Source organism: Polyodon spathula, chromosome 23 (assembly GCF_017654505.1).
Source record: "Polyodon spathula isolate WHYD16114869_AA chromosome 23, ASM1765450v1, whole genome shotgun sequence".
Lineage (NCBI taxonomy): Eukaryota > Metazoa > Chordata > Actinopteri > Acipenseriformes > Polyodontidae > Polyodon > Polyodon spathula.
Genome location: NC_054556.1, coordinates 13,096,069 through 13,217,964, shown reverse-complemented (window position 1 = coordinate 13,217,964; position 121,896 = coordinate 13,096,069). Strand labels below are relative to the sequence as shown.

Below are 121,896 nucleotides of genomic sequence, written 5' to 3'. Positions count from 1 at the left end.
GCATACTAGACGGTATTTCCAGAATTTCCCGTTAGTACACTGACGGCTTTTTTGCCTGATTCATAAAACCACAAGCGAGTCCTGTTTTACTGGCATGTTTTTGCTGGCAGATTTAAAATAATAATAATAATAATAATAATAATAATAATAATAATAATAATAATAATAATAATAATAATAATTGTATTTAAATTTGTGCCATACTTATGACAGGACAGGAAAGTTTATTTGTTGGCAGTATGGCAACAAATAAACTTGCATCAATATAACACAAAACAGATTTGGGCAGAGGTAACAGAACTTGTCAATGTTGCCTCGGTTGCAAAGCAAACCGTCTCAGACTGTCAAAAGAGATGGCAAGACTACGTGAGGTAATAATAATAAAAAATAAAAATAAAAAAAACAGCACATCTCTATAGAGCTTTTGGCACTGGCGCTGGCTATTCTGTCTGTTGTTTTAACTGCAGATGAGTATAGTACCATTCCACATGTAGCACGTACTGGATTAGGAGTAAATGACATATCTGCCAAATCCATGCAACAGCCTGGCATATGCAAGGGCTGCAGGTCATTTTTACAATCGGGGGCTGCATAGTAAAAAAAGAAAAAAAAAACATGTCACGTTTGCTTTCTGCCAAGGCACAAAAGGGATGGCGTTAATATACATCTATATGATGATAAACTTTTTAATTTGTGGTGAAAGTACTTAGTAAATTTAACCACAACTGAATAAGTAGTTCTCTGAAACTCGTTATTCAACTACAAACCCTAACTCATCCGGAAACTGCGTTGCCAATGCACTCTGGATCTTGTAGTTCAATTTGATGCAAGCGCTCACTAAAACGCAAATATATAACATGTTTTTTTTCAGTAAGAAAAAAAAAACATTTTAAAGATTAACGCACACGCCGCAGAGGTTTAAGAATGATTTTCACTTTTTACGACAAAAGTAGTCACAACAAATTCTAATGAACTACAATTACCAGAGTGCATTGCAGGCCATGCTTGTCCAACTGTGTAGCTGAGGAGGCGTGTTGTGAAACGCAGTAGTGCTTTTATTAGGTGTTGTATGTAAAAATGCATTGTTAAACATGCCTATGAAAGGAAAGTACCCCATTAGAAGGACATTAGATTACCTTCAGAAAGGGGATATTGTGTTTAAGAACACAGTGAAGATTATGACAGTCAATTACAACACACATGGGGAACTGAGCGACGGGACAAGGTCAGTGTTGTGCTGTGTGTGTTTGTGGTCGCAAACGTAGTGTGTGTGTATATATATATATATATATATATATATATATATATATATATATATATATATATATATATATATATATATATATATATATATATTAATTCTTAAGACAAAACATTATTGTGTTTGTTTCACTAGAGGCACACTAGGGTCAGAAATGTTTATATGGCCGGTTTCTAAGTTCGTGGTGGCAAAGACACTGTCAATGTCACACTGTCACTAAGCATCCAAAATAAACGAAACTGAATGAATGGTTGCGCATATGAGATTCTTCTGATCCATTCAGAAATTGGTCGACAGAACTAAACAAGCGAAATACACAGTCGGGTGAGGTGTGGCTATCAGTATTCATAATAGTATATACAGTAGTGTGCAAATGTATTAGAACACGCATTGTTTCATTTATTTGCTGTGCACGAAATCAAACCACTGTAAATGCAAAATAGACAGTGATTGTCTAATTTAATTGACGACTTTAATACACCACACATGCAATTCATTTAAAACAGTAAGAGAAAAGGAACACACAGCCACACATGGTAAATGCACGAGACTGTTTAGAAGTGGTGTAATAGGGATAATTAGAGCACACAGTTTCAATGTCACTGATTACTGACTTAATGTAAATTCTCACACCAGTTTCATGCAGGTAGGTGTATAAATGACAAATCTTGAGTTGTTCTAATAAAATTGCACACTACTGTCTATCGACAGGGGTGGCCAATTCCAGTCCTGGAGGGCTGGTGTGTCTCCTGGTTTTTATTCCAACTGTGCTCTAAAATACTTAATTAGACCAATAGTTGGTAATAATTGGTCCAATTAAGTAATTTAGGACAAAGTTGGGACACTGGCCCTCCAGAACCAGAATTGCCTACTCCAGGTCTATAATAGTTACAAAGTAAAGTTTACAAAGCTGGCTCATAACCCAAAACTTCAAAGAAGACTGGTAAGCATTTATTGCAGAATGTATTAACAAAAAAGCCCCTCCCCTTTTGTTTATGACAAAAGTATTAAATATTATTGCAAAATATTTTAGAAAGAGAACAAGCTATTGTCTATAAATTGTTTCTATTTCTTGTAAAATTAGTTTCACTAAGTTTTGAGACCAAGTTAGCAAAATTCACTTACTCACTTTGCACGATACATTTTCCATTCAGTACCACTAGTTCTCATTTCAGTATTTAATTGACTGTAGTTGTGCATCACTTCTTCATTGATGACAAGTTTATGTAGCCTTTTATTATTGCTTTATACTCAGCCATTACAGTTTGATGCAAACCAAAATGTGAACTTTATGTTACTGACAAGATGCAAGCAGTGAAGTCGTGGGCAGGATGACCAATTACTACTGCAGCTCAAGCCACAGAATCTGCTAAATCCACTAGCCTATTTAGTGTTCATGTTAATAATATGAAATGTTTTGAAATCTAGAAATAGGGATTTTAGCCTGGTTGGTGCATAGCACTTAATAGAGCCATTCATATTTTTGTATAACTGTATTGCTCGTTGTCAGGCTACACCAGGACTGGTACATATTTCCATTGGTTTCTGATGACTGTTTTCTTTTTCTTGCAGAAAGTTTGTCTTTTTCAATATTCCTCAGATCCAGTATAAAAACCCCTGGGTTCAGGTTATGATGTTTAAGAACCTGACTCCATCATCTTTTTTAAAGTTTTACCTAGGTATATGTATGTGTGTTCACTTTTCAGCTGTAACATGTTCAAAGTTTATTTTGCTTTTAAATTCAGTTAGTATAACAATTTAAAAACAGCAACATTATTAGTAGTAGGTTGCAGCAGTATACTTAAGCACTGAATACAGGGCAGATCTTGTATGAGGAGATCACTGTACAAAATAGTCGAGACTGGCTTACTCTTTAAAATCCTGTTTTGAGATAGAACTGGTATGTTTAAAAAAAAAATAAAAATATTGTATGGCCATGTCTAATATTAACACACCAACTCAATTTCTTAGATATTTTTAAATATATACACAGATCCAGACTTGTTAGTCAATTTCCTTTAGTCTGCCATAAGGTCTTTGTTACATCACTTCATAGGCCACCTGCATACAAAGTGCTTGGAGTAAATTGTGAGTAGTGAGAGTTGGTACGAGACTGACTCCTGCTGTTTAAACAAGGTAGTGCATGTGAAAGCCAAACAGCTCAAGTCATTTTCTATAGGTAGAGTGATAAGACGCTGGCAGAATAGCAACGAAGCAGTCTTTCCGCTTGCAATCACCATGCCTGTGCTTATGAACCTGCTGTAGATGTAATGTTTAATGCGGTTTGCTTATTAAATATAAATCATTGTCTTTTTTCCCCAACTTGTTTTCTGGACTGTATAGATGATGGTGATCAGGTTTTGGTGGATGCAGAAGGCAAGGACCACAAAGATATATCTCAGCATGTGAAAAAGATTCTTGGAAAAAGCGAGTAAGTTTCAGTTTTCTAAAACATGTATTGCATCACTACAGTATATTCCAGTGTGCTTGGACTGTGTGCAGAAGGTGTGTGTTTTAGAAGGGGCAGGTTTGTTTTTGCTGATGTTTTTATTCTTCAAGGGAATCTGTACTTTCAGAACGTGAATTCTGCTTGATCACTGTTTTTTGGCAACATGTATTCTTCATTTACAGAGAATCCACTTTTAAATGTAGACTAGTAATGCTCGTTACATCCAGCATCTTCTGTAACTGTACATCTCATTCTGCATCTTGTAAAGAGCTTTGTGATGGTGGTCCACTAGATAAAATACAGATTGATTGATTGATACCATATTGCATACAGATCACCTGCGTGCACATAGAGTAGTTAAAGATGTTTCTACTTTTATATGGCTCTGCGATGGAAACAGGGCAGAATTTTCCAGATCATGGGGCACACTGTTAAGCTGTAGTCATGTATCTAGCTATACTGTTTAATTATTCTGACTGTAATAAAAAAATATTGTACTGGTTGCTGTAAGATCCAAGCTGCTTTCCACCGCACTCAAGGTCTGAGAGACTAAAAAGTCCACTGGCCCAACCCTCCCAGGATGCATGTTACTGACATTGTGGTTTCTTGTTGCAGAGAGGTTCTACACGCGGAGGAGCTGGCCCGAATGGTGCACTCAAACCCGGCCAACTTCGGTCCGAAGAAGTACTGTCTGAGAGAATGTATGTGTGAAGTGGAAGACCAGGTCCCCTGTCCCGGCCTCATTCCCTTACCGAACGAGATGAGAGGCAAATACAAAGCACAGATGAAAGGCATCGAGGTCTGATCAGATGGCTTGGACTCTTGTAAATACCTTACCACCTCTTGCTTCACCTTTTTGTTATTTTTTTATTTATTTTTGTAAGAAAATTGTTATGTTGTTTGATTTTGGTGGATATTGCAACCTGTTTTCAAGTTCATAAAATATGGCCTGTTATAAAACAAAATGGGGCAGGTTTAGTTAATGTTCATTATATCTGATGGGAGAATGGTTCAGAATCCTCCTTTCCAAATCACTGAACAGTTTAGATTGGCAGAGCTGCAGCCTTTTCACTTTTGTCCCGACATATCTGCCACTCTTAAATTCAGATCTCCCCACAGCACCACAAATGTTTAATACATAAAACTAAAATATGTCTGTTTTTTCTTAAGTAAATCAGTCCTATTGAGTAAATTGTTAGTTATGCCTGGTATAAACAGAAAACACACACAAATAATCAATCTGTGAGTAAATAAAAACACAAACTACTTAGGGCCCATTTTAGAGTCATTGTGTATTCAATCTGAAACAAAAACACATTGGAAATGTGTCAAAAGTGCTCAGCCATTTAAAGTAGAGATATCAAAAACACAAGCCAAGTTTCAAGAAACCATTGGGGCAATCTTTTCCAACAGTAAGCAAATAGGCACAAGTGTAAAACCGATGGGGACCAAGGTTGCCCCAACTGTTTCTACTAACTTTGCTTAGAAGACTTGGGAGAGGCTACACAAGCGACAACGCTCTGAGAAGGATTGTTATTATTTTGTATTATGAATGTTGTTTTAATAGTGTTTATTATTAGGATTAGGGATGGACATTTCGAATAGTTTCCTATTTTTGTGTATTCGACTTCCCGAACTCTGGTTCCTTGAGCTCCCAAGAGCAAAAGGCAAATGCGTGTGTGCAACTCAAGCAGGCAGCATACAGGCCTAACTGCGATGTCTACCAGCGCCAGGCCATGGTGTAGAATCCTGTACTAGCAGAATAAACGAACGGTGTGGATTGCTACTGGCATGTATTTAACATATCTCTCTATATACACATATGTACAGTATATTAAGGATGTGCACATTTTCGGTTTTTATGAATATTACCCATAATCATAATGAAGAGATGGCAACAGCTACGATTCGGCCGTAGCAGCCACCATTTTTGAGATTGTGCTACAGGCGCCAGGTTGAGGTATGAATGACACAACGATTTTTAATAAATACGTAAATGATGGACTCCCTGAACGTTTATGAAATATTATTTCGATATTTTTTTTTTAAATGAATTAATGGTTCTTAATACTGTATTTCACTGACAGTTTATTGTGGCATTGACTTATTAAAATCTCTGAGCCGGGTTGCTTAGTAACCGGTTTAGAAATTTAAAAGTGCCGTGCAAAACTCATTCTGTTGTTTTTATATTACCGAATTTAAATATTGCACATTATACTCTTATAAAAACCCCATGCTTAGACATTTTTTTCTAAAAAAACAAAAACTAAAAACAAATTGGTATACCAGTATGTTTAATGCAAAACCCTATAAACCTTAATTTTATGCATGAATACAAAAATATCTGTAGCTCCAAATAGTTGCCTTTTATCACAGGATTTTTTTTGACAGGACTGAAGTTTAATTCCCGCGTCACTCTAATCCCTGGTGAGAAGTAAGAGGGCTGTGTGTTTAAACATTCTCTTAAATAGTGCAGTGAAAAGTAAATGGAAACGTATAACCCTCTCAAACAGTTGAAAAGGGGTTTTATTCATTTAATCGAATTATCAAAATGATCTTTAAAAAAAAAAAAAAAAAAAAAAAAAAACTGTCCTTTCAAGTTATATTTGTAAGCCTTATTATTTTATTTAAGGATAAGTTATTTTTGCACATTTGCACACTTGGCATATAATCCATTTCAGTTCCTACCATGTTTGAGCCTCCTGGCTTTCCATTTCCTCTGGGGAAAAAAAGACGAATGTGACCTCACGTGAGATGTCACGTGACACGCTATGGCTGCGTAATGTTTTAGACACGGAGGGTTGCAGAGTCAGTGGGGAGTCGATAGCAATCAAAACAGAACAGTAAGTACTCGCTAAAACGTGCACTCTGAGTGTTCGTTAGTCTGTAACATTATGCTATTAATATAGTGTTGATAATGTTTGCAACGTCCCCAAGGCTCGATCATTGGAGGATACAATTCTACAGGGTGTTGTCTGGATTTGGCATGTGTACAGTATTTTTTAAATGAACTGAAGCGGGGATATACAGACACAGTAAAAAAAAAATGTTTCTAGAACAATTGTGCTTCCTGAATTATGATATAGTGCTACATTAGCTACTGCAATGGGCAGAAAAACGTAACAAATTTATACTTAATAACCAAGCAGCAGGTTCACAAGACGCCTGAAAAACGGTAAAAACAAAACATACGATAAATATGTAAGTGTGTACATGGTGTGTGATGATGTTGGTTTAATAGCTTAGCCACTATGACAGTACAGGAAAGGTTGCGTTTTTAGGAAGGGCTCTTGTAATCAGTATAAACTAGCCCTGCAGAAATAATGACAACACATATCAGTGTTGAAGATGTAATGACATTATTTTGTCAGCTCTCTGTGTTTTGTTTTTCATTTAAAACTATAGTTATGAGTGCATGTTGGTTGTATTAATGATTAGTTTGACAGGGGGCAGATTCGTTTCAGACTCATGGTGGCCATAATCTTAACTAAGTCATCTGAAGCAAATTGGGCCATAAAATGTGCTTTAATTAAAGGGTGTCCTTTGCATTAGTGTTTGTAGCTGACAAAACACTTTCATAAATATGACTGAAGGACTCAAATGTGCAGATTCAAAAGAAAATATGACATTGCAACCCTATATTTTTATTTTAAGGCTACACAATGTAATAGAAAGCTTTCAGTTTGCTTCCAGGAAATATGTTACACGTACACATCTAGGTCATTTCACCTCAGCCATTTCTTCCTGGTCAAGCATCTTACTGGCTGCAAAGCTTTGTCAGTCATCAATGTTTTGATTTTTTTAATTTATTTATTTAATCTACTTAAGTATGTCGAGACATCCATAGGTATAGAAATCCATATGAAGCAAGTCAAATAAAATGTTTATTAACTTTTTTTGTATTAATGTTATCTAGACTCTGGAAAGTATGGAAGTCATGAAGGTCCTGGATTGCTGCTGCTGTGGTGAAGTATGATAAAGCCAGACAGCATGGCATCGCTGCACTGCCACTAGGAGTTTCATCTTCTCCAGCATTCAGTTTGTTGCATCTAGTGGTTTAGTAATCCAGTGAACATCATGGCTTCCAGCTACCCCCCTCCATTTGAGGAGCAGGAGGGGGTGAGGGAGGGTTTCCTGTGCCCACTGTGTCTGAAAGACCTGCAGTCTTTTTACCAACTCCAGTCTCACTATGAAGGTGAACATTCAGGTGAAGATAGAGATGTCAAAGGGCAACTGAAAAGTAAGTATGATAATATAATAGGCATGTTTAAATCGTTAATTACTATTGGTTTGTTAATGTGCTGTTATATTATCCCTGGTGGTGGGGGAGATAATTAAGACCCATATATATAACGTGTGTGTGTGTGTGTATATATATATATATATATATATGCGCGCAAGTGTGTGTGTGTATATATATATAACAGTAGAGTACACAATTATGAACCCACTTGTCAAATAAAAAGCCAAAGACTGCAACCATTGACTGGTCATGTAAAAATGGGTAGTGTTATTTCCTTATGTTTTATTCTAGATAAAACTTGTTTTGTCTCGGAAGATATTCTAATGCTGCCAATGCAATGGAAGATTACTCCTCGAGCCTCTATAAATGTTTTTCTGTTTGCACTGCTTTATACAGCACCCTATCCTTCACCCTATCCTTGTGGTTTCTATTCCTGTTGCACGACTGCGTGTGGAGTTTCTTTCTGAGATACATGACTGTAAAGGGGCATCATACATTCCCATCTTCTGGATTATGAATTGTGGTTGTGCAATCTGCTCTTCTTGCTCTGGGTAGTTGTAAGGTTCTTACAGTCATCTGTTTTACTTCCTTACATTCAACTCAAGTAAAGAGTACCCTGTTCCGCTTATCTTATTTAACCCTGCTAACTTTGCTGCTTGTGTGTTTTGTTGCCATATAAGCTGGCACCTAGTCTTGTATTTCTTGATCCCTGGAGAAGCCTATGAACAAAATCAGTAGCTGTCAACATGTGGAGATCAATTACTTTGTACAGTGTATTACAGCACTGCTGTTGTCACAATCTGTTTCACACATGCACTGTAAAATAAATTTCATTTGCAATCCGATTCTTGCTGTGATTCGAAGTGCATGTTGTTACTTTCTAGAGAACTTCTGCAAACATTTAAGACCTGAAGCAAATTTGTAATTTCAGCTTCCAAGCACATGTCAATCACAGGTTAACGTTTTTGTGAAACTCGGTTTATTTTACTTTTGGCTTTTGTGCAATAGTAATAAATGGCTGACAAACTTTTATTAATATCTATAGCAGAGTACCAGTGGCTCTGAGTGACACCTGGGAAATGTTTTGTTCTGTCCTGTTGCAGTCACACACGTTAAATTGAAACATGTTTCCAGTAGAATGGAACAGACAGTTCATAGCACAAGAAGCAGAGTGATTAAAACAAGAATTGTCTTCTATGTGATACACTTAATACAGTGAAAGGTAAACAATTTAACCTTGACTGATAAAAATTGATTTAAAAAAAAAAAAAAAATCAGAATTTGTGGCTATTTTTTTAATATATATATATATCTTTATAATATATATATATATTTATAAGTATTAAAAATTCAGTTTTTGATGTTTAAATCGGTGTAGACGAGACTAACAACATTAACAAAAGAAGAATCTAAACCACGTCTTTCGATTTTTCCTTTCTATTTGAGGACTTCGCCCGTCATGTGCTTATGAAGACCGAGCTGAATCCGGGAGTCATGAACGCTACGAGTCTTTATACAATGGAGGAGTGAACCCCTATATGTGGGAGCCACAAGAACTAGGTAAGACTACAGGGTCAGATTGTGTGAAATCAAAACCCCTGGCTCAATACCTGTGATGAAACTAGGTGTGTCGAGTGGGTTGCTAGGGAGTAAAACATACAGTACAGCAGATTTTACAGTTCAGAATGTAACCTCAGACAACGTGTATTCTAATTGAGGTACATAGTTTGCTCTAGGCTTGTTTTTAATTCTTCAGTGAAGCATTTTTCAGAATATTGTCCCTCCTCATTAGGCCCCCCCTGTCAATTTTTTTAATGTGTTATGTTTTTAGGAGGTATTTTTGAAAGCTGTATTTATCTTACATGTATGTTTAGGGTATGTCGAGCACTGAACCAATGCTAATTGATGTAGGAACAGTTCAATAATTGATCATTTAATGTTTGTCTGGGTTGATTAGTTCTCTTATTAATAATATTTAATTGACGTGTTAAAGATCGAGGATTTACTATGAACACACATTCACGCGCAGACACAAGGAATGTGTAATCAATAGTAGTATTTTATTAAGTACACAAATAATAAACAGAAATCAGAAAAGTCAGAAAGTTAATTTCTTAGTCTCTAAGCACCAAACACAAGTCTAAAGTTCTCACTGCACTCAGGCTGGCAGGCAGGCAATTGAAATGTGACACCGCCTATCTCCTCGCACACAAGGCATCAACTTCACCAGCAAGCAGGCTGTGACGTAGCTAGTGCCTTGCTGTCACACACACACACACACATACACACGCATACGGGTACACACCCAGCCTAACTGAAATGAGAATATATTACATTAAGATTATCAGTGGTTTATAGATTAAGTGTATACAAGTTTTTACTTCTAAATCATTTTTTCATACAATGATGTAGATACTTATAGTTACTTATCAAGTTTCACTAAAAGTTATTTCACATGCAAAGTGTGCAAACTAAATAATTAACATTTCAGTTCTATGTGAATGCGTTACAATTAATTAATTTAGTTTCATGAAAGGAAAATGCAACTGGAATTATGCTCATCAGTTCCTTCCTTTGGTCTGCTGGCTTTGAAACTCAGTCTGTTGAAATATCCAGTACAAAAACTCCTCAGCAACAAATGCTTCAATCCTACATTGGTTCAAACTCGGCAACAAAGCTTTCAATTCTCAATAGAATCAGCAAACAGCTGCAACAAAGTCTTCAGTCCGCGGTGTAGGATCCACAACAGCGCCCGCCCGCTCTGTCCTCTTCGCTGAATCTTTCAGGTACGCAAGTAGCAGGGCACAGTTTCTTTTGGATACTGTGGTTTTAGGTGTACAGCAGACCCAGACTGGTTTGTCTGATAACAGTCTCTGTAAGTTTTCCGGCAGTCCAGCATCCGGACCTCGGTCTCGTTGCTTGTGGTCGTTGACTCGCTTGCAGCTTGCTTTCTCGTCATGGGTCAGTATCAGGCAGAGTCCCGTCTCGGGTCCAGTTTTAGGCGGAGACCTGGAGTTGCAGCTTTGCTTAGCAGAGTGACAGCACCTTGTTTAGCATTCGATGTCAAACGTCAATCGGTCTGTTAATCGTCGCCAGCTATTAGTCTGGTCGACGCAGACCACAGTGGAGTACCCAAGCCTTTCGGTCTCGTGCCAGGCACATCCAATTCCGTCCCATTTCTTGTCGGAGCTGGTCTCTCCACCGAGTGGCTGGACGACCGAGCGGTCTTTTGATGTCGAGTGGCAGCCATTCAGTCCATCGGCTGTCGGTCCTCCTTGCCAGGTGGCCGGCCCAGCGCTTCTTCGACTTGTCAGCCAACTCGACCGCGTCCTTGACCTTGGTCATCTGCCGCATCTGCTCGTTGCTGATCCGGTCCATCCGCTTGACGCCAACCATCCGGTGCTCGATCGCCCGTTCGGTGACGGCCAGTTTCAGCCGGTCGTCCGCAGTCAGCGACCATGTCTGCGCCGTAAAGCATCGCTGGCAGCACGGTGCTGTTGAACAATTCGGCGCGCCGGGTCATGTTATTGCCCATGTTGTTGACCACCTTGGCGATGGAGGCGTAGCTGATCCAGACGGCCTTCCATCTGCGCGCTAGCTCGCGGCTGTTCTTGTGCTCCATCGTCAGTTATTGGCCCAGATAGATGTAGCTGTTGACCTGTTCGATTTGGTTCTGGCCGATGTGAATGGTGTTGTCGGTGACCTGTGCGTTTCGCATCCACTTGGTCTTGGCCATGTTGATCTTGAGGCCGACTGTGGCACCGGCCTGGTTGAGTTCAGTCAGTCGCTGCTGCACGTCGGCCACCGAGCTGCCGATCAGCATGATATCATCGGCAAAGCGCAGGTGGTTGAGCCATCGGCCGTTGATCTTGATGCCGGTGTTGTCCCAGTTGAGCTGGCGGAATACATGCTCCAGGCAGGCGGTGAAAAAGCTTGGGCGATATCGGGTCACCCTGCTTGACCCCACGGCCGACTGATGCGCAGTGGTCGGTCGAATAGGTTGATGTCGGTGGTGCAGGCACTGTTCAATTCCTGCAAGAGGGCTATATACTCGTTACCGATGCCCTGTTGTTGGAGTGCGAGTAGCACAGTGTTCATCTCGGCTGTGTCAAAGGCCTTTTCGTAGTCGACGAAGGCAAACACCAAGGGGGTCTTGTACTCGCGGCTCTTTTCCAGCAGTTGGTTCAGCACAGGGATGTGGTCCATGGTGCTGTAGCCGGCCCTGAAGCCGGATTGTTCGGGTGGCTGTTGTTCGTCTAACTGCTTGGCTAGTCGGTTGAGCAGCACCTTGGTGAAGATCTTGTAAGTGGTGCACAGGAGCCAGATGGGCCGGTAGTTGCTGAGCTGCTCGCGGTCGCCCTTCTTATACAGCAGCACTGTCCTGGCCGTCTTCCACTGGTCCGGGATCTTTCTTTGCGCAAAGTAGCGACTGCAAAGGGCTGGCCAAGGCTGCCTATAACGTCTGTACGCCCTCCTTGAACAGCTCGATGTCGATGCCGTCCAGCCCGGGCGCTTGGTCCTTCTCGGTCTTCTCGATCGCGTATTGGACCTCGCTGATAAGCACCGGCGGAATGGCTGGCAGTGTGTCGTGTTGCAGGTCGGGCGGGTTGACTGGGACTTTGCTAGCGAAGAGGTCGCAGTAGAAGCGGCTGCATTCGGCCTCGATGCCCGATCGGGATCTGGTCGTCCACCCGTCGGCTGTCTTCAATGCCGGAATCTGGCCGCGTTTCTGCTGCATCAGCCGTCTGCACTTCTTCAGGCTCTTTCGCTCTTCGGCGGCTGCTAGCAGGCGCTTGTTCTTGTACTGCTCCAGGTCGGTTTTGAGCCGCGCCCGGATCAGCTTATAGAGTAGGCCATACTCGACGTGGTCTGCGCCGTCTGCCCGCATTTGCCGCCTTTTCTGAAGAAGGGCTTTGGTGTTGTCCGATATTCGGTTGGCTCGGTTGTTGGTGCTCGGCTTTGCAGCTGCATCGCGTGCTGACCGGAGCTTGTTCGCGAATTGGTCGTAGTCGTTGGTGATGTCGTCGTCGGTCTGCGACCAGTTGGTGTTGTTGACGATGTGCCTGAAGACGGTCGGGTCGGTGGTGGACTGTCGCTGTGTCTTGTTGCTGGCTGCCAATGCGCGCTTCTCCACCCTGGCGTCGATGGCCAGTTCGGCCCTGAGCAGTCGGTGGTCGCTGCCAGTGCAGAACGCCTTCCCGATGACCGAGACGTCCTGGAGGATGTGGCGGTGGCTGCAGAGGATGTAGTCGATCTCATTCTTGGTCGCCCCATTGGGCGACAGCCACGTCCAGCGGCGGCCGAGGCGCTTCTGGAAGAAGCTGTTGCCGATGTAGAGCCGGTTGGACTCGGCCATTGCTGCCAGCCGCTCGCCCCGTTCGTTCCGGTCGTCACTGCCGGACGGGCCAATGAACTGCTCATTGTCCAGCCCCCGGCCCACCTTGACGTTGAAGTCGCCCATCAGGATGTGGTATGTGGCTCGATGGGCGATGGCCGCTTCGACAGCCTCGTAGAACAGCTCAATGTCGTCGTCGTCTGCGGCTGCCGTTAGCGTGTAGGCCTGCATGACGCGGATGGTGGTCTTGTTGGGCAGCAGCAGTGTGAGCACACCGACTCGAGAGTTGGTCAGGTCGACCTCGTCTATGAAAGGTGCCCATCGCTTGGAGACGATGAAACCGACGCCGCCGACAGTCCTGTTCCCCTCGCCGGCGCCTAGAGCGACTGTCGACCCGTCTTCCCAGCGCACGTGCAGCGGTTCTCGACGCCTCGTCTCGCACAAGCCGAGGATGTCGCACCTGATGTTGGCCTTTTTGGCGATGATGGTTGCCAGGTCGGTTTCCCTCGACATGGTCCTGGCGTTGAAGGTGGCGATGTCGAGGTTGGTGATCCGTTTCCGTGGTCGGTTTTCTGAAGACGGCCTACTACCTGAGATTCTTAGCAGCCCCTCGTCCTTGGCCTGATCGCTCTGCCGCCGTAGAACGGGCGCAGGGACGTGCAGGGTACTGGGGCCCATTTGTTTCGCTGTCGTAGCTGATGCTTGACCGGCCCTTGGCTTGCTGGGCCTCTAGGACCGGTATCTCCCTATTTAGCTGGGTGTCTAGCTCCTTCTCAGCCTGGTTGGACCTGCTGGAGATTGTTCCCTGCTGTACATTGCCGGCAGACACCCAGGGCCACCCCTCCGCCACATTGAGGCATAGGGTAGGATTTGGAGGGGTGGAGCGCAAAATGTTTTGTTTTGCTTGGATGTTTATAGTCTTTTTACTCTGCTGAGTAGCCACTTTCATGAGATCATTTGTATGTCTTGCCTTTTTAACCTTTGTTTGTTTCCTTTCGTCCAGCAGCTTGTTGTAGTTGGGATTTTTTCACATCTATATTTTATGTCTTCCTTGCACCAAACCACTTGTGTTTGCAGTTTTGCGGTCTCTTCACTGTCCTTTCAGCCTCACCCAGTCCAGATTCCAACCTCCTAACCCTCCTATCCCAGTTCAGTATTCATGCCAGGAACCACAGCAGTGTGGTTTTTTCCTAAGACACAGCAGTTTAATTACTTAGTCCGGTTATATCATTAATAGACGTTAAGGTATTAATATCATGTTCAGGGAATATGTCCCTGTCACAGTAGATGGCTGAAGTGGGCAGCGTCAGAACCAGGAAGAAATGAAATACACAAAGACAGAACAGATGAAATGAAATGATGATGGCGCTTGCTTGCGCCGGTTTATTTTAAATAAAAGGTTTAAACAGGAAAACAGAAACACGGCACTTTATGCCAAAATAAGAGACAAACAAAAACGGACTAGACTTAACAAAACGGTGCACAGACAGACACACTGACAAACACGGTGAGTTTCTAAATAAACAAGTATTGTGCTGGTCCCACCAGCACACAATAGCAATTGTTGTAAATAGTTTATCCTCCTCTCTCTCCCATTCTCCACTCACCGAACACCCAACCGCGAGTATGTGAAAACGTGCATCTATATATACTGTTGTGCTGGGATTCAATTACTAATTAATTATTCACTTGAATCCCAGCACATGAATTAATTATGTGCAACCTCATGCTCACATATTAACTACTTTAAATGTACGTGAAGTGATGTACAATCCCGTGTTACAGACCTGTTTATAACCCGTGTACCAATGACAATACACCAACATATCACACACAACATATAACAGATAATATACACAGGGGCGGGCACTTTGTCAGAGTCCCACATTGAGAAAGTTATGTCTACTTCTAGCACATTATTTTACTGTGTAAAAAAAATAAAAAAATAAATCCATTACATTAGTCACGGTTGGGCAGAATGACTGCCTTCCCACCTCTAGACCAGCTAGCTTTCTATCAAGACATGCATAGCTGCAAAAAACTAGCTTCCTTAATGCCAACATTTGCTGCTACCAGCTGTGCATTGTACAAATTCATACACACAGGCTGTTAAATATTACTTTTAATATGACCTTTTCATTTTGCTATGTATTGTCTGTTAGTGCAGGCATTGTGATCATTACAACTAAACTAAATCTTACATATCTAGGTGCAACAAGAAGCCACCTGGAGTATTTCAAGAAACACAGAGCCGCCAGGATTGATCACTACGTTATTGAAGTTAATAAATTAATAATCAGGTTAGAGAAGGTAAGTGGGAAAAGAAACCGAGGAGGTGGTGAGGTGCTGTGTTAATGTACCTTAGAATTGACCCCAGACAGTAGGATTTTGCAAATAAATAAAATGACAAATAGAAAAGATCAGGTGTTTGAATTTGGAGTGCAAAGAGCTGAAGACAGTTTTATTGATTAGTTTTCATCTCTTTAAGGAAGGTGGAATGACACCTAAGTGTTTGCTGGTCTCACTAAAGCAGCATTCATGCTAATGAGTATTTAAACCTAAGTGGCTCCACTGAGTTTCGTTCTGAAGTTAATCTTTAAATGACAGTATACTGCCAACTTTCTGCATATGCTGTTGAGCACAACTTTATCACTGTTCCTTATTCCTTTCTCAGACTGCACTGGATCACTCCATGCATGCTGTATCTTTGAAACAGGGTGGACTAAAATTTAATACTTCTGTGGATTTAAAATAACTGAGTGGAATAGTCAGTTTGTTATGTTGCAGCTCAAAGTTGGGTATTTAATTTTACTTAAAGGTTTACTGACATATACATAACCAGTTTATGCAGTTTTATTTTTTAAAATACCACAAAGAAAGGTAGGCAATGGTAGTTCCTGAATTGTAGCTTTCATTTCAGTGAACGGTCTCTTTTGAAATCCTAAAATAATATACCTTGAACCCTGGATGAATTTGTATGTACCCGATAATCCCTGATCCTTATTACACTGTGTTTTATTTATGTATTGCTAACTTCATTTTCTGTGTGAGGCATGTTAAATTCATATGTCTGTGTCCCAGTGATACAACTACATGCAAATGTTGTCATTCCATTCTGTCTGAGAAAGAAAAAAAGGAAATGATATATAATGCAGAACCGAAACTTAGTGTGCCCCTTATGGTTCTAAAAAACAAAACTGTTGTTAAGTTGAAAAGTGGTAACATTCAGCAGGTTTTTGTTTTAGCTAGACAAGCACTAACTTGGATGTGACTGTTCTGCAGCATCACGTTGTGCTTTCTATAAATGGTACTAGTGTTTAATAATTTGGCCATTACTATGGTTTTGTTTTTTGTTCTTCTGAAAAAAAATCGGGCTGGGTAGCTGATCGACCCCTTAGTCCTAAAGCGTACCCACGGATCCATTTACATATCCATGGTTCAATGACATAAGTCAACCTTTTTCAAGGCAATGTCTTGTTCAGGTATGAATCAATAATTTGTCATTCTGTCTTTTCTCCCCATATGTGTTTATTGATCTAGCTCTGAATAGGGATCCCTTTTATTAGCTTAAAAGCAATTTGATTAAAAAAAAATCTTGTCTTTCATTTATCAGCTGACATCATTTGAAAGAACAAACACAGATGCTGCTAAAATAAGAGGTGGGTAAGAGTTTGGTTTATTTTTGAGAATGTAATGCATTAGCACAAAGGTAGCGTAAAACTAAGAGATTTGTTTTTTTTCTTCAAGCAATTGAAAAGTCTGTTGTATCATGGGTAAATGATCAAGACGTGCCATTCTGTCCAGACTGTGGAAATAAATTTAACATTCGAAACAGACGCCACCACTGCCGCCTCTGTGGATCGATCATGTGCAAGAAGTGTATGGCGTTTATTACCCTTCCATTAGCATGTAAGTAGCCACCTCATTTTACCAGCCACATTTATCCTCAGTTCAGCAGTATGCACATAATTCTCTACACTAAGATAGTTGGATCTATTCTAATATCTAAATAGTTACAGATTGCCTTTAAAGTTACCATCCGAATATCCTGGTATTTTACTGCGTATCGAATTTTGATGAACCTTGCTAAGAAACTCCAGGGGGATATGGAGGGCATACATTTCTACCTAGTCTATCTTGAAAACAACTGGCCAGTTATGATATCCTGAACTTCTTAGCACACGTTATTTAGAATATCAGAATCTGGGGGTATATGTCGAGAGCCTCTTTTTAACATTTTCCAGTTATGTGTTACTGCAAACCAGGATTCAATCCCAAAACCTATTGTTTTATTTATTTCAAATTCTTCTATCCCCCCCTAAATTCTTCTATATGTTTTAATTGTTTTTCTTTTGATGCCTGTAAAACTAGGGCTGTCAGTTAAGCCTCCAAATAGCAGTCGATTAATTGGGCACACAATCGAATCCTTTGACTAAATATCGATCAGTTTACCGCTTACGTACATTTTCACTCCATTCCTCCCCACCCCCACCCCCAACCTACAGCAAGTTAACATACTACAGGGGTGCAAAATATTTATTCCAAACAGATTACAATATTTTGGAATGTAATCTATATAAACTAGACACAAGTTTATGGAAACCGTTTAATTTTAATTCAGTGACAGCTGCAGCATCTTGCATTGCATCTCGCTAATACTGTACCATCTAACCTTCACCATTTGTGGAACACACAATGCGAAAATCCCTGCTTAAAATATCATCATCATCATCATCATAGTACAAATAAATTGATTTATTTATAAATTGAATTATTTATGTTGATGTATATAATGAGGAATGGAATCGATTGAAAAATAGATTTTCGATGTAATCATGGCAGCCCTAGTTTATACATGCTTAAACTTTTGGCACGCTGAGCAATCTGGGAAATATGCATTCCAGTCCCTAAGGGTGTGTGTTACATCTTGCCAACAATTGCTGTAAAAGATCAGAGTACAAGTTTTTTTTTTTCTCGAGTCAAGATCAGAAGTCTGTCATGTCATAACCTTGTGTGGTAGGATATTACGTTTTTGGGTGCGGATAAGAGCTTCAAAGACAGCCCCGCAATACCTCAGAGAGTTATTTAGCAAAGTTGCATTTTTTGGGGGCTAAAACCTTCTGACCACATATCTTCCGCAACTAGTAGTCATTGGGAAATAACTAGAATGTATGGACCAGCGATCCATCATTTGAGCAATTTTTGAATCAGCAAGCATGTATAACATTTCTTCTAATATACTGCATATAAATTGCTAGACACAGGGAGGAGGGGTAATAAAATAAAGGCTATAGGATACACTTTTGTAGGGGTTAGTTCACAAGTGCTTTCATGTCAAATAAATGTTTCATGTCCTACAATCTCCAATCTGACTTCATTCTGTAGTACAGACTTTGCTAAGATTTATTCCTTGTGAATAATATCATTATATATATTTTGCTAAAATAGCTTGTGGAATCAGGGCTTTTTGGCTGCTCGTGGTAGCCTAACACACTATGTTCTGCTAGATTGTTGTTATTTACTTGTGGAAACTGGGACCCTTGTTTTTTAATTTGTACACCCATTTTTGTTTTCTACTCTTAGATAAACTGACTAGTGCCACTAAAGAGGCCATGTCCTTTCTGGGCAGCCCCAGCCTGTCTCCCAGCAGCAGTGTGCAGGGCTCCCGGCGTGGCAGCATCAGCAGTATGAGCAGCGTCAGCTCCGTCCTGGACGAGAAGGATGATGAGCGCATCCGCTGCTGCCGCCACTGCATGGGCACGCTGCACAAACGAGAGCAGCAGATGGACGAGAAGGATTACGCTCCGGAGATCGTCAAGTTCTACGAGGTGCCATCATAAGTTACAGGAAACGGTTTTGTTTTACTGCAGATATGTCAACCTGTAGGGCCTACTTCTAATAGACTTGGTTACTGTATTGACTGTACTTTTGAAAAACACTGTTTGGCCCATTCAGTGACACAATCAATGAAATATGTAATTCCACAAGGCTAAAATCTTCAGAACAGTGCTTTTCAGTAAGCATATTAATGACCCGCTTCACTGCCAACTTGTTTTAATCTCTTGTGTCACATCTGTATTTTATATCCATTCTTTTTCTATTTGCTGTTTAGATGGATGGTGTTTTATTAGTATAAAGGTGGTCCTGTATAGTAAAGTATTTGATAACTCTGAATACCTCTTACTTTACCACTCACCTCACCTCACCCTCTGATTGAGTGTTTGAAGTTATGGGTGTGAAAATGACTTTAGTCCACTGGAGGAGTTGTGTGTCTGGACATTAAACCAAGACATGTCTGCACTGAAAGTGTTTCATACACTGGGGTTTACACCTTACATATTCCTGAATCTATCCCATAGGACAGATTTCAACCTCCAGTGCATTAAAGTGTAGATTTTAAAAATAGCTTTAAAGTAGCTATAGGGTAATAAAATGAAGTGCTTATAGTTTTACTTTATTCATTTATGATAGTGTTTCTATGTTGCATATAAACATTTAGGGCCCTATTACAATTACAGTTTACAGCATGGAATACAAATATTTTACCAGTATGAATCTAACAAGAACCATCATTTAAGTGCTTCTTCATGCATCTACAGCTGCACTTTCTTGCTAGTTTTACACTGTTAAAATTGGCTTTTTGTCATACTTCATACCAGTATTGTGGTAATTTTCAGTCACTATTTATTCAATTAACCTGCAATAGTTTTAAACATACAGATTCTGGAAACATTGCACACATTAAAATTACACTCATGAAAATGTGTACCTAAAATCAGTACTAGAGAATGAAGAATGATGTATTATTAAAATATTTCAGCCAATTTAATTCAATACAATATTCTCTCTTCAGGCTAATTTTGAGTTTCAAATACAGTTGTCAGACTAGCATTATGACTTTAGTGATGTGTTTTTTTTTTTTTTTTTCATTTCTGGTGCAGTCTTTACCAGATTTGATTGGAGGTGTGTGTGGTTTATAGTCAGAGTTCAATTGAGGTTCTTAGTTCTTGCCTGTTTTGATGCCCCGCCCTTATGCTTTGAAAAGAGAAAGGAGTCTCTCTCTCTCTTTCTCTCAATATTTAATGTTTTTTTTATTGATATGCTGATTTATCACTTTTTTCTAGAAACTCCGGATGTGTATGGAAAAGGTGGATCAGAAGGCTCCTGATTACATAAAAATGGCTGAATCATTAAAGTAAGCATAAACGCATACTATATGTATATGTACTAATAAATCCACAGAAAACCAAGGAGGTTGGTATGATGATGGAAGTTGAGAACATGTTCTGTATTGGATTGATTATTACCTCTTAAGAATTCTCTTAATGTGTTTGTTAGGGTGTAAGCATCTATGTTTACAGTAAGCTAACATTGAGCAGCTGACAAGGGTGAATAATTAATCTCTGTTTGCTTTTGGTATTGTGTGGAAGCATATAGAGACAGAATGCAATTCCAGTCCATTTCTTAAGTGAAGGCATTGCAGGTGGTGTCCAGTAACAAATGACAGTATCAGTGCCACATTGTTTAACCTTTGACATCAATGATACAGTTATTTTTCACATATCCAATGCACTTTATATTTACCAGCGATTCCATTACAAACGATAGATTTCCCTTTCTTTACACCCCTGTTGATGCTTTGTTTTTGTTAATAAAAACTTGCTTTCTAGTTAACATTTTTTGTAATCAATTCCCAGCCTATATTACTGTTCATCTGGCAGTTTGAGTCGTACCATTCCCTTGAGTCATAATAGCAAATGTTATGAACGAGAGGAGGCCCATTGATGCACATTCAAAGTGTTTAATGCATGCTTTCAGCTCTTAAAAGATCCCAGAGAATTGGTAGCAGAAACATAGTTTGACAAACCATTTCATACACCCATCACTCTGTGTAAAGAAGGGCTCTGAATCTTCTTAATGTGTCCTATGGATGTAGTCTGTGCGCTAAGGTTAAAATGAGGGTGAACTCTTTAGAATTAAATCAGTAAATAAATGAATAAATAAAACTGTTTGGCTCTAAATAGCCCAGAGTTATTTGTCTGTCTGGCATGGATTGATTAAAGAAATAAATAAATACTTGTTTTAGAAAATAAAACTTCAATTGCTGTCATGAAGAAAACTAAACATATTTAAATATTTTTGTACTAATTCCAGTGCAGGGATATCAAGATATTTAGTGAACAAGACATATGATTAGAGTAGAAGAAAACACACCCAGCCCATCACTACAGAGGTAGCTTATTCTTTAACATAGTTTATAACATTTGAATAGTGGACAATTATCCATTCAGGGATAGCAGGATATTGAGTAAGCAAGCAACAGCACAAACATGCCCAGGTTTTGTCCCCTATAACCCCTGTTGACCTCTCCAGATCAATGGAAAATGAAGTCATCTTTGTGAAGAGTGTTTAGTCAGTGCTGCCTGTCCCTGTTCAGTTTTACATATGATATGCCTGACTGGCAGGTGCTTCCAAAAAACAAGACTAAACATGTTTCTCATAGAAGCAACTGTTTAGGGTGCAAAAGGGTCAATTTTATATTTATTGGAGATCATGTTTTGGATAATTCAGCAGTAATTACAAGTGGTCAGCACACAATGTATAATCCAACTTAATCATATTGTGCATGTGATGTTAAAATGTCCTCTAAACTTTACTATGATTATGCTGCAAGAATAAAAGAAAACTATTCAATGTAACTCTTCTCTGGGTCATTGTTGCCCTATAGAGGGATTAGCTTTGATTCTTGTTATTCCTTTCAGTGCTGGAGAGTCTACCTATAATTTAGCGCATGCTAACGGTCTCAGACTGGAAGTCCAGAAGTATTATGAATTAATTGATGCACTAAGGTAGGCAACATAATGTCTAATGTTATAATATTAATTGTTTACTACTTTATGAAGCATGCTATATATTGCAGCTTTAACCACTCTAAACCCTGGTGAGAGAAAATGTTTTTCTCGTTCTGCACTTTATAGAAAACTAAATCAATGAAGTATCCAATAATCTAACATTAGTTCACATCATTCTGACTCTCATGATGTCAGGCAGAACTATTATTCCGATTTAACCCTATTTATATTTGGATCATGGACTAGTTCAAGATCATTATGACCTGGTAAACCTTGTTCAAATGGTACATTTACCATTTCTCACTAAACAGACCTGAAGAGAAGTAAAGTTGAAAGGATAGAAAAGTTTGTAGGTCTGCCCATCAACACTGTAGTGTAGTGGCAGTATTAAGTAACAAGTCAAGTTCACAGCCTTTGATTTGTCCATGATCTGAAATGTAAACGGGTTTAAACCAAATATTTTGTTCATCCAAGATATAGAAGCCAAAATATTGGAAACCATAAACATGGAGGGAAATATTAAATATTCATGTGTGTGTATAATTTGTAAAATCTTTTGTGACCTGACCGTACATGACTGAGTGAGGGAAGTATATATCAACAACCAGTATTCATCCGGGCTACCATAGATATATCTTTTGCTGTGTGTGGTTATTTGTTTTCCCATAGGAAAGTGACCTTGGTTTTTGGCAGTGAAGTCCACCAGTGTGTAACCTCCAAATGTAGTGCGCTAACACAAAGAGCTCAAGAATAGGTGACCCCTGAAATTCAGATCTCAGCTGCTGCACAAAACCTCTTTCTAGCATTGTCATTTGAACACACATAATAATACAACATATTGTAATGTTTTAGCTGTACGAATCTCTGGGAAAGAAAATGTACTCCAGTTTCTAGTAATTTTTTTTATTTTTTTTTTTAAATTTTATTTCCTCCACATAGTAAGAAGATCCTTATGTTGGGTATGAATGAAGAGCCTAAACCACATCCCAAAACCCAGCAGTTACAGCGGATGATCAGATATACAGCAACACTATTTGTACAGGTTAGAATTATGAACTGAAAAACAAAAATCATTCCATGTCAAATCAACACACTTCAAATGGATCAAGAGAGATCTGTAAACGTGCAAAATGTCATATTCCTACCATTAACCTTGTGATATTGGCCATCTCCAATCACAATATTGTATGTTTATGTTTAACCTGTAAAAGTGTGTTTTTAGCATTGGCCATGCAACACAGGGTTCTCTCTCTGGATGAAACAGTCAAGTTATTATCACGTGGATCAAGAATTCATGAAGATGTAGCTATTCCACCTCACTTACAGCAACTCCTTCCAAATAGAGAGCTGAGAAATTCAAGTGCCACAAAACTATAAGCAATGCAGAAACAAAATGTAGCAAAAATAATACCAGAAAACAACTTTAGAGCATTATTTCTTTATTTGTATTTATCAACTACAGTTTGAGTTTGATCTTCCATTTTACAGTAAGTTTGAAGTAAAATCTATACTTGACATTGTGTTTTTGTAATGTAGGAGAAACTCCTTGGATTGATGTCTCTACCAACAAAAGAAAAATATGAAGAGATGAAAGAAAAAAGGAAGCAAGACCAGGAGAGAAAGCTACAACTGGAGAAACAGGTAAAGAAAGACACCTCTCCCATAAATGAGCTAGTGAAGATAGAATCCGTGGCAAAAGTCAGTTTTCTGTTCAGATTTGTTTTAAAAACAAATGCCCACACCCAGAATGATGATTTGTAGTCTGTTGGCATTATATCTGATTATTTTGCTGGGGAGTGTCCTAAAGATTGCAGAAGAGAATTATGTATCATTGTAATTGTGATTACACTGCTCCAGCAAGTATATAGCTGAAGCCACTTTGTATATAAACAAGCAAAGGTGAGACCGAGATGGAGATGAAGTGTAATTACTCGAGTGTAGGTGTCTATGTACAGTTTTCGTCCTAATTTATCTTGGATGCCCATCCAACCACCTCCTTAAACTATGAGTTATCACAAAACAATCTGGTCATTTGCATTTTCTTTTCTTACTCCCCCCTTCTGTCACAATAAAACAAGCTGTTAAATACTTGCTTGTAAATCCAAATTTTCTTTTTTGTTAGGCTCTTCAAGAGGCACAGAGCAGGAGCACAGAGGAAAAACCAAGAGACCAGTTGCATGTAGCTGCCAGTACTAATGGTGAAGCTGCACAAATGCAAAAGTCCTCCATGATTAAAGCAGGTGGCTGGCTGCCTTCTTCCGGTGCACCACGCAACTGGGAGAACTCAGACCCTCTCCTCCAGCAGATAGACAACATTCAATCATTCATCCAACAGGCGAGAGAAGCCAACAGGGTGGATGAAGTGAACATGTTGGAAGAGAACCTCCGACAGCTGCAGGATGAGTATGACCAACAACAAACTCTTCTAGCGATGGAGCTTTCCAAAAGAGCAGCTGAAGAGGAAGCCGTGCAGGAAGAGCAGCTGCAGATCCTTCACGAAAGAGAGTGGGAGCGAGAGCAGCAGAAGAAAACAACATCGCAGCACTCTCAAACACATTCTTCACATTCCCGGGATGTAAAGTCCGTCCAGGAAGGCGTTTACGGAAAGCCGACTTTGGCTGTGGGAACTTCAGACTCCACCCAAAACAAGATTAGCCCCTTATCAAAAACACAGTACTTGAGAGTTTCCCAGCCCTGGCCCAATCAAGAGAATCTGTCTTCCTTACACCAATGCGAATGTGAACCACAGCTTGGAGCCAATGCAGAACAACATAAGAAACCTACTTCTTCTTTAAATCCTTTTGAAGATGCATCTACACCACTGGAGGATGATCCCTCAAATCCCTTCCATGAAGAAATGTCAAAATCAAGAAGAGATCTTTCAAATGGCAAAAAGGACAATAACCCGTTTGAAGAAGAGGTTGAAGACTCCAGTGCTGTCGCATCAAACCCATTTGAAGATTATGGAAATCCTTTCACTGAGCCCAGTCAAAGTGCTGCTAAACCATTCACTGAGACGGCATCAACTAACCCTTTTGACATGGATGAGGGTGCTGTCGATGAAAATATCATTGAAGAGGAACTGCTCCTTCAGCAGATAGACAACATCAGAGCTTACATCTTTGATGCCAAACTCAGTGGACGCATAGATGAGGTGGAACTGCTTTCTGAGAACCTACGAGAACTGCAACGCACTTTGCAAGAACAGAAGCAGAAAAGACGTTGACTTGTTGGAAGGCTAATGGTGTAGAGCTCTGTTCTCCTGATACGTGGTTAATATGTGGCTTTACCTATCTGTTGAAATAGTGGGAGCTCTTCAATTCGTATGTGTCTGGCAAAGCAAAAAACCAACAGCAAAAACACTCATTTTGTGTAACTTTGGTTTAATATCCAATAGATAATATGATCACACAGGACAAGGACTAGTTTGATCAAACAATCCTGCCCAAATTATAAACAAGAAATAGCCCACTAGAAATAAGATGCACCACCTTAATGGAGAATGTATTAAATGATTTTGTTTTTGGAGGGGGTTGCTTCTCAAATAGCCTTTAAAGTATTGGTTAAAGTGTAAATACCTTAATTACATTTTGGTCCTCAAATACTGTGTTTTTCCTTTTCTGTGTTAAGGTGCTTTGACTGAGTTCAGGTGCTGTCCTTTAGTTATAGTTGTATGGATGTATGTAAATCAGGCTAAATTAACTAAAGTATTTTCACAATAGTTGGTGAAACCTGATCCAAAGTGGCAGACTTCGATAAAGACTGATCTAGCGTATGTTGCATATAACTGTCAGGCAACTAGAACAGCTGTTGAACTCAGGTGAAAACACCTTTTATACAGATTTTCAAATAAACAGTGTTTGAGTAATTGTAATGAGAGTCTGTCAGAACGAATGCAAACACCATAAAAAAAAAAAAAAACTTTTAAATATACTTTTTGAAGCAACATATTTTTATCAGGTGTAACTGCATTTCAAGATATTTCAACACGTCTTACATTTTTATCACAAATTGTTTCCTAAATTTAAGCAGACCCGCCCCTCCATTTTTTTTTTTTTGCTTTCTGAACTGTCCTGATTTACTGGGAAAACCAGTGCAGAACAAGAGGTGTTGCACGATTGTTTAAAATGATTTTTAGTATTGTTACCACTCGTTATATACTTGTATAGTCGTTGGTTGCTAGAGGTATTATTGCCTTAATATTATGTTTAAACAAATAGATTATTACAGCACATTTTCGGAGGTGAATTCCAGCATTTCAATCACTGCATTTTTACCAGGATGACATTAAATCTTGTCTCTTTTTATGATGTACTGGTAATCATTTAGCAGAAATGAATCTGGTCTACCCAATGAACTCCACAAAAGACCTCATTTTATTTTGTGTATAATGTTGCATGATGTAATCGAACACAGATTTTTTTTCTTTTTAACATGAAAACATTCACCTGTAATGTACAGATGTTGCCAAACGTTTAGCATCACCTACAATAGTAGGATTGAGACATCATGTAATCAAAGAAAATAAAAATATTATTGCAAGTCTTCCGGAAGCCATAATAGTAGTACAATATTTCATGTTAGATTTTGAAATGTCAGATTTTTCATTTGTCAGTTTTTTGTTATGTAATATGAACATCTACAAAGCAGTTTGTAATTCAGTATGTTAACATAACTTTATTCAGAAGGTTTCATTTGGCTTTATGATGCAAAATGTGTTCACTATATAGGGTGATGCAAAACTTTTGGACACATCTGTGTAACATGACATTTTCACACAGCTGTTTTTGACCGACTCGGGTAAGGACGATTCACGGTCTGTAAAACAGTTGTTGGACATTTAACACTAAATAGAACTACTCTGTTCATTTTTCATTTTTCTGCAAAGGTATTAATATTTGTAACAGGTCTCTGCTCTTACATATTATAATATGTTTAACATTTAAGAACCTGAACCAGATGGTGAACTAATTAACCATTATTTTATCTATTCATTGTCTGTGATTTGACCACTAAGTTATTTGTCAAGTGTTAATGTCGTGAATTGTAGCTTTTAATAATGTTGCCTGTGCTGTACTTATCTTACTGATGGAAACTGTTGATATACAGTAATAAAAATGGGTATTGCTAGTCTGGGTGTGTTACAGAATTTGTTTTGTAAACGTGGGGTGTGATACAGGGTCAGGAGCTAGGACTCCTCCCCTCTGCTCCGGACCTGTCACTCCATCAGATTCCCAATTTAAAACCTTGGTTATGCCCTCTGCCATCTCACTTTTTGTTTAATCTTTTATTTCATTGGTCATTGGAAACTTGTCAACAAAAAACATGCCAGTAAACTGTTACTGTATTCATCCTTACAATGGTTTTAACGGGACAATCTGGAAATGCTGTTTCTTTATGCATAACCCCCTAAATGTTTAATGGACAGCTAAATGGCTGCATGCTGGTATAACATACAGTATGTAGTTGGAGGTTAGACATGATTGAGTTATATGAGGCCACAGATGAGTATTAAGTCCTGAAGCAGAAACGACACAAAGTGATTAGAAAATGATTCCAATTCAGCTTCTATCAGAGGGTAGAGATGCCTGCTGGGTGTCCGAGCATCCTGTGTGAAGTTGATGTCCATCTTTTATTGTAGTTCACACCTGATTCACTGCTGCTGGTTTAAATGATTCGCTACTATAGACCCAGAATATGTTCTGCAATCTCTTTCATGTTTCAGCAGCAACAGAGACTCTGGACTGATCGCTGTAGTAGCCATCCGCCTGACTCGTTTCAAGTCATAGATATCGTCCACAGTCCTTTAAAGCAACCATAAGTAAAAAAAGCTATTTAAAAAAAAAAGTTCATCCTTTGTCCATTTACATACATTTTTCACCAATAGGGTGCCTGACAAATCGCTGAACCAGGGGTGTGGAATTCATATTCCCCAGGACAAGATGATTTGTCTGAGGGACAATGCATTTTACCTTTATACTTACAAGTTGCCCTTTAACCACCTATGAATGAGATGGCTATTATAAATGACACCACTCTACTTAATTTAAAACAGCTTTATTTAAAAATTGAAAACAAAAAAACAAACAACTTTTTTTTTTTAAATAGAAAACATGGAAGCACTGACATTCTGAGCATTACAACTCTTCAAGTATGTTAATCTGATGGAATAAATGGGATTGACTATGGTACAGTGTAGAACTGTATCCCTAGTTTTAATCAATTTAGCATTTTAAACTATGACAGGAATATAAAGTTAACTCAAGTGTGTGAGAACTTAATACATTTTTTTTTTTTTCCCAAAACATGGAATCTGCTTGTTTATCACAGTAAGATCTGTAGTGCAACTTTAGTTCAAACCATACTTCACTTTCCATTCTTGTCAGAAAAGCCTGGATAATGTTCCTTATATACACACTCTTCCATTTGTGGAAAATCAGCTAAATGCTACATGTGTGTGTATGTATGTATATGTATACACACTATTGCGATGTGCCTTGCAAGAAAACTTTTTTTTTTTTCTCTAAATGTAAACAAATTCACTCTTCAAGTTTTATATAACCATCACCTAGGGGGCAACAAGAATCGTTCTAAGTATTCAGACACCGCTTCCCAGTTTTTCCACAGGAAGGCAAAGAAAACCACTAGAAGGAATGTGCTGAACGTCCTGTTGCGTGTTTTCATGAGGGGGACCATGCAGTTGGCCACAGTGGAGACAAAAACCAGCAGGACAGCCATGACAGCGAGCAGCACATTGATGAGCTTGCCCAGAAGGGTGCGGGCAGTGGCGTTCTCCAGCCCCTCCAACTGAACCACCTGCTGCTGCTGCTGCTGCAGCTCCATCTTTGAGATACGTGTTTGACAGGCCTCTAGTGCCTCCTGTGGGATGAGAACATTAGGTGAATGAAGAGTTACCAAATGCAAACAAAGTGGTGCAATATACAACGTGGTTGATTATACGAGGCAAGCACATACTTAAACTTTTTGTAAAAATCATTTAATTTTACAAGGATGAAAGGGTAGACCTACATAGTTAAAAATGTAATTCAATTCGAAAGCAAGTTAAATGTCAGTAAATCGGTGTGAAAACATTACAGAACAGAAATAAGTTTTAATTATTCAACTCCTTACTGACAAAAAGTCACTTAATCTCAGCAGCGGGTATCCAAATTAGTATATGTAAGTGGATACATAATGTGTTAAATAGCAAGCAAAGAGTAAAGTCAGTCACTTTCAAAATCCAGAAGAGGATTCTCTAATCATCAAACGTAGCTAAATATAATCTGTAACCCTTTAAGGTACAAGGAACATATGTGTCTCACAAATAAAATAATAGTGTTTGTAGTTGTGCAATGAGATGCACGGAACAGGGTTTACAATGTACCGGCAGGTTGGATCTGGTCATCCAAATGGTTGCTTTCCTGAGCCACAAAAGCTCAGTTCCTTGTGTACCTTTAGGGGTTAACCTGCTTTGTAGCGTTGCATTTTGCAAGACATATTCTAGAAGCTGAACATTGTTGCTTTAACACACTGGGGCCCTGCTCAGGTTAAAAGAAGATCAGCAAGATGTTCTGTTACCATACATTGTTTGTTCCTTGACCATACTGACCTGAATGTCACGGGTGCGCTCGTAAGACTGGTAAGCAATCTTCTCTTCCATGCTAGCAAGCTCCTGTTTAAGGTTGAGAATCTCATTCTGATGCAGTTCTGTCAGATCATTTAACTGTTCTTCTAGCCGTTCACATCTGCAACAAAGTGTGTGGCTGTCATTAATGGGAACAACTACCAAAAAGGGTTACTGACTAATCAAACAGGTGTGAATTACTGGGACGTTACATAGGCAGAGGAAGACAAATACAGGACAGTGAGGTAAATATTCCTGTGAGTGAAGCATAATTAAACTTGTATAGGTAAGAGAAAGGAGGAATCCGGTAAAGTAGGAAGTACAAAAGAGAACAGCGAGATGGAAAAAGGAGAGGCGTGTGGTATTGTAGTAGTTTATTGTAAATCATGATTTTATTTATTCTAAATGGATTATCTGTCATTAATGTGCTTCATTTTCTTTCTTTTTTTTTCAGCACTTTGATAGGATATAGAACTGATATGGTTGCATGCGGTTTAACGTTTTATTCACAGTGGTTTATATTAAGTACAGTTGCGGTTCAACTGCTAAAAAAAACTGGTGCAAATCTCAGCCGGACCGGGGGGGAGGGTCTGAGCAATACACATAGCCTCTACATCATAGAGATAACACGGACACAAACAAAGAAGATAGCTGCTTCCACATCCAGCGCTCAAAGAATAATCACAGACATTTGCAGAGCTTTTTTAGATGTTACAATAATAAAATAATGACTTGGATCGCATTATTGAGGAGTTTGGTGATAAAACGAGTCATCAGGATAGGATTTATCAGTATGCACACCTATGAAGAGGTATGTGATAAATACAACGAACAAGGGGTGGGGCTTGGCTGGAGATGCAGTACTGAGTGTCCTCTTGCTATGCAGTGCCTTTTAAACCTGTTTTACTCTGAAAAAATAAAATTTAAACAGCACGTTTGAAAATAAATTGGGCCTGACGCGCCTGAATAAATGGACTGCTAAGGGTTAAGGCTGTGTTATCCAATGAAAATGACCTTGTTCACAGTACACACTGGACTAAACATATGAAATATACGGCCATTACTTTTCATCTTAGACATTTGTTCTTTACTGTTTCACTGCTTTAACCTCAGGCCATACCAAGATCTCAGACATATCCTTACATCTTTACAAACCATTAGATCAGATTGATAATTCCCCAAATTGGGCAAGCATACGTCTGCCTCCACTCTATCCCCTTAGCACTGACACTGGCTGCCATAACTCCTGCAGTACAAACCATTCAAGAGAGTATCTCTCTCTCATGAAAATAAAACAGATCTATAACAAACTTAAAATCAGACTTTTTAATAAGGTACATACTGTATCTTGATATATTGTTTTATGGCTTTAGTAAACACAACTTGGAACACATGATGCAAGATACGCTAGTGAAAGACTCGTGTGGAGGGTGGATGGACAACGTTCAGTGCTATAATGCTCTAAGGTTAAGAGGTTGAAACTGAAGAACAACAACATCCATGTGGGGCACAATGTAGTAAATTGGATATGGCAGGAAGATCTTAGTATGGCCGGATGTTAAAACAGGGAAACAGTAAAGAACAAATAAGAAAAGTCATAGCCAAATATCGCATAAGTTTAACCCATTAATAAGTCCATTTCCATTGGATAAAACAGGTAATGACACATCTGTGGAGCCCTAAAGCTGACATTTGCGCCAGCCAAAACATTTGCATCACCCTACAGAATGAACTAATTTTACTCCATAAATTTGAGTGAAACCTGCTGAATAACATTACATTAACATATTCAGTTACATACCGCTTTTCCATATACACCCACCCCTCGTTATATCGCCCCTCGCTATACTGCGAATTAGGATATATCGCGGTCCTGGAGTTGGCTCCCCATTTTTACTGTCTAACTGCGTATGCCTTAGCTGCAATATACATAGGCACCTAGAATTACTGTTCATTTTAATTCATGCTGCACATCACAAACAACAATATACAACACAATTAAAAACAAACTATTAATATCACACTGTTATCATATACACACGTATTGCACAATAACACAAAGCAAATTAAATCTCTACTTGCTGAAGCGGTTTTTATTTTAGCCAATGAGGTGTTCACATGTAGCAGCAATGCACTAGCAAAAGCCACAAGGCAGTGACGTCAGCTCCCTAGCAACAAGCCTCCTATGTTGTTGGGAAAGGATTATTTCAATGCAGCAGGTTTGTGCATTTGAGAAAGGAGAGGGAGACTCATGAAATTAATTGGAGACTGGAGTTGATGAGAAGCAATTACCCCCAGCTGTACGAATTACAACGGGGTGTTGTTCTTTTTATACGAAAAATGAGAAAATGCAGGTTGCGTAGAGGATTTATACTGGACCCTGACGCACCAATAAAACGAGCGAGTGGTTGTACAGTATTTGTTATATAATAGCCTATTTGTTTTTCTATGGGTCTCTCACTATATCGCAGCCCTCAATATATAGCGGATTTATATTGGACCCCGACACCCGCGACGTAGAGTGGGTGGCGTACTTAACGACAAACTGAAATGGAAATATTTGACATTTCGAAATCTAACATGAAATACTATTATTGAAGTACTATTATTATGGCTTCCTGTAGACTCTTGCAAAATCATTTTGTAGTTTCTTTGGTGCAATAATGTTAAACAAACAGATCTAAAAATGAAGTTCATATAGTTTTGATTTGGAATGAAGTCTCAATTCTAAAATTCTAGGTGATGGTAAACTTTTGGCCACAGCTGTAACCCTTTATCATTATATAAAGAGGTACATGGCGTCGACACAGTTAATCCGAGTCACTATTTAATGCATAGCACAGGCACCGAGACAGTCAGAGGCGTATCTATAGGGTGTACTGTTTGGGTTACAAAGCCATGTTGTTGCTGCTGCGCCTCAGATTCTTGAAGTGCTGACTAAGCACTTAAGGTTGCTTCTTAAAGGATCAGGAGGCTAATAGGAACAGGACGAACACTATAAAAAACACTGCCTCTAAGGAAATGCCAAGTTTCAAACACAAATGAATCCATCTATAGCTGCCAAGCAATTACGGTCACAAATGTATATTTAGTCATTGTCACCACTCCCCCCCCCCCCCCCCCCCACCACACACACACACACACACACACACACTCGCCTTTGGAACTGACCAATCCCTGGAGAGAAAGCCCTTGTTGAATCACAGAAACATGTAAGACACCTGGGACACAGGCAGGCAGGAAAACAGCACCCTGCCCTCTGGGTAACGACTCACCAAATCAAGAATGCACTCATGTTGAGAAACTCAGGTCACGGGTAATTGCATTTCAAATGAAAAGCTGGCACTGTAGGGTATAGGGTTTACCTAATGGAAGTTTGAATATATTCCGATAAAGTATGTGGTTTATATTCTAGTGTCTGCCCGTCATGTCTTTTACAGTCGTCGGGTCTCACCAAAAAAAAAAAAAAAAAATTCTGTATGAATCATTATTTCCTTGCTGAAGAAACACACTTTGTGAAAGATGTTCCCCATGTTTTCCCAGCTCTACATTTGCCATTACAGGATTGAGCATTTCTGAATCCATGTTGCATATAATACTGCTATAGTTAATCCTCCAATTTTCCCTTTCTTTATTGTTTTCAATATTTTACATGTTTTGGACAGAAGGTAGGCGAGTATGTAATCTCCTGGATCTGCCTTATCTCCACGAGTAAATACTGATTTATTTATTTTCTACCTTCTGGAAAAGGTTAGCCTATTTGAGGTGCAAGCAGTCAGACCCCTCCATAATGTTCTGGCTAGCGCTTTCTACTGTACTATCAGCTTCTACAGATGACAGTTAGCACAACTCTTGAATTACAGTATTTATAACTATACTGTAAATACATAAAGAAGTCTCAACTGCAACAGTGTAGCATAAAAACATATCGGATCTCAGCAGTTGAAGTAGAGCCAGAACCAACAGGGAAATTATGTAAAAATGCCCCCCTAATAAACACTACTGCAAACTTATTTTATGGTTTGCGTTTGGCAGAACACCCACGCAAAAATAGCATAATGGTTGAATTATTTCCCCATGTCATAAAGTTCATCTTTGGGCATGGAATACCCCTGGTAAGAAACTGATTTGTACACCACAAGTGTCAAATACTGTCGACTTGAATTGAACACAATTGCAACAGCAAGTAGGGACCTTTATGGTAGAATATTCTTTCAGACAACAGGCCCTGCAGAGGTAAACTGAGTGAAGCCTCCATTATCTATTGCACAGAATTACAATTACCTGTAGCGCTCCTCCTGTAGTGCTTCCATTATTAGAGTGTAGTCTTTCTGGTAGTCAGTTTTTAAGCTTTCAAAAGATTCCTCCAGTCTATCCTGGGTGTCTCGGATATCTTGAATCTCGTGAAAAAGAGCTTCAAACCCTGAGCTTTGCCTGTCCAGTGTGTTTGTTTTGGAGCTGGGGGGTCCCCCGGGGGCCCCTGCAGTGCTGTTGGCCTCCGCGGAGCCCGAGGTGGCACTTGAGCAGTCCTCCTCACTACCATACTTAAGACTGGATTGCAGGTTGCTGCAGAGGCTCAGAGTATTGGTCCCATCCTCACACTGAGACTCGTCGGAGTCCTTCAGGCCGGAGATATTGTTGCGGATTAGTGACGCAATCTCCCTTGGCTTGGAGACCACCGCCCCAGCCGCTGAGTGTGTGGCCTGGGAGATACTGGAGAGCCCCCCCTTGACGCTGTCCACCACGCCCTCGCTGAACCCAGTCACCTTGGCTCCAACGCCCTTCAGGCCCTGGTGCATGTCCCGCAACACGTCCTTAGGCTGCCGGGGGATGCCGTTGTGTTCGATTTCGCGCAGCTTCCGATGGTAGTGTTCAAGCTTGCGCTGCAGTTGCTGGATGGTCTGGGCCGATTTCTGATTCTTCTTCTCAAACACCTGCTTGATTCGAGCGCTTTGCTGCTTGTCCGCATTGGTGGCCAGCTTCAGGTACTCTGCCACGTTGTCGTCACGGGCAGTCTGCTCGATCTTGATCTGCTCTGTCAGCTTGAGGACCTTCTGCTGCAGGTGAGTGATGGCCAGTTTTGTTCGCTGGGGGTCCAGAGTGCTGTCCACTCCATCCACACTGATGCTGCCATCGATGCTACAGGCTACAGCGTTGGATGTCTGTGCTAGGCTGCTCACCTCCAAGCGTTCGATCTATTCAAGGAGGAAAAGCAATGTTTTAGACATTGTTTTAAGGCCACATTTTCTTGCTTGTTGCATCAAACCTAAAACCTAACTGGACAATAAATAAAGGGAGAATTCCCCATATACCAAAGACATATGTATCAGGTCCCTTGGTAGCAAAAGAAACCCAAAATGCAACTGAAAGAAAAACTATTGCAATATTTTTTGCATCTATTTTATAATATGAACAGATGTTTCTGGAAAACAGGAATTACCATCTTTAGCAATGTTTTAATCAATAACCATTGCTTTAATGAGTTTACTGTGTGACCTATGACTTGACTGAAATATATTTATTTAATTTCATGGGTGTATCATTGTTTTGAATTTCACAAGATACTCAAGATTCACCATAATGTGCTAAGACTATAGTCCTTGCACTGTTATATTGATGACAACGTATCCTGGATATATTTTCACTTTATAACATCAAACAAAATGGAGAAAAAATATGAACGTTCTTTATTGCTCAATACAGAGCAAAACTGTGACCAGTCTCTGCCTAAATATGTGTAATCAGCTTAGCTCAAATACTTCTGAGCAATTCCATTTAAAAAAAAAAAAAAACAAACAAACACTGGTTACATCATAACTTGGATCTCAGCAGTTGAAGTAGAGCCAAACCCATGAGCATTAAGATGCATCATCACTAAAATCAGAGCTACATTTCATCAAAACAAAATCATATCATTCCATACCATTGCTGTCACCTCTCTGTCAATTAAAAAAAAAAAAAGATTGTATCAATTATTCTGCCTTTTTTTTTTTGTTTGTTTGTTTCTTTTTAATATTGTATGTATTACAGATTGGTTCAATAACAAAGTGAAGTTAATATTTTCATATTTATCTTATTTCTTTGACATGAATGCATTTACTATTTGCATTTTTTAAACACTATTGTACAAGTAATTAATATGAACTACGCTTGGACATCAACTGGTTTTCATATATAAAATTGCACTGTGTAAGAAATACACTCGTTTAAAATGGCACTTGCAAAAAAAAAAAAATGCAATTTTACGTAATTCATAAAAAAATACTTTGGATTATAATATGTTTTATACTGAAGCTTCTATTGATAGTGGAATATCAGAGGAATACGTTACCTTCAGCATTTGCACAAATGTCACTTTGTACCCGATTATTGTCCCATGAAGACATACTTTCTTTTTTAAAGTGCCCAACATAGTGTAGAAATGACGACTAGGGTTCGACAACAGTCATATCTCCCTTCTGAAACAATTAGTTTGTGAGATTGTTCATGGTGTTTTAGTCTTTGACAGTCGTCTAGATAGGGGAAGGGTTAAACTTCAAAACGATATAGTAGAATGTACCTAGTGGTTTGAAAGTAATTCGATAAGTGTTTTTAAAGTGACCATTGTGGAGGCTTTTCTGTGCAGAGCAATGACTGTACGTATTTTTAGATTATTAATAAATAAAATAAAAAATTACAAACACGCACATTTACAAAAAAAAATGTGTAAAGTGCACAAAGTAGATACAGGTTTAACTAAAAAGTGTAATGTGTTTTTAATTTATATTTACCAAGTAAAAGCACAACAAAATGTTTTTTTTTTTTTTTTTTTGTTAAACTAAACTAAGGGTTGAAATTAAAGTTTAGACCTTGACTGTCGGACAGATAAACAGAATTGAAACGAAGGGCTGAGCAAGTACAGTAGTCCAACATTAGCTCTAATCGGGTCTGTAAAACCACCTGAGTATCTATGCGCACCGTTTAGACATAAAGACACCGTTTAAAATCAAATAAATGAAGCGCACAGCGCTAATTCAACTGATATTCATCTAGATGTGTATTTATTTTAATCGCACCACGTTACATAATCCTTAGTAGGTCTGTAGACGCACATATAATATATCTGCACTAAAAACAGAAACCAGTTAAATTTTGTTTCTATTAAGAGTTCACCTTACCTTTCCATTTCTCAGTTTAAGTATTTTTTCCCAATGCATTGTCCACACAGGCAGAGGGTAGCAACATAATCACACTGCTTGAATCCAGTCCAACTGCTGCTTTTTTCGTTTCGATTGCAACTTGCTTACATGAACTCAAACTTTTTAAAAGTTTCAAGAACACCTGAAACTATGACTAATCTGCGCTCTCTCTCTCTCGCTGGGTTTCCTAGCACAATGGGCGTGCATTCAACAGAGCCTAGGCCAATGGGGTGACATTACATCCCCCATAATAGTCACAGCGTTCGATCTTAAATCTAGAGTCTCTCCTCCCCCTTCCCTCTATTGTTCATAAACCTGCCTCTATCAAGAGCGTCGGTACTTTACACGTAACAGGCGTAAACAATGCTGTAAAACGGGTCATCAATCGAGTGTTTACGATTTCACAGCAAAGCTCATATTAAAATACATAGTTATACAGCTTTGGTCAAAAGTTTTGCATCACCTATAGAATTAACTCATTTTGCTTCATAAAATCGAATGAAACCTGCTGAACATTGTTAAACATTGGGTTACACAACACCGCGCTGCAGTTTTCCTTATACTTGACGAAAAAAAAAAAAAAAAATCGACTTTTCGAAATTTATCATGAATACTGTACTTAATACATGACAGACTCAATATACCTCTATATTATTATATACGTAATAATTTGTGCTAAAGATGTTTCATTACAATAAGAAAAAAATGTCTAGATAAATAATAATAAAAAAAAAAAACTTTAAAAAACCATAATGCAATACCTGTTTTGAAACATACAGTTCAAAATCCATCCTATTACCTTTCACTACAATATTTTGCCAATTTAAAAAACAAAATCTATCAATCTACCAGATAGACAAACACATACATGTATATTTCCATGATGTTTTGAATATATCAAATACAGTCTGTTCAGTACACACTGCAGACTGTGTAAAATCTGCAGCAGCAGTAATTGTCCTGAACCTGTAAGCTGCAGCTCACCTCTGAGGAGTCCCAGATCTGCTTCTCACAGCAAGTACATGTGAAGCAAGAAGAGCACATAAACATCCCTGCTGCTGCTGCTGCTGCTGTGCTTGGGAGTGCAATGTGGGGGCTGCCCGGTTGTGGGAAACAACCAGTCTCATGCACAAACACCAACATGTTATGAAGGATAATTCAGTTCTGAGAAAAAAATGCCTGCATGGACATCTTGTTAACCTCTGTATAGAAACGTTATACATGTCTTCTTTTCTATTTTCTGGTTTTTGAAGACATTGTCAGGATAACATTGTTATATCTGATGAGAACAAATGGCTTTACTCAAAAAACAGGCAAAACCTACTCTGTCCTACACAAGTCTTTACATTATGGCTGCTCCTACTCCACAGTCTCCCTGACACTGGCAAAGCAGCATACATCTCCAGCAGGGAACAGTACAAGTAACTTACACACTGCTCCAGGTCTTTCACTTGGTTTGTTATTTTAATACTTGCTTATAGTGTTCAAGCAAAAATGCTCCTAGATTTACCATACTATCATTCTATAGACTCCCCATTTCATTAAAATACTACAGAGGTTTATTTTTAAATCTTGGTGAGAGAATTTTTTATAAGAACAAATCTGCTTCTTCAGTTTTATAGTTTGTCTGTTAAGTTATGTTGTTTCAGAAAATATGCTTGAAATATGATTTGCCTTTTTAAATTACAGAGCTTTTAACACTAAATTACATCAGTTTACAGTTTACAGTCCCCACCCAATGCAATGATGATACCCTTACACCTCTCTTATGTATTCACAAGGAGTCGTACAAAACAGCAGGAATAAAATCACATTCATGGTTAATGAAGTACATTAAGTCTCCTTTCATTTACATGAATATTTACATAAAGCTACATTTTACTAAAATTGTTCTATAAAAAGAATACATTCTTGCAACAATACCTTAGATTTTTATATATATATATATATATATATATATATATATATATATATATATATATATATATATATAAACATAATAGATATGTCGATACAGGCTACACAACATGAAACTGTGGATTATTAACAGTGTAAAAAAAATCAAAATTTTAAAGATTTTAGTTTGGCTACAGAAACCTGGAAAACTAGGCTATGTCTTTAAAAACTCTATATCTATATATATATATATCTATATGATATATATAATATATATAATAAACATAAAAATATAAAATCTCCTTAGAGGTTAACATAAACTAGTTTTCCTACAGACTGCAGCTGTACAAGGGTGAGTGCATTTAAAGAATATCATTTTAAGATGTACAGCTTTATAAAACAATGCAGCTTAAGACTTCAAGGCCACTGCTAAATACAGTAGTGTGCATACCAGATTCAGAATGGCTTCCATGAGCAAGGCTCACTTTGCTTGCACTCCATTCACAAAGGCTGCTGACTGTCCTTCCTCTCTGGGTCCTGTGAATCAGAGGTCAAGGCTTTCACAGTATGGAGCACCAAACATAGCTTTAGAGAACGTCCGCCTCAGCAAGCCCTATATGCTGCCACTGCCCATATAAACCAGTTGCAGCGCAGGCTTTTGTATGTTATTCCCAATAGCTGCTCACATCAGTACAGTACTTGCCTTGTCGTTCATGCTGCGTCAGTAACATCACATCTCAAGGTTTTTAAGAGAACATCTTGCATAACATCCAGATTCTCTGGCTTAAGAATAGAAACACAGTAATCATTTTTCCTCAGAATAAGCATTTGTATGAAGTGATTTCAAAGCAAATAAAGTCCCTTTGGAGAAAATGGAACTAAATGTAGGCGATTGTTTAAGAAAATGAGGAAATTATCTATCACAGTAAAAAACAACAAAACACCCATACTGGTTGAGGCAGTCTGTTCACACAGACACGTTCTTCAGTGTCTATCGCCTGCTGTCTCCAGTCATTTTAGCTCCAATAAGAGGTCTTTGTTCAGACTGTGGTGTGCTGAATTAGGTGATGTTGCTTCACAGAATAAAAATAAGAAAGAAAAAATCTGTACAAGCTCACAAGGTTTCTTTATCTTAACCCCCTTGGAGATTAGAGGTTCATATGACTTTACTAACAAGAGAGTGTTATTTTTCTAGAGCTGCTCCCAACCAATTAGTGTGTAAGAGGGGCAGGGAGCTCAACTGCTAAAAGCACTACCTAACCAACCAAGAAAAGAACACTGATGAGGAGCTGCAGCAATGGAAACTGAGAAAAGTGATGGTATTTATTTATTAGTGGGGACCTCTGAGTCACAGGGATAAAGCTGCTGGCAAAACTTCAACACTAACTGTAAATTATCAACAAGGCTACGGTTATTATTCTATTTATTTATCAATTGGTTGGAACCAACAATATTATTTAATAGAATATGTGTCATAAACTGCTGTGACTTTATTTTGTGTAAAAAATAAATGAATAAATAAGCAATTTTACAAAACACTCTCCAGCAAAAAATAAAAGCTTTGTTGAGGACAAATTAATGAATTATTTTATTGTTAACGTTTGAACACATATGGACAACAAAATCAACTGCAGCAAGCTTTTTTTTTGCCCAATCCTAACCATTATTTATCGGTGTAAAGATGAGAATGTCTGGTCAGAATCACTTGTAAATAACGCCTCAATGGATCAAATGCCTGGTTATAAATATACATACTGACTCATAAAATAGAATTGTTCTAAACAAGAAGCTGTGAAATGTGTTTAGGCTGTATTATAGAACTATAAACTCCCAATCCTCCATTGCTCCTGGGGGAGGGGATGCTGTAAAAACCCTTTCACACAAATAATAAGTAACGTATGAATGCCCTGTTATCAGAGGAGGTTCCAGGAGGTTCCAGGGGGTTGCAATGAGGTGAATAATGTTTTTTTTTTTTGGAGGGGCTGGGGGCAGTTGCGGCTGTGGTATTGGAGGGCTGTTACACATGCAAATACACACACTCCCTTAATTAAAATAAACCCACATGATTACAATTTGTTCATATGCCTATAGCACTACATATATAGTTACACTTATCACATACAGCATATATTGCATACAGTAGCTTGTTTGAAAACTATGTTCAGAACATTCTGATCAAAAGAAAGTCCTTGGTGTAATAGACTCACTGCTATCAGCAACCAAAAAGGCAAGCAGAATGCTTCAGTATGTACAGCACAAGCCTAAGGAGGCTATGATGAGGCTGTATAATACACTGGTGAGAGTGTACTTGGATTCCATGTCCAATTCTGGTCAGTACAGCACCAAACGGACATTGTGGCCCTGTAGATATTCCAACAAAGAACAACCAGGCTAATCCCAGGGTTTAAAGGAACAAGCTATGAGGATAGGCTGAAATAACCAAATCTTTTTAGCCTGGAACAAAGAATTAGGGACAACATGATTGAAGTATTTCAAATCATATAAGGAGTTGTTAGTTAATCCTGACAAATACATTAAGCCCAGTATAGAAAGTATATAAGTGCAGTAGCCAATAGAGACAAAAAAATGATATATTTTCATGCACTTACAGCTTTAGTTCAATAATATGTGATGTATGCAGCATTTTATTTATTTGTTGTATTTTGTGAATGTCGTACATATTTTATTGAAAATATAATTATGAGTATAGCCAGCTAAATTTGCTCAAAACAGTTTTGAAGAATGGCCTTAACTAGTAATTAGTAATTTAAAAAACATACATTTATTCTGTGCAAGTGCTGAAGTTTAGAAACGTTTTTCAAAACAAATGAACAGCATTTCCCAAAATATATCTGGGGTAAGTACTGACATATGTCTTATGCTCCTTCAAAGAAGGATCCAGTTCAGGTGGTTTCACAGAAACCAGTAGATTAGAACTCATCTTAGATAACGTGACGAGCCCTATAAAGTTTTATGACAACTGGATGAGGGTTTATCAAGTTTTATGACGCTCTAGGTCATTTTAGCCACTCGGAGCACAGAAAGCCATTCAACGGCACAAATCCGACTCAAGCTATACAGTTTTACTGCTAAACATGCCATTATAGCCATCTAGTTATACTACAACCACAGATAAAAACTGCATCACAGTTATCTATTGCAGTATCAATAGAGTAAAAGAGGTGGCAAATATTGAAAGCTTAGCACCAGAAATCAAAAACATTTTTGTTTTGTAAGAAGACCAAAGCTGCTGAGTTCAAAATACTGTGCAAAATTGTAATTTTATGCACGTTTATAAATTTGTCATGGATATACTGCATATGAATGTCCTCAAACATCACTGCATGGGAGTGATCTGTATACCGTACCAGAACTCTATATTGTGCAACCTTTCATAAACAAAGAAAATCACGTACAATATTTCTAGGTTAAGCAGTTAGGATGTAAAAACCATAATCGTTCAAATTAAAGACTTAAACAGATATCCCGACGGTTTAAGATATTTAAATAGCTACAGCATACAATAACATTCATAAAAGTGAATGTTACTCACAAGACAGAGATTCAGCTGTTTAAGGCTAGACTAGCAGGTAATGGAATGGCATCTGTTCTATTTGTTTTGCTGCACTGGAGCTGTGCTTGTTGTCAACAGAACACGACATAACTCAAAAGCAGCTGTAGGAACCACTCTGAAGAGCCCAGTAAAATTCTATTTTGGAGTTAGACTTAGGGGTCCACTGGGACCGGATCTAGACACATTGTGTCTTATTAATAGAATGTGGCAGTTCAAGGGAGGAAAGGAGCAGCTTAGCCAGCACAATGGAAGAGACTGTGCACTGTGATCCCAGCATGCCAGTCTGCAGAGCTGTAGAGTAAACTCAATTTGATATGTAAAATACATACAACACAATCTGCTCTATTTGCAATGAGTTACGTAAAGATTTTTTTTTTTTCAAAGTCTGATGTGACAGATTAATTCAACTTTGATATTTATGATTCTGCAGCATTTGGATGAAAAATGTCCCCAGGTTGACTAGGGACTGGGTAATGTTTTGAGTAATATAATAATAAGAAAAGCGTTCCTTTCTGTTTTCTTGTTTTGGCTAACTGAATTACAGTTTTCTGAGGCTGGGAAATATTTATTGTGTGGTATAATTTAAATACATTAAATCAAACCTACAGTATATACATTTTACTTATACTGGCGAGTTATCGAAAATGATAAAAAAGCACCTGTACATTTTCACAGGAAATGCAAGTTTATAGCAAGAGATGCTGAACTGCCCAGTGCCGACATTCCTTACCAATAGACATGCTAGACATTGACCTTGATCAGTTTGTCCAGTTATATTTGTATTATTTGAATGTATTGTTTTGGGTAGGTCTTTGCGCCAGTGCTTGCTCTCAGTTCACCTGGGCTGATTACACCTGACACAGAGTCACACTGGAGAGCACATCAGGAATGACCACAGTCCATTAGGGTTAGTATATTAAACAGTAATCCTTTAAGAAAGTTATATGAAACATCAAGATGTTTTAGTGATCATATAGGACCAGCAAGCCCATAAGACCAATGTTTTATTAGGGCTTTTAAAGACTAGAAATCATATTTAGAATATTTAACTCAATGAAAAAAATCATGATTTTGACCTACATTCTTTGGTAAAGGATGACGGAAAAAATCTGTATGAATAAAAATGATATATTTTTTTGCTGGCGGGTTCATTATTGTGTACTCTTCTGTACATTTAAGGCTTATAGTCCATTCAAAAAAAAAAAAAAAAAAAAAAAAAACACTGTAGTATTATTCTGAAGACAAAGCCAAGGCAGTACAGTATATGCTGTTCAATATAGTGACGCACTCCATTAGTCCAGCAGATGCAGAGGATCACTGCCTGGATAAATAACTAACTTGCTCCTGGTTATGTGCCCTAAACAAAGGGCTAATGTAGGATTAGTCACCAATAATGAAATCAGGTGATTATGATACGGACTGATAGAGGAAAGTATACAACTGCAGCTTATACATTATTCCTGCCTTAAGAATGGAGGGATTGAAATGCCATGCTGATTGACATGCCATGCTGATTGACATGCCATGCTGATCAACCAAATATGTCAGTCATATACATATCCCCACAGCTGTATATACTAAATTAGAGCTGCCAGATGAAATGCTGTCAGTGTAATGAAAAAGCAGATGGCCCAAATCCACCGAATGTACGCTGGTATCCACTAAAAGGTTTAATTTGGTAATGTATCCAGTAGGTGGCATCAAAACACTGTTTTCCCTTTCTAAAGCTCAGCCTGCATTCTGTCTGTGCTGATTGCTGAAGTACATTCCACCTTCTTAGATCAGTTGCTGAACAGCCTCTGTAAACCTTCTCTTCACACGGCTTCCTCCTCAGCCTAATAAGCACAGTTACTTAAGCTAGCTCTTATTTATTTATTTATTTTTTTTTTTTTTTAAAATTTCTTAGTACATTTAGAAATGTGCTATTCATATGTAAATGCATTATCACTTTCATATTATTCTTCGTAACTGATCAGCTGAGTTAAACTAATGTATGTTATAACTGTCCTTAAATAAAAACCATTGTGCTGCTTGGTTAAAATGTGTAATATAATGGTTGATGTGACCCATGACAACGTGCAGGTCAGGGGTAGGGGGCTACTTTGCTGTGTCCATGGCCATGGCATACTGGGTTAAGAAGGACATGTTATTTGAATGAGAATGTACAGGAATGCTGTGACACAGTACTGTACTGAAATGCTGGGAAATAGCTCTCATAAGCTGTTCTTTTCTTACCAGGGAATCAAAAGGGGATCAAGAATGTTCCAAAGCTTTGTCTGCAGAGTCAAAAGCGGCAATTGCATAACCAAACTAAGCAAATCTAGCTAAGCATTTCTTTTATTCAACTTTGTTTTCATAACAATACTGCTGCTCTTCTTAGGTGCAGATTAGGGCATGGATCAGCTCTAGAACAACATGTTTTTGTTTGTTTTGGTAACATGGGAAAATAAAAGATTTCAATGTAGAGTGCACACTCCTCACAAGTTTAAACTACACTCAAAAAACTTAATTCAGGATGCAGGCAGCTAACTATGTGGACATGTGCAGTACTGTATGTGCAACCTATATTTATTATTTAGCAATGATTTAATTTTGTGTGGGTATCTGTGGGTGGCATCCACATTTAAAAAAAAAAAAAAAGCTAAGAAAGTTGATAAAAAGCAAGTCGCTAAATCGTAAGGTTACAAATGTAATCAAAATTATATGAAGAGAAATAGCAGTGATTAACCCATGAGTTACTGCTGGGAAATTACTGGAATTGACCTGGCAGCGAGAACAAAGGGCCCAATTCAACAGACTTAGCTTAGACTCAGAAAAACGCCAATTCATACAATAAACAGAGCAGATTCAATTTGATTGTGCCGATCCAGTTACAATACCTATTTCTCCTCATGCTCTCTGATTACTGCATGTATATTTTCCTAGAGACTGTGTAGTGGAGCCTGAACCCATACTATAACACTGAGGAACTGTAACAAACTGAGGCTGCAGTCTGTCTCTACAGTTGCCGCACTACACAGAATCCTGCAGATATTATTACAGTGGAGAAGACAAAACAGTAACAGCATTAAAGCTACTATAATTGAACTGGTCTCACTCCACCCTAGAAGTATGTACACATCAGCACAATGAACTAAACTCTTTCACCAGGTTCCTTGCCATCATTTTTAAATCCAATTTGTGCAGCTACATCACACTATTAGTGCTCAGTTCTGTTTTGGGTTAACTTATTCAAAATGTGTCATTGACAATATCTGTAACATACGTTTCAAATACTTTAATTCACTGTATTTGCTTTGTTTCTAAAATGCACAAGGTCATTCATTACAGCACAGGAGAAACAAAACAATAGATTGCGTTGTGAAATAATGAAGCAGGGGTTGATGTTAGCAGTAAAGAAGGAGCACAAAACTAAACCTTGGTGTGGCTGATTGAATTCATTGCATGTAGTGGTTAGCGAAAATGAGTACAAACTGGTCCTCAACCAATGTTCTCCTGGCATGATCTACCAAACAAAGGACTCCTTGGGAAATCCCCAGTAGGAGGGTCCCAGTACAACCTACAGCATCAGGAATTCTGGGTCTCAAAAATATCTCTCAAATGAAGTCAAAGTTGACATGATTTTTTTTTTTTTTTTTTAATAACAGGTAAAAACAGCTCTTTGTATGGTGAATGAATGCACTTTCTATGAAAATAACTTCCAGACCCTAATGCACAAAGCATCAGTAGAAGCATGCTGATCCTGTGGATCCATTGCCTGCACACTGTCCACTGCTGGACATTAACAGCTTATTTATGTCACTCTTAGGCGCGTTCCGTGACCTTAAATACATTTAGTGACACCATGCTAGTACGTTACTAATTCTATTAGTCACTCTGTACTTCAGTGAAGGAAACTGACATGTTCCTGAAGCTCAGAGGAGCTTTGTGATATTCAAAGTACACAGCAATGGGAGCAGAGGGTCACGCTAGGTGAGCAGGGAAGAAGGAAGAAGTTAGAACTGCTCAGCCAATTGATCACTTTGTAACCCTGGGGCAGATCAGATGATTTTCTTGTGCTTGCAAGTAATTTCAAGCAGAAACTAAATTGGAATAATTTACTTAAAGGAAAATCATAAAAATATACAACAAATTGATTGATTTAATCTGGAATCACCCTTATGTAATGTATAATTAAGGAATAGTAAACTAGAGTGTCTTATTTCAATACTTCCAGATCTCTGACACAGTAGTTAGATTTTAGGAGCCTGGGACTTTGAGGCCACTACATGTCTAAGTATCAATTGACTTGTTAAATGTTAATGTTAAATTTCAAAGACAACTACAGCACAAGTGATACAAAACAAATTCCCCAAAAGTTGAATTAATGTTTGTGACATGCATGGTCCCAGAAATTAATTCTGCTTTGTTAAAGTGACCTACAGACGAACAGGCACCATCCATAGGTGTCTGCAATAATTTGATATGAACCGACCCATATGCAAAAATGATATTTCACAGACACAGCTACAAAGCCTTGATACATTTGTGGGTGAGCAGGTGTTAGTCTGGGATTCAGTATGTAAAGAATTTAAATAGCATACAGCATTTATAAACAACAGGAAACAGGATCTGTCTGCAGCGGTGTGTGCGATGTGGTACAGTGGAAATAGGGTTTTGAGTCATCTGAACAAGCAGCGCGAAAGAACAGGAAGTAAATCAGGTCATAAAGCCGCACTGAGGGCAAAGCCAACTGCAACTTCCTTCCTGGATATCATATCCCAGACTCTCGTTCCACACATAGAAATATACACATAAATATGTCAGCCTGTGAAAACAATTCATATAAATGCTGTTATTTTTCATGCTGTAAGGTGATTTTTACACCAGTTTTAATACATTACTTTCCCATCCTTCCACAACTACAGTAGTTTTCACTGTTAGGACCCCATTATCTTTGGGTTCATTGTGAATAATTAAATATGCCCCTCATCAGCTTGGGGTTAAGATTAGGGTGAAGTGGATGACATTGTAATTATCCACTTTGAACTCCCAGCCAGCAACATTTGAAATACTTTTTTTTTGAAGAATAACTTTTCAGTAGCCCAACTGTATCCAGTGATATGGCCGTTTTGGAGTCTAGAGTCTCTTCTGCGAGGTACTTGCTTTCAGCCATATGACGACTTGGTTAGCATCATAGCCTTTTAACTGAAGTCTTGGCTGGGGGACAAGTCACTTATAGAAGCGATTTGTGGCACTCAATATCAAGCCACTGATTCCACCAATGAGAAGGCAGGACTGAGAATGACACATCCTCTGAGGAAAGGCATCAAGATTAGCAGGGAAACTGTCCGGAGTCCTGTCAGATTGACTACTAAGCCTGCAGTGTTAAGCATTAGAGCCATTTTATTTATGTGTTCTGAATTAACTCTGACAGGGGCTGCAATATGGTGAGCTCCAACATAGGCTGGTTAAACCTGTAGCCCTGTGCACTAACCACTGCTCTCTATGCTGTATGTGAAATATAGAACACATGATTGAAGATAATGTTGCTCTGCATAGAGGCTGAACTTTCTCACACTTGAGCAACAGTGTTTAACCACTTAAAAAAACAGCTTGTGGTTTTCTAGCTGCACTGAGTAGAACTAGTGCTTCATCTGGAAGTTGTATAAGAAAAGTACATGCATAACACTGTTAATGATGTGATGCATATTATGAATTGTGCAACTTTTCTCAGAAACTTCATTAATTAAAAGAGAGCATGCTTAATGCAGCGTGCTTTACCATGCTCACTAAATCAGATGCTAGCAGGATGTGTTGGCTCAAGCACCGAATCTACATCAGCTCACAGGTAAGGCACTGAAGTGCAACAGCTCCTGTACCCATTACCACAATAAATCTGCACAATGATCTGGCGTTTCCCCATGGTTAACATTTAACATAGTTAACCAGTTGCCATGTTACTTTACCTCTGGGCTTTCCTATGCTTTACTACACTTTGCAATGCTTTTACTATTATAAACTTTTTTTTTTTAAGGGACCCCATACACTTTAGTAAAATCTCATCAAAAGCTTAATTCTCTAGTGTCACATATGCCCAAAAGTTAAAAAATATATATTTGATTGATCTCAGAATTTTGCCAAGTTGGCTCTTAAAGGATCCAAGTGATTCCCTCTCAACAACATGACTTGGCATCCCGTTCCATACTCTCACCACTCTGTGTGAAGAAGCGTCTCCTTCCCTCTGTCTACATCTAATGCATATCCAAATGTGTCCTCTGCTCCTGCTTTCTTTACTGCACTTGAAGTATTAGTTTGGGTAAAATGTCAGCTCCTTTTAAAATTGTAATGCATTTAATCTCTGGCTACCTGAGTGAAACGTCAGAACAATAAGATTTTAAGGAACTACCTTTTCTCCAACACAAGAAGAACAAACAGTAAAAGGCATCTAAAAAAAACTATATTATTATATATCTATATGACTATATAGATATATATATATTATATATATATATATATATATATATATATATATATCTATGTTGTTGGTTTAAAACACAACTTATTTGTGTAAAAAGGTGACACAGTTCAGTAATTTTCACAGCACGATAAACAGACATTTGCTCTAATTATTTTAAATGGCTCATTTGATTTGTTGTTAAGGACAAACTGAATTATTGCACCTTTCATGTATAAACAGGACCACATCTGTTGCTGGATAAGCTATTTTCATGAGGACAGCACAATACAGCCCAGCACACATTTGGTGTTATCAATTAAACAAGGCTACAGAAAGCATCCACTGTAAGGTCTGTTTACTGAGGCAATGGCCGCAGTTAATAATGAACTTCTTCTGAGAATGTGCAAACATGGAGGCAGATGGATTCATATCCATTTCCACTGCAACTAATATAACATTTTTTTTTTTTTTTTTATTCTGTTAAAGCAAAAGAAAGTGAGTGGTGAGTGTATGGAATATGTCACATTTCCAATGCTGAAATCAACAGGATCATTTAAGGTACAATGTTCTGAAATTAATTAAATTAGTTTTAGTAATAACAATGTTTTCTATGGTTAACAATATAAATTCAATCCTTATACCAATAAAAAAACAGTTAACCCAGCAACTGGGAGCTACTGTATGGGCTTTTGAGGTGGGTTTGCAATAAAATATTCTGCAGAGGGTTACAAACTACTGTTACAACAATGGAATAGTGGGCATTCACTGATTAAATCTGTGTTCTGATGACAATGTAAAATGGGACTCCAGCTACCCACATGCTCTGTACAGTGCACTTATTGTCCAAAGAGATTATGTTGTAACTGTGCCAAGTGTTTGTGGTAGGGGGGGCATGTCAGTTTCAACATCAATTCTAAACCAGCTTTCATGATAAATAAGGTCTTGTTTAAAGTAAGCATAACTAAAGCAGGAAGTGCAGTGAAAATCAAAACAGATCAAACTGAATGGAATGGAACAAGGGATCCCAACGATTCAGCAGCAGCAGCGGTTTCATCATTGTGTTTCTTGAATATGTCCTTTAGTCTTTACCATGACCAGAACATTAGCTTGAAAGTAGAAATACTACCCGAGCAATATCTGCCATCGATATGCCAGTTAAAAAGTTAGAAGTTCAGTTACAGTAACATGACAATGCGTTTCTTGTAGAGAACTCATTTGCACAATTGGCTTACTTCTGATCTCTGTTCTGCATGCATACAAATCACACTGAGCCTGTTTTAAAGCACAGCTGCTAACCACATTTTGTTGTCACAAACCAAAGCATTAAATATATACAGTACAGAGTTACTAAAACGGTGCTTAACTGAGTATTAAAACCTGCCTCTCTTTAATACAATCAGAGTTTACATGATCGTGAAAGGTGGGGATGAATGGCAGTGTTCCAGTTTCCACTGGGTATAAAGTGAAAGACAAGAACTAATCGGGTTTTATGGAGGTGCAACATGAATGCATGGACCAGGGTGCATGCAAGGGTGGTGACAGCTCTATAAGTCTGACAGCACTAAAGGTATCTCTAAACCTGAGTTAAATGATAAAAAAAATAAATAAACCACCCAGTTTTCCCATGAAATGTAAAATGGGTTCTGGGTGTATGCAGCGTTCCCTAATCAAGCAAAGCAAAACACAGACATGCAAGTTTAAAAAAAGAAACAATAACATTGTTGCTTTACAGTGACCTATGCCACACCAAAAGCACAAATTATTATAAATTTTGCCCCAAACTAAGATGAATGCAATAATCTATACATTATTTGCATTAATATTTTATAGCCTAACGGGTTACCGGTATTATATTTTAAGCTTGTTAACAAAAGTAGTAAAAGGTATAATTGTATAATTTGTTTTAACTTTTAGTTTTTTTGCTTTGTTAAATCAAGGTAATATTGATAATAGATATTTTACAGTCTATTCAATTAACTAAGATTTACAGATACACACAACATCTGGCAATTCATTAGGTAGATAAACAGTAACACCTATTTCTTACGATTGCCACATACCCTTGAAGAAGAGACGTTTGGTGTCTTGAAAGCTAGTGTTTGTTTATCACAGTAGCTCTTCAAATCTATTACTACTGTTTTAATTAAATAACACATCTTTATTCATCTTATGTAGCTACAGAATCCCTGCAATGTATGTCTTTATGCCAGCAGTCAACTTTGCAAAAACCTTGGCTTTTATTAATATAATATTAGGCTTGGGATTGATGGGAGTTGGCCGGCCTTGACAAAGCAATGCAACCCTATTTCAACATTCGGTGGAAGCTCTGGATCAAACAGGTAGCTCAGCACGCTTTCGTTTTGTTAAAATGAAGACACGAAAGGCAGATCAAACTAAATAAAATGATTTAATGACATAAATTAAAAAGAATAATGTTGGGATTAAATACATGCTGTTAGAGTATTGCATGTAAACGAGGTAAGGCTCAAGTCATGAACTAAACCATTTTTTTTTTTTTTAATGAATGCACATCATCTGTCATGAACACACTCAAAGCATGTCAGAAAGATGCAACTTTTGAGAAAATATGCCTAGTCCTACCTCCCTTCTACTGTGTTTATTCATTAGACTATTTATTCAAGTAAACCCACCTAACCCCTGGGTTAAAGCAATTTTTTATAAGACTTGTTTCCCAACCTAGTCTGACCTAAACAGTCTAGGTATTTTTATAGATTCAGTCATCTGTGTAGAAATACTGCATAATAAATACCAACTGAGGGATACCAACATACTTGGTTAATCCCTGCAAATGTTGCTGAACTGGATCTAGAATACACACTTTAAATCGCTAGGTACACAACTATGCATTGCATCACAAGATTAACAATAGCTCACTGCTGCAAAAACATGCAAAACTGAGCCAGCAAACCAAAACCACAAACCAGATGCCTACAAATTACTGTCTTTACTACCTCAGTGTTTGTTTTATATATATATATATATATATATATATATATATATATATATATATATATATATAAAACACCATATGGACTTTTAATGCAGCAAGGATTACAACCTTTAACTTCTGGTACCAAACCTAGTTTACTCAATTGATCTTTTCACTAAACCCAACAACAGAACAAACCAGTTATCTTAAAATGAGCAGTTATTATTTGTTAAAATCAGCAATACTGAAAACATTAGTTTAAGATGGAATTTACATATATTAGCTGAAACAAAGGGTTGACATTCATTTTTTTTTTAAACAAGGTCAAATCTGAATTCCACTCGGAATTGTTTTAAATTCTACCAATAATTAAATTAGGCAAGGATCTGATTTTAGAAAAAAAAAAAAAACTAAAATGAACATACTTCATTCAGGCACAATTTGGCAATCAAGAATACATCCGGCTTGCTATTTGTAATGTAAACACAAACGTTTTCTGCTGTGCAGCTGTCACTTGAGAGAGAGAGGCAGCAGGTACAGTTAATTACAATCACATTAGGACAAGAAAACCACAGTGCCTGCGAGGCTTGTACAGTTAAACCACCTGCCATAATCATAAAGAAACCTGCCAACAAGACTGGACCAGTGTGTCTGGAAATGAACAAAGACAGGGATGAAAAGAGGGAGAGGGAGTAAGTATCTACTTCCCCTTTGTATTAAGAGACTGACACACGCACACGCACACACACACACACACACACACACACACACACACACACACACACACAGACCCACCTTAGAAAACTGCCTCCTCAGACTGAAGCGCTGTACCATTGTCACTTTTATTATCTTTCAGACAAAGCAACAGCAGTGTTAACCCTTGATAGACAGGACCCTGTCAGACAGTCAGTCAGTCTCAGTGCTGCTACATGATGTTAATGAAAAGCAACTGCCCCAGCTCTCTGTGTTATCTTCTGATTTTCACATGCATGTTAACACTTCCTGCAAGTCCGCTGTGATGTTTGGTTGGGGAGGGGGATCTGTGCTGACTAGGTCTACCACCCCTCCTCCTCTTGGTGCTTTTAGCTTTCAGAGGCTGCTGGAGCTACAGCCACCTGACCCTCTCTCTGTATCTGTGTGTGTGAGAGAGAGAGAGAGAGAGAGAGAGAGAGAGAGAGAGAGAGAGAGAGAGAGAGAGAGACTCCTTTTTCTTTTCAGAGCACAAGGGTGGGGCATCAAAACAGGCAAGAGATAAGAACCTCAATTGAACTCTGAATAAACATACACACCTCCAATCAAATCTGGTAAAGACTACACCAGAAAAAAAAAAACATGATTAAAGTTATAATGCCAGTCTGACACTGTACTCAAAATTAGCCCGAAGAGAAGAATATTGTATTAAATTAAATTGGTTGACATATTTTAACAATACATCATTCTTCATTCTCTAGTACTGATTTTAGGTACACATTTTCATGAGTGTAATTATAATGTGAGCAATGTTTCCAGAATCGATATGTTTAAAACTATTACAAGACAATTGAATAAATAGTGACTGACAATCACCACAATACTGGTATGAAGTGGGACAAAAAGCCAATTTTAACAGTGTAAAACTAGCACGAAAGTGCAGCTGCAGATGCACGAAGAAGCACTTAAATGATGGTTCTTATTAGATTTATATTGTTAAAATATTTGTATTCCATGCTGTAAACTGTAATTGCAATAGGGCCATAAATGTTTATACGCAACCTAAAAACACTGTCATAAATGAATAAAGTAAATCTATAAGCACTTCATTTTATTACCCTATAGCTACTTTAAAGCTATTTTTAAAATCTACACTCTAATGCACTGGAGGCTAAGATCTGTCCTCTAAATTGCTGCAGGAAGAACGATTTAAAATAAATAAAATACAAGTGCTCTGGCTTTTTTGTTCTGTACCAGAATGTACCGATCATGGACTGTTGTTGCTGGGTTACCTGTTTGACAATGTGGGCAACAGTCCTTACACTATCAGTGCATTAAGCAGCCATTTTGAAACTGACTTTAAACTTGTAAGTGTAAAAAGTTGTCAGTTAACAATGAAAATAAAAATTACAGGTCCGTTATTTAAACAGTTGTAGCAACACATGGGGATGTGCAAGGCTATATTTATCAGAACTATTTACTTCTTAATATTGGACATTTCAAATTGGGAGAGAAACGGGGTAAAATCAATCAGCGACTACTAAATTTACAAAAAAAAAAAAAAAAGTACAAAGTACAATCAACGAATTGACAGTAGTTGCCTCTATCAGAATAATAAATCTTATCTTATTAATAAGAACAATCTGGCTGATAACACTATGTAACACAATTTTTGTTCCTGGGTAGTAAGTGTTATTTCCTAATTACTTATGCCTCAAAAGTATAGAAAATAGCTATTATTCCCCATAAACTTTGCTTTTGTGACCAGGGCAGTGATATTTCAAAATATCACTATTTCCAATGGGAAAACGGGCAAATGTGTGTCTTTTCATTCACATAAAGTCAGAAAAAAACAACATATGAATCCAAATTAACATGTATTTATACTAAAGTAATACAAAAATGACTACAAAAGATTTAGAAGTGAGTAGTTTTTCTAGATTTACGATTATACTGTAAATACAGTATAATTGTAAATCTCGAAAAACTACTCACTTCTAAAAATTAATACAAGCGCAAGACAGGAGTTTAACTGTCATATCCCTGACAAACACAGAATATACAGTCAGCAGGTCCCTGTGGCAGTGAGGGCTGCAGTGGTGACGTCAGACCAGGGAAATGAAACAATAACAAAAAATGTACGGGGTAAACAGAGGCGCAAGGGTGCTCAGCTTTTTATTAATTAATAAAAATAAAAAAAAACAGTTTGAGCAACACACAAAATAAAGGGCACACTGGCCAAAGTAAAATAACAAACACAATAATAATTCTCAACAACGAGTACCTGTGTTTGCTGGCTGGTAGCATTTGCTCTCGCTCTTAACTTTAATTACCCATTAATTAGCCTTAATTACCCATTAAACAATTAACTTAAGGCTCTAGCCACATTCCCATGAGCTACTTAGGATGGGGATTCAACCTTATCCAGGCCAACCACATTCTGGCTTTGCCGGTCTCAAACAACGACGGACGGTTTTGTCCGCCCGCACACAAACACATAATAATAATAATAATAATAATAATAATAATAAATAATAATAATAATAATAATAATAATACACCACCACCACAAATTAATACATACATAAAGTACTATGCACAAGGGGAGTGCACCACATCACAGTCCCCTAGAAAGCAGCTATTTACAACTTTAATCAAGAACGTACCCTGACATGTTTAGTACCTAAAGAAAGAATATTTCTTCTGGGGAACATAACAGAGACAAGATATACAACACATACCTGTAGCACGAGTTACATACTTTTAAAAGGTTTCCCTGCTTGACTATTATGAATGTGTCTAAATTCCGGAAGATGGTGCACAACACCAACTATCATAACCAAACCAGTATAAAAACTCCGGTAAACTTCTACTTTGACCCTGACTCGTGAAGAAAACAACGAAAGGCTGCATTGCTCGCCAAGACCCCTGACCTTGACAGTCCTAGAATACACTTTCATGGGCCTAGTCACCTTCAGCACTGTTTACATGAATGTTTATGACTGATTTGTATCATCCGAAAACCAAAAAGTCAAATGACCGCATATGATGGCCATCTTTGGATACAAAGCAAAGGAGGCCATCAGATTTTCCCGCTGGAGATAACAACACCGAAAAAATAAAGTTTAAAATGCTAATCCCCACCCCTCATGTCAGTATTTCACAGTGGAATAAAAAAAAAAAAGAAGTGATACTTTACAATGTGATATTTTGTAATGCGATACTTTGTACTGTGATATTTTGTAACTATTTTAAGGTGCCCTGGATAAGGGTGTCTGCTAAGAAATAAATAATAATTTACATGCAAATAGACCAGGACAAAGCCACCAGGTAGGGTTGCTCAGAATGTGAGTAAAGTGTCTTAGTTCATGTGTAACGATACCTGAAGCCAGAGGAATTCCAACACAGTGTACTCTGTGGTATAGGCCAGTATACCTGCTGCAGAGTTGTGCCACCACATGAACCACATAAAAAACAGTATATGAATAAAAAATATACAAATATAAGAAACTGTAACATTTGTGAAAATATCTTGCTTGCAAACATTTAATGTTTTATAGTACTGCAAGACCAGAGTCTAACAGTAGTGGAAATCATACAACACTGTTAGTTTGTGCTGTGTATAATCTCCAAAATGCTTTCAAATAAAAATAAACTGTTGTCTTTTAAACTGTAAACAGGTGAGTTTTGAGTGGCCGATGCAGAAGTAACGTCTTAAGGTAGGGTTTAAAAAAAAATCCCTCTTGTTACAATTCTTCGATCTATTGATGTTGAAGTTTAAAAGTTTTAAATTGAGATAAGGCAAAACATACATGATGATAATTGGCCAATTAAAAGCCGACAATTCCCTTTTAATCGAAAACACTCTGCAGAACCTAATGATATCATTTAAGAGCGTCAACATGTTCAAATTAAATGTCGGTTCGTTTTTTTTGTTTTGTTTTTTATGAAGACGTTACACACTATTGCTATGCTTGTGTGTTTATAATCTGGATCTGCATTTGCCACTCACCTGAAACTCACCTGTTTACAGATTAAAAATCGACAATTTGTTTTTAATTGAAAGCGCTTTGGAGATTGTACACAGCACAAACTAATTGTGTGGTTTCAAAGTTTAACCGGCTTTCAATTGAAATGTGATGGTTCAGTGAAAATTACACGGAACTGCTGTATATATACATATTGTTCGATTTGTGGCACAATTGGTAAGTCAAGTGATAGGGTGTAGTCATTAGTAATATAACTTTATTATACAGTACATGGCAACGTTAGTTTTTTTTTTGTTTGTTAGTTTTTTTAATAGTTACTCAAGGAAAAGAGCATATACATTTTAATGGAGAACAGCTGTTCACCAAGAATAACGTCACTACCTGAAAAACAATGAATACTAGCAAAAAAAAAAAATCTAAATATACAATAATAATAATAACAATAATAATAATAATGTGAGAAGCAGTTTTCAGGATCTCTCAACCTGTTAAACCTGATATCATAGCCCCACTATATTTGTATAGCATTTAGTGATGTTAATGAGAGGTACAGTTAATCACCCCTGTGGGGAAAAAAGGTATGGGGGAATAAAAATAGTATATTATCATCACAACAACCTATTTAAGTATACCTAAAAAATCTGATTCTTAAACATCTCAAAAACATACCCTTAAATTGGTGGGAGAATCAGATGTGTAAGCAATAAGTCACGACAGGGTGTTGGCAAGGCATGAGGCCGCAGCCCCTGGAAGTGAGGTTATTCTAGCACAACCAACACCCTGGAGTGTCTTGCTGCACTTATAAAATGGGTTACTAGTTTTTAGAAATAAAAGATAAAAGATCCCAAATATATTACTACGCTAAGAAAAATTGTTCCAATAAATGTAATAATTCCAATGAATTTAATAGAAAAAAACGAATTATTTTAAATAATAAATTCAAATCAATTAAATACATTATCAGAATGTTTTCAGTATTTGTCTCATGAAGTTGAACTGTTGGGCAGATTGTCCAGTAGGTGGCACTGTTTGGCGAGTAGGGGAGTTTGTTTCTACCTTTTTGTTTACGAACTGAGGACGGTACTCCAGAGAGGATGTAACTCCATGTCTTTCTCAGCTGGTGCCCAACAGCTTCTTAAACTACCTCATAAAATGGGTTGGGAGATATCTGCATCCTGAGTACCGATGACTTAAGTTTGTTTGGGATACAGCAGAGTGATGCCGTGCTTGTCTTTTTGATGTCGCGTGTAAGTTTTCAGTAGAAATGAAGATGCTGTTTGCTCTTTTAAAGTGGGTATCTGAAATAAGGTTTATAAAGATCGTCCCACTGGAAAATTTTTAAAAGTGATTCAGGCCAGCTCGCAAGCTTGTGTAGCTGTAAATGAATACTGCGTGCCAGCTGATGTTATCACTTCAGCAAAGAAACTTCTTAAAACTGTGTTTATTTCAGTCTTAGGTGCAGTTTTCCAGTACATATTATTGTTTGTTTGTGCTGAGCAATCATTAAAAACTGACACAGCCCGAGCGCTTACTTTTTTAGTATTTCAGCAGTACTGAGAGAGAGGTGTCTTGTAGTACTCACGGTTTCATTTCTTTCCTGACCTTTCTTATTTTATTTATTTATTATTTTTAATTATTGCTGTCGGCTCCATTATCGAACTGTTGCGGTCTAAATCCTCCAGGAAAGTGTGGACATTGGAGTCGCCAAACAAATTAAAACTTACATGGAGGAAGTGTAAACGTTCTTAAACGTTCGGTGCAATAATATTTGTTTGTGACTTGTTTTTACCCGTTTGATGTATTGTTATAATTCAATGGCTTGGAATGCCTATCAACCAATCACGACACAGACATCTCCTAACCCATTTTATAAAATGTAATATATAATTACTCACAGTAATGTAACATAATTACTCATAGTAATGTAATATATAATTACTCACTGTAGCACAATATATAATTACTCGCAGTAATGTAATATATAACTACTAAATACTCACAGTAGTGTAATGTATAATTTGGTTTCAGGTACCCCTACCCCACCTGGGAAAAACCATGCAACCCTAAATTTCTTTGCCCTTCCACTTTTATCCTCTGCTTAGAAATGTCAGCCCTATGAAGGCTCTGTGCACAGTCAGTGTTTTCGCAGTCGCTCGTCACTCTCGACAATTACGAATATTTTTGGACCGTGACAAAGAATGCATCAGTTCAGTAGTCACTAGAGAAGACTGCTTCTCTTTGTATGGTAGTTTGCTTCATTTAAAAGAATCATTAAATCGTCTGTTTGTAGTTTAAACTCAATTACATAACATGACACAGAGATGGATAAACTATGATTTTAAGATTTACTAGAAGTAGATTGGTGTCCTCTGGGATATTTGCTATAGTTACATACCTTCGATACCACCTGCTGCATTACATAACACAGCTTAGCACAAGTTATACCCTGAATAGCTGGTGCTAAAGAATGATCTTAACAAGCATCGATAGTTCACGAGATAATGTAAGACTGGATGTAAAAAGTAAGCCATACTGTATAGACATACATAGCAGGCAATAAAAAAACAGTCCAGTCAACGACCATACGGGGCGCACAAACTTCTGTTGAACCGTTTTCATTTGTCAGCCCTGTGTTGTAGGTTAGAATCCTGCTGTCACTTACTTGATCTGCCTCATCGTAGGGCAGGTAGCAGTTGGTCACCTCAGCCACTGCAGAGCTGCAGGGGGTGTCTGTAGTGGAGGATGAGCGGGGGCGACCACAAAGTGTCGATTCCTGGGAGAAGCGCCTGTGGATCTGCGGGCTCCCCTTCGGTGGCTCGCTCGTGGTCTTGCTGCTCCGCCGACTCTGCAGGCTGGTCCCTCGCTTCATCGTGGGAGCCCCTTGGATCTGCTGCTGCATGCGGTTCAGAGCTGTAGGATGGGCGGAAGTTTAAGGGACAGCCTCAGCTTCAGGAAGGGGACTGGGGCTCTTGAATGACTCAGGCTCTGATACTTTATTTGAACATTTCACAGCCAGAATAATAATTGTGATCTGCAGTAATGATTTGGCCAGAGATTAAAACAACGTGGCAGTGAAAAGGTTCTCCATACAGCAAAACCCCCAAAAATCACATGAAGTCAATATTGAAGCCATATTACAATGTTACAGAACCCGCATGCTGCGTTTACAAGAAATACATTACTTAAACTCCATATGGCAGCATTTTATTTCAACACATTACCAATTGTTTTGCAATTTTTTTATTCATTCTTCTAAAAGTTGCAGGGAGTTCTGTAACATTTAAAGTCAGAGATCAATGCCAAGGTCACCAACACATTTTATATGCAGTGCAGAATGAAGTGACTACATTACATTTTCTCTTAGACACATGGCGCTGTAAAATGACTGTCACAAAAAAAAAAATCTTACACAATACCCAATTTAGAACTTGACCAAGTGAATCACAGAATACAGTTATGTGACAAGTATAAGTTCTTCCACATCCAAAACATTCATGAGCAAAATATGGCAGGCTAATAAATAGCACTTTTCTAGTGGAAATTGTGCTTTTTGTTGGTGGGTTCTGAAAATGTTGCCAGGTATACTCAGATTATTATGCACTCAATAACATTGGGTCACAAACATAACCTTATTTATGAAAGGTATCAATATTAAAAGGGTACATCAGCACTACATGAAAGATAAAACATAAACTATCCCACCTTGCTGTTCCAAATGCATTTGGTCATTGTATAATAATCCCAATGCGCCCAAACATCTGCATAATGCCACACTGCTATGTCCAAAATCACTGTTCTCGAGCATCTGTTCTGAGCCAAAAAACATGACTTCTGCATGTATCCTCACATGTGCTCTGAACGTACCGGCGCATGCCCAGTGAAGCATTGTGTAAGCTATATTACCTCTGTGTGGAAACACACTAGTCTGTGTGACAAACATGGTCCGTCTAATTTATGAGGAAGGAACTTGTACCTGCTTTCGTTTTTCACGCTGTACATGTTTCCTTTGTACGTTGTATTTTGATGTACTATTATGATTAATGCTGTATTCAATAAAAACAAAACATACAAACAAAAAAAGTCTGTTCTGTGTAAGTGGTTGCGGGGAAAAGAAAACCAAGACTGAGTTGTTCTCATTTCCAACTAATGAAGGGACCTACATACAATTATACCAGCACTGTGTTATTTCAATATCTGCCTCTAAAGTCTTAGCTATCGCTCCAGCTGATTCAGAATGGAAACTAGCAAATGAGATTCAGAAACTATGTATTTCCTTTAGGAATGAGGTCTTTGAGGATGATCCGACCTAAAAAAAATAAATATTGCACTTTTTCCTTTCCCAGCAACCATAATAATACATATTCAGTATGAAAGATGTCTACTACACAAAACGAAAGCAGGTGCAAGTTCCTTCCTCATAGAAAATTAGACAGACCATGTTTGTCACACAACTAGTGTGTTTCCACACAGAGGTAATATAGCTTATACAATGCTTCACTGGGCATACACCAGTACGTTTCAGAGCACATGTGATGGACATGCGGAAGTCATTTTTTTTTGGCTCTGAAGAGATGCATACAGATTATTATACAATGACCAAATACATTTGGAACAAAGGTGGGATAGTTTACGTTTTAATTTTCAGATAGTGCTGATGTACCCTTTAATTATGTGAAAGTCTGAATCAGTTCAGAACAGTAATAAACAGTTGCATTTTAATACAGGCATCAGAAAGCTATTTCATCCCCTGATCAAGCAGGGCAACATAATGAATATAATACATGACGTTGAAGAAGCAGCTCTAGGCATCAAGGTTCCAAGCCATAATCACTGCACTGGAGCGCTACAAGCCAAAATTAAAACAAGACCCTCTGTGCAGGCGATCTGGCAATGTGGGTCACGTCTGGCAGGTTAGCAAAGGTCTTGACTGTCTCTGTACGAAGTTTAATGACAGAATGCTGCAGTTACACCGCTAAGAAGGGACAGTAGGGGTGTCGAACATGCAAATGGAGCCTGCAAAGGATATGACTAGGATATGCTGAATTTAGTATTTTACAATGAAGCTTAATAGGAATGAATGCACTTAGGCAGCAAACTGGTTAGGTCTAAATAAAAATTTATAATAGTTCTACAGTCTGACAGTTAAATGGATAATTGTACATAAGATACTTACCATTGGCTCACCTCAGTCTAGCATGTCTGATTGTTCAAGGTTCACTGTCAAAACAAATGAAGAAAAAAAACATTAAAACAAAGGGTGTGTGTGTGTGTGTGTGTATATATATATATATATATATATATATATATATATATATATATATATATATATATATATATATATATATGGAAATGACTGTGTATGATATTTTCTCTTAATTTTACCCTCAAAAATAGGTTTCTGGCTAAGGACTGCCAAAAACAACACTACACTGAATATTGTATTAGTCTTGGCAATCACCACTCAGGGAAATCAGTTTTTGAGAAATGCTCCACCCAGTCGTTAACCACCGTTCGTAAAATCAATTCCAATTCCCATTCCTTTTACGACATAGGCTTTATTGAGCAAACATACTGTAGATACAACGTGTCACAACTTGCAGTTACACAATTCCAATGCAGATTGACAAATAAATTCAACTTGCTGTTACAACAAATCATCATTAGCTGTTCAAATTCTGTCAGGTTACACCTTTCTGGGTGGAAGATTTTCCCTGCGATACTCTCAACAGAGTCTCTCAACAGGTGCTGATGAAGCAAATGTTGCCAGGAACTTGCAGGCCAGCTGGGCAAGGGTACCTGTGTCTGTAATCCTTCCAGAAAGTGAGTGGCTTAAAGTCATCTGCAACAGTTGCCTGAGCAAGGTATTCTTGAACCTCATGGTGGAGAGCGGGGAGTCAGTGCTGAAACTTGGGCTAACTTCCTACTGCTCATGAATTCTGTGAGCTGCATTTGCTTTGCAGGTGGAAATGGAGATGGAGGTGACCACTCACTGGAGAGTAGAGGAGGCCTGGTAGCTGATGTTTTGCTGCTCAAGTCTCTTACACCAAGAACCTCTTCCTCAGTGTACCAGTCTAACTTGAAGCGAGGCACTAGGGTAGTGGGAAGTCTGAAGTTCTCCTGGGACTCAAAGTGCAAGCCTCTTCTCCACAGCAGCCTGCAGTGTGGCAACATTTTGATAGTTGTAGGTATTTCTAAGACGTAAGACCTCCCTCGAAGACAAATGATTACCATACTGGAGGTGACAACTCTCTCAGTGGCGTCTTCAAAGGGCTGCAGGATATTACATTGCTCAGTAGCTATCTTCATCTCATATGGTGTGAGCTTGCCTGGGAAGTCAAGCTGATGCAATACAGACACTGATAAATGGAGAAGGGAGCGTAGCTGTTCCAGCATGAGGCACAGGACAAGCATCAGAGAGGACTCCAGGACCTCTGTGGCAGTGGTGGACTTCCTAACATGTGAAATGAAGTTGGCTCCTGAAGCACATCCTTAACCGCATCCTTCACCACATTGGCTGCATTGTCAGTGACCACCCTCTTGCAAGCAACCACAATACTGTGCATGGTTAGGGCTGTAATTCTTTCACGGTAAAAATCTGCTTATTTCACAATTTAAAAATAGATATTTCAAAATATTTCAGGATTAAACCATGAAAAAAAATACAGCCTTATGCATGGTATAATCCAAGATGTACAGGCTAGATATCACAATGAAGGAATGCATATCCATACTACTCCAGATGGTGAGCCACACATCCTGGTCTTGCTGCAGAGTGCTGAGCGGAAAGTGTGCAGTTAAGATGTGTACGATGGGCAAGGTAGGAGGGCTTTGCAGTGGCCTTAAGCTCACGGAAGGCAGCATTATCCATAGAGAGATGTATGAGGTCACTTTGTGGTTACAGTAAAGAAGAAGGCAGGTGGCTGAGTGTGGTCAGATCATGAGAGTGGTGTGTTGATCAGCTCAACAGACAGAAGGATGCTTTGTCTAAAAATACACAAACACAATGGTCAATACAAATTACATACAAAAAACTTCTGGAAGCACACTCAATGATCTCTGTCTTATTCATTTGCTGCTCAATAATTAACACGATTGTCAGCTTATTCTCATGATTAACTTACCTTCATGTGCCTCTTCTGGCAGGATGACTTGTATTGCAGTTTGCCAGTTGCTAGTGTGGGCCAAAAAGTTGTCCATATCTGCCAGTTTTGTAGCCTTAGGAGTGGCTGGAATACTGCTTGTTTACAATATTGACTTGTGTCACAAAGCAAATCATAGGACATGTATGACCCCACCATCAACACTAACATCTTATACACTGCCAGCTAAATCAACTAAATCAGAGAAGTAATTATCCTCACTGTTTTCTTTTACTATGCTTTAATCAACACATCATTGATCACATTTGCAAATAGCAGTATATTGTTCAGATGAACTTCTCATAGTGGCAACACATTAGTTAAATTTAAGTCACTGTTAGCCAATTAAATTGGCTTCAAAATGAAAGCAGTTGAGCAATCACAATTATGTCTCTAAAATATTAATTCCCAGTTCTAACTCCAAGTCCTTCAAGGAATTAAAATTGGGAATTGATTTTTAAAAGGAATTGGAACTGAAAAAAAAGGAATTGAACCCAACCCTGATCACAACCAGTGTTTGATGGAAATGATGCATAACAAAAAGACATAACGTCATTAAATGAGACTCTAATATCAATGGGATGTACAGGCTACAGGGGAGTCTTAATTTATTTACTTATATATTTTATACTGCAGCTCTACCTTGTTTTGAGCAAATGATAGATAATGATAATAATAATAATAATAATAATAATAATAATAATAATAATAATAATAATAATAATAATTACTAGTATAACATATTGTATAACCGCCTTAAATACAAAAAAAGAAGTTAAATTGCTATCACTTTTTTTCAGCTTTCTGGGGTAGTATTATAGATAATGCCAAAGTTTAAACCATTTTGTGAAAGGAAGTGTTCGTTTTATAACTTGCATGATGTAATGTACACCATGGTATTAAGGTTACCACAGTATATACTTTTTGACAGTCATACCTTGGAAATGTTACACTGGCCCATCCCTAGTGCCGATATTGTCAAAGGTCATTGTGTCTCGTAGCTGACAAACACAGTAATGATCATGTGCACACATACAGGGTGTGGCACGTTCTGATGTTATCAGTCTGTTTGAGTTTCAGTCCTTGTAGGAGTCTGGGCGTTTTTTTTTTGTTAAACACTTCCTCAACCCATATTTTCTTCAGAAAAACAAAAGTAAAATAAAATGAACATTCTAAATGTTTGCCATTTATTTTCTTTAAAAGAACACAAGCATTTGTACGGCCTTTCTGCTGGAGATTACATGAGATTAACTGGATCTTGACTGCTGAAATCTCGTGAGATTCCTACTCTAGTTTACATGGGTTTTTACAGCTATTTTATCGGGAGAAAGCAATTGACCCTGCCCTTAAAGTCGTGCTGCCAAAAGGATATCCTTTTGCAGTTTCACGACGTATTTGCGTGACAACGTCACACAGTCATGACTGCAGAGTCGATTTTCACATGCATGTAAACCTAGCCACTGACGACTTCATTCCTTTAGGCTACTTTATGAAACTGATCAGAATTACAGTATTGAAGTATCTGCAATGTGCTGAGGTGCTTTGTGAGGTAATGCTGCTGACAACAAGGGTAGGTATAGTGAACATTATAGAACGAAGAGCAAGGGGAGAGGCACACCTGTCTTACAGCTGCTGCATATAACATTGGGCAGCTGAACCCAGGCAGAACACTTCATACATAAAATAAGCTACAATCTCTTGGGTTTACAAACAACATTTACAGTATTTTAAAAATGCAGTTTTTCAGTTTAAGTTGGAGTTGTGCAAGTATCTCGCTGTCTCAAATTCAAATCTATATTTCTTTGTATATGCTTGGGAATTCCACAGTCCTTCATAACCGATAGAAAAATACCATCACGTACAGTACAGTTGTTAATCAGTACACTGAATAAGAGAGAATTTCCCAAATAGAAATCATGAAAATACTGTGTATTTAAGTATAATATCCTGTAGCCATTTTTGACGGTTTGAAATTGTTGAAACTACAACTATTATGAACAAGTCTGTGTCAGTTTCACAACTGGCCTTTGAAGCACAGCTCAGTGTCCCTTTCTTTCAGTGAAACTGAACTAAGGTTTAAGAAGTAAAGCCTTTATGACATTGGGTTTATCATAGGATATAATGACTTGCAATCCCTAGAAAAGCACTGGAAGCTGGGCAGTCAATTCCATTGTCGTAGAATAATTGACTACAAACAGGGAAACAAATTAATACGGTATCTGCTTATTTATTTTTTAGATGCCGATTTCCTATATACAGTAAAGCATTAACAAGCAACAATAACACTTCCTGTAACTTGGCCTGCCTTTCTGTGTTGTTTCTGTATTAATAATTTATTTTTAAATGCAACGGCATACAATAACGAGTTGTACAGTACCCTATAAAGAAGCATGGTTTCCTGTGCATAAAAACAGGCTTGTGATGCTTAAGTGTTGCTTGGTTTTTGTGCATAGTTGTAACTTTTCTCGGCTCGAGCATTAGAAAGGTTTCAGGCTCCTTGTTCTGTGCAATTTCAGTACAGGAACTACAATTTCAAGCAAGGCCCTGGGTTGAAAGGTTTTCCTGGTCTGGGGAGCTCCCGATTGGTGCCCCTTAAAAGTGCTGTCCTTACAAAGCTACCACCAAATGTTCCTGTCAGGACACTACACTCTGATTGGTAATCATATTACTGTTAATAAAACAATCAATAAGTATCCTATACTGCAGCAATTACACATCTAAAGAAGTTCATCATTGGCAGTGAATAATTGTTTTTGTTACTTTAAAAAAAGTGAGGGGAGGTGCTGATTTCCTCAGTTGTCCTGACAGGAACATTTCGTGGTACCTTTGTAGGCACTACCTTAAAAGTCACCTGCCGCCACAGACCAATGCTCCAGTGTTAGACAGCTAGCAGGACCCAGAGCTGTGTACCATTACTGTACTGAATGCATCCCCTATCTTTCTGCTTTTAATAATAATAATAATAATAATAATAATAATAATAAGTATCCAAATATCCCCATGTTCTGATACTAATAATATGTGCTACAGAATATATAGACAATGTGTGCCTTTAAAAAAAACAGTTGGAACAAGATAATCTAGGTGTGATGTCCAGACAAAAGATCATACATACTGATAGGCAGCCTTCACATACTCAATAATTTGTGCTAAAGAATGTCTTTAGCAAGTTTCAACACAAATTCTCTTGGAATACACAAATCTAAAATAAAATATTACAATAATTGGATGGACAATCACCCTCCATATTCCACAAGTATATGATACATTATAAAACTTGTGTTGAAGAAAGTCCTTAGCAAGTTTTGTGACAATCTGAAAAGTGGTCATCTAGATACATGCAAAACTGTGGGGGATAATTAATAAAAATTTAATCCTGACAACATTAATAATGAAAACAACAACCCCATTGCCATTTGAAAAACAAGGCTTGGTTATTTTTAAACAAATGAAATTCTGGGCCAGAAAACTGTACAAATTGTTTACGCAAATGCTTTAGTTTACAACTTGTTTCTAAATGTTTGTGTTTTGTGTTTACTATGGAGATGCATTACATTATTAATCTAAAGCTTATTTTTATAATATTAAAAGCATTCTTTTACCATAATGTTATAATATTTTGCATGGATTTTTATCCCTTGGTGTAATGAAAAAAAAAAAAAGTCAGTAGACCTTGGAAGTAGACCTAGTGGTTCAGTTTCACAAGGGTTAAATACCAAAGATGAATGAAACAGGTTAATGAATAGGCAAATATTCAACCCCTTTAAGAGCATTGCACCCTTTTTGTAAGCAAATATGTTCTTTGCATTTACTAAACAAGTAGCCAATTGATCCCACAGCTTTGTATAGTTGGTTCTGAAAGGATCCCAATAATTCAACAGTGAAACATGGCTTGGTAACCCATTCTGTGTAAAAAAAGAACCATCTGACCAGAGTCCGTCTCCTCTCAATTTCCAAAGGTATACCAGGTCTCTGAGCTGCGTTGCAATCCTGCCTAACTAACTGTGCTGACTCATTTAAGTTGTTTAAAGACTTTTATTACTGTATTCCTTCCAATTTAGACACACTTTTTAAACCTGACTGGGAGAGATGAATTGTTGTTACAGGCATGATAATTTATCAATATACAATATGCTTTACCAATATATCTAATAGATGAGTTTGTAGAATTCCATTGCAAAAAATGAACTATTCCTTTGTATAAAGGGCTCATATGCATAACTGAGGTTGTATCTCTGTAAATAAATCTTTATTTGATGTTTTGTTTTGTTTTTTCTCAAACTGAGGGTGAATAATTCCTCTAGAGATTAAACAAATAGATCAATTTACTTGGATTATAATTTAGATTCTTTCTACAACAAAACAAAGAACACATACTTTTATCATAGTCTACTACTGACATTAAGATGCTGTTTTGAATGTGATGCTAAAGGACTTAAAAGTGTAGGTTGTAAATAATAAAATTATTTTTTATTAGACTTTTAAGTCCTTTAGCACCACATTCAAAACAGCATCTTAATGTCAGTAGTAGACTATGATAAATTTGGGACTACATGTAATAGTCCCAAATTGTATTTAACCCTATGAACCTCAAACAAGAATTTAAATTCCCAGATGCCACTGCCGCTCCTCCATGCTCCATATGTCCACTTCCCAGTAACCAAGCGCTGCAAAATGTGATGTTCTTTAAAAGGTGACTATACATACAAACGAATACATGAAATTCCAATATTTGGAGCAGCTGTGATCATACTGTATATTAGTCATACAGTTTGGTCTTGTAATAGACCCATAGTAGTTTGACACTAGCAGTGGAAGAGGGGCACATAGAATCTAAAAGCACATTGCTGCAAGTTTTGGAACGGCAGCTTCACTGATTGTACATGTGAAATACAGTGCAAAGACAGCACATTTTACATGGCTAGAAAAAAAAATTGAAATTACCGCAGTTCATTGTTACCGTTTCTCTTAAAAAAATAAATACATCAAATAAAACCCTTATCTAGTTTTAACGGTACAACCAGGGTTTTGCAAGAACTGACAGCAATTTTAAACACTTCAGCAAATACAAAACATCAATAACGTACGGTCATTCAATCCAAGAAATCAGTTCTATATAATGTAAAATAAACTATACAACTGCCTTGGAAGTCACTTATTTTAGAAAAAGATGGAAGCAATGTAGCATCACAGATCTGACCTACAACATCAGTTATCATTTGCATTCTCCCTTCAGGGTAATCATTCGTACTTTTTTTGCTTTCTCAAAAGCAGGTCATTTGGCATTTTTGTTGTTCTCTTTTAATCATTGTGCTTCTTGTTGCTTCTCCTGGAAATGTGAACTTGAAATCAATGATGTGATATTCTGCACATACCTCATTGGCCATCAGTGCAGCCTTGTTTGCATAGGTGAGAGAAAAGGGTGTACAAAATCCAGAAGAAATGCCCAGTCACTCCTTTTAATCCTAGTTTATAATCCTTTGGGCCTCTTTCACTTCGAAAGCCAGCAGTATTAAGTACAGGGGGTCAGTTTTCACTGCTAGTTTATGTAAACCCCTCCTCCTGCTGCTGCACCATAATACAACCTGTTGAATTGATAAAGAGGGGGAGAGGGGGAGAGAGAGAGAGAGAGAGAGAGAGAGAGAGAAAGAGAAAGAAAGAAGAAAGAAGAAAGAGAAAGAAAAACAAACAGTGTTACTGTACAATAGAATGGGAACTTCTGTTTGTACAAAGCACACAACTCGTTAATGGAGGCTGGTAGAAGGTTTTGTGAAAGCAGCGTTCAATACAAAATGTGCAAAGTACAGTGTACAAATCAAAAGAAGTGTCGTGTTGTCTGCCCAGTGCTGGTTTCTGATTTATTTAACGATATGATATGACTTTGATTGTCATTTGTACTGTCAAGGGTGAAGCGTCCATCAGTAGATGCTAGTACCGGTTCACATAAAAATGCTGCATTTTTTCATTATATATATATATATATAGACACACACACACACACACACACAGAGTACGTGATTGTTGCATAGCACTGTATTATTTTTTTTTTTTTTTTATTAATAACGCTTATTTTCTCTAAATGAAATTGACACTACTGGAGAATTGCCAGGACAGGACCACACAGAACAGAAATGAATGCAGACCTATAAAAAAAAATAGCATACACATAAAAATCTGGTTCTCACGTAACGACGTCTTTTTACGACGTGCACCATTAATAGTCCAGTTCATGATTTTAATACGCATGTAATAAGACTGATTTTAAAATCAAATGGTCATAATATATTTGAATGAAACTGTGACACAGGTTACGTACCCCGGTCTTGTGTGTGTGTGTGTGAGTGAATCTGTACAGTGTGTGTGTTGTTAAGCTTAAGACTAAACCCACACAGACATTACCGATAAAAACAACGCAAACACTTTATCAGAACACGAATAAACACATTACACAATTTGAGAAAGCACTTTCATGTCCGCATTCTAAAATTAAATATTGTTAGTTAATTTATATTTGACACTTACAGGAACAGTGACTGGCCTGCACTGGTGATGGTTCATTCCTCCATAAAATAACACTCCCACGATGACGTCTGGGGGCGCGTTCTGCGCCATGACGTAAAAGGAGGGGTAGCTGTTCCCGATCTGCTTGTCTGCAACTATGCTAACCATATGGTCGGTTTTGTTGTTGTGCGTAATGTTTGTGTTGAATTTTTAGCTACAGAAAAGTACTTGTAGTAAACGAGGGTAAAATGAGTTTACCCTCTTCTCATTTGGGGAGTATGCAGCATACCCACGTCTCACTTAAACTTAGAATAAAGAGTTTCCACAGATAAGCAAATCCTGGCTATACCAGAAGCTCAAGGCAATGCATACGCCAATTCATTCTATAAAGCGACTCTGCATTTAATTTTATGTAGATACTAACTTGGTTTGTGTTTTTCAGGAATAATAAAAGCTGATCAAACGCATGAAAAACACAAGCCAAGTTAGTAGGAACAACTGGGCCAACCTTGGTCCCAATCGGTTTTACAGTTCTGCCTATTTGCTTGTGCTGGCAGCACCAGTCTTACCAGTTCCAGCAGTGGCAGCACCAGTCTCAGTTGTAGCATCAGTGTCACCAGTTTCAGCTTTAACTTCAGTAGCAGTGAACCAAATGCATGTCTCAAAGTAGATATAAACCCATCTACTTATTCATATAAGTTCTATTCTTCTTGTCCTTTTAATAGCACATATTTCTAACAGTGTGAATAGAGTAATTTTAGGTTGGTGTTGTTTTTGCTGGGAGATTTGTTTAAAAAAATGTGTCATGAAATTTCAAACATCATCCAAGGTGGGTCACTGGGTAAAAAGAGTTAATGACTTATATTGCTTTGCAGTTTGCATTAATAGTCTCCAGGCTTCATGAACAGGATATGCAGGGGTTTTAATTTTTTTGATTTTTGCCTTTGTAAAAAATCTATTCCTAGCTACGCTCCTGGATATACATATGCATGGACAAAAGTGGCTGGGGTCTGCAAAAAAAAGGAGAAGGACATTTGTACCTTACTTTAATTACTTATTTCTGGTACTGTTATTTCCTTTTTTTCTGCATTTCATCCGAGAGTGTTGGGAACTATAAATTAAAAGTGGAATGGTGATTTTGTTTGAGTTACTTTTGCTGCGCCAACACCATGAAAGAAAATCACTGGCAGTTCTTGTGCTTCGCTGTAACTTGGCGTGAGGAACTATCGTGCCTCTCGATCCAAATGTAACTGGTCTACATGAACCTCGTTTAAAAGGAGTATTTATAAGTCTTATAGTTTAAGAAAAAACAAATTTACCAAGTTTTCCCTTATTCTGACCCATTGTCCTGCTGTTTGTATGCTGTTTGTATTGCAAAGTAAACACATACAGCCTCAGAACCTTGGAGGAGTGGACGGGTCCAACGCAAATTACTTCCACAGTAGAATTTTTTTTTAAAAATGTTTGTAAGGTAATTTCAGCTTTACTTCTAGCAATTGTTGCTAAGGGATTCAAAACAACCAGAATTCAACGTGGAAAAAGAAGCATGGCTTTTATTCTAATTCAATCCTGTGATTTAAAAAATAAATAAAAATGCACATAGTTTTAATATCGTGATGTTTAAAATGCCAATCTTGGAGCTGGAGAACATGACTGCAATTACTGTAGGGAATTACAAATATTTTTTATAAAGCTTTTAGATGCATGGCCCCGGGGGTAAATATTGGTATTAAAAACAAAAGTTTTGCTATTGTACAGATGCTTCTGCAGTAAGTTGCCATGATACTATATATATATATATATGTGTGTGTGTGTGTGTGTGTGTGTGTGTGTGTGTGTGTGTGTGTGTCTATGCTACAGTGAGAACAGTTAGGACTAAAAACAGACCAGTCCATCAGTGTCTGCCTGTCACACTCTGCATGGTGAACCTGATAACTGATCGTCTCATCTCTGTCAGGGTCAGGATCTGAGATCAGGGGTCATGGCCCAATGTAACAGGGCTGGGAGCGAACCGGCAACATCACACACAGGAAGCGAGCGTCTCAACCACAATGCAGAAGAGCTGGGCTCATTTGCACCTGTGGTTTTAGACCTTTTAACTTCATCTCATCTCACCAACAGGAGACAGGACAAAATCCCCAGCGGCAGGGTATCACACATCATTGCCGGTTACATCAGCAATACCAACGGTAATACACCAGCCTCTCCCAGGAACAGGAATTGCTGGTGTTTATACACAGCTTCCAAGTCACATGAATAGGAAGGCCCAACCACAAAAACGGCTTTTAAAACAAAACATTTTCAAAGTATGTTTTCCATTTGTGGAGACCAAACTCTTAATTTTGACCACATACTGTAGAAGTAAATAATACATATTTAAATAACAATTAAATTAGAACAAAACAACATACTTTTAAGCCCTTTTCCTTTTGTTTTACATTGGTCATGTGACCTCACATGCCTCATCTCTTTTTTACTGTAACAAAAACAGGGATTAAATGAAATTTAGATTAAAACTAAAACATTTACAAGGATATGTATATAGTACATACACTTATTTGATGTAACTGCGACAATTATGCGCATTTAGATTGCAGGATTTGAGTGTGAATGAAAAAACATATCCCGGTACAAAAAAACCCACATTTATTTACACATTTGTTTACACCGACAGTAATTTCAGGGAGAGTTACGCTGTCAAAATTAGTGAATGACATCTGAAAGTATCTTTAGGGGAAGTAGATAATAAGGAAAGCCAAGAAGTTCTGATCTCTGCTGTAGTAGTTTTCACAAAAAGGTAAACTGATGTAGACGAATCAAATCCTGTTAAGTGACAGGGATATCGTGGATGTACTGTGAGTGTCATTTTAAAGAGCTGCATATCAAATTGTGATGAAATGTCGTCATGGTGATCTGCTTTTTCATGATACTCTATCACTCGGTGGGGGATGTATGTTATGTATGGGATGTATACTACAGTTCATGAACTACTGTGCTCGAGGCATTTTTCTGCCAAAAAATAGTGCATGTGGCTAAAACGGTGTCGCCGGAGCCACACCTGTGGCTAGTCAGCAATTTCTATTGGACAAGCCTGCTTCAGGAGACCTTGAATTATATTAATAATACCCTCTCCACACTGCCTGCATAATGCACAACCAACATGCATTGAAACCATGTGATTGCCACTCCCTTCATTGGCAATTACGTTTTCAAAATATAAAGGCTGTACATTATTTAGACAGTGTGATTAGATTGCCTTGTTCCAGGTTTATAACCTGTACCTTTCACCTTTTAATAGGAGTTGTAAACATATGTCCCAAAGGGCCTTGTATGAATGTATTAGAACTCCTTAGGAATGTGTTCTCCTAAGTAACTGTAATACGTGATGTGAACTCCCAGGCAGTAATTCAGAGAACTGAGAGGGCTGCTGAGCCTTTAATGGCAAACAGTTTGTTGAAATGTTAAGATAAACTTGTGGCTTTCTGCCCAGCAGTTTCTCTTAAAAAATAGAACAATCTTTAAATAAGTTTTGCCCCTGACCCAATACCACCATAGTCTTGGTACTAGTGTGGTTGTTGTGTAGGAGAGACTGTTCATGCATATTCCAATTGAGTGACCAGTGCCTTCAACGTTTCCCACCGCACTGCTAAATTGCTTTGGCCTTTTTTTCACTGGATGCATTCCATTGTTTGCGTCCGCTGCTTGCACAGGGAAGCCATTGTAACAGCTTTATTAATAGGCCATAAATAAAATAAAAAATTGCACAGCAAGGGAGGAGCGCTATTCACAAGAGAATTCATTCAGAAGGGTACACCCAAACAGACTGCATAGCCAAGGCATTGAGAGAATTTACAGCTATAATACAGGGTAAAGCTTAGGGCTCCAAGTATGTTACATAATAATAGTATGAGGGGAAATGTATAATAACATTAGAGAAGGTTTCTTCAAGAAGAAATTAACAAAGACTTATCGTCTAATCATGTGTCTAATCTTATAACTATAAACTAACATTGGCTGCCCTTGGCTGTCATAAAGGTCCAATCTGGTAGGTGTTACAAAACGCCCTGCAAAGTTTACAAGAAACGCTTTATGTTAGAAGAAAAAATCTCTTTCTCGAGTTGATATACCTATTATAAATCTCTTTCTCGAGTTGATTTATCTATTATAATTTCTTTCTCGAGTTCATCTATTATAAATCTCTTTCTCGAGTTGATATACCTATTATAAATCTCTTTCTCGAGTTGATTTACCTATTATAAATCTCTTTCTTGAATTGATTTACCTATTATAAATCTCTTTCTTGAGTTGATTTACCTGTTTTATAAGTGAATAAAAAAAGTCTTCTGTGTTATGGACAACAGAGGATACAGCAAAGGTACAGCTATGTGTTTCTTGTACATACTACAATGGGTTCTGGAACACTAAGTTGACTGCATCACATTAATTCTTCAATAAAATCACTGTAATCCGTATAGCACTGAAATTTATTATGAAATTGACCTAAAAGCCTTTATCAGTGTATACACTGCTATGTCTTTCGATGGGAGGATTTATTTTACAAGCACTTCACTCTCCACCAATCTGCCTTGAAAGTCATCCAGACATGAATTTCTAATTAGGGACTTGCATTTGCAAAGAATCAAAACCATAGCCAGAGGATGGGCGTCTGAAGAACACGAGGAGCCCTGCAAAGTAGCATAAGAACATAAGAACATAAGAAAGTTTACAAACGAGAGGAGGCCATTCGGCCCATCTTGCTCGTTTGGTTGTTAGTAGCTTATTGATCCCAAAATCTCATCAAGCAGCTTCTTGAAGGATCCCAGGGTGTCGGCTTCAACAACATTACTGGGGAGTTGATTCCAGACCCTCACAATTCTCTGTGTAAAAAAGTGTCTCCTATTTTCTGTTCTGAATGCCCCTTTTTCTAAACTCCATTTGTGACCCCTGGTCCTTGTTTCTTTTTTCAGGCTGAAAAAGTCCCTTGGGTCGACACTGTCAATACCTTTTAGAATTTTGAATGCTTGAATTAGGTCGCCACGTAGTCTTCTTTGTTCAAGACTGAACAGATTCAATTCTTTTAGCCTGTCTGCATATGACATGCCTTTTAAGCCCGGAATAATTCTGGTCGCTCTTCTTTGCACTCTTTCTAGAGCAGCAATATCTTTTTTATAGCGAGGTGACCAGAACTGCACACAATATTCAAGATGAGGTCTTACAAGTGCATTGTACAGTTTTAACATTACTTCCCTTGATTTAAATTCAACACTTTTCACAATGTATCCGAGTATCTTGTTAGCCTTTTTTATAGCTTCCCCACATTGCCTAGATGAAGACATTTCTGAGTCAACAAAAACTCCTAGGTCTTTTTCATAGATTCCTTCTCCAATTTCAATATCTCCCATATGATATTTATAATGTACATTTTTATTTCCTGCGTGCAGTACCTTACACTTTTCTCTATTAAATGTCATTTGCCATGTATCTGCCCAGTTCTGAATCTTGTCTAGATCATTTTGAATGACCTTTGCTGCTGCAACAGTGTTTGCCACTCCTCCTACTTTTGTGTCGTCTGCAAATTTAACAAGTTTGCTTACTATACCAGAATCTAAATCATTAATGTAGATTAGGAATAGCAGAGGACCTAATACTGATCCCTGTGGTACACCGCTGGTTACCACACTCCATTCTGAGGTTTTTCCTCTAATCAGTACTTTCTGTTTTCTACATGTTAACCACTCCCTAATCCATGTACATGTGTTTCCTTGAATCCCAACTGCGTTCAGTTTGAGAATTAATCTTTTGTGCGGGACTTTGTCAAAAGCTTTCTGGAAATCTAAATAAACCATGTCATATGCTTTGCAATTATCCATTATGGATGTTGCATCCTCAAAAAAATCAAGCAAGTTAGTTAGACACGATCTCCCTTTCCTAAAACCATGTTGACTGTCTCCCAGTACCCTGTTACCATATAGGTAATTTTCCATTTTGGATCTTATTATAGTTTCCATAAGTTTGCATATAATAGAAGTCAGGCTTACTGGTCTGTAGTTACCTGGTTCAGTTTTGTTTCCCTTTTTGTGGATCGGTATTACGTTTGCAATTTTCCAGTCTGTCGGTACCACCCCTGTGTCAAGAGACTGCTGCATGATCTTGGTTAGCGGTTTGTAAATTACTTCTTTCATTTCTTTGAGTACTACTGGGAGGATCTCATCCGGCCCAGGGGATTTGTTTATTTTAAGAGCTCCTAGTCCCTTTAACACTTCTGCCTCAGTTATGCTAAAGTTATTTAAAACTGGATAGGAACTGGATGACATGTGGGGCATGTTGTCAGTATCTTCCTTTGTAAAAACTTGTGAAAAGTAATCATTTAACATATTTGCTATTTTTTTTTCTTCCTCTACGATTTTGCCATTTGTATCTCTTAAACATTTAATCTCCTCTTTGAATGTTCTCTTGCTGTTGTAATATTGGAAAAACATTTTGGAATTGGTTTTAGCTCCCTTAGCAATGTTCATTTCTATTTCTCTCTTGGCCTTTCTAACTTCCTTTTTGACTTGCATTTGCAGTTCTGTGTACTCTTTCTGTGTACTTTCTTTTTGGTCCTTTTTTAATGCTCTGTAAAGTGCCTTTTTTCGCTGAATATTTTTTTTAATTGATCTATTAAACCATTTTGGCAATTTAGTTTTACATTTAGATTTGTCTACTTTAGGGATATAATTGTTTTGCGCCTCTAGTACTACATTTTTGAAGAACAACCATCCTTCTTCTGTGGGTGTTTTCTCTATTTTACTCCAATCTACTTCTGTTAGTCTCTGTTTCATGCCTTCATAGTTTGCTTTTCTAAAATTGTAAACCTTAGCTTTAGTCTTTACTTTTGAGGATTTAAAAAACACTTCAAATGAGACCATGTTGTGGTCTGAGTTTGCCAGTGGTTCTCTGACCTCTGTTTTAGTTATTCTATCTTCGTTATTTGAAAAGACTAAATCAAGGCATGCCTCCCCTCTAGTGGGTGCCTTCACAAATTGTGTTAGGAAGCAGTCATTTGTCATTTCCACCATTTCTATTTCATCCTTCGCGCTACCCACCGGGTTTTCCCATTTTATTTGGGGGAAGTTGAAATCCCCCATTAGTATGGCTTCTCCTTTGCTACACACATTTCTAATGTCATTGTATAACAGATTATTGTGCTCACCGTCTGAATCTGGCGGTCTATAGCATGCTCCTATTATTATGCCTTTTGAATTTTTGTCTGTTATTCTGACCCATATTGATTCGGTTTTATTTTCTTTGTCCAGGTTTAACACCTGGGCTTCAAGACTGTTTCTTATGTATAGCGCTACCCCTCCTCCTCGTCTGTCCTGCCTGTCTTTCCTATACAGTGTATACCCACAAATATTATATTCGTCCCCATCACTCTCAGATAACCACGTTTCTGTAACACCTATCACATCATAGTTACCTGTTAGTGCAGTAGCTTCAAGTTCTAGAATTTTGTTTCTGATACTTCTAGCATTTAGATAAATACATTTAATGGTTGTCTTACCTGAGTTGTTGTTCTTGTTTTGATGCGGTCTCCCTTCTGTTTTTTTGTTGATTTCTCCCCCCTTCCTTTCTAGTTTAAATGCTTCCGAACCTGCTCGAGGATCTTTTCTCCAAGTAGACTGGTTCCCTTGTTATTTAAATGCAGTCCATCCCGTCTATACAGATAGTCCTCGTTGTAGAATGTGGTCCAATGATCAAGATAGGTGAAGCCTTCCCGTGTGCACCACGTCTTCAACCATTGGTTTTGATTAATTATTTCCAGCTGTCCATATGGTCCTTTGCAAGGTGCGGGTAGTATACCAGAAAATACCACAGTTTTGGTTTTCTCTTTTAATTTCCTTCCTAGCTCTCTGAATTTGTTTTGCAGGGATTTTGGTCTGTCTCTTCCAATGTTGTTTGTACCGATGTGGACGACTACTACCGGGTCGTCTCCTGTTCGTTCTAGGAGCCTGTCCACATTTTCAGTGATGTGCTTGACCGAGGCTCCCGGAAGGCAGCACACTGTTGTAGTAAGGGGGTCCAAACTGCGAACTGAACTTGCTGTGTTTCTCAATATGGAGTCCCCAACAATCATGACCTCCCTTCTTTTTGCTGTCTGGTCACCACTGTCAATGGGGTCCTGGATGTTGTTCCTTTCATTCTCTTGTTGTTGGTTCTGCTCATCAAAATTCTGAAGTGACTCAAATCTGTTGGTTGTTTTGATTTCTGGTGGTTGTGTTTGACGAAGTTTCTTTTTTTCCCTGCTTCTGCCTACCTGAACCCAGCTGTTCTGACCTTCTATCTCCCTGGTGGCTTTCAGTCTGTTAGGGGTGATGCAGACTTCCATGAATTGTGGGTGTGCCAGTTCCTCAAGATCCTGTTGCTGTCTCACTTCTTCCAGCTCCATTTCTAGCATGCTTACTAGTTTATGCAAATCCTGGATCGCGCGGCACTTTACGCACACTTGGTTTAGCTCCGCTGGGTTTTCTCGGATTTCCCACATCAAGCAGGTGTCACAGATTACTGGCTTGAAGACCATGTTGAGGGTTTTTTTTTTTTTTGAAGTTTAGTTTCTTCTGCAGCCGTCAACCTGCTTTCAAACTGCTTCGAAACTGCTCTGTACTTTTCCACGCTGTACTTCTCCCACTCGCTGTCGCTGGGAAGACTGCCTCGTTTAACTGCGTTGTTCTGCTGTGCTGTCGGCTCCTCCCCTCGCCCGTGTCTCAAAACGGCGCTGAATTTGAATCAGCTGCTCCGAGTTTCAGCTTGTTTGTTATCAGAAAAACACACGCGGCTGTGTTTCCCCAATGTCCTCTGTTTTCTGATTAAAGCAATTCAAGATGCAATTTCTCCTTTCTGCTTCGAAACTGCTCTGTACTTTTCCACGCTGTACTTCTCCCACTCGCTGTCGCTTCCACTCGCTGTCGCTGGGAAGACTGCCTCGTTTAACTGCGAGTAGTTGTCAGCTGAGAATGACATATGTGTAATCAGCTGTGAAGTTAATAGGGCAGTCTCAAAACACAGCTTCTTACTGAATTGTCAAGGCACATCTCTTCATACTATGGTTTTTACCACATATTTTACATTTGCTGGTCTTGGCTGCTTTGTTAACACAGGACTAGTTTGCATGTAGTTGTATTGGTGATTTGCTGTAGTACAAAATCAGCTTCTGAAACTATTTATTATTATGAACATTATTTATTATTAGGAATTATTATGCTATTTTTAGCATATGAATGCTGAATTATGCAAATGCCTGATCTGCCAACTGAAAAGCATGTTAAAACTGCAAAACAACTAAAGATTGGATAATAATAAAATGATAAATCTTCATAAGGGTTACACTACTGTATGGCATGTTTACTAAAAGTGGTCTTTGTTTGGAACCCAATAGTTTCATAATACGATTCCTAAGATGGGCTAGTCAACGAAACACCAAGGACCACTGACCATCAGTCAAAAATTCAATAGAGTTATGCCAAATTGGAGAGCAGTTGTTGAATTTCACAAGGCACTGCCAAATCTTTTCTGTCTGGGACCAGATAACACTTTCAGGAAAGTGGGAAAAATAGGAACAAAGGAAAACCATGCAGCTATTCCCTGACCCCCCAACTGAAAGTCCTGGTAATATTACGTTTAACCTTCTGTGACAGGAATCAGAGACAGAAGCAGCGGAGATGTTAAATGTTATTTAACATCATGTAATCAAAGAAACTACAAAAACAAGTCTACCAGAAGCCATAACAATAGTATATTGTTTCATGTTAGATTTAGAAATGTCACCTTTTTAATCAGTTTTTCATTAAGTATATGGAAAACTATAAAGCGGTATGTCATTTATTATTTTAATGTAACATTAATCAGCAGGTTTCATTCGACTTTATGAAGCCAAATTAATTTATTCTATAGGGGGATGCAAAACTTTCGGCCAGAGCTGTACATGTCTCACCATTCCAATTAAATATTGGTAACATCTTTGAAATAATGCCACAAATCTAAATATAGAACATACTTCTGATTCTATTCAACTGTATGCATTGTCCACTTTAAATACAAAGTGTAGAACAGACACATTGTGTTTTTAGAACTATTTTACATCAAGGTTCAGCAGAGCAAGACAGTGAGAGATTGTCTCTAGGCAAGAATCCTGCTGATAACAAAGTAAATATTGCTACAACACATTCCAAAACTACCTCAAGTCACAAGGGCATGTCGCTTGCTCGGTTTACAAGCTAAACAGTAAAAAAAAAAAAAAAAAAAAAAGTATACGAAATGGGTGTGTACAAAACAATTTCTGCTTGCTGGTACTCACGTAGGATTCAAATATTAAAAGTTATATTAACCCCTGAATTTAATAAAGTATTTGGGAGAGCCATTTCGGTATATTAAATTATGATACATTGTAATACCTTGGGGTCAGTCTGGTTACTCTTCATTGGATTCTGTCCAGGGGCACGTTATGATGAGGTGACACTATAAATGATCTCATTATGTTGAGATCTGTCATAATTTATCTTGTGATTTTGACATAACTATTCATGTTCTCAGTGAGCCACTGTAAGTAATGTTACAAAACTAGGAACAAATAACCCACAAGTGTTCCAAAGAAGTTATTAACTTTCATATGCATACACACACACACACACACACACACACACACACACACACACACACACCCCTATACAGACCTTTACATCTTGAAATCTCTAGAATAATTAAGGGGTGGGGCTTGTCTGTTTTACTAATTTGTCATTATGTTTATACTGAAAATGGTCCTTTGGTGTAAAAATTGGAGATTTGGCTTTTCAGTCTAGTCTACAGTAGGGGGCACTGTATACATACTCTATGCACATGCCTATATAACATGACTACTGTATAATGGAGGAAGTGGAAGACAAAATATATCCACCAGGTGGTGCCAAAGCATAGAAATCAACCATCCTCTATATTTCTATTCCAGGCTTCTTCTGAATTTTTCTCTGGCTCATCTATTTTAAGTTCTTATATTCTAATGTTCTAATCTAAATTACACTTGAGATTTCTTCAAAAGCGATGACCTCCAGATTATGAGTGTTCCTGATTTTCTTATCCACAGATGGATCCTTGGTTTTACACTCTATTAGCAGGGAAGCAGACTGGTTTGGTCAGCTTGTATTTGGCTGGTATATTTCTTATACTTTATCTCTGAACATGCATTGCCCTTTTGAATGTGTTTTTTTTTTTTTTTTTTTTTTTTTTGCACTTCATTCTCAGATACTTGAATAAAATCATGACATTTCCACTGTCATCTTTCCCTCATCTGCCATACTCTCCACTGGCTGAGTGGCTGACTTTTTTTCTCAACTTAGACAAGCTCCATTTCATATGATACTGTAATGAAAGTGTATAGTCTGTGATTTAATGGACTGGAACCGAGAGATTTAAGTAACTATAAACGATGCAATGGTGTATAATTAACATAAAGCTGCAGAGCATTTTGATGATTGGTTAACATTTTACAAATGTAAGCAAGTCAACTATTTCTCTGGGTATTGAGTTACAAACTGTAGAAGGCTTATGACTGGCCTCCCACCATGACTTGATTACCCAGGGGGGTGCGGGGTATGTGAAATGCTTTTCCAGTAACAAACAAATCTGTTTTGCACTTTCATTAACAAGATAGGTCTCAAATGTGCAGTTTACAGAGAAACACATGTAATGTGAAACATGTATTTATTTATTTTTTAAAACATGATATCTAGTTTAGGTTAAATAAAGTTGTCAGTTAAATGCCTTATTCACAGGAAGTCTGTTACAGCTGTACTTCCTGGGACATTGTACCTCAGCAGTTTCTTCTGGATCAATGTAGGTTACTAGCATGTCAGTGAAAAAGGGAAGCAGCTGGTTGGTTAATGACAGGAAAGAGATGGGGACAATTGCACCTTCCATTTGAAATGGCCAAGCAAGCAAGCAAGGACATCTGAGACCCTGTGGCAGGCTGGCGAGTGGATAGAGGCCCAGAGACAGACTGCAGTTCAAACAAATATACTTTTATTATAAATAAACACAAAATAAACGTGCACAAGGGCAAAATAAAGGGATTTAAACACAAATAAATCAATACAAAAACAAAACTTGCAAAATTAAGGTTTCCAGGCTGGGCAATGCTTCACTGGATTCACAAATACAAAAAACCACAAACACCAACCTGCTTCCTCAGCTCCCTCTTTCCAAATGAGAAGCAGAGGCCTCCTTTTATATCAGGTGGCTGGGCGCTGATTGATCGTTAATCAACCTAATCAACTAATCAACCCCAGCCACCTGAACATAATAAACCCAGGCAGGTAGGGGAAGTTAACCCCATCTCTGCCAATTTAAAGGGCAGAGCTTTGCTCTGCCACACACCTCCCCCCATGTACAACGTACACCGGCCGAGCGGCGGCGGCTCCTCCCTCTCGGGCTCTGAGAGCGGCGGCGGCTCCTCCCTCTCGGGCTCTGAGAGCGGCGGCGGTGGCTCCTCCCTCTCGGGCTCTGAGAGCGGCGGCGGTGGCTCCTCCCTCTCGGGCTCTGAGAGCGGCGGCGGTGGCTCCTCCCTCTCGGGCTCTGAGAGCGGCGGCGGCTCCTCCCTCTCGGGCTCTGAGAGCGGCGGCGGCTCCTCCCTCTCGGGCTCTGGGGACGACGGCAGATCCTCCTCCCTCTCTGGCTCTGGGAGCGACGGCGGCTCCTCACTCCTCTCTGGCTCTGGGAGTGACGGAGGCTCCTCCTCCCTCTCTGGCTCTGGGAGCGACGGCAGATCCTCCTCCCTCTCTGGCTCTGGGAGCGACGGCAGATCCTCCTCCCTCTCTGGCTCTGGGAGCGACGGCAGCTCCTCCTCCCTCTCTGGCTCTGGGAGCGACGGCAGCTCCTCCTCCCTCTCTGGCTCTGGGAGCGACGGCAGCTCCTCCTCCCTCTCTGGCTCTGGGAGCGACGGCAGCTCCTCACCCCTCTCTGGCTCTGGGAGCGACGGCAGCTCCTCACCCCTCTCTGGCTCTGGGAGCGACGGCAGCTCCTCACCCCTCTCTGGCTCTGGGAGCGACGGCAGCTCCTCACCCCTCTCTGGCTCTGGGAGCGACGGCAGCTCCTCACCCCTCTCTGGCTCTGGGAGCGACGGCAGCTCCTCACCCCTCTCTGGCTCTGGGGACGACGGAAGCTCCTCACCCCTCTCTGGCTCTGGGAGACGACGGCAGCTCCTCACCCCTCTCTGGCTCTGGGGACGACGGCAGCTCCTCCTCCCTCTCTGGCTCTGGGAGCGACGGCAGCTCCTCACCCCTCTCTGGCTCTGGGGACGACGGCAGCTCCTCACCCCTCTCTGGCTCTCGGGAAGGCGGCTCACCCCTCTCTGGCTCTCGGGAAGGCGGCTCACCCCTCTTTATTGGAGTGACCGGGGCATCTCCCATGTCTACCGCCAGGTAATTAACCACCATGAGGGCAACCTCTGGGAAGGAGGCCGGGTGGTGCTGTTCCTCCCACTGTTCCCACCTCTCCCCATCTCGACGCCACAGCGTGTTGATAACTATGGGGAGATCGTGGACGAGGTCTGCCTCAGGGTGCATCAACCAGTCCCAGATCTCCTGTGAAGGTGGTGAAGGTGGTGGTGCTGGAGGTAGTGGGGTGGCCCCTGATGCCCGGGGTGAACACTGCACCTCTTCCTGGGCCTGGTTGTAGGGGCATCCTGCCCAGTTGTGGCCGTCCTCCTCACACCGGCCACACCAGTTTGCCGGTGGCACGTCTGGGCAGGACCGCCAACGATGGTCCTCCTTCCCACACCAGGAACACCAGGGGAAGAGGCTGGCCGGGTCCTCCAGCGGTGGCTGCAGCAGCTTACATTTCTTCAGCTGCTGCTGCTTTTCCTGCTTTTGTCGCTGTCTGCTCTTTCCCATTTTTTTTTTTTTTTTTTTTTTTTTTTTAAATTATCCCAAAAATTCCACAAAACAAAACAAAAATACTGCTCTGAGCCTCTAGGTGGCACTATCCCACTTCTGACACCAAATGTGGCAGGCTGGCGAGTGGATAGAGGCCCAGAGACAGACTGCAGTTCAAAAAAATAACTATTTTATTATAAATAAACACAAAATGAAAGGGCACAAGGGCCAAAACAAAGCAATTTAAACACAAAAAAGATAAAAAGCAAAACTTACAAAAATAACAGTTTCCAGGCTGGGCGATGCCTTCACTAGATTCAAACTTTCTAAACAACCCAAAAAAAACCAACCTGCTTCCTCAGCTCCCTCTCTCCAAATGAGAAGCAGAGGCCTCCTTTTATATCAGGTGGCTGGGCGCTGATTGATCGTTAATCAACCTAATCAACTAATCAACCCCAGCCACCTGAACATAATAAACCCAGGCAGGTAGGGGAAGTTAACCCCATCTCTGCCAATTTAAAAAGGGCAGAGCTTTGCTCTGCCACACCATGTTATTATTATTATTATTATTATTATTATTATTATTATTATTATTATTATTATTATTATTATTTCACTTACGGTACAGTAAACAGAAATAACTCTTGCAATTTGAATGAATATGCATTTGTAATTCTATTTTATGTCTGTTAATATACATATAGCTCTAATTATTACTTGCTATGTGAAAGGTTTGTGTTGGTGTTAAGCAGGCTCATATTGTGCTGTGTGAAAACTCACTCTGAAGTTACTCAGTCCCAGCTTATTTTGTGTTGATACTGCTTTTGTGAAGGGAGTTTTTGACAGGAGGCTGACCATCTCTGCATCTCTTTGTTCTTCGGAACAGTGCCATAGGATCTTTTACACAGCCAGCTGACGAAGAGTAACCTGAAACTGCACTAATAAACTGTGTAAGGTTGTGAAATTATAGAGAAAAATAAATACATGTATACTGGATACTAATTAGTTCTTTTTAGAGCTTGTTATCACATGAAATAAATGACAAACATCCAAAAAGGGAACTTATCGACAAGAAGGCTGCTTTTAAACAGCTAAACTAACAGCAAGAAGACGGAACACAGCACTTTAGTTGTAACTGGTGTGACTCAATACAAAAGACTTGCAGGCAGGATAAGCCAGAAACAGCAAGGGTGTCTCATTAGAGCATCCGAAATTACACAGGATTCCAATTCTTTTATTATCAGCAGTGATTGTAACTATTGCCTCTCACGTTTCATTTCTTAAAGCTATAATTATCTTGCTCTGCTTGAAGGACTCACATTAAGAGAATGTTATTTGACCCAGCCCTGGTGAACAGCATCCCAATGCGTAATTACAGTGTGTCTCTGAGACGATGCTGTAGGTCGCAGGTTAACACAAAAGAGGTCTGGGTGCCACTTACATGTCTGTCTGGCTCAGTGGTAGCTTGACACTGTCAGAGCAGGGGTAGGAGTATCGATCTCTGTGGCACTAAACCAGAGCAAACTTGAACTAACTGTCCATGCAAGTACTCTTCTTTCTGTGTTTGTTTATAGGTGATATATCCATGTTCCACTGGGGATTCCCACTGATTTTAAGAATTTGTATTTCATATTTTTATCAAATGCCTTAGCAGATGTTATACAAGAGAGCCAACCTGGCTGATCCAATGCTTCCCTGTAAACAGGATTTGGCAGAATGGCAGAGCATGGAAAAGGGGTCCCAGTTATGATTATCAAGCATGATTGCCTTTATGTGTGCTGAAGCCTCAGGGACATGTGTCTGAGCACGCTGACTCAGGGAAATGTGTCTGAGCACACTGACTCAGGGGAATGTGTGTGAGCACGCTGACCCAGGGGAATGTGTCTGAGCACACTGACTCTCAGGGAAATGTGTCTGAGCACGCTGACTCAGGGGAATGTGTCTGAGCACACTGACTCAGGGGAATGTGTCTGAGCACACTGACTCAGGGGAATGTGTCTGAGCACACTGACTCTGAGGATAATCAACTCTAAACCATTCGCTCTTGATGACCACGCTCACCACGGGACTTCTATCAGGCTACAACTTTATTGAAAACGTGATGTGGAGACTGATGTTCAATATCTAACTGCATATGAACTAAAATCTGAAACTTTTAGCTTGATCTGCGTGGAAAATGTTGATGTTGTGGTCTTATTACTGTGAAGGAAAACCAAGCATGACACAAACTAGAGCAAATAATCAAAGCTCATTTTGATTAATACGTTTGCAGTTCTTGAAACCCTTTTCAAGTGTTTTGTAGAAGGTTTATAAGTACTCTCATTTTCAAAAGAACATCTTTATTAGAGAAGATAGGGATTATGGAGGTGTCCTGACTGTCTTTCCTTCAGTCTGTGCACTTATGTTTTTACAAGAGAGGATATTATTGAATTATGAATAATTAATTAATTTAAGACAATTTTGATTGGCCATACTTTAAGACAAGGATATACTTTCCAAAAGCATCCATTATTAAAAAAAAAAAATCATCTGGGGATTTTAGCATCCGTGAAACTCATTTTGTTTTCATTTATCAAAGAAAAAAAGCAAGTAGAATATACTGTAGCTGTAGTACTGTCTGTATATACTACTGTATAACACCTCATAGTAGCACACTGGATCTCAAATAAAGTAACAAGGAAAATTAAGAAAAAAAATACTCCTACTAACAAACACCTCTTTGAAAAGAGTTATCTAACCCTAAAGATTATTTTCAGTTTACCTAAAACAAGGTAAGGGAGACTGAATCCAAAGAAACCTCTGGACAAGAAAGAAAGAAAAAAAAAACATCACAAGCAACTTAAAATATATCTTACCTTTGTTAAGATACAATTCCCTGTCCTTTTCACAGGATGATATACTATTGATTTTCTTTAAAAAGCGATAGTATACAGTTTTATATACTGTAGGTTCTTTATGTGCAGAAAATAGTTTATGAGAAGTGTTTATGAGAAACACCTAATAGATGTTGACAATACATCAGAGACATCTTACAACAAAAACAACTAAAGACACCGCTATAAAAAAATACCTTTTTTTTAACAGCAAGAAACTCAAAAAATATCTTAACTTTGTTAAGGTAAAAGCATTGTCCTGTTACAGGATGGACAAGACACACTACTGCTTAGCTTTTAACAAAATGCATTGAAAGCACACAGTAGCGGTAAGTGTTTAGCCCTTGTCAAGACAGAGACAGAGAAATAGTAACACTATAACCCTCAAAAAACACAAACAACTACTGAAATACCAACACCTTTAAAAAAAACTACTGCATCTGGCTGTAAAGACTAAAAAGATTGATTTTTCTTTTGTTATGGCAAAGATATGTTCCATAAGTTGTGTTGTTTCTTTCCAATTTTGTTGTGCTTCTTCCTTCTCTTTCTGTGTAGTGATAGAAGCAATTAGTGAAAGGCATTGGCTACACTAGCTTAATTCATTTGAAGTTTTCGGTCACTGCCAATTGAATAATAACTGTAATTTAGAATGGAGAGTGTTTTCTGTTTGTGGATGGACAGAGTAATCACTGGGTTTATAGATTAGTTAGGGAGCAAATCATTAGGGGTGTGCCTGAGTACAAGTATAACTGAGTATTCATAGCAAGCATGGCCATTTTTTTCAGAGAGCGAGCAATACATGAGTAATTGTATACAATTTATACAGTTACATTTAATACAGTTAAAATTACTGAATACTTTGGATTCTTTCGTGGATGGTATCAAGATAATGTCAAAAACAACAAAAAGACATTGTATTTATAAAAGGTACCTTTGCCGAATGACTCAGTATTTGGACCTTATATTATTTTACAAATACAAAGAGGAAGCATTAGTACCTGTTGGGTTCTGCAAAGGCCAATGAAAGATATAGTGCACATGAACATGCACATGGTCATAAAGAAATCATCCTGAAACGTACTAACTATACTTCATGTACCAGCATTGTCTGCCAAAGCATCTCAAGACACTACAGAACAGAATGCTTTGTCACATATTCTGGGGTCATTTTGGTTTCTAGTACAGAAGAGTATTCCAACACAAGGAAGTATTGATGCTGACAGCAACCTACATAAACCACTTCATTGACGTTCAGGGGATTCAGCTGATCTGGAGAAATGGTAAAAAAAGACAAAAGTTCCAAGTTATTAAATGATGCCAAACACTGTCGTCAGGAATGTGGTAAAGAGGGACAAAGAAGATGGTTACTATACACTGATTGTTCTTGAAACATCTCATCTGTTAAACATTGAACTGTCATACTTTCTCATGTAAGCAATAGAAATGATGGCGGGCTTTGATTTGGACCACCCCTGCAAAGGAAAAATACAGAAAATATGACAAATTAAATGAATTCATTGTAGCTACCAGGGTGTGGTCTTCCAAATGCATTTACCCAAAGGCCACAGCACCCCCTACTGGCACCCCGTACTGTTTAATTATTGTAGTCATATGAATTTTAATTTAAAATATGATATCTGGTACCACACTAAATTAAGGAAATCTGTGTTTACAAGCCCTGATTTTAGATTGACCGACATGCTTTCAGACTGTTACATGTTTTGACCCCAAAGACACTTTTGTCTTTAAAAAAAAAAACTTCACATTTGAGACCTGTGTAGTTAATGGAGAGCAAAATGGGGAGGATTATTTTGTTAGCAGTAATTGTTTTAATGCACTGAAAACTGTGCTGAGGCATGGCTTCAGGTACAGTGGATGTATGTATGGTGGGTATATTTTCTTTAGGTTCTTTGAATTAGTGACAAAATCAGAATCACCTTTTCCTCAATCCTCACCTTGTGAAAACTAAGAACTACTTTAAAGCTACATTTTGTTTGGCATTTTTTATTAGGTTATACAGACTTATTTATTTTATTTTACTCTGAAGTCATGTTCAATAATTACAGACTCGAAATGGTCGGTTTATTTACATGGTTATGTGCAGCAGTACGACCCCTACACACAGTGTAACCTTTGCATCCTGTTTAGGATCAGACCTGCTTGTTGACACTGTGATCCACATTGCGGGCTGTGACACACAACAGAACAATAGCAAAATGGCCACCCTTTAATGATCTTCAGTCACTATGACAGACCACATCTATCAACTAGGTTACTAAAGGTTAAGCACAGATCTAAAGTCGGTCTGGACACAATGCATCATTCAATGACCTGTTGTGCGTCATTTCTTGTTAATCTTAGAACATAAGAACATAAGAAAGTTTACAAACGAGAGGAGGCCATTCGGTTATTCTTGCTCGTTTGGTTCATAGTTATTGATCAGAATCTCATCAGGCAGCTTCTTGAAGGATCCCATCAGCTTCAACAACATTACTGGGGAGTTGTATTCCAGACCCTCACAATTCTCTGTGTAAAAAAGTGTCCTTTTTCTGTTCTGAATGCCCCTTTCTAATCCATTTGTGACCCCTGGTCCTTGTTTCTTTTTTCAGGCTGAAAAAGTCCCTTGGGTCGACACTGTGATTACCTTTCTGAATTTTGAATGATAAGAATTAGGTCGGAAGGTAATCTTCTTTGTTCAAGACTGATACAGATTATATTCATTTTAGCCTGTCTGCATATGACATGCCTTTTAATGCCGGAATAATTCTGGTCGCTGCACCAAAGTTGCACTCTTTCTAGAGCAGCAATATCATTTTTGATAGCGAGGGGACCAGAACTGGCACACAAATATTCAAGATGAGGTCTTACCCAGTGCATTTGTAATAGTTTTAACATTACTTCCCTGATTTAAATTCAACACTTTTCACAATGTATCCAGTATCTTGTTAGCCTTTTTTATAGCTTCCCCACATTGCCTAGATGAAGACATTTCTGAGTCAACAAAAACTCCTAGGTCTTTTTCATAGATTCCTTCTCCAATTTCAAATCTCCCATATGATATTTATAATGTACATTTTTATTTAGAGCGTGCAGTACCTTACACTTTCTCTATTAAATGTCATTTGCCATGTAGCTGCCCAGTTCTGAATCTTGTCTAGATCATTTTGAATGACCTTTGCTGCTGCAACAGTGTTTGCCACTCCTCCTATTTTGTGTCGTCTGCAAATTTAACAAGTTTGCTTACTATACCAGAATCTAAATCATTAATGTAGATTAGGAATAGCAGAGGACCTAATACTGATCCCTGTGGTACACCACTGGTTACCACACTCCATTCTGAGGTTTTTCCTCTAATCAGTACTTTCTGTTTTCTACATGTTAACCACTCCCTAATCCATGTACATGTGTTTCCTTGAATCCCAACTGCGTTCAGTTTGAGAATTAATCTTTTGTGCGGGACTTTGTCAAAAGCTTTCTGGAAATCTAAATAAACCATGTCATATGCTTTGCAATTATCCATTATCGATGTTGCATCCTCAAAAAAATCAAGCAAGTTAGTTAGGCACGATCTCCCTTTCCTAAAACCATGTTGACTGTCTCCCAGTACCCTGTTACCATATAGAGTAATTTTCCATTTTTTTGTCTTTTTATTGTTTCCATAAGTTTGCATATAATAGAAGTCAGGCTTACTGGTCTGTATCTTGTGTTCAGAGAATGTTGTAAAAGATGTTATTCTGACATATAAAATTCATAGATATTCTCAGACAAGTCAGGCACTGATGGAGGTATCATAGATAAAAAAAAGTGATATTTGTATTTTGATGGACAAAACTTTTGATACACAAAACCTTTTCAAAGGACCATTTCAATGCATTTATATTGTTTTTCATTTGTAAATGTAAATTAAGAACTACTTAATTGACTGTGTGATTTCCATTCTGCACAGACAGTAATGATAAGGCTTTATTGGGAAGGGAATTCCAACACTAAAAATGGTATACTGATTATACCTCATTTTAATACAAGTAGGTTATGCAGATTTAATGCAGAATGGGGACTGTTTACTGCACCAAAGTTGTTAACCTTTAGTCACTTGAAGTAAGGCATCATTGTGTGATGGATGGGGCACAGCAACAAGGCAAGCAAATGATTTATCTCCTTCAACTCCCAGCCCACTCTGCCTTTGGAATAGATTACAACATAAAGCAGTGATTTATATGCAGTGCAAGGTTTTAACAAACAGTAACCAGTAATGAAGCATCAAAAGAAGAGTCTGTCCTTGACGTTTTAATGAAAGAATTATGAGTCATTTCAATTGCACTTTTTTCAATAATAAACATTGCACATAACATAATGCAAATAGTGCAAGCTATTCGTATAGATTGTCTGTTTCACTTGTAGAGAGAGGAGGCCCATTGGACCATCAGTGGTTGTCTATTCCTACCAGCTAGCTGAGCCCAGAAGTTTGTCTGGTCGGCTTTAACGGATCCTAATGACACAGCAGCAGCAACATGGCTTGGAACGCGCCCTTATAAAGGTGGACCATAGTAGCAGCATAACAAACTGTACTAAAACATAGCAAAATCATAGGCAAGCATTGTAAAGAGAGGTATGGTAAAGCATAGTAAAGATATGGGAAAAGCATGGAGAAAATGCAAGGTTACCCTGCAAATTGGTAAGCTTTTATATACACTCACCAGGTCCTCTGTCCTAAGTATGTCTCAATTCCATTTTCAATGGGTTAAAATGTAGACAGACTTAGGACAGAGGATAGGAGACAGTAGTGAGGGTATGGAGTTGAATACCAAGCCATGTTGTTGGTGCTGAATCACTGGGATCAGTCAGTGAGCGATTAAGAACAGGGCGATCATTGATGGGCTCCTCTCTTTTGTAAATGTGTTTATGTACAGTAAGCACTGTGTTTTTTTGTTTTTGTTTGTTTTATAATTGGGGCACAGTGAAGGATGGGGAGGAAATAAATTAGTTTGGTGTTTTGTCCACATGGATAAATGCTGGGATAATGAATTAAAAATAAATGATATATGCTTATGGCAAACCGGGGGTGGTTTTGTCACTTTCGAGACCCTTTCACTCTGTCTTCTTGTGTAAAGAAACACCAGGCCACAGCTGAATTCAAAACAGACAGTGCCTGTATATTTATTAAACTTTTCCCAAGTTCTGAAAACTATGAACTGGATTGCTAAGCTGTTTACCTGTAACCAAAACCCTTGTTCACAGGTCACACACTTTACCTTTCTTAACTGGTCCACACACAGGACTCTGCCTTAACACAGACAGGAAAAATAAATCAATTACACAATTCAACTGTGTAAAGACAGACACAACCCCCCATTTAGGCTCTACCCTGTCACAATGCTACATAAAATATATAATTTAAGGGGTCTTCCACCATCAAAACACACCATATATGAAATTAGCAATAAATAAATAAAAAAAACAATTGATGCTCCGCATATGAGTGGTGGGGATTAATGAATATTTCAGAAAGAGAAAGAAAAAACACACCTTTCATCTACTGTAATCTGAAATGTTCATTTTTTGGGAGGATATATACACTTAAAAACAAGATGATTACATTAATAGTCTGGCTTTTTGATAATGTCTTATTCCAGCTGCTACTCTGAACTTCTATTTTTAATGCTTAGATAATATCATTATGCAACGTAGTTTGATTATTACAGCTTACGAACATTAAACACATTACTCATCCCCACAGGAATATTTAGAATGGGAGGATCCAAAGTCAAGCAAAAAAAAGACAGACATTGTTGTGACAGCCTCTTAATCACTATAAATGTGGTTTGAGAAGTTTAAACAAGTTAGTGATCCTCTAGGTGCTGCACAGTACAAACTATTTTAATAAAGCACCTTCTCATTATGATATTATTGTCTGTATTAATTCATCTTCAGTGTTTGAAAACCCCTTCATGACCATAGCTTGAATCCTGTTGTTGTCATATTGGAGCCTTTTGCCTTATCACGTTGAGTATTGTTATATTAACCACACTGAAATGGCACAAACTGGTATTGGTACCAATAAAGTAGTTGTAAATATATATATTCCTGTCTATCCAAAATGGGATTAATCTTATAGAAAACAGGACATGTTAAACATATCTAGACAGTTGTCTGCTTGTTAAATGGTCCAGAACACGACCATTGTTAAAACAACAACAGCAACCTAGTGGAGTCCTTATTTAAAGAACCCCCCCCCCCCCCCACCCCCCACCAAAAAAGCACAGCTCTACTGCCTTACCACACTGACAAAATACTGATTCCATTTTAAATGTTTTCCTTCCACCACATAGGAACATCAAAAGTTGATAACGAATGTCATTACCGGACTGGTATGGTAGGTACCCAGCAGAGGTCTAAATGAAACTAAGGCAGCCTGAAGCCCTCTGTGCCTGCTTCCATTAATTAGCAGGCAACCTGTTGCCTAATGACAGACAACAAGGAGCTTTGGGACAACATTGGTCAGCACCAGAACACACAGTGGGGTGGCCAAGATAATGATTGATTTTTCCTTCGCTTCAGACCTGCCAGGGCTGAACAGCATATACAACGTATTGATTGTCAGTCCTCAGAAAAGAGAGATAATTAGAAAGCAGTATTTATAAAGTGGGGCAAGACAATCAACATAGTTTATAATGCTGTAAAAACAACGTGTCACTCCCCTTTAAGAGTTTCCCATGGTAAAAGTGTAGCAAAGTGTAAGAAAGCATGATGAAGCATAGATTAGTATTGTGAAGCCCAGAGAGGCAAACCATGGTAAACTATAGTGAATGTGGAGTATAACCATGTCAAAAAGTATGGAAAAACTGCAAAATTACTATACAAATTTACAGTGGTAAACCTTTTATAAGGGTAAACAAGGTTAACTAACTACACAACACAATCTGCTTGATTCATGTGTGCACATTGGTGTAAATACAAGTTAAAAGTTTCAGCAAAGCTCAGACTTTTTATTTATAACTAGAAACGTTTATCATCCACATTTAACCAGTGTCACTGGGGTTCTGTGCTCATCAACCAGTAATCTTGCTTAAGTTTCCCTCACACCAGCCATTCCCCACAATAGGTCAGGAGAACTGAAGGTCAGTGGGTGTCCTCTGATCCCACAGCTAAGCCTACTCGGCAAGCTACCAAGGTCACCCCAGCAGGTTTCTGCCTGAGCTCACCAGGTGCCTGGCCAGTAGGGTCTGCTGTAGCATGATGAGTAGAAACGCTCCCTGCCGGTTTTGCCTCCCTAACTATGGAAGCACCAGACCCAATGCAATGCTCCCTCTGGAATCCCCAGCAAAGACCAAGCACAGCAAGGAACCTACGCTTCCCTGACTGTATGACTTATCTGCACACCATGCAACTGTGCATTAACCAGATGAGCTACTCTGGGACTGCTCAATAAAACATATTACGATTAAATATAGTTACATATATAAATATGTTCAGTAGTGTAGATGTAGGCCTGACTGGTTTATATTTATCAGACTAACACTTACTGGGTTTGTGTTGTTGCTCGTAGCCTTTTATCCTTTGTCCTGTTTCCATTCAAAAGCATATTAATATGCTGTGTGTATTCTTTGTTATCTGATATTCCCCATACAGTTTCCTTTTCTTGTTTTTTTCTAACAATTTGCTTCTTCTTGTCATTTGGTGTTGAGGCATTAAAAGCATAAAATATGACCCTGCACTTTTACATTTCATTAAGAATATAACCTATGCTTAATTAATAGAAACATTTCAGCTTGGATTCAGTTCAAACTTGGCATTTTTTTTCTCTTTGCACTTTCAGCATAACATAAAAATACTGAGAGATCAGTCTTGAAAAGAGCTCTTTAATATGCATCCATTAATATTGAAAGTAGAGAACATCTTTACAGAGACAGGAACGGATATGAAAACTTTGAATAGATGAATTGGGCAGAGGGGGATTGTTTAAGAGCTGCATGGCTTAAGTGCTTGTTTAAAAGCAACTGTTGATCAGTCTTTCAATGAATTTCCATGCAACACCAGCAATTGAAACAAAACCAGCTCCTTAGCCCTGGCCCACTCAGAGGAATAGCATTTCCATTCCTCCCTTTTTCAAAGGAGCTGTCACATTTTACATTAGCCTGCTTCTTGGGAATACACAATTTACATTGAAGAAAGACCACTCTGCACTGGAACTAGCTGTGCCTCCTTTTCATGGATATCATACAGTAAATCTGAATTTAACTATTTAACCAATAATGAGCAAGTTATTAGACAAATCCAAATAACAAAATGTTCTATATATTAAATATTGTAACAATGGCTGGAAAATATTTTAGTGTATTATTTTTATTTTTTATTGCCTGTGCTGCTCAGCTGTTCAGCTGTAGCCTGCAAACTGTCTGAAAATTATATATATATATATATAAAAACCATAGTGTTACATATTCTTTTTGGTTAAAGAAGCTTGCCAGGGCTACATTCAGTAGATTTAATTTGCTAATTAAGAATTGCTTGGTACGGCCTTTAGTTACAATAGAAAGTTGTGCAAGATTATGTCACAAACGAGATTTTCACTGTTGAAGTCTCATAAACATATAGTACGGCTTTTAGACATGGCTACCTTTTTAGCTTAAGAAGGTGATTTACTGCCCTAGCTTTTAGAAGGCGATTTACTGGGCCTTTTTGGCTTGAGAAGGTGATTTACCCAGCCTTTTTAGCTTGAGAAGGTGATTTACCCAGCCTTTTTAGCTTGAGAAGGTGATTTACCCAGCCTTTTTAGCTTGAGAAGGTGATTTACCCAGCCTTTTTGGCTTGAGAAGGTGATTTACCCACCCTTTTTAGCTTGAGAAGGTGATTTACCCACCCTTTTTAGCTTGAGAAGGTGATTTCCTGCCATTTTTAGCTTGAGGAGGTGAGTTTCTACATTGCATGGAAACCATGCCAATGCTGCTGTCAGTGCTTTCAGGAATAGCATTCCTCCTACATATTATCTTCCTTCATAAAAGATATCAAGACCATTTTGTGTGATGAACCCCCACACTGCATCACAACAGGCGAAGGTTCTTGTCCAAAGGTGTCGGTTCTCCTTGATATCTTTCAATCCAGTTGCATAGCTGCAACAATAATGACATTATTCTTCTATCCTATCCTTTCCCCTCGATCGAGAAGTTTACTTCTGCCTCCGTGCCAACTATGGGTGAAAATGCTTCACCCGTGCCAGATGATCAAAGATACCCCTGAAGAAGGATGAGTTGTCATGTGACGAAGAGGAGGCCTTTTGCTTGGCATGTCTGTAACCCAGCTGCATATCCTGATCTATAGAAGTTTAGGTCCAATGTTCATTGCACAGGCATTGGGCTCACAAAGCCTGATTATTGATTTTGAAAACCCTTATGAACACCATTAATTGCACACTGTTCTCCATATGAAGTCTGAACAAGAAAAGTAAAGGTGTGTGTCACTAGTCCAGATAGTGCCATGACATTATCTTTTGTACCACACGGTACAATGAACACTAACCTTGTACCGAAAATGCGTGACATGTGTATGCCCTTTTAAAATATGAATGACATAACCTTTCTCATGCTAAATTGTACTTATTAAATATTGTGTTACCATTCAGTTTTCATTTACCAAAGTAGACTGTTAAGTACAAGCCACTTGATTCAAAGAGACTTGAGTAACATCCACCTGTTTAATTTACAATCAGAGCCCAACTCTGTTTGATGTGTAAAACTGGAAGGAACTCAAATCTTTGAATGGTGAGAGATAGCTGTCATTTACAAGAAAAAAAAACTTACAGTAGAGGCTTATAATGAGATTAAATGCATCTTACATGACGCATAAAAGACATTTCATACAGTAATTACAATAACTGTGTTTATTGTCAAAGGAAGTCTTTTTCTTAAAGAAGTTATGAAGCACAAGTTTATTGGGTAGTGAGGACCACAGACCATGTGCATAAATGTGTCTATCACATGTGTCACAACATACTGTGCTCACAGTACCATCTTATATCTTATTGACTGGAAAGAATAATAACTATTGTTAACAATGCATGCAGATTGTATAAGAACAACATACACCTCTGTATGATTACGTTCCCATGGGCTATTTTTCATAATACTGTAACTTACAGTAGTTCTCATTTATGTTTTAATATTATATGAATGCCATCTTGATCGTGTACATTTAAATAAGATACATGACCCTCTTTCTTGCAGCTGTGACTATCGTTCATTCCGAGTGCCTAGGGCTCTCATTTATGTTAAAGTAATGTCTCTGAGCAATGTTAAGAGTTTCATTTATAAAGGATTAGTGACATACTTCTTGATAGGATGGATGACTGTTGCCTGCACTGCAGTGTTATTTTTTTGAAGTGTGAATGTAGAGGTTTAAGTTTAGGGTTTGGGGTCAAAATGTACTAAAGTTAAGGGGTAAGATTCAAGTTCAAGATATAATATATACATTTCTGTGATGTTGAATTCCAAGATAAAAATTAGGTAAAAACTGTTTTTTGATCATTTTCAGTTTTCATGATTCTGGCTACTAAGCAAATACTGGGTATCATTTGTACTTTTATTAAGGATCCCTTTCCTTCACAAATACTTGTTAATAAATGATAGTTATTCATTGTATTATCAAACTGTATCAAGAGAGTCCAGTCACGAGCAACCAGACTACTCCCCATGGTTTAAAGGTAGAATAAAGGGTTTAGAAATATACATACCCATTTTTTCAGAAGGAACCAGAAGTCAGCCATCCTAGGGAAAGGACGTAGCTCTAAGACAGCTGAACAACTCCATTGTGATCAGCTGGGGGGTACATGGTGATTGGATAAACTGTGGCGACGGGCTGATCACGGGGAGGAGTGCCACCACTGAGCCAGCACCCACCCTGGAGCAACACTACCTCTACTGAGCACAAGAGCATGCCTCCACAGAGCCAGCACTTACCCAGAGCAACACTACCTCTACTGAGCACAAGAGCATGCCACCACAGAGCCAGCACCCACCCTGGAGCAACACTACCTCTACTGAGCACAAGAGCATGCCACCACGGAGCCAGCACTCACCCTGGAGCAACACTACCTCTACTAAGCACAAGAGCATGCCACCACGGAGCCAGCACCCACCCTGGAGCAACATTACCTCTACTGAGCACAAGAGTATGCCTCCACAGAGCCAGAACTCACCCCAGAGCAACACTACCTCTACTGAGCACAAGAGCATGCCACCACGGAGCCAGCACCCACCCTGGAGCAACACTACCTCTACTGAGCACAAGAGCATGCCACCACCGAGCCAGCACCCACCCTGGAGCAACACTACCTCTACTGAGCACAAGAGCATGCCACCATGGAGCCAGCACCCACCCTGTAGCAACACTACCTCTACTGAGCACAAGAGCATGCCACCACAGAGCCAGAACTCACCCTGGAGCAACACTACCTCTACTGAGCACAAGAGCACAACAGCAACCACCCCAGAGCACTTTTCTGTGCACACTGTTCAATTGCTGTACTGTGTTTTATTACTTATTTAAACTGTTTTGTTTGGTCTGAAAGACCCTATTTTTTTTTAAACCCTGTACCATTGCAGGTATTGGGGGGAGGGGATTATGCACCAAAAATAAAATTGACATTTGTAAATATATACCTGCTTGGACCTTCCATCCTATGCACACCACGCACATCCTCTTACTTTGTGCGAATGACACCAATAAAAAAAGCGTCTTTAATGGGGATAGGAAGGCATACCAGTGATGCTTAAAAAACAATGGAGTCTTTTACATTATAATATGCAGGGGCATAGCTAGGAATAGATTTTTACTGAGACAAAAATCAAATTTTTGTGTAAAAAAACCTGCATATCCTGTTCATGTTACGTAGGTGAAAGTTATCATCTTATGAAGCCTGGAGACTATTAATGAAAACTGCAAAACAATGTACGTCGCTAACTCTTTTTACCCAGTGACTCACCTTGGATGATGTTTGAAATTTCATGACACATTTTTTTAAACAAATCTCCCAGCAAAAACAACACCAACCTAAAATGACTCTATTCACACTGTTAGAAATATATGATATTAAAAGGACAAGAAGAATAGAACTTATATGAATAAGTAAATGGGTTTATATCTTCTTTGAGACATGCACTTGGTTCACTGCTACTGAAGTTAAAGCTGAAACTGGTGACACTGATGCCTTAACTGGAACTATTGATAAGACTGGTGCTGCCACTGCTGGGACTGGTAAGACTGGTGCTGCCACTGCTGGGACTGGTAATATTGCTGATACTAGTGCTAAGACTTTACAATGTGATATTCTTTAATATGATGCTTCTACTTTGATATTTTATAACAATTGTAAGTCACCCTGGACAAGGACATCTGCTACTAAATAAATAAATAAATAAAAATAATAATAATAATAAAATAATAATAATAATAATAAATAATAATAATAATAACATGCAACGTGTAAGCTGTATTCTCAGTAACATACAGAAACACATTTTGAAGGTAAACTAAAGAACCAATATTTCAGCATGTCATTCTGGTATGTCATTCTGCATACGTATTTGCATAAACTCTCCCGTGGGCAATTATATGTTTAGGGATACCTATGGTTGTAATATATATATATATATATATAATATATTATATATATATATATAATATATATATATATATATAAATTTATATATACATTTATAAAATATTTACATCAATATAAGCAGCACTATTCAATAACTTTTCTTTTTTCATAATTTACTCCCATAAAAAAAAAAAAACTATATTGTTCCTTATTATTTGTAGTCAGAATAGCAATATGCTTTGCACCCATCAAAAATTTTAACATGAGATGGTGCCCCAAGCACTGTACTGTGTTTTCTATTGTATGTAAATTCACGCATATTGGTTCTTGTAAACCAAATCCTTAGCCTATGTGCCCTAAGGCTCACTAAAGAACAGTGAAAGCAGTAAAAAGCACACAGCATCAAACACATAACAACAAAAAGTCCTTAGTGTGACAATGGATAGTTTTTAATATTGTCTGTGCAAGTGTATAATATATATGTATATATGCATTTTGGGAGGCAATCTGTTGCAATATGTCACTTCTGTTTATCTTGGCTGTGCGTAAAGATCCCTTTGTTCACTGGGCTGCGAGGTGGCCTGGAGTAAATTAGGGTTTGGGCTGGGTATCCTCTTCTGTCCTGTAAGAACACCCTTGTGGAGGTGAGGTCTGGAGCTGCAGAATCTCTAAAGGTTGGCTGGCGAGCTTCACCAGCTCCCAAAGGGAGAGGACGGGAGGTAGCAACAAATGCAGACAAACAGCTTATGCCCAGATTCGGTATAAATAGGGGCTCCTGTTAATTTTGTAGACAAGATCCCTTGCTCTGCCTTCTGAACCACACCAAAGCTAAAATTAATGTGCTGTTTTAAAGCTAAAATTGTTTGGTATAATCCTCACAATTTTTATACTGGCCAAGTATCTTTTTAAGGGGTATAAAACACTGTGTAATGCTTTCTATACATTTTCTGTTACCTTTTGTAGTGTTTTACTTTTTATTTAAATGTTGTTGGACTGTTTATTGGCAATGTCCTTCAATCTAATTGCATCACGAACAGCAGTATGCACAAAAACATGTAATAAAAACAAACTGATTTTTCATTAATAATTTCTTGTTTATATATATTGATTGTATACAGTATAGGTTTGCTTCTTTTTTAAAAAATAATAAATCCCTCACCTTTCAGAGTACATATTTGACTGGGGTTCTTTATTGGAGCACCATAAACCTGTTAATTATCCAAAAGGTTTCACAATGTTAGGTTTATGAGTCGCTCTGACCAGAGATGACTACACATCACGCTTGAGTGGGGCGGAGATGCTAGTGGGATAGCAATAGGAAAGAACCAGATGGCTAAAAAATAAATAAGTTACTCTAAAAGGGGAGTGATTTGTGAGGTCACATGATCTAGTGGTTCAATGAACCACACTGTTTGCTTCAATTGGTTCATGTGGGGTCGAATCAGCTGAGGCTTTAGTCCCATCATTAATCTTCTTTGTTAAATGTGTGCTTTGGCGCTCAAACTATAGCTTCTGAGTCTCTGTCTCGCCGCTATCATGTCCAAAGCAGCTAATAACATTTAGCCCCAAATTTATAAAAGGGGAAGAACCGACCACAAAAAGCCACGTAAAGTGTATAAAATAAAATGTATAGTGTTCTTTCTTACCCAAAACTCCACAACTAATCTTGGCAGTCTAATTGGCAATTAGTGGCTAAAACTTACGCTCAGGGTCAGTTAAACCTGGATTTTCCTACTGAAATAGTGATTTGAAAGATACAAGAAAAAAAAGTGTTTAACCCTTTGCGGTTCTGTCGGACCAGGTCCGACATTACAATTTTCCCTTTCCAGTCCTATGACTCTAGTGGTTTTTTCTACGGGAAAAAGCAGAAAAAACCTTTCAATGGCCGACTGCGACCGAAAAAAAAACTGAGCAATACATAGAGGCCTTGTAACACAGATCTAACACAGACATAAAAAAACAAGATAGCTGCTTCCACATTCAACGCTCAAAGACTATCACAGACATTTGCAGAGCTTTTTGAGATGCTACAGTAAATAAATAATGACCTTGATTGTATTATTGTGGAGCTTGGTGATAAAACAAATGATGTATGACTATGAAGAGGTATGTGATAAATACAGTGGACAAGGGGTGGGGCAGAGCTGGAGATGCAGTACTGAGTGTCCTGTTGATATGCAGAGCCTTTTAAACCTGTTTTACTGTGGAAAAAATACTTTTAAACAACGCGTGAAAATAAACAGCGCGTGTGAAAATAAATTGGACCTGATGCTCCTGACAGGCGCTGAATAAATGGACCTCTAAGGGTTAATATCTGGTGCTGATTTAAATTGTTTTGAAATAAATGGGTACTTGGATCAGTCAATAAGGAATTTCAACATGCATGACCACCACTGTGTTGTTGAGACTGCACATCAAACAGGCTTAATAAGTTTCACAAGCATGAAGCTACTAAAAGCACATGTGGCTAGGGCTTTATTTTTCAGTGTATATATCCTGTACTTGATGTAAATTTGGATTTAGACAGAACTGAGATAGCAAGTATTGGAAATGTATCCTACCAAATCACACAAGCTCCTAATTACTGGGCTTCCAATCCACAGTCTGCAGATCTCATCAACATAAACCCTCCACTTTAGATAATACCCCTGGAGACCAGCATGAATACAATTAACAAACTGTAGCCAGCATAATGTTCATCCCAAACCACTACAGGACAAACACATGGGTACAAAGCAGAGGAATATCTCATTCATATGGAGTTCAAGTACCATGATTCACTCCCATACACTTAAACAAAACTTGTGTTATTCAAAGTAAAATGGTGTCTTGGTGTACTTATCAGTAACCTGGAACTGCCAAAAACACACTGTTGCCATGCAAAAAAAAAAAAAAAGTTTACTTGGCAACAACTCCATTTTAAATCACAATAATAATTCCTTACAAAAAACTTTGTTAAAAAAGTATTGTGATTTACGTTTGAAGCCACAGATCCGGTATCTTTTGTGTGTACAATGGTAGTTGATTGGAGCAATTTAAATAATGAATCAATCTGAAGCAATCAAAATGGAGTATGGCAGGTATGTAAATGAAGGTGAGGTAACTAAAACTCCACTTTAGCACACAGCTGCAAACAAAAAAACACAATAGTGGTTAGTATGGTTTTCAGGAACAGATGAAAATATTATTACGTGTTATACAAGAGCCTTTTTTCGGCTGCACATATGTTTCTTTTGTAAAAAACTTTGGGGGAGCACGGCACCCCTGATGTGCACTCCTAATGAACACCCCTAGTGAGCCCTTGGATCTTTTCCTTCAAAGAATCCTAATAGGAAATGCTGTTGTACTGCAGTTCAAAGTTCACTTCTAAATATGTTAATTTAAAACTAAAATGCCACATACATAACAGATGTTTTATATGAGAACAGAATGGGTACATTTATATTCCTGCAATGCTCTTTCTGTTTGCTTCAGCGAATAGGTTACGCTGCTGTTGAGCAAAATCAGTTTACAGCCACTTGAAGAAGAACACTCTGACATCTTTAATTAATCTGTTCTCTGTTTTCCTGAGCCGAGGAATCACGACTGGAAAAAACAGATTCCACTTCTTTCATGAGGCAAAACACTTGATGCTGGTTCAGAAGAAAAATATACAAATTGATTGCACTTATAAACCTTATTTAACGATCGCAGAGGGTTCTTTTAATTTGGAGACATTTTGTACTGTCAGGCGCAACTAATCTTAGAAGCTGTTTTTTAGTTGTGCCAAGTCTCCTGCTGTGCTTTTTTTTTGTTTGTTTGTTTTTTTTTTTTTTTACCAGATCTCTGCTTAGAAGTACACACAACCCTTTATTCACCATCTGGAGATGAATCTGAAGTCTTGCCAAAAAGAAGTTTGTTATCAATACACACAGAAAACACAAAGAGAAGCATTGGAATTCTAGAACTGAGCTGATGATTCCAAGGCAAAAAGTTCCCCCCAGTAAAAGCATAGCAACGTGTAATAAAGCATAGTGAACCACAGTAAGGTGTAGGTAAGCATTGTAAGAGATGACGCAGCTTACTTGGGGAAAGGATACACAATCAGGCAGCTCTCTAGCATCATTTTAAAGTGTTATTGAACACCCTTTAGTGTTTACAATACCTATTACTAAAATATATTTTTAAACATAATGCCAATTGTTTTGATATTTTCTGTACTCTGGGTCATAAATCTACAAAACCGAACAAATTATTGATCAAATCTTCAATGTGAATTGGTAGAAGAGAAAACCACACCATGAAAACATCGAGCATCTGTATCCAGATAAAATACACTTACTACATGAATGAAGCAGGATTCCTTGCTTGTCAAGACGATGTGTGTCAATGCGTCTTAGTGTAGAATATATGTCAATAGATAGATGTGCACATTTGGCAATTTTGCTCGTACTAATTGATACATGCACTGCTGTTAGAAGGCTTATACACTACAGCTATACTGTGTTGATGCTGTAGTAAAACAAATAAAATAATTGTGAAGTATCTCTATTACCATTACTTAAATGCTAAGAAATTAGTTTGCAATGGTTCAAGTTGGAAGCCCTGGTTTTGCTAATTTTTTTTTCTCTAACATATAGTATAGTTTTTTTGGAAAAAGAGATTTACTGATACATAATACTGTTACTGCAGTAAATTAATACACATTTTCATTAAGTTCATTTTATGATCACATAGATTTGGCTATGTAGAGAGTGCTCAATATACAGTCAACCTGCTTAATATCACTTCCAAGGAACGGGACAAACATGTTGACAATAGAGTTGACTTTATCAGGAGTTCACTAATAACCTGGCAAAATAAGCGTTTTTTGGCTACCATCAGTTTATATATGGTTAACCTATACATTTTTTCCTTAATATAAAGTTACATTATGGTGTCATTTATTTAAATATATTACCATTTGCCATTTCTCAGCACAAAACCATGTAAGTTGTTGTTTTCTTATTGCTTCATAACATCATACAAAAAGACAGGAGTATGACTCTTTTTTTAGCTATGCTGCACACGAAGCTGCATCGAGTTCTGCCACAGCATTTCCAGAACTTCTAAAGTGCATCACTTAGAGCTCTCCCTTTGCTCACCATGCCCTGGTATCAACAGTTACAAATATCTCGGCTCATCTAGTACTTGAGTTTAACAGTTTTAATCAATTTACCAAATTAGGCTTTAAATGAAAAAAAAAGAAACATGCCGTGACAAAAAAAAAGTATTTAACCTTTACTGGATGATTAAATGTCATCTGTAACTGAACCAGCATTAAAATAAAATTTCCTTTCAGGCATAAGCTCAACCCCATTCATCCCTTTGATTTATGGTTATTTATAAAGGTAACCAAATGGCACCTTGGTCCACACAAGGTCAATTTCATTGCAGTTAGGGTTTCTGGAAAAGGGCTGGCCAGTTATTATCTGAAGGAGTCTCAATGTCTGCAGCCCTTGTTTTGAAGGGGAATGGTGGGTTTCACTTTGAATACTATAATAAATGATATAACTTTATCACTGCGTTGAATCAGGTCATTCAAAATGATCTAGACAAGATTCAAAACTGGGCAGACACATGGCAAATGACATTTAATAGAGAAAAGTGTAAGGTACTGCACGCAGGAAATAAAAATGTACATTATAAATATCATATGGGAGATACTGAAATTGGAGAAGGAATCTATGAAAAAGACCTAGCAGTTTTTGTTGACTCAGAAATGTCTTCATCTAGACAAAGTGGGGAAGCTATAAAAAAGGCTAACAAGATGCTCAGATACATTGTAAAAAGTGTTGAATTTAAATCAAGGGAAGTAATGTTAAAACTGTACAATGCACTAGTAAGACCTCATCTTGAATATTGTGTTCAGTTCTGGTCACCTTGCTATAAAAAAGATATTGCTGCTCTAGAAAGAGTGCAAAGAAGAGCGACCAGAATTATTCCGGGCTTAAAAGGCATGTCATATGCAGACAGGCTAAAAGAATTGAATCTGTTCAGTCTTGAACAAAGAAGACTACTTGGCGACCTAATTCAAGCATTCAAAATTCTAAAAGGTATTGACAATGTCGACCCAAGGGACTTTTTCAACCTGAAAAAAGAAACAAGGACCAGAGGTCACAAATGGAGATTAGACAAAGGGGCATTCAGAACAGAAAATAAGAGGCACTTTTTTACACAGAGAATTGTGAGGGTCTGGAATCAACTCCCCAGTAATGTTATTGAAGCTGACACCCTGGGATCCTTCAAGAAGCTGCTTGATGAGATTCTGGGATCAATAAGATACAAACAACCAAACGAGCAAGATGGGCCAAATGGCTTCCTCTCGTTTGTAAACTTTCTTATGTTCTTATGCTCTTATGATACTTTGCAGCAGGTTCTTACTACCTGATGTTATCATACTCATATCTTCTATCTTGGTTTTACTCTAAGCTTCACTGCTTACAGTATCTCAAAGGATGGAGCTTAGGTTACAAATCTCTACAGTGCAGCTGGATTCATGTCAGGGGATTGGCTTGCCCACAGCACAGATCTTATTTTGCTCCTCTCTTTAGGCCTGTGTGCAGGTGGCTCCATCGTCCATGATGACTGCTCTTTAGCAAACTCGAGCAAAATTATTTTCATGCCATACGGTGATACACAATAGAGCCTCAGTCTAGATGATTAACAGGGGAACAGCCATTGGTCTGCCTAACCATCTGTCTATATATCAAACTTTACATTGTTGTAAAGATCGTGAAAATTGCAAATTCAATTGGGATAAAAATTTTCCTGACATTCTTTAGCATCGTTTATTGACAGTATCTAAATTCGGGGAAAACTGACAGGCATCATTCCATCTGTTTGTATGTGACTAGTGTGGATGAAGGTCATGATGATCTATGAATTACATCAAGACAATTTATGCAATAGCGAAAATGCATGAAAAAGTCAGGCCTCATAGGATCAACAATGTGTCTTGATAACCTATTCTGTACACACTCACTGCTCTGTGTAATAAAGTGTCTTTTACCCCCTGCCTCCAATATTTTCTGAGCAGAGTTTTAAAAATGGACTTAGGCAACTCCTTATACTATTTGAAAAACACCATTCAAGCCCCCTCTAAATCCATCCTTCCCTATATCTCTCTAGGTGCTATGAATCATGTGTTTTTAATATGGTATAAGTCAGTGTACAACATTCTTGCCATATGAAATTGTGAAGCAACAATTCATCATAGTGTTTCTCTGCATGTGACTGGCCTCTTCATTTCAGAGTAACTCTTCATTCATGACGGTGTTAATGTTGGTTTCTATGTGGGTGGGTTAGAACAGCATCCGTATATAACATTATATATATACACACACACACACACACAAACACACACACACACACACACACACACACACACACACACACACACACACACACACACACACACACATATATATATATATATATATATATATATATATATATATATATATATATATATATATATATATATACTATATATTGAATTATCTTTAAGTTGTTGAAAGCTGCAGTATTGGTGATTAAAGTCCTTTTGGAGGTCCACATACAATAAATCATATGCTCTTCAAAGAAGTCAAGGTTTAGGTTTCTTAGATAGGGTCAACCTTCTGAATCCATGTTGCATGATCTTCTATAATACTGTTACAGTAGTCATCCAATTTACCACTTATTGTCGATACCTTTCTGAATCTCCAGTCAGCCTACCTGTGTCCTTATTGACCCATCAAGAATGTCCTCCAGATAGCAACAAATAATCTGGCATGTATCTGAAAGAAGTCTTGGGTAGATGCCATCTGATGTCTTGGATAGATGCCACTTAGGGATTTGTTATTTTAAAGACCCCCCTAGCACCCAATCTGCTTCACTCATACTACATTCATGTTGACTGTCTCACTAGAGAACACCTGTATAAAATATTTGTCTGGTACATGTGTTTTCCCACTATCATTCTTTAATACAATTCCTCTGCTGTGCCTCATTCGACTTTCTTTTCTATAACCATTGTAACACAGCCATACAGTACAGAGGCACACATACACTTTATGAAATCATGTGTTTAAAACACATCATGGAAAGCACTCCCAAACATCAATTTTATTGAAAAATGTGTCTATCTATTGATGAACATCTTTGAATCTGTCTGCTTTAACTACATGCAGGATCATTAGTTGTGCTGTACATAAAAAGGTCAGAATGTTTCATTTTGAAGCTTGTCAACATCTGACCTTTGGATCAATGGGTATATGAAATATCATGTGACCAAAACCTCTGGGTGGAGGGTGTAGTTTACTTACCTGTCTGTCAGTTCCTGACAGCCTTTTCTTTGCCCCGCTCTCCTGTCCCAGGTCCTTTGGAGGCGGGAGTCGTTCGGCCGTGGAGAGACCCAGCAGGGAGTGGCGGTTCCTGCATCAGTGGGAGGAAACAGCAGCGGAGCGAGTGAGTTGGGGGAAGCCTCAGGAGTGTGGGGTCTACGCCCCGTGGACTATTTTTATATCTTCTTCTTTTTCTGTTGAACAGTAATTGTCTGTGTGCATGAACTTTTTTTCTGAGACTGTGACCAACAGGAGGGGATTGCCTAGTGTGTGGTGTTCTTTTATTCTTTTTTTTGGCACTCCCTTTTGAAAGTTCAACTTATTTTTTTAGTGTTATTGTGTGGTTTGGTTTTAACGATTTTTACTGTGTTGAGAACAATAAAGTTTGTTTTACCAGATGCTACCCCATTGTGTGTGTGTGTGGGAAACCCAGGGAACAAAGAACCTATATGGGGGAATGAAATAACTATTTGGTTACTAATGTCCTTGCCTAAACAAAAACAATGTGGTGTAGTCGTCAGCTACATAGGCACACAAGCTAGGTTATCTCAGGTCACCCTACCAGTGACATTTACAAAGCGAGCACTCTCCATATAAACATATCAACATGAAAAGTTATTGGAAGGTCTAAATATGAAAGTGTTAACTATGTCTTCAAAGATAGTACAACAGATTGCAGTACAGTGTAACCGGCCAGCAGAAAGATGAACAACACATATATTATAGAGGAGAGTTAAAAAGTGAAGGCACTGCAACACATATGCTTATTGGGTGCTCAGCACATCCACACCAACTTTAACAATACATTCATAGAAAAAATAATTAATAACCAGACAGAAGTTAACAGGCATCTGCTGCACCATTCATAGCATATTTTGTGGGATTTATAGAACTTCAGGTAATCACGAGGTGTCCAATTTTCACTCTACTCTTCTGCTTCCCCAAACCCTTGTGTGAGCTCTTAATTGGCTCCTTGTTTCTTCTTGGGGTGCCTTATCATCACACTTGGAAAATTGAGTAGTTCAGAGAGTCTTATTATATTGTCACAGCTACTATCTTCTAACCCTGAAAACACTAGGAGGAAATGTTCTTCTTTACTGAGGAACACAACCAATGCAAAATGTTCCTGCTTTCTTTCTTTCTTTCTTTCTTTCTTTCTTTCTTTCTTTCTTTCTTTCTTTCTTTCTTTGATTAAATACTGTACAACCACTGTCACTTCAGCTTCAAGTCTCTTGAGTTTTTGAGATGTACTGAGAGAAATCCATCTAACAGCACATTACATGTGGAAATTGTGGCAAGACGAAGAGCCCTGCTCATTTAAAATGTTTTTTTTTGTTTATTTATTTTAGAACAGGGTACCCACCCAAACAATCAAAATTAGGACAAGTGCTGGAAAGCACCAGCACAGTACGTGTTGTAGTTTTTTTGTTGTGCGAGAGACGTTTTTTGTTTAAACCCTTTATTTACTCTCTGTGAGCAGTGGGTTTGTTTTGTTTGAATATTTATTTTATTTGTGTTGTTAATAAAAAGGCCGCTGCAGTGCGCTTTGAACCCAAGTACCTGCTTACCTGTTTTTGCAGTTCTTTCTTCTGGCCTGATGTCACAACTCAGCCATCCCTGTCACACAGCTCAATTGCAATTTTGGTTTAGTGTCTATGTAGTTCACCCATGACTGTAAAATACTCAAAAACTAAGTTCCAAAACGTTCCAGCTAGTAAACTGAAGAATGCACAAGCCAAACCTGTTGACTACTTGACCTGGTTTCCTCTAGTTTTACCTTTTAAGCCCAGTGGTATCTTGTCTGTGAACTAATAATATTGCTGGTCTTCCATGGGTATTCTGCCTCATGATTTAATATAACACACTTACTAAATTCAAGTCAGGCCTCAAGGATCCATACTATGCAGCATCAACAGTGCTCATGCTTAAAGTATTGGCTAGGATTAGCTTTGTCAACTCATTTTAGAGTTTTATAGACTTCAATCAAGTCCCCCCAATTGTTCTATCCTCTTGGCTAAATAAATTCAGTTCCCTCAGCTAGTCTTTATAGCTCATTCCTTTAAGCCCGTTACAGTTTTGTGAAAGGCACTTTATTATCAAGATTGTTGCTGTTAAAACACAACAGATATATATATATATATATATATATATATATATATATATATATATATATATATATATATATATATATATATATCTATATATATATATACATGACAGATTTAATCTTCATATATTTTGCATAGTGTTTCAGCATTTGCATCAGTTCTGCATTTTAAATTAAAATAGAATATTTATTTCAATCATTTCCCTGTTGCCACAAGGAATATACTTTGCGTTGCAGTGGTTTATTTTCATTTATATGTGTATAGTTTTGTTTTCTAAACTGTGTTTTCACTTTGGCTCTGGTTGCATTATGTATGGATTCTGCATAACAACATGAAAAGAAGCAACATTCTTCAGGTAAGGTTGATCCTTAGTGTGCAGTAATGGATGCCTCCCCCTGCACTGATCGCCTGTAGTTTGCATATAATACAGAATCTCAGAAGCTGTGAGCCTGTGCACTGGAATGTCACAACAGCTACCCATATGAATGATGGAGACCAGGAGCTTTGATTGTCTTCACTTTTGTATTCTATTGTCTCGATCACTTTTCATAAAATTGATTGTCTTACAAAAATTTTAATTAATGTCATGTTGTTGTTTTTTTTCATATTTGCCACATTTAAAAAAAAATAAAATCTGAACAAAATGTGGCAGAAAACCTTTGACCGTTGACTAAAATATAGCTGTATTTGCTTTTAAACAACCATACGCTTTTGATTATGTCACAGCTGAATTTTATGATTTTCTCTGTCAAACATGGTTATTAATATCCTCCAATTAAAATTTTGTGATCCATTACACACCATATTTTATTTCCATATAAGCATTTTCTTGTGCTTTTAATATGATTACCATCATTCTTCCTGACGTGCCATGCCCCTCACATTACTGCATGTCCTGTGGGATGACTTGTTTCCATGAGCATGGCAAGAAAAGAGGGTCATAAAAAAGAGATCATATTCCAAGCTATTTTTACTTTTTGTTTTTATAAAGGATATCGGCCAAAAAGGTCCAATTTTGGTCTACCTGCCAAACTGGACAAAATAGTACAGAATGTAGAGAGTACCTGTGTATCAATATCTCAGCCTTGCCAGTAGAAATAAATTCAACCTTATCCTTTGATGTATACCAGTACTATGAAAAGATATATATATACACACACACATATATTGGTGTAAAACAAATTGAAAGCATTCTCCATTGCTTAATGTGTGACCACTCTCTTAATGTGTTTATTATGCTATGAGGAAGTGGCCTAGATTTCTATTATGTACCCCTGCCTGCCCGGGCAGCTTTGTGTGCCAATTGCTTTTTCATGCTTATTATGTCATGGAAGTCATATGGGGCTAAAGAAAATGCATCCTGTTTTACATCAGCAGGCTTGAAAAGCAAGGAAATTGTTTTGTTGGCTAGTGATACCAATATGGCAAAGCTGTGCTTTTGATGAATTCAAATGGGCTTCGGTTTTACACACAACTTGATACATTTGCATTATTTTATAACGGTAGTGTATAAATTGGAAGATATATTTAAAAAAAAAAAAAAAAATACAAATTAGTACAATATTTTCCAATGTTTTCTTCATCAAGAATCAGCAAAGGTAATCACTATAGCAATATAGTTCTCTTAAAGGGAACATCGGTTATACTGCCATTTTTTTTGGTGTTTGTAGTTGGTACTTTACACAACTGGATTCTATGATTCTATGACATTTTCACTCTGCTTTTTTAACCCCTAGTACACAAGTAATTGAGCCCTGTTTTGTGCACCTCGTTTCAAGAGAGCTGGCATAATTTTATTTTGTGGCACACATGTCCCTTGTACCTTAAAGGGTTGAGGGTCAATGGGATTTTAAACTAGGAGATTCTAATGTATGCAATAAAGAACACAACTGGGGGCCAGAAAAAAGGAAATGAAGGAGAACGAGAAACACTAACACTGTGGGGTCCCAACTAGATCTGCCCTGAGTGCTTGATATGATCTGGGCCTTGTCGGCTATTCGCTTATCTTGTCTGTCCGTTCATCAGTCTGTCACCCTCAACATGGTGAATACGATAGCTGCCTTGATTTTGATCCAATCTTCACCAAACCTTTATCACACACTCCCAGCGTCCTACTGACGAATCAGATTGCATTTGGTTATACTCTGAGAAACTCTGTATTTTATACAAACATTTTGTAACCTTTCAGGGTCTGTGCAATGATTATGTTGTGATAAGAACTGTGTGTATGTGCGTGCACTGCTGTTTGACATGCGTTGATGATCATTTTTCTACCAAAAATTTTAATATTATAGCTTAGTAGTCATGCCACAAAATTGATTAAATATAATCGGTTACTTTTTATTGATGGTATGATGTTTACTGATAATAGGTCTATTCTGCATTTTTAAAAAGTTATAATTGCTAGAGAAAATGTATTTTATATCGTCTCACTATGACATGTTTTCTTGCAGTAAGTAGGCTAATTAAGCATGACCAACAGGTCATACATATTCAGGATCTACTGTCAAAAAGTAGAATAATTATCTGCAAAACTGGAAAATAAATCTGACACATTTTTAACAAGGAAATTGTTTTCTACAAAAGCTTGCTCGCTGACACTAATGGTAGAATCTCAACGAGAGGACACACAGCTTGAAAACTCACCTTTCACTGCATCACTTATATGTTATCATATTCCTCAACTGTATGTAAAGGCTTCATTTGGACGGTTTCATACATCCATATGTACACATTTAAAACTGAAGTGGAAGTACCAGAGAAAGGTAATACCTTTCCTTGGGTTGGAAATTGGAAATTTACTAGTACTCATTGGTAGAACATTGGTAGGGTTACCACATTTCCAATTCATTAGTGCCATAGCAACTCTGAATCAATTAAAATAACTATATTTAATCAGAATTTAAAACTTAAACATTGGTGTATTTATTGCAGATCATAACAATTCATTGTTGTCTTTTGATTGTCATCCGACCAAAACATGTTAAATGTACATAAAGCCAGGTTCAAACAATTTGATCAGCTTTTATCATTTAAAAACATGATGTATACAGTGTATAAAAGAAATAAAAGGGATTCCCTTTTCCAGTAGTTGTTATTGAATGAATGAAAAGATAAAGTGTTTATGTTGGAGGCCTCATGTGATAGGGTTTCCTTTTGGGACTTCAGTGTAATTGGTTCACATGTATTGAGTTAGAGGCAATGATTTGTTTTTCTTTAACATTGGTGTGAACGTCGCTTTGTGTCCCATCCTTAAACTGAAATGTTCTTGGGTTTTCCACAAATAGCACAGACACTTCAGAGTATCGTTAAAAGCGACTTGTGCAATTTATTGATAATATGCAACACAGCATTTCCTTTTTGTGGTAAGACACCGCGGACGTCTGTAACACCGGTGCTCTGTAACTTTTCAGAAATATTTAAAAGATACCAAACAAACGAATTATGGCTAACTGATACACTGTCACAATCCCCCCCCCCCCCCCCCCCCCCCCCCCCTCCCTGCAAACCACCTGTTAAATACCAAACACCTGTATAGCTCTGCCCTTACTAACAGGTCTCCAATTACTCTAGGTCATTTAATTTGGCTTTCCTAGCACATCTCCCTTTTGTAACACGCTATCAATACATACACACACTTGCTAACAGGTAAGTATTCTTAATAATAATTGTATTCTTTCCACTGGTAAACAATACACATGCTTGAATGACAGTGTTTAACAAACAATTAGCAATACAATTCAGCATCCTTTTATTTTGATACAAATGTAATTAACCAGTTCATTGTCTCTTTGGTTTCCATGGCTGTTGGTGTACACCTTGATGTTCCGGTCCTGCTGTTGATCTTCAACCTAGCCAGGTAAGTTTATCTTTTAATTAACAACAGTCCTTAAACTAACAACAATCCAATGAGTCACAAAAGTTCAATGACCAGGCCCAAGGAAAAGCCTATTGAGCCTTAGAGTTCAATTTATTTCATTAATAAACAAAACTAGAAAACAAAAATGGTACACTTTCTCATTATCAGATCTCTTTGGTTGTAACGTAAGAAAATAAGACCCAATCATGACCTTAGAATATTTAGAAGAATTGCCAATTATTTGGTCATTGATGGCTAAGGATTAAAAGAAAGCAAGCATTAAAAAAAACGCTTTTGAGTAGCCATGCTATTGTAAAGACACTTTGTAATTACTGCATGGTTTAATAATCCATTTATACCCTGTATAAAAAATAAAATCACTTGCTTGTTTAGAACCTGAAAACCCTCCTGGTTTGACATTCTGAGGTCTCTCTGTATGCGGGTGCACTGTTTTGCTACGGATTTGTTTATAAATATGAATATTATATTTTAATTTGTATGCTCTTATGGCTCTCCATCTTCCTTTCTTTTTCACTGGCAGCTTGTCAATGGTATTTCCTGTATGGCTTTATAAATTCAATCTTTTTTAAATGCCATGTTACATTATTATGTCTTGGTGCCAGACTACACGGTCAGATGTAAATTGATTTTAGGCAGACAAGATGTATAAATCACATTGCATTCCAGAATAAACAGGTTCAGGATTGTAGAGGGTATCACACCATTCATTTCAATAAGAATTTGGTCAGGATGCAAAAATAATGCTGAATTATACACAGAACCAGATTGGATTAGACAGATTTTTTTAAATAGTTCGGACTGAATTGATTTTTTGTGTTTGTTTTTTTAGTAACTATTTCATAAGATCAATGACATTTCTGATCATAAAGTAGTTAGATTTTTCCTTATGCACGATTAGTATTCCTTAACTTTCCGGAAGGGACTTCTTTGTTCTTTCATTTTCAAGACATCCACAAAGCATGAAAAGGGAGTGAAAAAAAACTTTTTGGAAAGGACTCTGAACTCTCTCCCAGCTTGGGTGCGTGTAGCTCCCACAGTTGCTCGCTAGGGCGGGGAGAGAGGAGAGAGAGAGTTGTCATTCTACGTGGGCAAAAGGGTTAAATATGACTGCAGCAAACAGTTACCCAGCGTCCAACAATTCGAGTGTGTGCTGTTTGTTGCATCATTATTTTTATTATTTATTAGGTTTTATTTATTTATTTTTATTAACAATGCACATTTGCAACATAAAAAATAGGCAGATATCAACATACAATACATATTATATATCATTATACTGTATCAATACATATACATATCCTAACTTATATAATGTGGGAAAAAAAACGGTAGGGGGTGCAAATATTCTTGCTTGCCCCGGGCGCTAAAATACTTAGTTACGGAGTTATGGAAAGGAGGTTCAAAGGCTTATTGAGCCACGGGACACCATCACAAAAACAATAAAGAAGGACCCCCAGAACTGTGGCTGCAGTTGTTATATATATATATATATCACACACACACACACACACACACACACACACACACACACACACACACACACACACACACAGTATAAAGAAAGACCCCATATACTGGGATTCAGCGTGTAACTGCTCTGTAACAGAATCAGGGTTCATCTGGAGAAACCGTGCAACCATGTAGTGAATATCAGTAAAACAGTAGTTGCTAGACCTACATAATCAGTAATGATGAACGTGCCCTGGTTGTCATAATTGGCAGCATCTTGAGGAGAGTTACAGGCTGGGGCAGTGGTGATTGGGTGAAAACCAATAGCTTCCATAAACTAATAGCAGCTGAACCCCTCTTGCACCTCTGACAGCATCAGCTCGTCTAGCCATCCTCTCAGTGGCTGCGGTGGGTTCAGAAGGTGGCTGTGTAAGGCAGTTGTATTGAAATGCTTTTCCTCGACTCACCCGTGCATTGCACACAGTGCACACAGCTTTTCGACTGTAGCCGTGCAAACTTTTTTAGGGGGCTGAGTGTGGGCAACTACTGTTGGTGATACACGTCTGTATTACAGTTGGCACAGGGGTTAGTACACAGTGTGTATGTAAATATGATGAGATGAATAAAAGAAGACAACAAATCTGCAAGGCTTGTATTACTCATACTTGGAAAAATGGCCATACTCATTACAGATATTCGATATTGCTCGGCACAAACCCTAATATATATATATATATATATATATATATATATATATATGAGGGCGCACAGTATGTTTAAAACTTGAACCATAAAATATCAGCAGGGTATTAAAATTGAAACTCTACATAATAATGTCAGAAACAGAATTTACTGAGCTGGAACAACACATGGGTGAAAATGGCTATTTTTTTTCAAGTACCTACTTACCTTCTCTTTATGGAGCATCTATCTTCTCACCAAAATGTATTACCTTATTTGTACCAGTGATCTACTGCTGTGTCGGCACCTGATTTTTATTCCTGTGCAAATCATGCTTAGACAAAGTCAGACTGTATTTGTTTTGTTTGATTTTGACACAAGTCTGAGATTTTTTTTCACTTTCTGCTTTTATTGTACTCATTGTGATGGGAGCCTCCTCACGTCCCACTAGTCACACTAGTCATGACTGCCAGTAACAGAAGAGTGTTAGATGTGAGACATACTACTTACAGCTTTGTAAATTAGGTAATATTTCTCAATGGGGTTACATCTTTAAACTAAATACATATACCTGATTATCTTGAGTGATTAGTATAGGTGTGCCTTTAGGTTATAGTCTTTCGAACACATACTTCAGAAATACTCCAGGATAAATATAAAGGGTTTATAAAATATTGTTAGATATTGTATTTATAACCTAACCTTATGGATTGTTGGGGTTATGAAATAGAGTGCCTATGGATTTTAGAAGCAAAGGCAATTTCAGAAGGCTTACTGTCAAGTGAGATCGGAAAGCCCAAACTCAGGCAGTATTATTAGTTGCTTGGTCAGACATCTAAGTCAGGACCTAGCGCCTAATGAATTGATTTGAAGTTGATGTACTTGGTAAAGACAGTGTGTAGATTCCATTCGTTAATAGTTTTCAAACAAACTGACTGATTGAGTTGGGGGACCCTCTTAATAAACTCCCATTCAAAAAATGAAGCTTGCTCAAAAACCTATTATCTGCTGCCTGCTTTAAAACCTTGTTCGTATCACACCAGCGAGTGCATGCAGCCAAGAGAAATTACATTCAAAATTGGTTTTATCACAGGGGTATGGTTTTAAAGGCATGCTAACCATATCATACAACTCTTCTTAAAGTGGCTCAAAATTATTGAACCCTTTCTGCACATTCCACGTCACACCATGTTTAACTTTTGATAAATAAACAATGGGAGGTTAGAAGATCTATATACATCATCATGCCAATATGTTTTGCACACGAAAAAGACAAATATTAATTCTTGACATAGTTATAGCACAAATCCAACCCAACCATGTAAATACAAGTATATACCTATTTATAGCTATGCAGTGAAACTTGCATCAGATGCAACTTATGTGCCATGGTTAAGTTCAACACAGAACATCTTTGTTTGGGAGTGTGCTGATATCCATGTTTTACTATAAACTATAACCTAACAGTGGTAACGTACAATACCTATAACCATGCTTCAATTCCTCAAATTATAGTCTGCATTATAAAGCTTAACGCTTCACATGCCTGGGTCTGTATTATGCACCAGCTGTAATATTATTTGCAGGGCTCTGAGTCCCTAAGCACACAGCCAGTTTAAAATGTCAATCATAGGTTTCTCACATGTTCACAGGGATAGAGAAAGACAAGTATTTGGACTGAATCAACCTTGGCTGCAAATTCGTAATAACAACATCACATGTTTTAAGTATCTATATAAATGCGTAACTGTTGGGATTTATATGGAATATGCAAAAAACAATAATAATTCATACATTACCCCTTTCTTGTAATGATTCTTTTGTCGCATACTGCAAAAAACTGGTACAGTATCTTTTGTTTTCACCTGACCCCCCCCCCATTTGTTGTTGATGTATTATATTGTCTTTAAGGTTATTTATGGTTTTAAGAATATGCATGACTGTGGGTTACAGTTGAGTGACAAGATTAAGCAGCTCTCGGTACCCTTTCACATTACAGTTGGAGTCACCTAATCGGGATACTGATAATTGGGATTTCTTCTTAATTGGGATCTGGGAGATGTTCTTCCCAATGCTATTTATGTAGTTTAATTGGGATGTCATTTTGTTTACTTGGGATACAGTATTTTCAAATGATGAACAGAGATTGCTTTTCACAGCAAGACAGGTCGCGTAGCAAGTGCAGTGAATACATAATTACGCTGTGACTTGCGTAAACCACGTTGAACTCTTGAAGAAGAAGGAGTCTCCTGTGGTTTCTCGGGTTGCTTTTGCAAAGTTGGCGTATCAACATCGCAGGTGCGATTCATTTTGTTTAGGAATAAAAAAAACATTGACTCCTATTTTAAATTATGTATTTAACATTTAATCACAATGTAATGGAATTTCATTCCTTTTCTTTTCATTAAGAATCAAAAGTGTGATTGAGGTTGTCTCAGCTGCCTCTCGTTTAATTGGGACAGCCGTTTATTCAGGATATTTTTCCTTCTCCCGAGGCATCCCGATAAAGCAGCGCCGACTGTATTACTAAGCAAGTTGCCTAACTGACCACCTCCCACAGCAGCTGTAGCTATTGCATGTGAGAGAAACAGATTGGAGATGGAAAGGCATACCTAACTTAAGCTCTGAGCCACGGAGATAGAGGAAAGAAACTCAAATGGATATAAGTAAAGTCACCCTAACGAAGCCCTGTTAGAAAAACAATGCTTTACTATTCACTTACACACATTCAGCCTTGTTTCAGTCCTCCAAGCACACACTAGAAAATAAAACCTGACACACCATGCAAATCTATTTCAACCCATTCCATCTATGCTTTTACTATGGGAATCTTTCATATATTTGGCTTATCCTGGAGTACACCACAAAAGCTGTGGCTTCTGTATGGATTGTAGGATTGATGCTCAATTTCATCCTTGTTTTATGTTTTATGGTTTCCTTCAACTTTTGATACATTTTGTGAATATTGTTTTTTTATTATTATTATCTACAACTAAAGGACACAACTTACAGAACTTTGCCCAAAGACAAAGGTCAATACTTGTGTAAATGCAAGTGGATAATTGTAATTCATTTCAGTGTTTTTCTTGCTTTATATAATTGAATGACATTAAAATGCTTTCAAAATCAAATACTATGCCAGAGATTGCTTACTGTCGTAGTGCATTCTGTTTTAAAAAGAAGCAGGTGTAAATACTTGATGTTTGGATATTATAAAGAGTAACGGTACAATGTATGTCTTTATATCTTCTTTCCAAAAAGAAAAGAAACCCTTCGTTGAATCTTTTTCATGCAACATGGTCAAGCTTTAATTTACACTAATTCAGCTTTCTTGTATAGAGAAACCTTCACAAATCACCCACATTCAGCAGGTGAATGAATAGAAAAGAATATAGACTTTAATTGCATGTAATGTGTAATCATTTATTACAGCAACTTTTTTGTGCAGTTTTCAAACCTTCTTGCAGACATATTTTAAAGCTTTTAAAGCATGTAAAAGGACAAGCGGTTATAGAATAAAGAGATTGCAAACAAGAATAGGTAAAATAAAATGTTGTCAGCCCTTTTGTGCCCCTAACATTATATTGTATATTTTTCCAATATTCTATGTATATTTTTCTAAAATGCAAACTGTTCTACCGTATTGGAATGCTAGTACCCACTTTTGAAAACCATAAAGTAACATTAGTTCTTATTGGCATTGAAAATATTTGTATTAATAGTTGAGGCATTTGTGGCTGCAGTGTTTAGTTATTGACTACACTGTATACCATTCTATTCATTTCTAACATGACTTTTTCACAAAATGCTTTCCTCATCATCATAGCATGAACTGCGAGCAGTTTTTTTTTTTTTTTTTTTTTTTTTTAATGAAATTCTAAACCAAAGCGTTATTAGAGGTGGTCCTATGTCATTATCAGAAGAATGCCAAAATATATGAATAGGCTTTAACTTACTCAAAACCCCAAAGCAGCAGAAATCTGACAAAATCAATGCATTTGATAAAACTGGAGTTTTTCCATCAATTAAACTAGGGGCCAAGTGTTTCATGCTGTTGCAGTCCAGCTGGGATTCATGTCAAATAAATAACCGTCAGCGCTGCTGGCTGTATGAGCATCGCACTGAGGTAACTGGTTTTGTTGTATTTACATTTTAAATGAACATTAATAATTGGTCTATTTATTGATATTACTTAGCATTTTCTTCTTTTCTAATATCCCATTTACTTATGGGCAGAATTGCACAGCTCTGCACTGTGTAGAGTTAATGTCAGAATTACACAGCTCTGCACTGTGTAGAGTTAATGTCAGAATTACACAGCTCTGCACTGTGTAGAGTTAATGTGAGAATTACACAGCTCTGCACTGTGTAGAGTTAATGTGAGAATTACACAGCTCTGAACTGTGTAGAGTTAATGTGAGAATTACACAGTTCTGCACTGTGTAGAGTTAATGGCAGAATTACACAGCTCTGCACTGTGTAGAGTTAATGGCAGAACCACACAGATCTGGCAGGAGCAGAAATACTGAACTGACTTCTCCAGGTTAGTCTGGGAAGTTACTTCTTAGGAAACCACTTAGTTTTGTGCAGTGTTGGCAGTGTGCCCCGCCCCTGAGTGTATTTTGTGTTATATTTTGTGTGTGGTGTGTTAATGCTGGTTTATAGGTATTGCTGCACGGGATATAATGGGGCTATGTGGAGCACGAGTGATTTAAAATGTATATTTGTAATATGTATTTAGGCACGGGGCTTGCACAATCACTTCACATGCAGATAAAATTAGTGTATTAGTATATGAGCACGGAGAATGCACAAATTAGTTAATGTGGTGGGATTCAAATGAATAATTAATTGAATTAGTTAATTGAGTCCCGGCACAACTGTATATATCGGTGCATGTTTCACTCACTTGGGTTGGTGTGTTCTAGAGTGGAGAACGGATGTGGAGAGGTTAAAAAAAAATTAATTAAAAGAAATTATAACAATTGCTACTTCATGCTGGAGAACCAGCACGGTACTTGTTTGTTGTTTGGTCCACTGGTGTGTTTGTTCGTTTGGTCATTGTGCCATTTATTTTGAATGTTTTCTTTTGTTTAAAACGTTTATTTTTATTTTTGTTAATAAAACACTGAGCGACACAGAGACTCAGTTTCTCCAGCAGTTGCTGTGTGTTTTGGATTCATTTCCTGGCCTGATCACCCCTGCAGCCAGCCTGTCTACAGCAGTATATTTGTTTCATCAAAAAAAAAAACAGTTGTGCTCACTCGGACACCACAAGGGGAGAAATTCCCTGTGTAAGTGCATTGAACTCTTTGCTAGATAGTGCCCCCTGTGTACAGTACAGTATGTCATCTTTATGAACTATTCTTTGGTCAACACTATTTCGTGAAATATGACACAATGCACCAAACTTGTACGTAACAGAAGATAAGGTAGCTACTTTAAATCTCTGTTAATAAATAAACTGTTGGTTTAATTGATTTAAAGACTACAAATGATAAAATACATATTCCCTAAAATTACGGAGTGTAAAACGTTTAGTACGGTATGAAGCATGCTGCATGAACGTTCTTGGAGCACCGAATGTTTTGTTATTTAGAGCCAAACTCACAAGCTATAAACAACTTGAAGATGTCGATAATAACCTTTTACTGCTGCATTAAGAATCAGGAACATGCTCATTTGTCTCACAGATTCATTGATTCACAGTCAAGTTTCATCATAAGAAGACCTACTATGCCTAATAACTATAGCAAATTTAGCTACTCTGTTATAGAAAGTACATATTGCATTAATATTCACATTCATACAATAAAATCTGAATGTAGATATTTCTATCATGTACTGAATTAGCGATTGATAGGGAGTTGTACCACAGTCCCTTAAAAGGGACTCCCAACAAGAACAAGTTTGAAGAAACCCTGGTTTAGCCAACTGCCCTCAA

At 38.1% G+C, this 121,896-nt stretch overlaps 3 protein-coding genes across 6 annotated transcripts; 2 read left to right on the top strand and 1 right to left on the bottom strand.

The window, feature by feature from the left end:
• Window positions 1–1,008: 1,008 nt before the first annotated feature.
• LOC121298478 (28S ribosomal protein S25, mitochondrial-like) lies at window positions 1,009–5,719 on the top strand. The gene is made up of 4 exons (XM_041225605.1): window positions 1,009–1,225; window positions 2,834–2,940; window positions 3,605–3,692; window positions 4,326–5,719. Exons 1-4 carry the CDS (start codon window positions 1,092–1,094, stop codon window positions 4,513–4,515), a joined length of 519 nt encoding a protein of 172 aa, XP_041081539.1. The 5' UTR covers window positions 1,009–1,091; the 3' UTR covers window positions 4,516–5,719.
• A 2,068-nt stretch (window positions 5,720–7,787) lies between these two features.
• LOC121298411 (rabenosyn-5-like) lies at window positions 7,788–26,693 on the top strand. The gene is made up of 11 exons (XM_041225537.1): window positions 7,788–7,950; window positions 9,400–9,513; window positions 15,498–15,598; window positions 16,902–16,947; window positions 17,036–17,197; window positions 18,872–19,116; window positions 20,413–20,483; window positions 22,051–22,137; window positions 23,080–23,182; window positions 23,677–23,781; window positions 24,263–26,693. The coding sequence occupies exons 1-11, from the start codon at window positions 7,788–7,790 to the stop codon at window positions 25,364–25,366; spliced, it is 2,301 nt and encodes a 766-aa protein (XP_041081471.1). The 3' UTR covers window positions 25,367–26,693.
• Window positions 26,694–28,223: 1,530 nt separating this feature from the next.
• On the bottom strand, window positions 28,224–70,193 carry LOC121298476 (transmembrane and coiled-coil domains protein 1-like). Of its 4 annotated transcripts, XM_041225601.1 has the most exons (7): window positions 70,142–70,193; window positions 68,995–69,204; window positions 61,654–61,697; window positions 59,143–59,390; window positions 34,049–34,959; window positions 29,750–29,885; window positions 28,224–29,019 (listed from the first exon to the last, which is right to left on the bottom strand). In XM_041225601.1, the coding sequence occupies exons 4-7, from the start codon at window positions 59,377–59,379 to the stop codon at window positions 28,705–28,707; spliced, it is 1,599 nt and encodes a 532-aa protein (XP_041081535.1). In that variant the 5' UTR covers window positions 59,380–59,390; window positions 61,654–61,697; window positions 68,995–69,204; window positions 70,142–70,193; the 3' UTR covers window positions 28,224–28,704. The 4 variants fall into 4 exon arrangements, with proteins under 4 accessions (XP_041081535.1, XP_041081537.1, XP_041081538.1 ...); XM_041225603.1 differs by lacking the exons at window positions 59,143–59,390; window positions 61,654–61,697; window positions 68,995–69,204; window positions 70,142–70,193 and adding an exon at window positions 52,597–52,914; XM_041225604.1 differs by lacking the exons at window positions 59,143–59,390; window positions 61,654–61,697; window positions 68,995–69,204; window positions 70,142–70,193 and adding an exon at window positions 39,290–39,675.
• Window positions 70,194–121,896: the final 51,703 nt, after the last annotated feature.

What these genes read in the sequence shown, in the direction of transcription:
- LOC121298476 (XM_041225601.1), bottom strand. Translation starts at nt 59,379, where the DNA reads ATGCAGCAGCAGATCCAAGGGGCTCCCACGATGAAGCGAGGGACCAGC. An exon ending in CCTACGATGAGGCAGATCAA is followed by an intron (nt 34,960 to 59,142) that starts GTAAGTGACAGC and finishes CTCCTTGAATAG; the next exon opens with ATCGAACGCTTGGAGGTGAG. An exon ending in AGCGCACCCGTGACATTCAG is followed by an intron (nt 29,020 to 29,749) that starts GTCAGTATGGTC and finishes CTCATCCCACAG; the next exon opens with GAGGCACTAGAGGCCTGTCA.
- LOC121298411 (XM_041225537.1), top strand. Translation starts at nt 7,788, where the DNA reads ATGGCTTCCAGCTACCCCCCTCCATTTGAGGAGCAGGAGGGGGTGAGG. An exon ending in GAATTAATTGATGCACTAAG is followed by an intron (nt 22,138 to 23,079) that starts GTAGGCAACATA and finishes TCCTCCACATAG; the next exon opens with TAAGAAGATCCTTATGTTGG. An exon ending in CAGCAACACTATTTGTACAG is followed by an intron (nt 23,183 to 23,676) that starts GTTAGAATTATG and finishes TTTGTAATGTAG; the next exon opens with GAGAAACTCCTTGGATTGAT.
- LOC121298478 (XM_041225605.1), top strand. Translation starts at nt 1,092, where the DNA reads ATGCCTATGAAAGGAAAGTACCCCATTAGAAGGACATTAGATTACCTT. An exon ending in TTTTTTAAAGTTTTACCTAG is followed by an intron (nt 2,941 to 3,604) that starts GTATATGTATGT and finishes TGGACTGTATAG; the next exon opens with ATGATGGTGATCAGGTTTTG. An exon ending in AAGATTCTTGGAAAAAGCGA is followed by an intron (nt 3,693 to 4,325) that starts GTAAGTTTCAGT and finishes TTCTTGTTGCAG; the next exon opens with AGAGGTTCTACACGCGGAGG.